General features: G+C 39.2%; 2 protein-coding genes across 2 annotated transcripts; one reads left to right on the plus strand and one right to left on the minus strand.

Moving 5' to 3' along the window:
• The first annotated feature begins 11,889 nt into the window (after positions 1-11,889).
• On the plus strand, positions 11,890-119,814 carry LOC106091056 (nuclear cap-binding protein subunit 1). Its single transcript, XM_059366746.1, has 8 exons — positions 11,890-12,188; positions 12,278-13,616; positions 13,682-13,785; positions 100,319-100,566; positions 100,639-100,882; positions 105,847-105,971; positions 119,263-119,451; positions 119,523-119,814. Exons 1-8 carry the CDS (start codon positions 12,146-12,148, stop codon positions 119,634-119,636), a joined length of 2,406 nt encoding a protein of 801 aa, XP_059222729.1. The 5' UTR covers positions 11,890-12,145; the 3' UTR covers positions 119,637-119,814.
• Positions 41,701-66,651, minus strand: LOC106091057 (uncharacterized). Its single transcript, XM_013257462.2, has 4 exons — positions 66,357-66,651; positions 52,136-52,380; positions 47,233-48,943; positions 41,701-42,741 (listed from the first exon to the last, which is right to left on the minus strand). Exons 1-4 carry the CDS (start codon positions 66,405-66,407, stop codon positions 41,770-41,772), a joined length of 2,979 nt encoding a protein of 992 aa, XP_013112916.1. The 5' UTR covers positions 66,408-66,651; the 3' UTR covers positions 41,701-41,769.
• Positions 119,815-124,203: the final 4,389 nt, after the last annotated feature.

A 124,203-nucleotide genomic window follows, 5' to 3' on the forward strand; every position in this document is an offset into this window, starting at 1 on the left:
AATTTGGAACCATTGCAGAAAACATTTTCTATTTTCATATTTCAACATTAAGACACCATGTAATGGCATAGGGTGTAATACGGGGTGTCTAAAATAGAATATCTTTTGCATAGTTGTTATTATAGGTCTTAAAACCGGTCATCTATTTTCCCATCATAAAATCAGCTGACCAAAGCCGTAAATGCGGATTTAAAGAGCAGTGCAAACCGGATTTTACAACATTTGACATACAAGGCTAAATTGCATGATTTTTTCTTTCCCGATTTGGACTGAAATTGCACATCTGTTAACCAATCTTCATGAAATTTGGCACAGACTATTTTCTTAAGACTCTCAATATGGCCTATGAATATTATAGAAATCGGTTCAGATTTAGCTCAGCTCAGATTTATCTATAGGAGGCCACCGTAGCGCAGAGGTTAGCTTGTCCGCCTATGACGTCGAACGGCTGGGTTCGAATCCTGGCAGGAACATCAAAAAAATTTGCCATGTAAAAACTTCTCCCCAAAGAGGTGTCGCTCTGCGGCACACCGTTCGGGCTCGGCTATAAAAAGGAGGTCCCCTATCATTGAGCTTAAAATTGAATCGGAATGCACACATTGATTTGAGAGAAGTTTGCCCCAGTTCCTAAATGGAATGTTCATAGGCAAATTTGCGAAATTTTGGTATTTAGCTATCGCTCCCATATATATTTAATACCCAAATTGCATTAATAGATCCATAACACGCAAATTTATAAAGCGATTTTCATGAAATATGCCAGATAGAAGCTTCTTACAACGCATATTCAATTTTATTCAAATCGTTTTCAGATTTGGATGTACATGTCTCATATTCATACTGCCCTAAATCAGAGTTACATTAATGCGTACTTGAGCAATCTGATACACTCACATACGTTCTTTCCATTGAGTTACACACCACGAGCTTTTTGCTGCGCACGAATTTCCAAAAATCAGCTTATTGATGTCATTTCCAAAATTAATTTCAATTGAAATTGGCAACCACATCGTTTAATATGATTTCCATAAAAGAATTTCTCTAATTTACGGACTGCAAAACAATTTTTGATCAGTAAACATATGAAAATCATATATTTTGCGCCTTGAAACGCCTTCTAAGTTGAAAATTGGTTAACTTATTCCATCAGATGCGTACGTGCATTTGTTGCGTAACTCACGCAATACATACCACCATATTTTAATTTTTTTTGGCATACACGCGTAAGCATGCATAAGTGCTGCTTTTTTCTTGCACTATCAGTCAACGAGTTTTAGTTGTGTGTGTGTATTACAGTTATGAAGTATACACACACAAACAACAAAAAATGGCGCGAACTAGTAACATACTCAAAACCAAAGTTGTTGTCAGTCGAATAAAAGCAATCCCAAATTATTTTTTTTTCACAAATTTATGATTTAACCAGTTTTAATTTTACGCATAAAAAAGCAGCTTTTTTTAGGTTATGTCATACGAAAATAACACAGGTGTGATAGCAAAAATGATGAATCATATGTAAAAGTGACATGTCATAAGACATCTACATGCCTTGTAATACCACCTTAAGCGAGTAATCGGCTTGTTGTGCGCTCTAAAAACTTAAAAGTAACCTCGAAAAAGATAATTTTAAGTTAGGAATTCCATGCTACATACAAAATATTTAATTGTTTTCCATACTAATAAGCATCTGGGTATTTTAACCGCGAAAGACTGGTAATGACATTTAGAAATGGTCCAACGTCTCATCATCTTCCCCACATGCAATCACTTGCCGTACCGATTTTGCATAAGTGAGCTCGTAGTCCTATGTGTCTCGTTATGATACCAAAAGCTATACTGACCTTCTACTTCCTTTCAGTAATAACCTCGTCCTATCACGATCCGTATCACCCCATAGGATTTTCGCCACCCTACCGACTGTTTCGCTGTTCCACAGAGAAACGCGTTCGTCGCCTACGCTTTTAACTCGGACTGCGTCGACCCGAAAGGCATCGGGTTAACTAAATTTATTGCCGGCAGTCCTGTGGCCTTCACCGCAAAATCGTCTGTCCATTCATTCCCCCTTATTCCGTTATGGCCCGGCACCGATGGTTTTTTGTGGAAAGGACGTAAGTCTTATAGGTCTGTCAGGATTCACTAATAGAAGGTTAGGTCACTTGCTCAAACATAGTGGATAGGCACCGTAAATATCATTAAGGATGTCAAATCTACCGATTGAAAATGTCATCAAATATGAGAAAACGTAAACATAGAATGAATGTAAAAAGATAATAAGTTGGCATACCCAATGCCAAGTACTGACAAAAATTAAAAAAATGTATATTGGCTGATTGCTTGGCTTAACCTTATTCAGGTTTATAGGCCTTTGGTGTCGCATTACTTGCCTTGCCGAGCTTGGGTTTTTGAGAGAAACATTTTTTTTTTATATTGGCAACGTTATTAACACTATCGACCTGTTCGCAGAAAAGCTTCCAGGAGGCACGTTTGTATTTTATTGTATTCATTAAGCCGTGTGTAGTACACATCCCACACATGCTGTGAATGTAAACACAAAACTGACATCTTAACACGCACTCCCCGACCCCACCCGGCTGTTTGAGCTTTATTAATCCACCATGGTCAAAATATAATATTTTTAACAAAATCATAAACACATAAATATTGGGTTGCCCAAAAAGTAATTGCGGATTTTTTAAAAGAAAGTAAATGCATTTTTAATAAAACTTACACTTTTTACACTTTTTTTCTAAAGCAAGCTAAAAGTAACAGCCGATAACTGACAGAAGAAAGAATGCAATTACAGAGTCACAAGCTGTGAAAAAATTGGTCAACGCTGACTATATGAAAAATCCGCAATTACTTTTTGGGCACGCAAACTGAATTAGACCTGCTTATCTTAAAACAAATAGCAACATGGAACTCTGCTTCATAAATGCATGACAAAATTACCAGGTAGTGTACTGTAAACAGCTGAGTACAATTTTTTCTGTCAACGAGTTTTGGTTGTGTGTGTATTATAGTTAAGAACCTTAACACACACAAACAACGAAATATGGCTCGAACTAGTAAATTGCAAATTTGCACAATTTGGCCATCAACATTCCAAACACAGAACATGTATTCATTAATGAATGTGAAAAGCACGATATCACAGGCGAGATGTGTAAATAAGTAATAATTACTGTCTACGGCTTAATATTAAAGAATAATAATTAATAGATTAAAGGAAAAATCTAAGAGTCGTCCTCTAATCTCAGGTATATAAGTGAAATTAAACTACAAAAACTAGATGAATGTGGTTCGTAAAATACATATTAAAATATGAATAAAGAAAAGAGGTATTGTATATTTTTTTTTTTTTTTTTTTTTTTTTTTTTGTTTATTAATTCATTAAATATATTTATTACAAAATTATATTAGTGCCTCAGCGCCAGAAGGCATTACATTAAGTATATAATATTGCATTTTCCCCCTTAGCCCCTATGAGAGCCCAATTTTACGTAAAGACGTCGGTCTTTACGTAAAATTGTGGCAAGGCGTTTTGATCTGTATTATGGCTAATATTTTCGTTGAGAATGGCAATCGGCGACAAGTAAGTAGATTCAGACCAGTGTATGTCCTTCTCTGCATCAAAAACATCGGACAAAAGTGAGTTTTCGTGGTTTAAAAGTTTCTCACTGAAACTTTTTAGGTGATGCATCGCATATTCGCAGAGTGGTTGAATATTTGAAGCATCATATATGGAAGCGTTGGAATATCTTTTCGTTGGACTCTGGTAGTTTTTGTTGACGCACTTGCTCAGGACTTTGCGTTCAAAGATTTCCATCTCCATAGCAACTACTGGTGAGATGGAGAACCAAATTGGGAATCCATAAAGCAGCACAGACCTGGTGGCCACTTTATTAAAAAGCAGTTTGGTATTTTGTGGTAAGTACTTGTTGTTAAATAGGGATGAAAAGTACCCTGCTTTTTTTTTGCTTTTGTAGAGTGGCCCTTGCGTGTTTATTAAACTTCATTAGGTTGCCGAAGTTAATGCCTAGGCACTTAATTGACGTTTTAAATGGAATATTGGTGCCCTCCAGTGAGAGATGAAGCCGTTTGCTTTCTGGTACTACATTCCTCGGACATTTTCCCGAGGCATTCCCGATACAGATGGCTTCCGATTTCGCTGCATTTATTTTGATTCCCCATTTTCTGTAGAAGCCGTTTATCATGTTAAGATGTGTTGATGCTTTATTTAACGCTTCTTGAGGTGAGGAATGATGAGCATAAATCATGCAGTCATCAGCATAAAGGATGGCTTGTGAGTCCTGGCAGATATGGGGGAAGTCGTATAAGAGGAGGTTAAATAAAAAGGGCGCCAGTACGCTTCCTTGAGGAACTCCACTCAGAGATTGGCCCTGCGATGAAATTGTGTCCTGAATTTGAACCGCAAACTGACGATTTGTGAAGAAACTGTTGAGAGTCTTCACTAAGTAAGGATCCATATCAAGTTCCACCATTTTGTACAATATTGCTTTATGACATGCAGAGTCAAAAGCCTTCTCGATGTCCAGCTCAATGGCGATTGTACACGATTGAGCCCTTAGGTTTTGAATAATATCCGTATAAAATTTTAACAGTGCATGTTGTGTAGAGTGGAATTTTCTGAACCCAAACTGATAATTTGAAATGGGATTAATAATGAAATCGTTTTCAATTTTTTCTTTCAGGATATGCTCAAATACTTTGCCGACATTTGAAAGCAAGGAGATAGGCCGATATTTCGCCACTGTTTTGCTGCTTGGCTTCTTCTTTATGGGGATTATATTGGCCATTTTCCACCATAATGGAATATAACCCAAGTTTATGCAGTTATTAAAAATGCATTCGAGGAACTGCAGAGACAACAAAGGTAATTGTCGAAGGATGAAATTAGAAATTCCGTCAACCCCGCTTGACTTCTTATTGTTTATATTGCAGATTACTCCTTTAATCTTATCGACACTAGCAAAATGGAGGGTATCAGGATTTTGGACTGCCGGGAAGCTGTCGCTGAATGTATATATTTGGCGAGGTGTTGGAGAAAGGAAGTCAGCCACCCTTGAGTCAAAATCTATGACTGGAGTTGTCTGGCTAAAAGCTGCCTCATAAAACACTAGGAATTTTTCAGCAATCTCCGGTCGGTTGTAAAAGACAGTGTTGTCGTGCGAAATACTATGACAAAGGGAAGACTTTGACCTTCCAACTAGGTTGTAGATTTCTTTAAAAGCCGTTGGTCCTGGCTTGATGTTTTTTACTTTTTTATTGAAATGGTGTGTATGCTCAATGTTTACCAGTTCTTCTATTATTGTTTTCAGAAGCTGTATTTATTTCGAAAGAATAATATACTCCTGACTTTGTCTATGGCCGGTTCTGTGAAAGATCTTTTTGAGATCTTTCTGCCAATTGTGTTTTATTTTAAAGAACTTTTTAACTTTCTCTGAAAGTGGAAAATGATCTTGTCTTAGAGGAATTCTTCGCGAATGGGCATCATGAACAGAAATGACAACGTTGTTGAATTTTGCAATGAAGTCATCAATTTCATTAGTCTCCAGATTTCTGTTTACAGGTGGCATAATATTTAATGTTGAGACGTCTATATCATTGCGAAAATTGTGCCAGTTGGTGTTTTTATAAGAAGTGTACGTTCGCGGCGATTTCGTAAGAATTTCCGATGAGATTAGACTCAATTCCATCTTGAGTGGGAAATGATCCGAAAAAGTGGAGAGAGTTGAGACCTTGTATTTCAAGTCTAATGGATTGATGAGATTCGGGCTGACAAGGAAATGGTCCAGAAATGATGGACCATTCGGATATGAGGGTGAGGAGTCACAGAGGCGAACCACATCCAAAGCATGGTCTAACAGCCAGGCCTGAAGGACTTTGCCATTAGAGTTTTCAGTACTGTCACCCCAAGATAAAATTTTCGAATTTAGGTCCCCTCCTAAAATGAATCCATCATATCTAGAAAGCAAATCCAACAGTCTATCAAGATCTGCCTGTAGTCTCTGCGCAGCATAGTTACAAGGAATGTAAATAGAGCCAATTATGATTTTCTTCTGTGTGTTGTTAGAAAGCGAGTCGATTTGTATAAAGGCAGAGTGCATTCCAACATCTGAAACCACAATCCTATTATACTCTATATTGCTCTTAACTCGAATGGCGAGCCATCATAAATAAAGTTGTATTCATTAATTTTCACATTCCTGATTCTGCGCAAATGGCATTCTTGGACTAGACCAATATCAATTTTATTGTTCATAAGAATGTTACGAAGTTCAATTTGACGGCTTCGGTCTACAAGTGACCTTACATTGAAAGTGAGCAGATTTAATGATCTATGGATCATTGGATTTAACTTTTCTGAGAAGACGCAAAAACTCAGTTTTTGCCTCAGCCCAGGATTCACTGAATAAGGTTAAGCCAAGCGATCAGCCGATATACTTTTTTTTTAATATTTGACAGTACTTGGCATTGAGGATGTCAACTTGTTCTCTTTTTACATTCATTCTTTGTTTACGTTTTCTCCTACATGATGACATTTTCAATCGTCAGATTTGACATCCTTAATGATGTTTATGGGGCCTATCCACTTTATGTTTTTGCATGTGACCTAACCTTCTATTAGTGAATCCTGGCCTCAGCCTTTGGCATAGTTTGATAATCCATTAGGAATATACTTACTTCCTGTTCGATTGATAGTTCCTCAGATTCCAAGAAGAAATTGGCAAGACTAAGGAATTGATCAAGGATAAACGATTTCTTCGGTTGGGTAGTTGTTTGGAAAAGACCTGCAAAGGGTTTTTCAAGGCAAATAGATGGAATATTTATTGCTTTACTCAAGTTGTTTTTAGCAGCCATATAGTTCTTATAGATGGGGCATCCTTTCCAGCTTGCTGGACGACCCGGTTGTTTGCAATTCGCGCAGAAAGGTTCTGCGGTATCTGCCCTTACTCGGGCACATTCCCCAGGTTCATGTTGCTTGTCACACTTGACGCAAGTATACATCGCATTTCAATTACGCGATATATGGCCCCATTTTTGGCAACGATGTCATTGTAGCTCTCCCTTTTTTTCGGTTTTTCCCATGTAACAATTTGGTTAAGAATTCCACGTATGTTAGATACTTCGCCAATTTTCTTACCAGGTTTTAAGGAAATTAAAAACAAGCCAGTGTCTACATTGTTTTTTATTGAAGCAGGAGTTTTGAATTTTGAAACAGTAGCAACAGTTTCAGGAACTACAGCCTCCAGTTCGGCAAGGATTTGGTCAGTCTCAGTTTCAGAATGTAGACCACGTATGACTATTGACTCTTGTCTCAGTTCCTTCGGAGTAAAGGAGTGAGACAGGATGTTTTTAGCACGAAGAATAGCCATCACGGACGTATGTGTAGCTACGTCAGTGAAGTACAGTTTGCTTTTATTTTTGTTAACGTTTTTTACCTTAAAAGAGCTATCAGGAATCTTGGAGCGCAGATCATCCACTAACTCTTTTCTAGCATCGCGTTTGCAGTTATGCAATAGGATGCCTGGGGAGATGGTTTTGATAAATTAGCAGTAAAAATTGTAAAAATATCACGCAGTAGAAAAAATAATGTCTGATCAGCACAAAGTCCAGGGTTGTTTTCTCCACTAAGGAACAGTGGAAAACTTCTCACATATCAATGAGTGCAGTCCTATTCACGCGAACTAGTACCATACACGCCATATCAATCACTGATTTTGACAGATAGTGCACGCCATATTTTGTTGTTGGGCAACTGCCACTACCTGCAAATTAATATATCTTGCATAAGCGTCCAAATTTGCTTTTCTTTCTTCGAAAATCTTACTAGCATCTGGACTACTCAAAAATTATTCACCACACCAAACGTCATAGTTTTGCGAACTATAAAACTTTGCTATCAATTGGCACGCAGCCTTTATTGTTATATATAATTGAACGATAAATCTGCAAAAAATTATTTCTGTATGCAGACTGAATTGAATGAATTGAATTTTTCAACCTGCTTAGCCAGGATTCACTGAATAAGGTTAGGCCAAGCAATCAGCCGACATACAATTTTTTGAATTTTTGACAGTAGTCGGCATTGAGGATGTCAACTTGCTCTTTGCTTACATTCTCACATTCGTTGATGGTTTGCATATGTCATTTATTTAAATTTGAATTTTGAAACGTTTGAAATTTTCGAAATAAAAGATTAGAAAAACTACAAAAAATTTCGTGTGTGGATATAGCTGCCATATACACAGATGGGAGCTACCAGGCGCGTCCACAGGTTGTGGATAGGGGGATGCACCATATACAGGACAGTTGCAACTGCAGTCGCGAACAATCATCGTGTCTCAGTGAGGGGTTGGGTGGCCGACTCTTGTTTAAATACTAAGTGCCTGTGATACTCGATATGACAAAGCGAGTCCTATGAACCGGAACGAGCTTACTTATCTTTAGGAATTTGACGAGGTTAGCTACCTCCACTTGGAAATGTGGCTCCAACAACAACAAGGTCCCGATTTAAATCTTGGGCCAATAAAAGGCTCATTTGTTATTCTTTTCGACATTTGTGCTCTATATACTGATCGGTCTATATTTGGATATAACTGCCATATATATCGAAATGTATGATTATAATGCATTGTTTCTAATATGGAGATATGTGTTCATACCTGGACCACTCACTGTGAGGTGTTCAGTGGTTATTTTATGAGCAATTGAGACATCACTTGACCCCGTGTACTTTAATTTTATGCCAAATTTCAGCAAATTCGTATAATAACTGTGGCTTTAATGGACTCAAGGCCTTAAATCGGCAGATCGGTCTATATGGTCGATTTGGCCTCTCCAAGAACTTTTTTCCTGCGTATGGAAAAGTTAAATCTGTGCAAAATTTCCGTACGATAATTTGATAACACTGACATCGTTAAATTGCCTTCGAGTTTCATGAGAAATACAAAGTATTTCGATGTATTAGAAACAGAATGACAAAATGTACCCCCTAACCTTTGGTGGTGGGTATAAAAATGTCCAATTGCGATGAACACTCTCCCAGGGAATTTATCATAAACGTTATCTGAAACAAATTGCCTAGTACATGAGCACTTCATAAAAATAAATATAAAAAATTTTTGTTGTTTGTGTCTCTTTCGAGACCATCTCAATGATGAGATTTTTGCAATGGAAAAGGAATTACCGAGATCGAAACACAAACCAACCATCAATATAACTTCCAAAAAGATTCACATGTGGCAATTTCAACAGCATTGAAGGCAGTAACAAAACCAATTCTACTATTCCATATCTACGATTGTGTGGTGCTCATCGTCATTACGAGAAGCTCAACTGGGCGCTTCCACAGGTTGCAGTCTCGCGCAATCAGCGATATCGAATGGAGAGTCTCAGTGAGATGCCGGGCGGCCTATTCTTGTTTAAATACTGAGTGCCTGTGATACTCGATATGACAAAGCGAGTTATTGGCGCCTTTAAATAACCAATTGCTTACATGGAGCTTGTTTTAACTTGTTTAACAAACAGCAAATAACAAAACAGATAGTTTTTTTTCAGAGAAAGAAGGAGAGAATGAAAGAAAACAAAAATCTACTGACATTTGATGACATTTCCAATCGGCACATTTGACATCCTCAATGATGTTATGGGGCCTATTCACTTTATGTTTTCGAATGTGACCTAACCTTCTATTGGTGAATCCTGCTGCTTAGCAGAAGAGCAGGATTCACTGAATAAGGTTAAGCCAAGCGATCAGCCGATATACTTTTTTTTAATATTTGGCAGTACTTGGCATTGAGGATGTCAACTTGTTCTCTTTTTACATTCATTCTTTGTTTACGTTTTCTCCTATATGATGACATTTTCAATCGTCAGATTTGACATCCTTAATGATGTTTATGGGGCCTATCCACTTTGTGTTTTGCATGTGACCTAACCTTCTATTAGTGAATCCTGGCAGAAGAGCTGCCACCGCCGATCCATGACAGAATTACCAGGTAGGGTACCGTAAGCAGCTGAGTACAATTTTTTCTTGCGAAGTGCACTATCCGTCGACGAGTTTTGGTTGTGTGTGTGCATTCTAGTTAAGAACAATAACATATACAAAAAACGAAAAATGGCGCGAACTAAAGGGTGATTTTGTTGAGGTTAGGATTTTCATGCATTAGTATTTGACAGATCACGTGGGATTTCAGACATGGTGTCAAAGAGAAAGATGCTCAGTATGCTTTGACATTTCATCATGAATAGACTTACTAACGAGCAACGCTTGCAAATCATTGAATTTTATTACCAAAATCAGTGTTCGGTTTGAAATGTGTTCAAATTTTGACAAATTTTGTTCAGCGATGAGGCTCATTTCTGGTTGAATGGCTACGTAAAAAAGCAAAATTGCCGCATTTGGAGTGAAGAGCAACCAGAAGCCGTTCAAGAACTGCCCATGCATCCCGAAAAATGCACTGTTCGGTGTGGTTTGTACGCTGGTGGAATCATTGGACCGTATTTTTGCAAAGATGCTGTTGGACGCAACGTTACGGTGAATGAACACATTTCGAACCGAACACTGATTTTGGTAATAAAATTCAATGATTTGCAAGCGTTGCTCGTTAGTAAGTCTATTCATGATGAAATGTCAAAGCATACTGAGCATCTTTCTCTTTGACACCATGTCTGAAATCCCACGTGATCTGTCAAATACTAATGCATGAAAATCCTAAGCTCAAAAAAATCACCCTTTAGTAACATGCTCAACATCAGAGTTGCACTAATCACTGATTTTGACAGATAGTGTACTCATTATTTTGTTGTTGGGCAACTGCTTAGCCCAGCTGTAGTGGAATTCAGCGATAACAGAAAAGTTAAATAATTTGGTATTCAGTAGCCACTTTTAACGATAATCAACATCGTTACAATCAGCTGTTTTCGCTAACGAATAGAAATTCATTAACTAAACGAAGGACAATTATTTCGTGTTTACTTTAACGAATTAAATGAATATAAATATTTACGATGGCTTAAGAACATTTTTCTGTTGTTTTTTCTTAAAACATTTCGGATATGTGTGTGTACAATCAATTAATACGCGTGGTGTTTTTTCTAAACGCTGGTACTATATTCGTTTTTCGCGATATTTTTCGCTAATTACTTTCTTTAGATAATAGATTTTGAAACAAAATTGCTGATTTCATTCAGTAGGACATTCCCCCATAACTTATGGTAAAATTTTAATAACATTTTTATTTTATCATTGTTATTTGTGCAGTGTTTCAAAAAGGTAATGGCGAAAAACTGGGTTTTCAACGATGAAAAACGAACATAGTTCCAGCTATAAAATGAAAAATATTGATAGCACTTTTCCTAAATAATTGTGTACATTTTAGTTAGATTTGTGACGTTTTTAAATTAATAAAATATAATTCCAGAATTATTTATTATTTTTGTCGATTCCTCTTTGTGTTTTTCGTTTTTAAGGTTGTAGAGCTGTGGAGTATCGGATTAGAGATTTTAGATAAAAATCACAGCGTGTTATTAAGCCTTGCAAAATCAAAACACTGCAAAATCAAAACAAAAATAAGAAAATTGTACTCAGCTGTTCGCATGACCTCACCTTATACGTGCATCGTGGTCAAATGCTTTGTTTGGATTTTAATATTTTTTTCACATAATGTGTCTTTTTCACATTTCAATTGGATTAATTTCTAATTTAACCGTTTATAATTATAAGTCTTTTGATCTTGTGGTAGCTACTCACGATAATGCAATAAAAACTAGAATTTCAATTAGGAAGTTTGCAGAAATTAGACAGACTAGTGGGTATTTGCGCCACCATCCTCACAGGGTTGTATAGTTGATTTCGTTGTTTTTTGGCTAATGACTTTACCTTGTATAAATTTGCCTACGGACTTTATCTTGCATAAATTTGAATAGCCGCCGATCAAGATTGTGGCTAAGCCGCTGCCGCGGATGAAAAGTATTGGCTTCGTTCTCTGGAACGTTGATGGACACGAGCATTTAATTTTATTTTATGCACATCTTAATTGTTTATTCACATCTAAATCGTTAAGAAAACGCAAAAGAGCTTGTTAAACAATACAAAAGCTATTTAATTTTATCCGTGAAAATGAATCGTAGAAGACATCACGACGGTGACGATGACGGCTATGGTAAGTATGCAGGACATTTGCAATATGCAAAATCCACCGGCCCTTAATGCAAGCAAATAAAAATTATTTTTCATTTTCTGCATTTTTAGAGCATCGTAATCGTAAGCGCCGTCGGGTTTCCGAAAATCAAGAGATTGAAGACCGTCTGGAGTCCTTGATTTTACGAGTGGGAGAACGCAGTACCTCTTCCGTGGAATCCAATTTAGAGGGACTGGTGTCAGTGCTAGAAGCAGATTTGGGCACATTTCGTTTGAAAATCCTTCGAATCTTATCGGACTGTGCTGTCAAGATGCCGGAGAAGTGCACCATATACACCACGTTGGTGGGATTGTTAAATGCAAAGAATTATAAATTTGGCGGTGAATTCGTGGACCACATGGTAAAGACATTCAAGGAATCTTTGAAACAATGCAAGTGGAACAATGCACGTTACTCACTTAGATTTTTGGCTGATCTAGTGAATTGCCATGTAATATCGGCATCATCGTTGCTCCAACTTTTGGACACGATGATCGATGTGTCCAATGAGGATCCAGTGCCACAAGTTAGGCGCGATTGGTACGTTTTTGCTGTCCTATCCACATTGCCTTGGGTTGGACGAGATTTGTATGAGAAGAAAGAGTCGTCTCTGGAATCGCTGCTACTTCGCATTGAGGTTTATCTAAATAAGCGTTCAAAGAAACACCACAATGCTTTACGCGTCTGGTCGGTTGATGCTCCCCATCCCCAGGAGGAATACTTGGATTGCTTATGGGCTCAAATTCGGAAGTTGCGCCAAGACAATTGGGCCGAAAAGCATATTCAACGTCCCTATTTAGCTTTTGATTCCATACTCTGTGAAGCCTTGCAGCATAATTTGCCACAGATTGTGCCGCCACCACATCATGAGGCATATGAATATCCCATGCCTTGGGTTGTCTATCGCATGTTTGATTACACAGACTGTCCGGATGGTCCTAATTTACCTGGTGCTCATTCCATTGAAAGATTTTTAATTGAGGAACATCTTCATCACATCATTGAGATTCACCATAGAGAGCGCAAGGACTGTGCAGCTCAGTTACTCGCCTTTCCTTACAAAAATAAAGTTCCACTCGAATATTGTATCGTGGAAGTTATCTTTGCAGAACTATTTCATATGCCAACGCCACGTTATCTTGACATTGTCTATGGCTCGATCCTTATTGAACTGTGCAAATTGCATCCGGCCACCTTGCCTCAGGTGCTTGCTCAGGCCACCGAAATCCTTTTTATGCGCATTGACTCCATGAATACATCCTGCTTTGATAGATTTGTAAACTGGTTCTCTTATCATTTGAGTAATTTCAAATTTACTTGGTCTTGGGAGGAATGGGATAGCTGCCTTTTGTTGGACATGGAACATCCACGTCCGAAGTTTATACAAGAAGTTTTGCAGAAGTGTTTAAGGTAGGCTAGTGTCTAAATGTGAGAAGTAAAGTACATTAATAGCATTTCGTTTTGGTCCTTTTTAGATTGTCTTATCATCAACGAATTGTTGAAATGATGCCTGAGACATATGGCAAACTGTTGCCGGTACAACCGCAACCTAATTACAAGTATGCCTCTGAAGAAGCTGGTAAGTAAATAACAAAAAGATGAAACGCTTTAAATTAGATTGCTTTAAGTTTTGAAACCAGAATCACAACTTTATGCTAAATAGACATGAGTTAAAAAGAGATTATGAATACAATAAATGTCTGGAAACTAAAAACACTATTGCTGATAATACGCACAGTCTATATATTAAGTGTTTCGCCACATCAAATGCAAAACAACATAACACGCATAACAAACATAACACACAAAACAAACTTTACAAGTAAAGAAGAAAATTAATTATTTTCAAATGTGTAAATAGTATTTAATGGGATTTTAAGTATGTTTTGCAGTAGAGAGGTATTATCCCATCGCAGCCGGTTGTACGCACCGGATTGACCCGATGGAATCTTCATCGGCAAGGGCTGCCGCCTCAGTGTACGTGTTCGTCTTTTTTGTCATGGGAGAGGCACATCCCGGAGTGCCTTCTCCGTATGCTTCTGGTCCGTGCCGGGATTGAAAAGAACCCCGGACCCTGGTTCTGTTCCGTTTGCCAGAACCGCCTTCATCATCGGTCAGTGTCGGTGAGGTGTAACCGGTGCTTGGAGTGGGTACATTTCCGTTCTTGCTCTGGCCTAACTTCGCTACGGGAGTATAGTCATACTGGCTATGTCGCTAGGTGCTGTGCGAACATAGCCAGCAGTGGGTCACAAGCGTCGCCGTCGTCGCCTTCGGCGTCCTCGTCGTCGGACTATGTGACCCCCCCGACCTCTACCGTACGGCAATTTATGCAACGACAGCACCCTAGCCCTACTATTGCCAGGCCAGTGCCGGGAAGTGTATCGTTCTTGCAGTTAAACTGCAATGGACTGCGAGGCAAGATTGATGAGATTGTAGATCTTATGAGTCGGAAAAGCATATCGGTCGCAGCGATCCAGGAGACAAAGCTGACTAACACCTGCAGCTTGCACAGTTGTCACGGCTACAATGTGCTACGTAAGGATCGCTCAAGGAATGGAGGTGGGGGATTGGCCTTCGTTATATACCATTCCGTGCAGTATAGACCTATCTCGCCTGCGCATGACGCTAGTGACCCATACATTGAATGTATGGGGGTAGCAGTCAGGTCTGGTACTGCCGAGATAGAGATATACAACGTGTATATACCGCCGGTTGGTAGCTGTGTCCCGATTAATGGCCAGGCCTACAGCCCCGACATAAGTGGGTTGCTATCTGGCCATAGTCGTCTGGTTCTGGGGGATTTTAATGCACATCACTCGTCATGGCATTCTCCCCTAGGTAACGACCAGCGTGTCATAGCTTTGGCAGAGCAGATAGATAGCTCCACGTTTTGCACGGTGAATGAGGATGCCCCCACTAGAATTACGAGGAGGTGCAGCAGCTCGCCAGACATCTCAATCGCATCCCCTGATCTCCTGAGTGACGTATCCTGGCAAGCCGTCATCTCTTTGGGGTCAGACCACCTCCCTATAATCCTCACCATCGACCGACCACCCGACTTCATAACCTCTGAGCGCCGGACGTTCATCAATTACAAGAAGGCCAATTGGACTGGCTTCAGAGAGTATACCAATCGCCGCTTCAATGAACTGCCACCCCCCTCTGATGTGCTTGTGGCCGAGAGGAAATTCCGAGACATCATCAACGCAGCAGCCGCTCGCTTTATACCAGCCGGTCGAATACCGCAAGTGCGCAGACGAGCGTGATGGGATTCGTGCTATGGACCCCGCTAACCCCAGAATCAGCGAGCTGAATCTGGAAATAAACAGGGTAGTCAACGAACATAAGCGGAATTTGTGGCTGGAACACTTGGAGCAATGTAACTTAGGCACCGGTGCAGGCAAACTGTGGGCCACTGTTAAGACTCTCTCGAACCCCGGTAGACGGGACGCCAGGACCTCAGTCATTTTTGGCGAGGTAACTGTGACTGATCCGAAGAGATGCGCCAGGTTGTTCAACCGTCAATTTATTGTGCATCCCGAGAGAGACAGGGCAAGGAGGAGAGCCATTCGCCGTATTCGTGGTCTCCGAGCCGATGAACAGCCATCACAATTTACCGTGGGCGAAGTTACGAATGTCATCCGTGGCGCCAAATCTTCCAAGGCGTTGGGCCCCAACGGAATCTCTACATTGATGCTGAAGAATCTGGATTTACCTGGAGTTGAGTACCTTACCACAGTCCTTAACCTGTCATTGAACACTCTTATAGTTCCCGATGTCTGGAAAATGGGCAGAGTGATCCCGCTACTGAAGCCTGGTAAAGACCCGAGTTTGGGGGAGTCGTACAGACCGATCTCCCTTCTCTCACCAGTGGCTAAGACGCTTGAGGCATTACTCCTCCCGAGCCTCGTAGGAGAATTTCCATTCGCCGAGCATCAACACGGATTTCGGAGACTGCACAGCACAATAACAGCTTTGCATGCCATCACCACACACATTTGCCGTGGCTTCAATCAACCCAGGCCATGTGATAGGACGGTCCTCGTGGCATTGGACCTATCGAAGGCATTCGACACGGTCAGCCATGCCAAATTATTTGAGGACATCGCCAACACGTCCCTCCAGCCAGGCCTGAAACGTTGGGTCGCGAATTATCTGTGTGGCCGCCAGTCATTTGTGGAATTTAGGGATAAGAAGTCAAAACACCGTAGAGTGAAACGGAGTTCCCAAGGTGGGGTGATATCTCCGGCTCTGTTTAACCTCTACCTATCCTCCATCCCACCTCCTCCAGACGGCATAGAGATCGTATCATATGCGGACGATTGTACGATCATGGCATCAGGCCCCCCACCCATTGATGACATCTGCGATAGGTTGAACGTCTACCTCAACGAGCTTGCCTCATATTTCGCTGCAAGAAATCTGAAGATATCCGCCACCAATGGAGATGGAGATGGTCGATGGAGAAATGATTCCGACCATCAAGTGTCCCAAAATACTTGGCGTCACATTTGACAGCTCCTACACTTTCTCCCCACATGCCACAGCAATCTGCAATAAAGTCAAAAGTAGAAACAAGGTCCTCAAGTCACTCGCTGGCAGCACTTGGGGTGCAGACAAAGAAACCTTGTTGACCACGTACAAAGCAATTGGCCGGTCTGTGGTAAGTTATGCAGCGCCAGTGTGGTCACGTCAATTTTGTGACACGCAGTGGAATAATATTCAGATCTGTCAGAATGCCGCCCTCCGAACTGCGACGGGCTGTCTCCTTAGTTCTCATGTGGACCACCTCCATCGGGAGACAATGATCCTACCAGTGCGAAGACATAACTACATGCTGTCTAAGCAATACCTTTTGGGCTGTTATCGCAGAAATCATCCAAATCATCATCTTGTGGATAGATACCCACCGCCCAGAAGCCTTAAGGTAGATCTACACGATCTAGAGCGTGAGGTCCAGCGCTACAAGAGAGAACCTCTAGATCAAGCGGCATATCAAGCGGGTCTGAACAACATTCATGCAGACACGGTAGCAGACGCGTTAATTGGCTACCGGGTGAATGTAGTCCTTGGAGAACGACCGCCACCCATTGCACCCGAAGAAATCGACCTCCCCCGGCAAACCAGAGTGGTTCTGGCTCAATTACGTTCCGGCAGATGCAGCCGCCTCAATTCCCACAGAGCTAGGATTGATGCCGACGTGCAAGATGTATGTCCCGATTGTAACCAGGGACCGCACGATACACGTCACCTGTTTAACTGCCCGGCCAGACCCACTCGACTCAGACCCAGATCCCCTCTTGACACTCAACAGAATCAAGCAGACGAAAGATAGTACACAATAAACTGCTACAACAACTACAACAACAACAACATTAGGGGTAGTATTAAATTCAGTGCGTCGGATGGTGTCATCCTCGGTGCAGCTGTTGTGAACAGCAGGCTGAGTATGTGACATAAGATGCACCACAACAAACACCTCCACCAGGAGAAAAAGATCCGACCCACAGACCCACATCCCTCTGGGTGCTCCCTAGCTTATTCGGGATTGAGGTATATAAGTACTAAGCAAATGCTTTAATTGTTGGTAAGAAGTTCAAAAAAAGTGAATGGTTTCATTTAAAGTTAAATATTTTTAATTTAATATCAGCAGACAATGCTTCAGCAAATTAAGTTCTCTGGATGTGGGTAGATGAATATCGGCACCCACTATTCAACAGAACCAAGCAGAGGAAAAAAATCATATTTAAAAGAAATTACAATTAGTATTAAATTATTCACCGCATCACATCATTTTTAACACATCCAGTGGTGGAAAAATAGTAACTAATAATAATATTGAATTTAAAGAGTAAGAAAACATGTTTACTTCTGTAAAAGGCTAAACGTAATTATTCGTTCACAAATGTTGCCAGCATTAGGAAGGGAAAACCACCGCTGAAATTTTTTTCTGATGGTCTCTCCAAAATTTTAATTCATGCGTTCAGCGTCATAGGCGGACTAACCTCTGCGCTAGGGTGGATGCTGTAGAATTAGATACCATAAACCCAAAATTTATCAAAATGTTATTAAAGCATATATTGCCATTCGTAATACATATTTTAATACAATGGACATGCTAACTTCTGCGCTAGGGTGGATGCTGTAGAATTATCAAAATGTTATTAAAGCATATATTGCCATTCGTAATACATATTTTAATACAATTTTGACATCGAGACAAAATCCAAGAAGGTGGAAATATGCCAAAGTCATTCCAATCTCCAATTCTTCAAGCGAATATTGACCCAATTCAATCCTACCTTTCCTGTCTAAAGCTTTTGAAAGCGTTGTCCAACAGCAGATATATGAGTATTTAATTGAACAAAAATTCTTTCAACTAGACAGTCTGGTTTTTAGAAAAGAGCACAGGTATATAAGTGCACTTATTGATGTCACCGATGAAGTAAGATCAAGTTTGGGTGAAGGAATGCTTTCCTGTTTCGTGTTGCTAGATCACTCCAAAGCATTTGATTGTGTTGACCATAGAATATTATTCCGAAAATTTAAACATTTTTTAACATTTCAAGCACAGGAACCAAGCTAATATCTGATAACGGGATCATGTTCAGTCTGTCGTGGAAGTTAATCACGTTTCCGCACCATTACATACAAAGCAGGGAGTTCTTAATGGGTCCATCTTGGGACCGCTTCCGTTTTGTATTTACATAAATGAACTGCCAAGCAGACTGACAAATCAATTATCCAAGCCTATCTAGACGATGTAAAAGTTTATTTGAGTTGCTCAAAGACTGGCATGGAATAGAGAAGGTAAAGACTGACTTAAGGCTATGGAAAACAACTTACTTTACTTTTATTGACTATGACAGAACATTTGTCCCATTAGCCGAATAATGTTCCATTCGCCTTGATCTTCTGCGCTCCTTCTATAATCTCTGACATCAAGTTTCGAGGTGTTTCTCACCACTTGATCTTTCCATCGGGCATTTGGCCGTCCCGGTTTGCATGTTCCATTCGTGATTGCCTTCAAAAGACTTCTTCGCTGGAGCTTGTTTTTGCAGCAGTGTGTTATACACTGAGGCGGCAGCCCTTGCCGATGAAGAACTCCATCGGGTCAATCCGGTACGTACAATCGGCTACCATGGGGTTGTCGCTGGAGCTTCTCCATTCATTCTGACAACATGACCAACGCATCGTTGTATTTTGATTCGTTAAACTATGCTAACGTCGTCATAGAGCCCATAGTAACTCTATGGCCATACGACACCGCTACTCTTCATCAATGCAAACTGGTCCATAAATTTTACGAATAATCTTTCTTTCCTCGTCTGCTTTCACAAGTACCCATGCTTCGAATTTATATAACAACTCGAGTAGTATCTGTGTCCTGTATATTGTGATCTTCGTCTGTCGAGAGGTGACCTTGTTTCTAAATCGCTTACTCAATTTAAAGTAGGATCTGTCTGTCAGTTTGTGAACAATAATTGTATTCCATTGTAACATTTGTTTTTTTCTCTATTTACTGCCAGACCCATTTTCACTGATTCTCGATTTTTTCAAATGGTCCAGTTACTACTTCCGGTGACCGACCCATGATATCGATGTCGTCGGCATAGGCGAGTAACATGTGTTGCTTGTGAGGAGTGTGCCATATCTATTCACATATGCATCTCGTTTAATCTTCTCCATCAGTATATTAAAGAGATCACACGATAAGTCTCTTTGTCCTAAGTCTCGTTTGGTATTGAATGGCTCGGAGAGATTCTTTCTTGTTCTTACTGAGTGTATCAGCAAGTGTCATCCTGCAGATTCTTATTAATTTTGCAGGGATACCAAACTCAGGCATGGCTTCAAATACCTTTGAACTTATAGGACTATAGAAAACGGGTTTGTACCCAAGAGATTGTTGGTGTTGTTTGTTTTTCTCGGGTCTTTTCCAGGATTTGGGGCAGTGTAAATATGGCGGATTTACCAGGCCGCATTGGCAGGGCGCAATTATCTCTTTGACTTTAGGTTTTAATCTTTCACACAGTATGCTCGAGAGTATCTTGTACGCGATGGGGAAGAGACTTATTCCTCCGTAGTTGGGACATCCCGCTTGTCTCCCCTCTTGTGTACGGGGCATAGTATGCTGAGATTCCAATCATAGGGTATGTGTTCTTTTATCCAGATCTCGAAAACAAGCTGATGCATGCGACTTATCAGCGTGTCGCCTCCGCTCTTAAATACTTTAGCGCCCGGATTTTCTTCAGTCGGGTCACAGATACTTAGACTTCATTCTGACTACGAGGTAAATATTCTATACCATCATCAGGGATTGGGTTCCGTGGTATCCTCCTCGCCGCCATCGTCGGACACTAGAAGTTGGGTAAAATGTTCTTTTCATATCCTCAGCACACTATCTGCATCAGTTACCAGAATTCTTTCTTTGTCTCTGCAGGAGGATGTGTCTATACCAAAGCCATCGGTTTGTTGTTTGATTCTTTGGTAGAATTTCCGGACTTCATTCTGACTCCCGTACATCTCACACTCAAGTCTTTCTATTTACTTTTTCTTTCTGCGGAATAGACGTTTCTGTTCTCCTTTCTCCCGATACCCCTCCTTGACCTAGAGCGTTGCTACTGATTGCAGGGTTGCTCTGCATTCCACATTCTTGGCTTCAGTGCATCTCGCCACTCTTGGTCGTTGTTGTTGTTGTTGTTGTTGTAGCAGTTTATTGTGTACTTTCTTTCGTCTGCTTGATTCTGTTGAGTGTCAAGACCGAGGAACTCCGCGACTAAGATGGGGTGCGTCCACAGGGATCTGTGTCTGAGTCGAGTGGGTCTGGCCGGGCAGTTAAACAGGTGACGTGTATCGTGCGGTCCCTGGTTACAATCGGGACATACATCTTGCACGTCGGCATCAATCCTAGCTCTGTGGGAATTGAGGCGGCTGCATCTGCCGGAACGTAATTGAGCCAGAACCACTCTGGTTTGCCGGGGGAGGTCGATCTCTTCGGGTGCAATGGGTGGCGGTCGTTCTCCAAGGACTACATTCACCCGGTAGCCAATTAACGCGTCTGCTACCGTGTCTGCATGAATGTTGTTCAGACCCGCTTGATCTAGAGGTTCTCTCTTGTAGCGCTGGACCTCACGCTCTAGATCGTGTAGATCTACCTTAAGGCCTCTGGGCGGTGGGTATCTATCCACAAGATGATGATTTGGATGATTTCTGCGATAACAGCCCAAAAGGTATTGCTTAGACAGCATGTAGTTATATCTTCGCACTGGTAGGATCATTGTCTCCTGATGGAGGTGGTTCACATGAGAGCTGAGGAGACAGCCCGTCGCAGTTCGGAGGGCGGCATTCTGACAGATCTGAATATTATTCCACTGCGTGTCACAAAGTTGACGTGACCACACTGGCGCTGCATAACTTACCACAGACCGGCCAATTGCTTTGTACGTGGTCAACAAGGTTTCTTTGTCTGCACCCCAAGTGCTGCCAGCGAGTGACTTGAGGACCTTGTTTCTACTTTTGACTTTATTGCAGATTGCTGTGGGATGTGGGGAGCAAGTGTAGGAGCTGTCAAATGTGACGCCAAGTATTTTGGGACACTTGATGGTCGGAATCATTTCTCCATCGACCATCACAGTCAGCTCAGTATTCACCTCACGCGTATTTGTAGTGAACAGTGTGGCTGAAGATTTGGTGGCGGATATCTTCAGATTTCTTGCAGCGAAATATGAGGCAAGCTCGTTGAGGTAGACGTTCAACCTATCGCAGATGTCATCAATGGGTGAGGGGCCTGATGCCATGATCGTACAATCGTCCGCATATGATACGATCTCTATGCCGTCTGGAGGAGGTGAGATGGAGGATAGGTAGAGGTTAAACAGAGCCGGAGATATCACCCCACCTTGGGGAACTCCCTGTTTCACTCTACGGTGTTTTGACTTCTTATCCCTAAATTCCACAAATGGCTGGCGGCCACACAGATAATTCGCGACCCAACGTTTCAGGCCTGGCTGGAGGGACGTGTTGGCGATGTCCTCAAATAATTTGACATGGCGAATGCCTTCGACAGGTCCAGTGCGACGAGGACCGTCCTATCACATGGCCTGGGTTGATTGAAGCCACGGCAAATGTGTGTGGTGATGGCGTGCAAAGCTGTTGTTGTGCTGTGCAGTCTCCGAAATCCTCTCCTACGAGGCTCGGGAGGAGTAATGCCTCAAGCGTCTTAGCCACTGGTGAGAGAAGGGAGATCGGTCTGTACGACTCCCCCAAACTCGGGTCTTTACCAGGCTTCAGAAGCGGGATCACTCTGCCCATTTTCCAGACATCGGATAAGAGTGTTCAATGACAGGTTAAGGACAGTGGTAAGATACTCAACTCCAGGTAAATCCAGAGAGATTCCGTCGGGGCCCAACGCCTTGGATCATTTGGCGCCACGGATGACATTCGTAACTTCGCCCACGGTAAATTGTGATGGCTGTTCATCGGCTCGGAGACCACGAATACGGCGAATGGCTCTCCTCCTTGCCCTGTCTCTCCCGGGATGCACAATAAATTGACGGTTGAACAACCTGGCGCATCTCTTGGGATCAGTCACGGTTATCTCGCCAAAAGTGACTGAGGTCCTGTCGTCCCGTCTACCGGGGTTCGAGAGAGACTTAACAGTGGCCCACAGTTTGCCTGCACCGGTGCCTAAGTTACATTGCTCCAAGTGTTCCAGCCACAAATTCCGCTTATGTTCGTTGACTACCCTGTTTATTTCCAGATTCAGCTCTCTGATTCTGGGGTTAGCGGGGTCCATAGCACAAATCCCATCACGCTCGTCTGCGAGTACCACTGCTTGCGCCGGGAAATTGGGTCGCACTTGCGGTATTCGACCGGCTGGTATAAAGCGAGCGGCTGCTGCGTTGATGATGTCTCGGAATTTTCTCTCGGCCACAAGCACATCAGAGGGGGGTGGCAGTTCATTGAAGCGGCGATTGGTATACTCTCTGAAGCCAGTCCAATTGGCCTTCTTGTAATTGATGAACGTCCGGCGCTCAGAGGTTATGAAGTCGGGTGGTCGGTCGATGGTGAGGATTATGGGGAGGTGGTCTGACCCCAAAGAGATGACGGCTTGCCAGGATACGTCACTCAGGAGATCAGGGGATGCAATTGAGATGTCTGGCGAGCTGCTGCACCTCCTCGTAATCCTAGTGGGGGCATCCTCATTCACCGTGCAAAACGTGGAGCTATCTATCTGCTCTGCCAAAGCTATGCCACGCTGGTCGTTACCTAGGGGAGAATGCCATGACGAGTGATGTGGATTAAAATCCCCCAGAACCAGACGACTATGGCCAGATAGCAACCCACTTATGTCGGGGTTGTAGGCCTGGCCATTAATCGGGACACAGCTACCAACCGGCGGTATATACACGTTGTATATCTCTATCTCGGCAGTACCAGACCTGACTGCTACCCCCATACATTCCATGTATGGGTCACTAGCGTCAAGCGCAGGCGAGATAGGTCTATACTGCACGGAATGGTGTATAACGAAGGCCAATCCCCCACCTCCATTCCTTGAGCGATCCTTACGTAGCACATTGTAGCCGTGACAACTGTGCAAGCTGCAGGTGTTAGTCAGCTTTGTATCCTGGATCGCTGCGACCGATATGCTCTTCCGACTCATAAAATCTACAATCTCATCAATCTTGCCACGCAGTCCGTTGCAGTTTAACTGCAAGAACGATACGCTTCCCGGCACCGGCCTGGCAATAGTAGGGCTAGGGTGCTGTCGTTGCATAAATTGCCGTACGGGAGAGGTCGGGGGGGTCACATAGTCCGACGACGAGGACGCCGAAGGCGACGACGGCGACGCTTGTGACCCACTGCTGGCTATGTTCGGACAGCACCTAGCGACATAGCCAGTATGACTATACTCCCGTAGCGAAGTTAGGCCAGAGCAAGAACGGAAATGTACCCACTCCAAGCACCGGTTACACCTCACCGACACTGACCGATGATGAAGGCGGTTCTGGCAAACCGAACAGAACCAGGGTCCGGGGTTCTTTTCAATCCCGGCACGGACCAGAAGCGTACGGAGAAGGCACTCCGGGATGTGCCTTTCCCATGACGAAAAAAGACGAACACGTACACTGAGGCGGCAGCCCTTGCCGATGAAGATTCCATCGGGTCAATCCGGTGCGTACAACCTGCCATGGGATTGGTCGTTGTAGCAGTGTGTTGTTCACTTAGGCGGCAGTCCCTGCCAATGAGGACTTCATGGGGTCAATCCGGTAAATACAACCGGCTGCCATGGGATTGACACTCTTGGTTGTACCATGGCTTCTTGGGGGAGATTTCCGGTACCCATTCAGTCATTTTTCAGGTAGTGGGTAATGGATTGCTACTGCGCTGTTATATCAAAGGAACAAGGAGTGTTTGCATCAAGCAGTGGGCCAGTCGAGTGGAGTATGCCGTTGCCATTGTTTGTGTTTGCTACTGCGCTGTTATATCATAGGAACAAGGAGTGTTTTCATCAAGCAGTGGGCCAGTCGAGTGGAGTATGCCGTTGCCATTTGTTGTGTTTGCAGCTACCGCGCAGTGTCAGATAGTACTTTTCTCGCCATACTCAAACGGGTGCGAAACTTTGCTGCAACAAGGTAATGATCCGAATCTATATTTGATCCACAAATCGATCGTTGTTCTAACACACTGGATGAATGGTCCATCTATCACAACGTGATCAATTTGATTTATCGTATTTTAATCGGGTGACAGCCATGTGGCTTTGTGAATTTTTTTTATGTTGAAATGTGATACTGTTAACTACCAGAGTTTTTGTCGCTGCGAAATCTATTAGCCTCAACCCGTTATCTTACGTTATCTCGTGGAGGTTAAATTTTCCGACTGTTGGGCCAAATATATTTTCCTTTTCTATTCTCGCATTCAAATCTCTCAGAACGATTTTAATATCATAGGCGGGACAGCGGTCATATTCTCCTTCTTAGCTCTCGTAGAAAATATCATTGGTTTGCTCGTCCTTGTTTTCCGTCGGGGCATAGACACAAATAGACGAATTTCGCTACATATTTTTTACTCAAACATTGACGTAACTTGCATATCCGAAACTTGGTTTCTACCAGATTTTCAGAATTCATTATTCACATTAAATGGGTACATCTTTTATCGAGCCGATAGAGTTAGTCATGCGGAAGGTGTTGTTATGTATATAAGAAGGGAAATATCTTGTAGGATTGTGAAGAAATCAGCTTTTCAGGATAAAGTCGAATCTTTATTTATAGAGTTAGTTAGCAATGATAACAGAATACAACTTGGGGTTGTTTATATACCGAACCGCAGGACCGACTACCAAATATTTTCGGAGAAATAAGAGGAAATCAACTTACTGTATGAAGACGTTTGCGATGATTTTAATTAGAATGTTTTCAAGTAAGTTACTTACTTTTGTTTCTCTTTCGAGACGAGCTCAGTGATCGGAGATGCAAATAGAAAAGGAAAGCCAAAGATAGCAATGTACACCAACCACTATGGGACGCGTTTCGTCTTTGGTTAGAAAACTTTTCAACCATATTAGGTGTGATGGCTTCAAGGGCCGTGCGTTGGTATGTTGTATTTGAATCGTGTTAATAGTGAAAACGCATCTATGATACAATTACCACTTTCCTTGCAAACTACAATCACTGAGTAAATAACACCACACAACATACTACTCTCGCTCAATCCCATGGCAGCCGGTTGTAGGTGCCGGATGGAATCCTTCATCGACAAAGGCTGCTGCCTCGGTGTACAACAACAACTCTCGCTTTAGGAACTAGCTTATAGATCTGGTTTTTGTTAGCAATGAGAAAGTTGTGTTGTATGAGTTATCGGTGCCGATGTTTTCCAATCATGATCTATGTTTTTTAACATATGATTTTCAGACAATACTAAAATCGAAATCGTTTACCTGCGTGACTTTAAGACTGTTAATTATTCATCACTGATACATGAAGTTATGCAACTCCAAAGGCATACCATTTTCTACATCTGGGATATTGATGAACATATGAATTCAAAACTTAATGGGCGATATCAGCTATTTATATGAGAAGTTTGTACCATTGAAGACAAGACAAATACCCCGCAGTCAGAGTCCATGGTTTGATAAGGATGTAAAATTTTTGGTGAACAATTGCATTTACTGTATGATGAATACAAAAAAACTGGAAATGAGGTCAATTGTATGGTAAGGAATAAGAAGACTCGATATTTCAGTGAGAAGTTCAATGGGGCATTGGGCAGTAAGGATATGTGGAAGACCATTCGAGAAATTGGTATTGATAAGACAGCGTGCGATATGAACAGTGATTTGGATTTACTGAATGAGGAATTTGTTAATTTTGAAACTGTTACACCAGACAAGGAATATTACAACAATTCGGAGGAAGTCCATTGGGAAGGACCCTTATTTGATTTCGAGTGTATTCGTGATAGCGACGTAGTGGAGTGCATTCGATTAGTTACGTCAAATGCTAATTGCCCTGAAGGATTGGGTCCAAAATTTTTTATGCTAATTGTTCCGTATCTTACATTGCACATTACCATATCCAATATCTTGAAAAGAGCAAGATTGTTCCCCTTCCAAAGGGTTGTAATGAATACCGACCAATAGCTATACTGCCATATTTGACAAAAGTTTTTGAGTGCACAGTAAATCGACACTCAAAGATCACAGACAGTGGTAATTGGTAACCGTTGTTCAAATCCCATAGATGTCGCGAAAGGGTCCATTTCGGGCCCTTTACTTTACACAATGTACAGTAACGATCTCAACGCTTGTATACGTCACAGTAGAATACATATATATGCTGATAATGTACTAGTATGTTTGAGTTCAATCAGATCTGGTATTTCATATGACCAACATGAACAGTGACTTACTGACTATTGAGCAGTGGGCGAAGGGAATTGTATGCGTATTAACCCTATAAATTCTAAGTGTCTCGTAATTGCAGAAATTTACCAGTTGTTGACTGGGTTATTCGTATTGCTGGGTCTCGTATTGACATCGTTCCAAATATGCGTAATTTTGGTGTAATTACAATAATCAGCTCACTTGGAAGGATCACATTGCTTCCACCATTGGTAGGACCTACTCCTTGTTCTGTAGTCTATACGTAAACCAGAAATATACTCCAAGGCGCATCAGACTATCACTTGCTAAAACTCGTCTAGTACCTAGGCTCTTATATGCGTGCAACCTTTTTCCAAGCTGTAGTGGGGACATGCTAAGGAAAATTAAATAAAATTACAATATAAATTTATGGGCTCTCAAATCGTGCACACTCTCCTATCATTCTATCATTCTAAATCCATCTACATAGAATAATTTATTCAGAAAATCCCCATATCTGTACGATTGTTTAAGATTCGCTAGATATGCAAGGGTATGTCGATTAATACAACTGAGACATAATATATATTTCTCACATAATTTTTTCTTTTTATATTCAATTCGTCATTGGAACACTCTACCTACAAACATTCAACTAACTTCTAACGGCAGGCAATTCAGATCTAAAATTTACAAGTATTTTGAGATGAACAAAAGAAGTGTAATTTGATACAGATAGAATGTCGTCATTACACAAAAATATATGCATTGGAAAAAGTACAGCTAATAAGCGGGATTGTCGAGCTTGGTTAATGTGGTAATTGTATCATAGATGCGTTTTCGCTATTAATACGATTCAAATACAACATACCAACGCACTGCCCTTGAAGTCATCACACCTAACATGGTCGAAAAGTCTTCTAACGAAACGCGTCCATAGTAGATGGTATGTGTTGCTATCTTTGGATTTCCTTTTCCATTTGCATCTCCGCTCATCCAGCTCGTCTCGAAAGAGAAACAAACAAAATTGTAAAATTTAATGATCTCGGCCTAACAGGAAAAAAACTTGAAAATTTTTTGTTTTATTTATAAAGTGTAACCTAACACCTATGCCTTGCATAAGAATTTATTCTTTTGCATAGTTCGAACCAAATAAAAAACAAAACCGAGTAAGGTTTTTAAGTATGTTTCAAAATATGGCTTTTATGCCGATTGTGGCTAGCCATTCATACACCGAAGTAAAGCTGGAGACAAGGAGTTTCAGTCCATATCATAAATCCACAGCCAAATTCATGCCTCGTGTCATGGCTGCTATAGTACAGTTCGTCACCGTTTGATAATGTTGTGACGCCATACCCGGTCCGTCGCACTTCCTGTAAGGCAGTAATAACTGTTTTGCACTTCTCCAATACATCCGTCAACGTTAGGGGAGTCAATTCTTACTTTTATTTTGTTTCGCAGAGTATATTTATAATTTTCCGGGGCGGGTGACTGGCCCAGCGCCCCAAACGCATGGGTTTTGTGGGATCTCTCGATGTCGCGAGCCGCTTGCTCCAAGAACCGACGCTCGCCTCCAGCCGCCCTTAATCTGGAAGCAGACGCTAATGTTGGCCATAAGTTATTTGAAAGCGCCAATAACGCGCCTTGTCATCTCGAGTATCATTGGCACTCAGTATTTAAACAAGAAACAGTGCCACTTTACCCCTCACTGAGACACTCCTCTCGAAATCGCTGACTGCCTGCGGCCGTATTTGCAGCTACTACGTATAAAAACGAAGCTTTCCACTATCCGCTAACTATAGACGCGCCCGGTAGCTTTCGCTAAGCTTCCCTTGATAACGATGAACACCACACAAGTCGGAACTCAAAATGCCAGTCTGTGTGGTGCTCATAGTTATCCCGTGTCGGCCTATGGAAAACAAACTGCACATAAATACAAACAAATCAAAGTTCATATTTTTTCAAACCGATGCCAGGAAGTTGTGCGCGAAAACCCTGTGTAAAACGGAAATGACGCTATCACACAATTATATAAAGCAACAACCGTCCTATCACATGGCCTGGGTTGATTGAAGCCACGGCAAATGTGTGTGGTGATGGCGTGCAAAGCTGTTGTTGTGCTGTGCAGTCTCCGAAATCCTCTCCTACGAGGCTCGGGAGGAGTAATGCCTCAAGCGTCTTAGCCACTGGTGAGAGAAGGGAGATCGGTCTGTACGACTCCCCCAAACTCGGGTCTTTACCAGGCTTCAGAAGCGGGATCACTCTGCCCATTTTCCAGACATCGGATAAGAGTGTTCAATGACAGGTTAAGGACAGTGGTAAGATACTCAACTCCAGGTAAATCCAGAGAGATTCCGTCGGGGCCCAACGCCTTGGATCATTTGGCGCCACGGATGACATTCGTAACTTCGCCCACGGTAAATTGTGATGGCTGTTCATCGGCTCGGAGACCACGAATACGGCGAATGGCTCTCCTCCTTGCCCTGTCTCTCCCGGGATGCACAATAAATTGACGGTTGAACAACCTGGCGCATCTCTTCGGATCAGTCACGGTTATCTCGCCAAAAGTGACTGAGGTCCTGTCGTCCCGTCTACCGGGGTTCGAGAGAGACTTAACAGTGGCCCACAGTTTGCCTGCACCGGTGCCTAAGTTACATTGCTCCAAGTGTTCCAGCCACAAATTCCGCTTATGTTCGTTGACTACCCTGTTTATTTCCAGATTCAGCTCTCTGATTCTGGGGTTAGCGGGGTCCATAGCACAAATCCCATCACGCTCGTCTGCGAGTACCACTGCTTGCGCCGGGAAATTGGGTCGCACTTGCGGTATTCGACCGGCTGGTATAAAGCGAGCGGCTGCTGCGTTGATGATGTCTCGGAATTTTCTCTCGGCCACAAGCACATCAGAGGGGGGTGGCAGTTCATTGAAGCGGCGATTGGTATACTCTCTGAAGCCAGTCCAATTGGCCTTCTTGTAATTGATGAACGTCCGGCGCTCAGAGGTTATGAAGTCGGGTGGTCGGTCGATGGTGAGGATTATGGGGAGGTGGTCTGACCCCAAAGAGATGACGGCTTGCCAGGATACGTCACTCAGGAGATCAGGGGATGCAATTGAGATGTCTGGCGAGCTGCTGCACCTCCTCGTAATCCTAGTGGGGGCATCCTCATTCACCGTGCAAAACGTGGAGCTATCTATCTGCTCTGCCAAAGCTATGCCACGCTGGTCGTTACCTAGGGGAGAATGCCATGACGAGTGATGTGGATTAAAATCCCCCAGAACCAGACGACTATGGCCAGATAGCAACCCACTTATGTCGGGGTTGTAGGCCTGGCCATTAATCGGGACACAGCTACCAACCGGCGGTATATACACGTTGTATATCTCTATCTCGGCAGTACCAGACCTGACTGCTACCCCCATACATTCCATGTATGGGTCACTAGCGTCAAGCGCAGGCGAGATAGGTCTATACTGCACGGAATGGTGTATAACGAAGGCCAATCCCCCACCTCCATTCCTTGAGCGATCCTTACGTAGCACATTGTAGCCGTGACAACTGTGCAAGCTGCAGGTGTTAGTCAGCTTTGTATCCTGGATCGCTGCGACCGATATGCTCTTCCGACTCATAAAATCTACAATCTCATCAATCTTGCCACGCAGTCCGTTGCAGTTTAACTGCAAGAACGATACGCTTCCCGGCACCGGCCTGGCAATAGTAGGGCTAGGGTGCTGTCGTTGCATAAATTGCCGTACGGGAGAGGTCGGGGGGGTCACATAGTCCGACGACGAGGACGCCGAAGGCGACGACGGCGACGCTTGTGACCCACTGCTGGCTATGTTCGGACAGCACCTAGCGACATAGCCAGTATGACTATACTCCCGTAGCGAAGTTAGGCCAGAGCAAGAACGGAAATGTACCCACTCCAAGCACCGGTTACACCTCACCGACACTGACCGATGATGAAGGCGGTTCTGGCAAACCGAACAGAACCAGGGTCCGGGGTTCTTTTCAATCCCGGCACGGACCAGAAGCGTACGGAGAAGGCACTCCGGGATGTGCCTTTCCCATGACGAAAAAAGACGAACACGTACACTGAGGCGGCAGCCCTTGCCGATGAAGATTCCATCGGGTCAATCCGGTGCGTACAACCTGCCATGGGATTGGTCGTTGTAGCAGTGTGTTGTTCACTTAGGCGGCAGTCCCTGCCAATGAGGACTTCATGGGGTCAATCCGGTAAATACAACCGGCTGCCATGGGATTGACACTCTTGGTTGTACCATGGCTTCTTGGGGGAGATTTCCGGTACCCATTCAGTCATTTTTCAGGTAGTGGGTAATGGATTGCTACTGCGCTGTTATATCAAAGGAACAAGGAGTGTTTGCATCAAGCAGTGGGCCAGTCGAGTGGAGTATGCCGTTGCCATTGTTTGTGTTTGCTACTGCGCTGTTATATCATAGGAACAAGGAGTGTTTTCATCAAGCAGTGGGCCAGTCGAGTGGAGTATGCCGTTGCCATTTGTTGTGTTTGCAGCTACCGCGCAGTGTCAGATAGTACTTTTCTCGCCATACTCAAACGGGTGCGAAACTTTGCTGCAACAAGGTAATGATCCGAATCTATATTTGATCCACAAATCGATCGTTGTTCTAACACACTGGATGAATGGTCCATCTATCACAACGTGATCAATTTGATTTATCGTATTTTAATCGGGTGACAGCCATGTGGCTTTGTGAATTTTTTTTATGTTGAAATGTGATACTGTTAACTACCAGAGTTTTTGTCGCTGCGAAATCTATTAGCCTCAACCCGTTATCTTACGTTATCTCGTGGAGGTTAAATTTTCCGACTGTTGGGCCAAATATATTTTCCTTTTCTATTCTCGCATTCAAATCTCTCAGAACGATTTTAATATCATAGGCGGGACAGCGGTCATATTCTCCTTCTTAGCTCTCGTAGAAAATATCATTGGTTTGCTCGTCCTTGTTTTCCGTCGGGGCATAGACACAAATAGACGAATTTCGCTACATATTTTTTACTCAAACATTGACGTAACTTGCATATCCGAAACTTGGTTTCTACCAGATTTTCAGAATTCATTATTCACATTAAATGGGTACATCTTTTATCGAGCCGATAGAGTTAGTCATGCGGAAGGTGTTGTTATGTATATAAGAAGGGAAATATCTTGTAGGATTGTGAAGAAATCAGCTTTTCAGGATAAAGTCGAATCTTTATTTATAGAGTTAGTTAGCAATGATAACAGAATACAACTTGGGGTTGTTTATATACCGAACCGCAGGACCGACTACCAAATATTTTCGGAGAAATAAGAGGAAATCAACTTACTGTATGAAGACGTTTGCGATGATTTTAATTAGAATGTTTTCAAGTAAGTTACTTACTTTTGTTTCTCTTTCGAGACGAGCTCAGTGATCGGAGATGCAAATAGAAAAGGAAAGCCAAAGATAGCAATGTACACCAACCACTATGGGACGCGTTTCGTCTTTGGTTAGAAAACTTTTCAACCATATTAGGTGTGATGGCTTCAAGGGCCGTGCGTTGGTATGTTGTATTTGAATCGTGTTAATAGTGAAAACGCATCTATGATACAATTACCACTTTCCTTGCAAACTACAATCACTGAGTAAATAACACCACACAACATACTACTCTCGCTCAATCCCATGGCAGCCGGTTGTAGGTGCCGGATGGAATCCTTCATCGACAAAGGCTGCTGCCTCGGTGTACAACAACAACTCTCGCTTTAGGAACTAGCTTATAGATCTGGTTTTTGTTAGCAATGAGAAAGTTGTGTTGTATGAGTTATCGGTGCCGATGTTTTCCAATCATGATCTATGTTTTTTAACATATGATTTTCAGACAATACTAAAATCGAAATCGTTTACCTGCGTGACTTTAAGACTGTTAATTATTCATCACTGATACATGAAGTTATGCAACTCCAAAGGCATACCATTTTCTACATCTGGGATATTGATGAACATATGAATTCAAAACTTAATGGGCGATATCAGCTATTTATATGAGAAGTTTGTACCATTGAAGACAAGACAAATACCCCGCAGTCAGAGTCCATGGTTTGATAAGGATGTAAAATTTTTGGTGAACAATTGCATTTACTGTATGATGAATACAAAAAAACTGGAAATGAGGTCAATTGTATGGTAAGGAATAAGAAGACTCGATATTTCAGTGAGAAGTTCAATGGGGCATTGGGCAGTAAGGATATGTGGAAGACCATTCGAGAAATTGGTATTGATAAGACAGCGTGCGATATGAACAGTGATTTGGATTTACTGAATGAGGAATTTGTTAATTTTGAAACTGTTACACCAGACAAGGAATATTACAACAATTCGGAGGAAGTCCATTGGGAAGGACCCTTATTTGATTTCGAGTGTATTCGTGATAGCGACGTAGTGGAGTGCATTCGATTAGTTACGTCAAATGCTAATTGCCCTGAAGGATTGGGTCCAAAATTTTTTATGCTAATTGTTCCGTATCTTACATTGCACATTACCATATCCAATATCTTGAAAAGAGCAAGATTGTTCCCCTTCCAAAGGGTTGTAATGAATACCGACCAATAGCTATACTGCCATATTTGACAAAAGTTTTTGAGTGCACAGTAAATCGACACTCAAAGATCACAGACAGTGGTAATTGGTAACCGTTGTTCAAATCCCATAGATGTCGCGAAAGGGTCCATTTCGGGCCCTTTACTTTACACAATGTACAGTAACGATCTCAACGCTTGTATACGTCACAGTAGAATACATATATATGCTGATAATGTACTAGTATGTTTGAGTTCAATCAGATCTGGTATTTCATATGACCAACATGAACAGTGACTTACTGACTATTGAGCAGTGGGCGAAGGGAATTGTATGCGTATTAACCCTATAAATTCTAAGTGTCTCGTAATTGCAGAAATTTACCAGTTGTTGACTGGGTTATTCGTATTGCTGGGTCTCGTATTGACATCGTTCCAAATATGCGTAATTTTGGTGTAATTACAATAATCAGCTCACTTGGAAGGATCACATTGCTTCCACCATTGGTAGGACCTACTCCTTGTTCTGTAGTCTATACGTAAACCAGAAATATACTCCAAGGCGCATCAGACTATCACTTGCTAAAACTCGTCTAGTACCTAGGCTCTTATATGCGTGCAACCTTTTTCCAAGCTGTAGTGGGGACATGCTAAGGAAAATTAAATAAAATTACAATATAAATTTATGGGCTCTCAAATCGTGCACACTCTCCTATCATTCTATCATTCTAAATCCATCTACATAGAATAATTTATTCAGAAAATCCCCATATCTGTACGATTGTTTAAGATTCGCTAGATATGCAAGGGTATGTCGATTAATACAACTGAGACATAATATATATTTCTCACATAATTTTTTCTTTTTATATTCAATTCGTCATTGGAACACTCTACCTACAAACATTCAACTAACTTCTAACGGCAGGCAATTCAGATCTAAAATTTACAAGTATTTTGAGATGAACAAAAGAAGTGTAATTTGATACAGATAGAATGTCGTCATTACACAAAAATATATGCATTGGAAAAAGTACAGCTAATAAGCGGGATTGTCGAGCTTGGTTAATGTGGTAATTGTATCATAGATGCGTTTTCGCTATTAATACGATTCAAATACAACATACCAACGCACTGCCCTTGAAGTCATCACACCTAACATGGTCGAAAAGTCTTCTAACGAAACGCGTCCATAGTAGATGGTATGTGTTGCTATCTTTGGATTTCCTTTTCCATTTGCATCTCCGCTCATCCAGCTCGTCTCGAAAGAGAAACAAACAAAATTGTAAAATTTAATGATCTCGGCCTAACAGGAAAAAAACTTGAAAATTTTTTGTTTTATTTATAAAGTGTAACCTAACACCTATGCCTTGCATAAGAATTTATTCTTTTGCATAGTTCGAACTAAATAAAAAACAAAACCGAGTAAGGTTTTTAAGTATGTTTCAAAATATGGCTTTTATGCCGATTGTGGCTAGCCATTCATACACCGAAGTAAAGCTGGAGACAAGGAGTTTCAGTCCATATCATAAATCCACAGCCAAATTCATGCCTCGTGTCATGGCTGCTATAGTACAGTTCGTCACCGTTTGATAATGTTGTGACGCCATACCCGGTCCGTCGCACTTCCTGTAAGGCAGTAATAACTGTTTTGCACTTCTCCAATACATCCGTCAACGTTAGGGGAGTCAATTCTTACTTTTATTTTGTTTCGCAGAGTATATTTATAATTTTCCGGGGCGGGTGACTGGCCCAGCGCCCCAAACGCATGGGTTTTGTGGGATCTCTCGATGTCGCGAGCCGCTTGCTCCAAGAACCGACGCTCGCCTCCAGCCGCCCTTAATCTGGAAGCAGACGCTAATGTTGGCCATAAGTTATTTGAAAGCGCCAATAACGCGCCTTGTCATCTCGAGTATCATTGGCACTCAGTATTTAAACAAGAAACAGTGCCACTTTACCCCTCACTGAGACACTCCTCTCGAAATCGCTGACTGCCTGCGGCCGTATTTGCAGCTACTACGTATAAAAACGAAGCTTTCCACTATCCGCTAACTATAGACGCGCCCGGTAGCTTTCGCTAAGCTTCCCTTGATAACGATGAACACCACACAAGTCGGAACTCAAAATGCCAGTCTGTGTGGTGCTCATAGTTATCCCGTGTCGGCCTATGGAAAACAAACTGCACATAAATACAAACAAATCAAAGTTCATATTTTTTCAAACCGATGCCAGGAAGTTGTGCGCGAAAACCCTGTGTAAAACGGAAATGACGCTATCACACAATTATATAAAGCAACAAATCTCTCTTGAAATCATATCTTATACCTGTACCCCTATATGGCTGTGAATTGGTTAATAAATGTGACTCGAGAAGAAGAAATCGGTTGGAAATGGCACATAAAGCGATAACATAATATTGGCAATTCCATTGTAACGTGTGTTACATTTTTGCTTAAATATATGGATATATCTTCTAAACAAATATATTTATCCGAACCATCGATTAATATTAATATTTTGCCAGTATAGAAAATGCAACAGCCTTCAAAACTTGCATAAGGGGCGTTCCCGTTACAATTTGCGAAATTTGCAGACCTTTCATTAATCTTCTGATAGTCTTAAAATTTCGTCATTCAAGAATTTCTGACATGAAACTTCACATAATTATCTTTTATGTGATATATATTTGTCTACCCCCAATTTCATAACCTTTGAAAAAATTTAATCTTTATTTCTAATTGGCGTTACACTTAAATGTAACGTGCGGATATTAATCCTAAGCCAGTAATCGGCTCTAAAAACTGAAAAGTAACCTCGAAAAAAAATTTTAAAGCTAGGAATTCCGTGCTACTTACAAAATTCTTAATTGTTTTCCATACCACTCCCCGAAGTTGGTTCATGTCTGGTATTGTGTCAACACCTAAGTACCGGTGACTTTTAGCCGCGAAAGCCGGGCAATGACTTAGGAAATGCTCCAATGTCTCATCATCTTCCCCATATGCCCTACACATACTATCATTTCCCACACCGATGTCCTATGTGTCCCGTTATGATACCAATAAATATATTTACCTCCTTCTTCCTTTCAGTAATAGCTTCGTCCTCTCACGATCCGAGTCACCCCATAGGATTTTTGCCGTCCTTCCGACTGTTTTGCTGTTCCATAGTGTTACATGCGACCCGACCCGAAAGACTTCGGGTTAACCAAGTTTATTGGCGGCAGTTCTCTGGCCATCATCTGCCCCTTCATTCCCCCTTAGTCCGTTATGGCCCGGCACCCAAACGATGCGGATTTTGCCATCCTCAGAGAAGCCTTTAATCTCCTTCTTACACTCCAAAACTCCTTACCTTCCTTGTTGTTATTGCCCTTATGGCCATTTTACTGTTCGTAACGATGTCCACACTAGACGTCCTGGCGTTAGTACCACACCACCTCACGCATTCCGTGATCGCCCGGATCTCCGCTTGCAGGACCGTATTGTGGTCAGGCAGTAAACTAGTCTCCAGTGCCCTAGTGGTCGTGGCCCTCATCCCTCCACCTATGCCAATACAATATGTTATCTAAACCAGTTGTATGGTCCTTTTTGCAACGCTTTTTCTTCATAGCAGTTCACCAAACTACTAAAGCGTAAGTAAGTATTGGTCTAATCACGCTCCTGTAGTGCCAGTAGAATATGCTCGGATTCTGGCCAGTGGTAATTGGTAACCGTTGCTCAAAACCCTTAGATGTCGCGAGAGGGGTACCACACGGGTCCATTCTGGGTCCTTTACTTTACACAATGAACAGTAACGATCTCAACGCTTGTATACGTTACAGTAGGATACATATGCATGCTGATAATGTAGCAGTATGTTTGAGTTCAATCAGATCTGGTATTTCATATAATGTAGCCAACATGAACAGTGACTTATTGGCTATTGAGCAGTGGGCGAAGGGAGATTGTTTGCGTATCAACCCTATAAATCTAAGTGTCTCGTAGTTGGCAGAAATTAACAGTTGTTGACTGGGTTTTTCGTATTGCTGGGTCTCGTATTGACATCGTTCCAAATTCGCGTGATTTAGGTGTAATTTACAATAATCAGCTCACTTGGAAGGATCACATTGCTTCCACTATTGGTAGGACCTACTCCTTGCTGCGTAGTCTATACGTAAACCAGAAATATACTCCAGGACGCATCAGACTATCACTTGCTAAAGCTCGTCTAGTACCTAGGCTCTTATATGCGTGCGAACTTTTTTCAAGCTGTAGTGGGGACATGCTAAGGAAAATTAAGGTATGCTTCAATTATATTACAAAATAAATTTATGGGCTCTCAAATTTTGCACACATCTCCTATCATTCTAAATCCAAATACATAGAATAATTTATTCAAGAAAACCCCCTTATCTGTACGATTATTTAAGATTCTCTAGATATGCAAGGGGATGTCGATTAATACAATGAGACATAAAGAAATTTCTCACATAATTTTTTTTTTATATTCAATTCGTCATTGGAACACTCTACCTTCAAACATTCAACTAACTCTACTGCAGGCAATTCGGATCAAAAATTTTACAAGTATTTTGAATAACTTTTCATAAAATTTAATTTATTAAGTTATGTTAATTATCTTAATTGTATATCAAATATTTTAAAACATTATTGTTTTACAATATTTACAATTATTGTAATCATGTATTTTCTTTTTTTATTTAAAAAATGGTTTTTATTTATTTAATTATTTTTGATCTATTTATAAAGTGTAAGGTAACACCTATGTCTTCTATAAGAATTTATTCTTTTGCATAGTTCGAACCAAATAAAAAAACAAAACCGAATAAGGCTAATGTTTAAAAATATGGCTTTTATGCCGATAGTGGCTAGCCATTCGTCCACCGGAGTAAAGATGGAAACAAGGAGTTTCAGTCCATACCATAAATCCACAGCCAAATTCATGCTTCGTGTCATGGTAGCTATAGTATAGTTCGTCACCGTTGTGACGCCATACCCGGTCCATCGCACTTCCTGTAAGGCGGTAATAACTGTCTTGTACTTTTCCAATACATATGCCAACGTTAGGAGAGTCAATTCTTACTTTTATTTTGTTTTGCAGAGTAATTCTTATAATTTTCCACGCCCCAACCGCATGGGTTTTGTGGGATCTCTCGATGTCGCGAGCCGCTTGCTCCAAGAACCGACGCTCGCCTCCTGCCGTCCCTAACTTGGGAACAGACGCTGATGTTGGCCATTTGTTATTTGAAGGCGGAATAAAAGAAATAACTTGCCTTGTCATCTCGAGTATCATTGGCACTCAGTATTTAAACACGAGCCAGTGCCACTTGACCCCTCACTGAGGCTCTCCTCTCGAAATCACTGACTGCCTGCCGCCTCATTTGCAGCTACTACGCATAAAAACGAAGCTTTTCACTATCCGCTAACTATGGACGCGCCCGGTAGTTTTCGCCAAGCTTTCCTTGATAACGATGAACACAACACAGGTCGGAGCTCAAAATTCCAGTCTGTGTGGTGCTCATTGTTATCCCGTGTCGGCCTATGGAAAACAAACTGCACATAAATACAAACAAATCAAAGTTCATATTTTTTCAAACCGATGCCAGGAAGTTGTGTGCAAAAACCCTGTGTAAAATGGAAATGACGCTATCAAACGGGTATATTAAGCAACAAATCTCGAGAGTTCGAGAGCGACTGAACAGTAGACCACAGCTTGCCTAAACCGCTGCCTAAGTTACATTGTTCCAAGTGCTCCAGCCGCAAATTCCGCTTATGTTCGTTGACTACCCTATTTATTTCCATATTTAGCTCGCCGATTCTGGGGTAAGTGGGGTCCGTACCACGAATCATATCACGCTCATCTGAGAGTAACACTGCCTGCGCCAGGAAATTGGGCCGCAATTGGAGTATTCGACCGGCTGGTATAAAGCGAGAGTCATCTGTAAACATTTGTCCCATTAGGCGAACTGAATTGTGTTCCAAGCGCGTCGATCATCTGCGCATCTTCCAAAATCTCTGGCACCAAGCTTTGAGATGTTGTCCAGATGTTCCAGCGGGATTTCAGGTTGTCCCGTTTTGCGTTTACCACCGTGATCGCCTTCAAAGGACTTCTTCGCTGGAGCTTCTTCATCCATTCTGACAACATGACCTAGCCCACGCAACCGTTGGTTTTTGATACGATTAACTATCCTAACGTTCATACGACGCCGATACTCTCCATCAATGTAAACTCAATCCCATGGCAGCCGATTTCACGTACCGGATTGACCGGCAAGGGCTGTCGCCTCAGTGTACAACACACTGCTACAACAACAACATCAATGAAAACTGGTCCATAAATTTTACGAAGCATCTGTCTCTCAAACACTCCAAGCACTGCCTCGTCTGCTTTTACAAGTACCCATGCCTCGGAACCATATAACATCACGGGTTGCTTTCTTAATCCATCCAATAATACTTGCTATAATCAATTGCAATGTTTACTCATCGAATCAAACATTTTCCTTGTATATAGTCTTGTCAGTTTAAAAGAAACCCTTATATTGAATACCCTTACAATAGTCCAAAGTAGAATCTTCACTTAATTTCTAAACTGGTGTCATTCGTTTCGGTTACGGCGGTGCCTAGGTAGATAAAGTGGTTTCCAACTTTCTTCATTTTCTTTACCTGCTTTGAAGGTATAGGACTGTCGAAAGCGTCTTTGTAGTCAACAAAGAGATGGTACGAGTTGAGCTGTCCTTCTCGAGACTTTTCCTGGATTCGACACAGTGTGAATATCCGTGTATGGTGGATTTACCAGTTCTAAAACCGCATTGATAGGGCCCAATTATCTCATTGATTTAGATTTTAATCATTCACTCAGTACGCTCGAAAGTATTTTGTATGCGATGGGGAGAAGACTTATTTCTCTGTAGTTGGCACATTCCGTCTTGTCCCTGCGGGGGACAAGGTTCCAATCATCGAGTATGCGTTCTTCTACCCAGATTGCGCAGACGAGCTGATGCGTACGCCTTATCAGCCTGTCGCCTCCGGTCTTCAATAGTTCAGCGGGCAACCCATCGGCTCCTGCTGGCTTGTTGTTCTTATGTCCGGTCACTGCTACTTGAACCTCATTCTGAAAAACATTTTATAACATCGTCAAAAATTGGTTCTGCGATATCCTCTTCACCGCCATCGTCGGACACTAGCAGCTTGGTAAAATGTTGTTTCCATATCCTCAACTCCCTATCTGTATCTGTATCAGTTATCAAATTTCCTTCCTTATCTTTGCAGGATGAAGTGCCTGCACCAAAGTCATCGGTTTGATTCTTTGTTAGAATTTCCGGACTTCATTCTGACTCCTGTACATCTCAATTCGCTCACACTCACGTGGTTCCATTTCCTTTTTCTTTCTCTCCTTCATCTGGCGCGTTGCTCTGTATGTTGCATTCTTGGCTTCAGCACATTTCGACACTCTTGGTCGTACCATGGGTTTCTTGAGGGAGGCTTCTGATACCCAAGTACAGATTTCGCGGCATTTTCCATAGACTGGGCAATGGGTTGCCACTTATCATCGGGACCAATGAGTGCTTTCAGTAAGCGGTTGGGTCAGTCGGGTCGAGTATGCAGCTTCCGTGCAGTGTCAGAACTTTTCTCGCCAATACTGAAACGGGTGCGAATCTTTGCAAGAAAAGTTGTTAAAAGAACAATATCAACCAAAATAGTCGCTGAGGTCAAAGAGGATTTTGGGAAAGTGGTACACGACATGGCAATAAGAAGGGTGGTTCATGGGACTGGATACAATACATGTGTGGCTAGGCGTAAGCCACTAATTTCAATTTCCCACCCAACTAAACGTATGTATATACTTTATTGCACAGTGCCATCTTGAGTGTAACATTTTGTAAAGTCCAAATTTTCGAAAACTTCAAAAGAAATATGACGAAGAATAGAACTATCTAGTAAATTTATGTGGATTTTAATCGTTTATATTAAACAATAAATAGTTAAGGAAGAAGTATTAATAGCATTATCAAAATACATTTCATAGATGAAATTGGTTACATAATATTTACAGAGACAAGTATATTCAATACTTAATTGTTTCTTGCTGTTTGGTTTTGGTTTCTAGCTTGATCCCTTATTGAGCTTTTACTTCATTTTCGGCTTCGTCAAAAATGACGGGAATTTCAGGTCCATCTTCACCAACTTTGTAGCTGATCGATTTTTGTGTTAAGACCTCATAGACTTCTGAGACACTGGTGGTTGAAGGTGGTTGCGATGATGCATCGAATATGGAGGGCATGGTGGTGGAAGTAGTAGTATCAGCATTTAATATCTCGAGTGCGGGTTCTGTTTGACTTTCAGTGGTTGACCAATATGACTGGGAGGGTAAACCTTTAATCCTTTTAACTTCCCTAATACTGGCCTTAGCTTTAGTTTCATCCCCATTATTTTGATTGTTGGAGGGGTCCACAGATTCGTGAGCGATATTTTTTAGATTAATTGCCTTGGCGTTTGCTTCTTTACGTCGGGGCTTCCACTTTAGCACAGGTTTTTCAGTGGTCGTTGTTGATATGCTTAATCGTTTGTTTGAACTTCTATATCGACTGACGGCTTTTAATGGTGTTTCGGTAGTGGATGTTGAGACAAAGTGTTTGTTTGATTTTGAATTGCTCGAAAAGTTTGGACCGGAGGTGGAAGTGTTTGTAGTGCTTGGGTCTTTCTCTGTTGTTACTCTCGTCGAGAACACCTTGGGTTTTGACGTTGTTGTGCTTGCGACCAGTCTTGTTACCTTTACGCGTACTCTTTTAGCTCTGGATGAAAATCCTTTGGGCTTAGTTGTTGCTAAGGTGGCTTTGTTTGTAGGTTCAGTCTCAATGCTGTTTTCAGTGGATATCTTGATTGATGTGGAATGACTGGTATTTTGTTCCGATAATTGAATGTCCCTTTGAGTACTGACTTCCTCTTGATGATCAGACTCGATATCTTCATCAAAGGCCTCTAAGTTTGCCGTTTTCCTAGGAGCTGGAACTTGGGCCTCTATCGATTCCGAATTGTCTTTATTACTATCTTCCTTCGGTGTGGATTCCTGATCCAATGGCAGTTGATACTAAAAAACGACAAGATTTTTGAAAAGGTTTAGAAATCATAAAAATCGGGTAATGATGGAGGGGGAACAGTTTATTTGAGTAGTAAATCTATTCGTAAATCTATCAGAGCGAAATTTGATGTTGATGTTGGAGGACAAAAGTGTACCAATTTTCCTTTTCATTTATTTATTTATTATTTCTGTGTTTTGGTTTTTATAATCACAACCATATGGTGGAAGTTAAGATAAGTTATATCTTATTAAGTCATTCCGTTTGTAACACCTCGAACTATCGACCTTGACATTCTTAGTTGATCTAGCTAGCCGTGTCTGCGCCTCTGTCAAAATCAGGATTGCAGTCGAACGAATAAAGATATCCACTTGAAATTTTAACCGCATTGATAAGGTTTTTTTAAAGCGGAAACTACAACGAGTATTCTTCAAAAACCTGTATACAAGGTTTCAGACCAAACTTGGCATTGCATTACAAAATTGTACTTTATTTACGGATTGAGCTAAATATCTCAAAATTGCGATATTGTTACACCTTGACAGTATTTATCGGCCAACTAGTTTTTTTTTAATTCGTAAAACTTTCAAAATGTTCTTTCTTTACGGATAAGGCTAAAGCTATTAAAATTGCGATACAATTACACCTTTATATTGAGTGTACCATCGGGTGCGGCGAAGCGACCGGACATATGCTAGTATATTCATAATTTAGAGAATTCATATTGACGTGGCAATTTTTCAAATATTTAGAATTTTAAAAATTTTTGAAAAAAAAAATCTTTTTATTTCCTATGCCCCTACAACAAAAAAAAATTATTTTCTTAATATTTTATGGCCATTTAGCGATGAAAGCTGGATTTAATGATTTTGGCATAAAATAGAACCTGCTGTCAAAAGAAGAAGGATTATTGCCATAAATTTATTTATTCTTTATAGAAACCGTGAAATGCAACAGGACATTAAAAAGGATTCCAGAAATCTCACTCCTAAGAATTTTGAGAAATGTTTTCATTTGATTTTTGGTATATAAAAAATTGCCAAATTTCCCCCAAGACATGACGGGAAAAATTGTTGTAACTGGTTTCAGTCATCTACTTTACGCCAATCCAAATCTCATTACGATACCTCTTTCCTAACTAGATCTAAAATTTTTTTAAGGCAGCTCTATTTTTGGTATTTTTCATCGTTTATGCGAGCCTGGGTACACGGAACAGCATCAAATGATATTTGCGCTGTTTGGCAAGCAGTGTAAAATTCAGCTCTGATTTGATGACCAAATGTCACCGCCGATGCGCAGTTCCTACCACAATCTTCAAAAAAAAGAGGTATTATTGGGTTGCCCAAAAAGTAATTGCGGATTTTCAGGTCAGCCAAATGAAGTTGATGATGACCAAATCAAAGCATTAATCGAATTGGATCGTCATGTAACTGAGCGTGAGATAGGAAAGAAGTTAAATATACCAAAATCAACCTTCATTATCATATAAAAAGTCTTGGACTGGTGAAAAAGCTTGATATTTGGGTACCACATGTATTGAAAGAAATTCATTTAACAAACCGAATCAACGCTTGTGATATGTACCTTAAACGCAATGAATTCGATCCGTTTTTAAAACGAATCATAACTGGAGATGAAAAATGGATTGTTTACAACAACGTTAGTCGAAAACGATCATGGTCCAAGCATGGTGAACCAGCTCAAACCACTTCAAAGGCTGATATCCACCAAAAGAAGGTTATGCTGTCTGTTTGGTGGGATTGGAAGGGTGTGGTATATTTTGATCTGCTTCCAAGGAACCAAACGAATAATTCGGATGTTTACTGTCAACAATTGGACAAATTGAATACAGCCATCAAGGAGAAGCGACCAGAATTGGTCAATCCTAAATGTGTCATATTCCACCAGGACAACGCTAGACCGCACACATCTTTGGTCACTCGCCAAAAACTGAGTGAGCTTGGCTGGGAACTTTTGATGCATTCACCATATAGCCCTGACCTTGCACCATCAGACTACCATTTATTTCGATCTTTGCAGAACTCCTTAAATTGTAAAACTTTCGGCAATGATGAGGCTATAAAATCGCACTTGGTTCAGTTTTTTTGCAGATAAAGGCCAGAAGTTCTATGAGCGTGGAATACTAAATTTGCCAGGAAGATGGCAAAAGGTTATCGAACAAAATGGCAATTATATATTTGATTAAAGTTCATTCCAAGTTTTATTAAAAATGCATTTACTTTCTTTTAAAAAATCCGCAATTACTTTTTGGGCAACCCAATATTACTAGAGAGCGGATATTTTTTATTGCATATTTTATTCAAACTGAATATGTTTGCATATTTTTTGCATATTTTGCCCATCTTTTGCATATTTTGTGCATATTTGTTGACTAAAAAATTCAGCTTTGATTTTATGACCAAATGTCACCGCCGATGCGCAGTTCCTACCACAATCTTCAAAAAAAGAGGTATTACTAGAGAGCGGATATTTTTTGTTGCATATTTTATGCAAACTTAATTTTGCACATCTTTTGCATATTTGTTGACTAAAAAACGCCAGTTATCAAAGATGGCTTAACCGATTTAAACTTATTTTTGTATGTACCCTTTAATAACTCAAAAATACGAATAGGTAGTCGAGTTGGAGGCGTGCTTGGATTACCAGTGCAGATGTCGTGGGTTCGATTCCCGCCAGAAGCCTTGGTCTGTCGCTACTGTGGTATCACAATGGACTTTACTCAATTACGATCCGGCAGATGCAGCCGCCACAACTCCTACAGAGCAAGGATTGATGATGACGTGCAGGATGCATGTCTCGATTGTGAACAGGGACCACACGTCCCCTGTTAAACTGCTTAGCCAGACCCACCCGACTCAGACCCAGATTCCTTTGGACGCACCCCATCTAAGTTGCAGAGTTCCTGGATACTACTACAACAACAACAGCTATACTCGAGGATATATATACTCGAGGCTAATGCATTTTCAATGCATTGTCTGAGAACTCTGTACCTTAAGAAAGTGAATCGTAAATCAATTACTGTGTTTTATTTTAGAATTATATATAGTGCAAATCGCGAATAGTCGTTTCTGTTATTGCATGTTATCAATAACTAACAGTCCAACTGTGCACTGATATTCTATCTAGAACGTCTGATTTGCACGGAATAGGACTAAAATACAACAACAAATGATTTCAGCTTTTAGAGGTTCAAGAAGTGAAACGGCTTTGGGGATTCATGTACAAAGTTTCAGCGTGATTGGCTAGTAATTGAGTTTTCTTGGAGGTTAAGAAGTCGACTTGGGAATTAAGAGGCCATACCACATCAGCTAGATGCGCAAGAGGTCAAACATACAAAATTGCTTAATATTACAGCACATGGCCAACCGAGTGCTTTTTCTATTCTGCTAAAGTTGGAAATATCAATTAAATTTTTGGTTAATCCAATATATTTTACCAAAAAAAACTACATTTCAACAAAAAATTTAATTTTATCAATAGTATCCATTAAGGAACATGAACATTCCATTAAGGAACAGGGGCAAAGTATCGATCAAAGATAAATAATGAATAGTATATGACCCATGCGACTTTTTAAGAGGCGCCAAGTGGAAAGATTATAACTAATCGAAACAATTAAGAAAAGAGAAAATTTCAAGACAGCTGTGTATGAACAATGAATATGATTTGGTTTATTTTCAATCGACTGTAGACATATTTGTTTGCTTTTAAACTTTTTTAAACTATTTTAACATTCGAGTTAGCTTCCTTTTGTTAGCTTACTTGTGTTGTTCTACAGTTTTTATTTTCCACCAATTCCTTTTTCTCCTCTCTTAGGTGACTCTTACGAATGAAACAAAAGAAACGTTAGATTTTTAATTGTTTTTCGTAGTTGCCATTTTTTCCGAGAGGGTAAATTCGTCTATAAGAATCTATTGTCAGTGGTGTCGATAATATTAACAATTATCGATATTGACGCAAAAATTTAACTATCGATTGTGCCATCAATAGTTTGCCAATTCTAATTACACTCACAAGGACTATACTGCAGTCTTTAATATGTGGGATGCATCCCCGCAGTTAGGAATTGATCGTAAAAAATTTGCAGTTGCATCCAATAGTAGTGTGAAAGCTGAACCTATTAGGCAATAATACGGGGTTCATAACAATATGCGGCGCTATATTTGGTGGAGTTTTTGGGCTACTTACTTCCTGCCGAACAAGCTACATATCCGTAAAATAAAATAATTCCTAAAATTTCTATAAATTCGAAAAGTAAGATCTCCTCAAATAGTGTATATTGTCGTTAGATCTCCATTCTATAAGTACGTTGAATTCAAGAATACAAGAGAATTTGCTAGGTCGAACCAAAAACAAAAACCCATCTCTATAGGTATTTTATCTCTTAGATACATATTTCGACTGATTAGAAATGGAATGCTGATATAAATACAAAGCTAACATAGGAAGACTAAACTAGTCTCCATTTTCAAACTTACTTGCTGTGGCAATTCCAATTGAGGTTCGTTTTGGTTTTCTTCATCTCCATAGGTAACTTCTTCCTTTACCTTGTCATTGTTTTTAGCGTATAAGGGATCTGGTTCAGAATATCTTATATTCTCCTCAGACATTGGTTGACTCTGAATGAATGGATTGCTATGACTGCGTGGCGTTGGAAGATCTTCTCCTTCTCTTTCTTCTTCGACATTAGCTGGATAAATGGCAAGTGGTCCTTGGATGGTTGTAGTGAAGTGATGTTGTGACAAAGGATGATAGTACTGTGGATTGTATTGGGGTTTTCTCAGAGGTGGTACCGGGGTTACGTGAACCACCCGATGCTGTTCTATTTCAGCAATGGGAAATATAAACTTTTGGGGCGCGAGAGGCACTTTGTGAATTTGTTGTGCCTGCTGGCGATGTGAATTGTGTTCTATCTGCTGATAGTACTGAGGATTGTGATGTATCTGTTGTTGGTACTGCTCCTGTAACTGTACATGGTGAGGTTGGTCATCATACACTTGAGTAAATTGTAGAGGCTGTGGTGTTACCACATGAACATCTTCGTTTTTTTTCTGTGGTGTTACCACATGGATATCAGTAATTTGTGGCTTTTCTTGTTCGACAGTTGCAACATAATCTGTAATTGGTGTTAAGTTTTTCTGGTCTTCACTACTTTCTTGGACCCCATCACGTTCGCTACTGTCGGTTGCATTGGCCGTAAAGAAATGATGATGGTAGTGATGGGTGATTACAGGATTGTTAGAATCTTTTGCTGTAAGCTGCTGTTGTGTTGGAAAATACTCTGCTAATTTGTTGTATTCGTGATGATGTACAAAGGCCGCGTGATTTATAGATGGGGTATACTGCTTATGATGATGTACAAAGGGAGGTACATTGTTATTCTGCGGTGTATACACATCAGGTCGAGGAAATTGCATTTGTTGGTATGCGCTGGGTGGTCTAAATGTTGATGGAGGTTTTTGATAAATTTGTGGCTTTCCAAACATCATGGTCAACAAATTGGGAAACAATTCGATTTTTGGAGATGCTTTGGGCCCATATGCTCCGTTGTAATATTCACCGATATTCAAAGACTCTGGGAACGGCCGTGGACTATTCGCAACCAAGTAAGGGGAGTGGGAGTCTTGCGCTGGAGGTGGTGGACGATATATGCCTCTGAGGAATGCAGGCTGTGGCATGGGAGTAACTTGTGAATGATGTTGTTGTTGTTCATGAGTGTATTGGCGAATGCTTCTTAAACCATCTTGACGGCGATATGCAAAATCGTCATCCTGATTACCCGAGAGTATTTTACTAAAGCTGTGTGGATAATCATCCTCCTTTTGTATAAATGTTTGTATGTTATTTGGTTTCGAACTCTCCGCTATGGTCCTTTTGTTGGGACCTCCCCTGACCACTGTCTCGCTGGGTCTGGCTCCAGTCATGGGACTAACGCTGAATTTCATTTCGTAATGAAATTTTCGGTCCACATCACGATGGCGAATTTTTTGCACATGCCATGTGGCCACCATATTATTTTCCCGTGCACACTGGTAATCACAATTGCCTTCGACGAATCGGTACAGCCCAGAAGGCAAAGATTCAAGGCGACCTTGGGCCAAAGTAACAATGTCGCCAAATCGGGAGTCAATGGGTTTAGGCGATCGGATGTAGGGCGATTGCAGGAAGTCATTGTACTCTTTGACTTTGCTAATCAAAATGAAAGAAAAGTTAATGGTTTAAAACAAAAGACCTAAGAACTAACCTGAAACATTAAAATACCTACGAAAATAAAAGTTGTAGTTTAAAAATAAGAGAACTTCTTGTTGTAGCCGAGTCTGACCCAGGGTTGCCGAGTCTATCACTCCACTCCGACCCTGGGTGGCTGGATTCAGAGCCGGGGCAAGCGTGCTTAACTCCGAACCAAACTCCGACTCCGGCTCAATGGTCCGACTCCGACTTAAACATCGTTGGGATTCGAAGGCATTAACGCGAAAAGAATTTTGTTAGGTCGTTTACTAATACCACCCGGGTGCCCCGTCCACCTAAGCATATGATCTTGAGAAAAATGGAGAATGCTTGTTCTTTAAGAGAAAGAGAGTTTTGCCTTTCAATCAATAGTTCGGCCGGGACAAATAGATCGCATTTATAGAGTATTCATTTAGAAAGATTTACAATCACAAATCATTATTGATTTATTGAGCTCTTTGGCAAAAAATTAAACAAACGATGAAAGGATATATTGAAAAAGTATCGGGTAAAATATCCATTCATATCAAACTCGGGACAGATGTTGGAAGCCATAATAGAAATCCACATGAAAAATTTAAGCGAAATTGGTTAAAAATTAAAGCCAAGTCGGTCAATACGATCAAGAATATATTTACTCTGTGGGGATCCATCACTATTTCGGTTTAAAAATTCTGACAAGCCATCGCATGCAAAATGCAACACATCATAAATCTACGATGGGAATACTTCTCTCATATCAATATGTGCAGTCCGATTAAAATGTAAATGTAATGTAAGATAGAGTTGTTACTTCTTGTCGCCGAGTTCGAACGGCTGAATAGCTCGCAATGTTGCCATAAGATATGCTTTTAATGTGGTGTCGGGATTTAGTATGGTATTTAGCAAAATATGTGGCTGTTTTGATTCACAGGAAATTGAACTACAAAGACAACACTTGTCCTACACAACTGCAAACCAGCCATTGGCAAAAGTTGGGAGTTTTAAACCACGTGTCATGCATTGGCTTTATACTTCAGTTGTCAGACCTTTAATGCTATATGGTATTGTGGTCTGGTGGACGGTGCTTCAAAAGTCCACCTACAGTTCAATACTTCGCCGGATGCAACGGATGGCTCTCTCTCTATTCATGGGGCGGCTACGGACACTGTGTTATCCTTGGTACAATGCCCTATGCTCCAGGTAGTATGGATTACACAATGTCTGAGTCGGTATTTGATAAAAAGGAAGTTTACCGCTACCGGCTGTATCGCACTGGTAGGCAGAAAGATTTCGACTTATAGTTCCCATTTCTTTGAGGACTTGTCTGAATTGGTGGATGTGAACATTCGAAAGTTGTTGGACGGTTTAAAGCTATCTGGATGGTTCAACGGTTGGAACTAGAAGGCCTCTTTCTTCTCCTGTTTCTATGGTATCAAAATGGACGAAAACGACTGAGTCCGATAGAAGACTGCCACTGAAACCTGACCTTAACCTAACCAATACTAAAAACAAAAACAACTAGAATACGCATAATCGACCGCATAATTAATTACTGTGAAAATATAATAATTTGGATCAGGTGGTTACACTCGTTGTAACCTTCCAAACAATCAAAATACGACATCAAACCCTTTGACACTAAATTCAGAGAAGACTCAAAGAGTAAGACACTATTTAAAAAAAATTTATTCAAACCAATTTTTATAAAGATATGGTATCTTTATAAAAAAGTACATATAAGATGGAATAAGGCTTCTTCAAATGCCTTTACTTTATTAAAATCTAAAGGGGTCACTCGGGCGGGTATTTGTAACCCACGTAGAGATTTTTAAAAAGTTCTAAAAAATAAATGTTGAACACAAAAATTAAAAATTTTTTCTAAAATTACAAAACTATCGAAATTTTTTGACTGAGTCAATGCGGCATCAAGATTAGAAAAAAATTGGGCAAGACGTGAAAAAATAAAATTGAAAGGATCGCCCGTATACGTAAAATAGATATATGGCATAAAAGCTCTTTGCACAGTAAATTTCAGTCAACTCAAATACAAAATTAAGCGCTCTAAGCTAGAAATTTAAATTAAGATGTGGACATTAGCCTTCCTAAACTGAAATCAACAGCTTAACGCGTTTCATTTTTATCTGTTTTGTGGACATTAGCCTTCCTAAACTGAAATCAACAGCTTAACGCGTTTCATTTTTATCTGTTTTGGTCTGGAATTAAGTATGCGGAGTGCTTTTATGCCATTGAAGCAAATACAATTTTTAAAAGATAGCTCTCTATTAACCGGCCTTATAATTAATTTGACTGCTAGAGGTCTCAAGAGCAGTTTTTGATGTTTTTTTTTTAAGAAAGGCAATTGAATTTTCTTCTTATTAAATAAATGTATCTGCAAAGATATCGCAATATTGAATGCGACACAAATTCTAGTTCGTGTTGTGATTCATTCTTTTGCTTTATTCTCCTTTTGAAAAAATATTGTTAAAAATATCACAGAATATCGCTTAAACGTTTGTAGTTCGCAATTAAAAAAATTTTAATTAATGTTTGCCTTTTTATAGCTACGTTTAAAATGTGTCTTTATAGATATATTACCGATTTTATCCCTTAAAACGCAATATGCTATGCAAATGATAGGAGGAGGATCATAACAATTAAGTGAGCAAAAGGTGAACAGACACAAAAATTGTGTCCAAAATGCTTCTTACGCCTCTTAAGTGTAACATGTACACTTACTTACTTGCCATATTTGTGGAATTTAGTGAAAATCGGTTTATATAGCGGCTATATATATATCAGATAGTTTGTACGGATGTTGGAAGACATAACAGACCGTCATATCGAAAGATGGGTTTATATAGAAGCTTGACTTGAACCGATTCCGTCTACCTAACTATATAAAATTAACATACTTTATGAGGTCTTCTTGAATTGATTATTTTAAGCTGTTACAAACGGAGTGATGAAGTTTGTATCCTATGGTCGACATCTAATATCTGTCGTAACAATGAATGATTCCAAAGCTGTCTCTTTCAATTTATTAACACATTTCTGCTCTATACCTCTCCCATGCCATTTATATAACATTATGCATATTCCCACCACAAAAGCCGTTTTTTAAATCTAGGTGCATGCAAATTTTTTCGTCTTTGAGACAACTATAGATCTTACCTGAAATTCCCAGTAATTATGCCATTAGCGGCATTTGTAAATAGAGTTAAATATGTAACATGTTTCAGGGTACGTTCCCACGGACCTGTTGCACTGTTCATGCTGTTGCTGCTATTACTGCTGCTGGGCAATGTTGCATCTGCGTAAGCGTTTTCATCATAGAAAATGCGTTTGCCACTCAATTGCAGGCCTTGTTTTGGTGTTAAGACTAAATCACGATTCACAATTGCTAACGCACTGTGGAGCTGAAATTTGGATATGAAATGTTGTTTTAAAGATTTATATTTTTTATTTTTAGTTTGAAATATTTCATTCCACACAAATGAGAAACATTTATTTATACCAAATTGTAAATGAACAACATTTTGGGCTTGTTATTTAGTGACAAACATGTACACAGTTTAAAAATTTTATAATATAAAATGCCGACAAACAAAACACAAGAAATAACTCTTCCATTCTTATTGGCTTCGTCTATGAAAAACCAACCATTTCGACCAAAACCGCAATTCTGCTTATTTACGTACCCATTGAGCCAAAAATGAGCTTCGCCGTAAAATGGAAGAAGCGCGCGATGAACATTCTTTAGAAAGCACGCATTTTGATAATAAAATTTAATATTTTTCAAGCGTTCGTTTGTAAATTAAATTATAGACCAAACAGAAGATGTTGGGTAGTGAAACAAAAGACAAAAGGTGCGTGTGCTCTTTAAACCAGTGTTGCCAAAAAGATAATAGCTAAAAAAATCACTCTTTATTATTTATTTTATTACTATATATTGTACGAGTATTATATATATCTTTTATGTCACTAATAACTCATTTTATGTAAATTATATTGCTTTTATTAATTTTATAAAATTTAACAGCACTTTTGTAGCTTTAGCTATAAAATTTCACAATCATATCAAAGGTCGTAAGGCAATCCTATGAGTTAAATTTCATGAAGATCGGTTGAGAAATCTTAAATTTATCGAAATATTAGTTCGAATCGGACGAACATATACATATATGAGAGCTTTTTCTAAATCTAAACCGTTTTCTTCCAATTTCAATCGACTTAGCCTCCATGCCAAAAAAGTCACCTGTGTCAAATTTGAAAGTTAATTCCATAAGAAAGGCACACTACGCGTTAAGATTGTTGAAGCCTATTACGAAAATGGTCTTTGAAATCAATCAGCACAATCGATTAAGATCATTACCTAGAGCAAAATACTTTTCCCAGCAAACAACATATGAGTGTACTGGAGACCAAAACTGTTTCCAGAATTCTCACTTCAAGAAATGAATAGAAAAATTTTGCTTTTAATTTTTGATTTTTGTAAATTAGAAAACTTTTGGCGAAACAATTTTTCAAGACTAGAAAGATCAACCGGTCATTTTGACCAATTTTTGAATTTCATTCGAAATTCTCTTTGAATTAAAATTTTTTGACCGCACATTTATGTAGCTTTTTATTAAATTGGTGTAATCTTTATGTTTAACACAATCTTTTATTTAAAAAAATATTTTTGTGGAGATACGTATGTGGTATACCTATATAGACCAACCGGTCGTTTAACCCTTCGCATAAAATATTACCACTGTTCGCCAAATTGTATCAAACAAAATACTACTAAAATCCAATTTGCAAAGCAATATGGGAACCCTGTGAAGCATAACGTGTTAAAGTAAGTGCATAAGGCTCCCTAGCACAGTTTATTAAAATTTTTTTTTTATAATTGAATGGTGACCAATAAGCGATTTAAAAAAAAAACAGAAAATTATTTTTTGGAGGGCGTCCTTTATAAAGGACGATGTGCCAGGAGTGCGCCTAATATAGGACTCAAGAAGTCAAATTGGCAGATCGGTTTATATGGAAGCAATACCAGGTTATAGACTGACTAGGACTTTATTCAGTACAGTTGTTGAAAGTCATATCAGAACAACACATGCAAAACTTCAGCCAAATCGAACAAAAATTGCGGCTTGTAAGGGCTTAAGAAGTCAAATCGAGAGACCGGCTTATATGGGAGCTATATCAGGTTATAGACCGATTTGGACCGTACATAGCACAGTTGTTGGAAGTCATAAAAGAACACTATGTGTAAAATTTTAGCAAAATCGGTAAATTGATATGGCCCATTTGCAATCCCCAACGACCTACATCAATAGTAAGTATTTGTGCAGAATTTCAAGCGGCAAGCTTTACGCGTTCGACCGCTATCGTGATTTCGACAGACAGATGGACGGATATGGCTAGATCGACTCAGAATGTCGAGACGACCAAGAATATATATACTTTATGAGGTCTTAGGTCAATATTTCGAGGTGTTACAAACGAAATGATATATACCCTTTGGTGGTGGGTATAAAAATATTAGTCTCGTTAACGTACCATTAATTTTAAATAACTTTTCCTTCCTTTGACTTTGTCACTCTTGTTTTTTTTAGTTGTTGTTGTTTTAAAGTTGAAACTTGATCAAAATTATGGAACAACTGTGAATTGTGATATGTTCCAATTTCTTTTCTATATGATTTTTGAAAATATTCATATAAATGAACTCGTAGAATAAGAAATATAGTCGTCCGATAAAAATGACACTATGTACTAGTGGGTTTAACTTGAATCGGCCAGCAATCAATGATATGTGTGAGAAGTTTGCCCCTGTTCCTTAATGGAATGTTCATGGGCAAATTTGCATTTGCACAACCAAATAACTTTTATATGAACTTCATATAGCCATGAGCGGCTAATAGTCCCATTTGGGGGGTTGGGTTAATATATAGTTAATATATTTTTATTAAAATAAATTGGGATATTTTAATGTAAAGCTTCAATTTCCGCAATTGTATCTTCTTAAGTGCTTGTAAAAAAATAACAACGTTTTTGCTTGAATTAGACCCATAACATTTCTAGATATGGACTTGGTGGCGACCAATATAGTGCATTTGGCATAATCTAATAGGAAAAAATTGGCTGATCTCTTTGTTCTGGTAATATATCTATGGGACCACCTCACCCCAAAACAGTCGATCAATCATAATGACCTTACAGGATACTGCGTGATTTAATTAATTTAGGTACAGTAGTCAGTGACCCGACTGAAGAACAACAAAGCAACAGGAGCCGAAGGTTTACCCGTTGAACTATTTAAGACCGGAGGCGACACGCTGATAAGGTGTATGCATCAGCTCGTCTGCGCAATCAGGCTAGAAGAATGCATACCCGATGATTGGAATCTCAGCATACTATGTCCCGTACGCAAGAAAGGAGACAAGACTAAAGAGGAAAATATGCGAACTAGATATTCTCAAGCGTATTGTGTGAAAGATTAAAACCTGAAGTCGGGTCGGTCTCAGCTGGTTAAAATACTTACTAAAATACCTGCTAACATTTTGATACTTGGCTTAATAATTTATTCTAAAGTAAAGTTTGAATAAAAATAAATGTGAAATTTTAAATAAGACCATTTATGATGTCTACTTTTAGTCATATTGGGAAATTGAAATTTTATTTTAAACATTTCTGTAAGCTAAACTCTTCGAAATTTTGTTGTTTAAACTATTTATACCGATGTATATGTCCTTTATTTACAATTGGAGTATATTAAATATATTACAAAAAAATATGACCAATAGTAAAAAGATCTGTGTGAACAAAGATCATCAACAAGGTCTCTCCATGTAACTCTTTTGTTGGTCAAAGCCTTGGCTTGATTCCACGATATATGGATTGATTCCAACTCTCCTTTCGTGCAACGGATCCATGTGTTTTTCGGGCGTCCCCTGCTTCGCTGTCCTTTCGGATTCTTGTTGTATCATCGCGTGGTAAGCGCAGGGATATGACCCAACCGAGTCCATTTTCTCTTCCGAATTTCTACATCGACAGGGGTTGTGTTTGTTCTCATTTGCAATTCTTCATTTGAAATACGGTTTTGCCTGAAATTTTAAGTATTTATCGTAGGCAGCGATTTATAAAAACTTGGATTTTGCGGGAAGTCGCTTGTTTCAAGCTCCAAGTTGTACAGCCGTATAATAAAATAGATTTCGCACTACTGTTGATGATTCTGACTTTTGTATTATATGAGATGTCACTGCATCTCCTAACTTTATTGAGTTTAAGAAAAGCCCTTCTAGCCTTGTTGATACGCTTGCGGATGTCTGCTTCTGATTCTCCTTCCTTAGTTAATTCCTTTATCCGAAATATATACAGTTTTGTTAAAGGAATATAATTTATAAAAAAAATTGTTCTTTCTTTTGTCGGTAAATTATAGGATGATTTCAAAGTTTGAACCACTAAATAGGGAATGAAGAATAGAAGCAGAAAGCACAGAGCCTTGTGGCGGTCAATATATCATCAATCAATCAATCTTCCGAAATAAAAAGGCTTGATATCAATCGAGCAAAGTTATTATCTAATTTTTCAACTATTCGAAAAATTTTCTTTTTAAACACACATTTCATATTTATATATTTATTTAAAAATCTAAAAGCCAGATCTTGGCCTAATCGATATCGCAATTTAACAGATTTGGTACAAGACCACCACCGACTGTCGCAAAACAGTTCAAAATTCACCTGTTCTCTGTGTCGGGTATTGTAAAGCGGACGAGCTTGCGAGACAAGGAACTACCCTACACATTTCAGGGATACTGGAATCTATGGGTATGCCTCTAGCGAAATGTAAGCTAAGTTTTCAGGACCAGGCCCGAAGGACAACGAATGATAGATGGTCACAAAGAGGGGGCTGTGAGCATTTCAAAACTATGTGGCCTAATCTAGACCTGAAGTGGTGAACCGCTTTGCTGTCACTTGCTAGAACAGACATCTCAGTCATTGTGTCCGTCATGACAGGTCAATGTCTAATCGGAAAACATGCTGAGACTGAAGATTACCAGTAACAACTTTTGCAGAACTTTTGAGGACATCGAAGAAGAAGAGCCTATAGAACACCTTCTGTGTGAGTTTCCCGCACTGGCAGTCAGAAGGAGTTCCACTTTAGGTTCTCATTTCTTTGAGTACCTGTCTGATGTGAACATTTGCAAGTTGTTGGGCTTTTTAAAGCGATCTGAATGGTTCAAAGGTTGGAACTACAAGGCATCTTCCTTCTTCCGTTTCTGTGGTATCACAATGGATGGACTGCCACTTAAACCTTACCTAACCTAACCTGGTACAAGATTTACCTTAACCCTGAGACAACATTAGCTTATCAGCTGAAAATAGGTAATGATTTTAAAAAATTCTTAAAAAAGGTTTTTGAAGTTTTCTCTAAAAATGCAAATTTCACTGAAATTTCCAAAAACAAACATTTCCACAAAATGATCTCGATAACATTTAATTTCAGTAAATCTCTTTCTAAAGACAACATTTAAGTGTAAATCTCTTTAAAGACATAATTTAAGTAAATTTAAAGTCAAAATTGTAGACAATTTTCTTGATTCTAACATCAACATTGATGATTCTATTGTAAATATGATTTCCAATAGAATTTGGTTTGTTTTGGTTGGAGAAGATTATATGTCCTTGGATCACATACACACAGTCACGTAAGAACTCGTTTGGCGAACTTTCTATTGATGTCTCTTGTTGATTGTGGTGCTGAAGTTGAAGCTTAAATTTAGACAGAAGGGAAAGCTGCAAAAAAGCTTATTAAGTGTGTTTTTAAGAAAGTAGTGCGGGATTTACACATAACTGAATTTTAAGGTTTTTCATTACATGGAGGTCACCGACGCAGGGGTAAGCATGCATTTATTCTTATTTCGCTGAGGCAAGTTTGACCGATTTGAAACCGGAAGGAACATTTTTGCGATTTTCGAATTCCGAAACATATATTAAAGTTAATTTCGCAAAATTCTTGCGATTGTGTTTATTGAAATAGGTCTGATAGCGATCCTTTAATATTACCTTTTTTATTACGACTCTCAAACACTCACGAAACACCACGACTAACGGCACAATGTTTGGAAGAAGTAGAAAAAATGGGGAAATTGTTTTCACGAGTCGTTACATAGCGTCGGAAAACAGTTGCAGTTACAAGAGAGCTCATACACTTTCACGTTCAACTTGTAGCATCTTGCATTATAGAAGGCCTAAAACACAGCATTTTCTCAGCCAATGAAAATGCCTCTAGTCATTCCATGACAACTTCTCAGAATATGGTTAAATTAATGAGATGTAACACATTTCTCTCTTTAGTTTGCTTCTTATACCGTACACCGCACTGTGGTACAGGGTATTATAACTTTGTGAAATTGTTAGCGACGCTAAGGAGAAGAACTAAAACCAATGATAGTCATACCGCCCGGTTTATAATCACTCACAGATTCGATTTAGCTATTCCCGTCTGTTGAAGATTGCAAATGGCCATGTCGGTTGGATATAACCCTCATATAAACTATTCCCAAGTTTTGAATTCTTAAGTCCCTAAGGGCCACAAGTTTCATCCGATTTGGCATAAAGACTTCTGTTATGACTTCCAGCATCTGTGCCAAGTATTATCTGAATCGGCCTATATACTGACATAGGCCTTCTTAAATATGACTTTTTGAGACCATAGAAGTCGCAATCAACTTCCGATTTGAATGTTGCAAACAAATTCAAAACACTGAATTAACGAAGGCACATTTTTAGCGCAATACATGGTGGTGGTTACCCAAGACTCGGTCGGGCCGAACTTTTTTTGGTAAGAGGATATGACATATGACAACTTAATCGGGTGCTATATGTTCTTCAAACTAGGCAATTTTTTTTTATCAAAAAATTGGAATACCCCCTCGTGTTCTCAAAACGCAAAGCCCAGATCCCTCATGTGGGTTATGTTTTTACTTTATATGTCCCCTAAACTCATGCAAACAATATTTGTAGCCTCAACAACCAATTTAATAAAAAATGTCGATTTGAAGCCCATCTTTGCCCGAAATGGATATTTTGCGTTCTTTCAAAAGAAAAGTTTTCAAAAAATTCAAAAGAATCACAAGAAAATTATTAAAATATATCTTTTTGTTTTTTTTTTCTTATGAAGTTTTCAATTTGAATTTTGTTTTGAGAAACTTGCAATTTCATTTTATACATTCATTCCTCTGACATTCATTCCAATGATAGGGTGAAAAAATTGCAAATTTCCTGAAAATGAAAATTCAAATTGAATTTTACCTGTTCTCAAACGACATTTTTTACCCAATCCCACGACTTCATTTTTAATCAAAGTAGCAAACAGATTAGAATCGCCATCCAGAAGCAATGATTTTAAAGTTATATTTAAAAATACAAAAACTAGAATGCTTTCCATGAATTGAGCAGAAATAAAATGTTTTTTAGAAATTAATTCATCTAACTAATCGCTCATGTGCTTGTAGAGTGTAAAAAAATATGTAAAAACATATACATATGTCATGGATGTACGAGTATAGTCATCATCCTAATTTGTTATATCTCCACCGTTATATCTAAATATTGACAGATCCGGATAATTTTCGATTCAGGTGTAGAGAAGCCTAACACAAGTTACAGTTTATATTAAGACCTTAAATCCGCAGATCGGTCCAAATAGCAGCAATATCCAAATATGGTCCGATCTGTACCATATTCTGTTCTTACATCTGGAGAATTTATACAACTCACTGATCAAAATTTCAGCGAATTGGCTCATAAATGTGACTTCTGTGAAATTCAGACCTCGGCAGATCGGTCTTTAGCCGCTCAGCATTAATATATTACTGCTATTTCTAGTACGATCTGATCTGGACCATATTCGGGTCACTGTTTGAAACTTTAACGAAATCGGGTAATAAATGCAGCTTTTACGGCTTTAAGACTCTAAATCGGCAGATCAGTCTATTGACAGCTATATCGGAATATGGTCCGATCTGGACCATATATGAATCGGATCGTGGTAGGCTTAAAAAGCTCACTTCCAAATTTCAGTAAAATGGGATAAAACTTATGGGCTTAAGACCCTAAATATGATCCTGATGGATTTAACCTGTTTATTAACAAAATACGGATCTGTGCAAAATTTCAGCTTAATATCTCAATTTTTGAATGCTTTAGCGTGATTACAACGTATCGTGAGTGACGATGGAACTAGAAGACGACGTTGTTTGTTCTAAAATTATTTGTTTAGCTTTGCCGCTCACATTATAAACAAGTGGTTGGCTGAGTTGGCAGCACATCTGACAAGCAAGAGAGAGAACCCATGTTGAAACCACACTGGCGGCAAAAAGTAAAGGTAGCACTAATATGGAAAAATTGTAAATTTTTTTTTTTAATTTAAGTAATTTTAAAATAAAGAAAATTGGTCTATTTTCAGCGGTATTTTAGAAGACATTATTCTTTCAACAGAGTTTATATAAGTGCTAATTGTAGAAGTAAAAGGTTCCTGTTTGCCAATGAAACGTCGTGTAAATTTAAAAGCGTGCGCGTATGTCTCTGGAATGCCTTCTGAATTCTTTGCAGGCATTTTTAATCAGCAGGCATCTTTCGTCGCTGGGCAGTTTTTCGTATGTCTCGTGAGCCGTGAGTGTCGCGATTGACGTAGTGAGTCTCTAGGTGGTCCCGGTGCCTCTTCGGTGGTCCCGGCGCCCCTTCGCAGGCCCCTAAAGTTGGCCAACTCGGCATTTCGAACTGCCAACTTTTCGGGCTGCCAAATATTTATTTGTGGTCCGATTCTAAAAATTCTGGTTGGTGCTCGAAAATCTCTACAAAAAAGTCCGCGTAAGGTACACAATATCTGGGCTGGTTTCGGGTAAACTAAACTTTTAATTTTTTAACTTTTGGCCGAGATTGGCTTCGTATTTTGCGATTTACGAAGGCACTTGTGGTTCGATTCATTTTATTTTGATGCATAGTTTGGATTGGAAAATTTACAATGTTATACAGTTTGGAAATCAAAAAATGTTAACAAGTGGTTTTTATCATTATCATTGATATATTATATTATCATTGATATATTATATTATCATTGATATATTATATTATCATTGATATATTATATTATCATTGATATATTATATTATCATTGATATATTATATTATCATTGATATATTATATTATTAACATTTAACATTTTCTTTTTCTTATGTAAAGAAGACATATTTTAGATGTGTTTTGAGTGGTAGCAATATTCATCTGATCTATTTGACACAAGCATCTTTTTGGCCTAGAGACGAAGTCTATTGAAGCTGGAAAATTCGGGTCACATTAGGGCATAGCTCCCATCATAGGCGTAGCTAAAAGATTTAGATGTCGGTCTGTCTGTATATTTTCATAGTAATTTGTGTATGGCGCAATATACTTCCATTTTTTATGGAAAGTTGTGGTCGCTACTTTGTCTGGGATCTGACCCATCGGTGCTGACATTTGGTCGTTATGTAGGAGCTAAACTTTTTGCTTGCCTAAACACCATTAATACACCAATTGCAAATTTTGCTCATGAACATTCCACTAAGGAACAGGGGCAAACTTCTCACATATCAGCGAGTGCAGTCCGATTTAAGTTAAAGCTCATTGATAAGGGGCCTCCTTTTCATAGCCGAGTCCGAACGGCGTGCCGCAGTGCGACACGTCTTTGGAGAGAAGTTTTACATGGCATAGTACATCACAAATGTTGCCAGCATTAGGAGGGTAAAACCACCGCTAAACATTTTTTTTTGATGGTCTCGCCAGGATTCGAACCCTGGCGTTCAGCGTCAGAGTCGGACATGCTATCCTCTGCGCTAGGTATTAGAAGGAGGAGGTATTAGATTTGACGATATGTTCGGAATGTCTAATCGATGAGGTTCAGGATTGGAGGGTCTCCATGGAACGCTCTTTCTCAGACCATCGCTACATTGGGTTTAGAATAGCTCGATCAGCGCCGAATCAGATAAGCTTCCGGAATAAGTTGAAAACAAACTGGACAAAATTCGGAAGGATACTCAGAAGAAGACTTGGGCAAGATAATTTAGATTGTCCAAGCATAGAAGACATTGACGAAAATGTCATCAGGATTACAACTGCTCTGGTGGGGTTTTTCGAAGATAGTTGTCCTCTTCGGGAAAGGAAATCAGCCCAAGAAAAACCCTGGATGACCGGAGAGATTCGCAATATTGGGAAAGAGGTGCGCAGACTTTTTAACAGATCACGTCCTAAGAAAGCGAAAGTTTATTGGGATGGGTATTACACACGGCGCAAGGAATATAATAAGATTGTCAGGATGGGATGGGTATTACACACGGCGCAAGGAATATAATAAGATTGTCAGTGTGGCAAAACATGCCTCATGAACGCTTTTCTGCGAAGAGGTCGATAGCGTTAAGGATGCCGCCAAGATAAAAAGTTTCTATCAAGAACCGATGTCCAAACTGAAACTTTATTGGACGATGAGAGTGAGAGCAAAGCCAACGGAGGACATGTTGAGGCTTTTAATGAAACCCATTTTCAACGGGATACGAAGGGATTCAAGGAGACACCGGAATCTTAAAATAATGAGTTTGATCGAAGGTTTATAATTACCGAATTTATGGTGAAGGAATCTTTGAGTAGCTTCAAACCATTTGCACCCGGTCCTTAGAGACTGGATAAAACTTATGCTAAGGAATAGGCGGATAAATTGTGTGTCCCATGACAAATATAAGGGAGAAAGTTGCACAAAGTACGCCACAAGGGATGATGCAGACGATGTTAAAACACTTCTTAGGGATAAGGGTCCGAACCAGCTATGCAGAAAGGCCAAAAGGGTTATGCATATAGCATATGACTGGGATAGGCCTAGAGGTCTTATTGTTAACCTAGAGAAGACTGAAATATGCCTGTTCACGAGGAAAATGAAGGTGGGCCAAATCACAACCCCACGTTTGCTCAAAAAGGCGATTTCGATATCTAAAACGGTCAAATATTTATGTGTGATCTTAAACAGGAAACTGAATTGGAAGTGTCACACTCAAGTGTCACTGAGAAGGCTCACAGATGTTGGGCACTGTGTAGACGGACCGTAGGCTCGAAATGAGGACTAAATCCGAGGATAGTCCTCTGCTCTACAGGATCGTGATTAGATCAATACTTACGTACGCCTCAGTAGTTTGGTGGACTTCTATGGAGAAAAAGTGCAACGTTAGGACCATACAACTGTTCAGAGAACATGTTGTCTTGGCATAGGCGGAGCGATTAGGACCACGCCCACTACCGACCCATTGACATGCAGATGTGAGTCAGCCACTGCGGCTATGAGACTTAAGGCGATGAGAGAATGGATTGATAATGGGAGCAGCTCATACCATGGCGGTATAGTCGAGGCGACGATAGGAAACCTGGAAGGAAGAAAAGAGATTTCCGATCTTATACCTGAGATGAACCTTGAGGTCGGGAGCGAGGCACTGCTGCCATCCGCACAGTCTTGGATTGAGGGAACCGTAGTATTGCCATCTGGAAAATCACGTTACACGGATGGATCAAAGTTAGAGGACAGAGTGGACCTGGGGGAGTCTTCATTAAGAACCCAAGGAATGAGATCTGTTTTAGACTGCCTGACCATAATACGGTCCTGCAGGCGGAGATCCGGGCGATCACGGAATGCGTGAGGTGGTGTGGTGTTAACGCGAGAACATCGAGTGTGAACATCTTTACGGACAGTAATATTGCCAAGGCAATAACAACCAGGAAGGTAAGGTCACGAACAATCTTGGAGTGTAAGGACATTAACGCTTTCTCTGAGGATGGCAAAATCCGCATCGTTTGGGTGCCGGGCCATAACGGATTAAGGGGAAATGAAAGGGCAAACGATTTGACGGTGAAGACCAGAGGACTGCCGTCAATAAACATGGTTTACCCGAAGCCTTTCGAGGTCATTTCGACGAAGTCCGAGTTAAGGTCGTGGTCGACGAATGCGCTTGCAACATTGTGGAACAGCGAAACGGTGGGTAGGACGATGAAAATCCTATGGGGCGATCCAGATCGTGAGAAGATGAAGCTATTACTGAAAGGAAGTAAAAGGAGGTCAGTATAGCTATCGGTATCATAATGGGAAACATATGACTACGAGCTCACTTATGTGAAATCTGTGCGGCAATTGATAGCATGTGTAGGGCATGCGGGGAAGATGATGAGACAATGGAGCATTTCCTTCGTCATTGCCCGGTTTTGGCGTGTAACCGATAACGGCACTTAGTTGGGGACACTATACCAGACATGAACCAACTTAAGGGAGTGGCATGGAAAACAATGTGTGTTTTTTTTTTGAGTGTCTAGAGCGCACAAGAAGCTGATTACTGGCTTAGGAGTATGTCCATTGTGGCATGGTGCGGATTAACATCCGCACCCTCTTTTGAACCTAACCTAACCTAGTTTTCAAAGGGGGCCGGGCCAGTGTCAGATTTTATGTATAGAGAATTTCTTCAAAAGATAGGCTCTGCCCGACTATGTCGTCCTTACTGGTTGTCCTTAGATAATCTGTCACATTATTCTTAGACAAGCTTTCAGATGTTATGTGCTTATCGATACACTGTTCAGAATTGATTTTTTCAAGAGATGAGTGAATTTATGTGGTGAATGTCTTGAGCTCGATAAAATATTGCAAATACATTTACTTTTATAAGTTATTTGCACCCCTTCTGAAGAATGTCAAATATTAAGGAAATTGTTTTTGTTTTCAGCATAGTTTGGGACTGCTTCCAACCTTTTTTTAAGAGTATTATTTTCAATAAGTTTTTAATTTAAATTTGACAGTCTATATAGTAATTTTGATTTTTGATTGAAAATTTTAGGAGAATTTTCATAAAAACATTTGTTGAATGCATGGATTACTTTTATTTTGTTTGTACAGCGTAGCTTTGGCAATTGAATGTCTGCAATAAAGTTTTGCAAATTTTTTATTGCAAATTTGCCCTCGAACATTACATCAGGAACAAAGGAGTGTTGCCGGTCAAGTTTTAAGCTCAATGAGAAGGGATATATTTTTAATAGCTGAGTCATAAGTGCGTGCAGACGACACAGCTTTGGGGAGAAAGAAGAAGTCACCTCTTTGGGGAGAAGGAGGCCACCCCTTCTAATGTGGCGACATTTGTGGGGTACTTTTTTATTGGTTGTATAATAATAAACCAAAATAGATGAAATAATGTGAATTTTTGCTTAACTTTAATATTTCGTATTTGATTTAATGTTCGAGCTAATTGAAAAAAAAAAAAAAAATCAATAACATCCCTGTAGAAAAGTTGAAGAGTTGTAGCTTAATGGATTTCCTTTGTCACAAAAATAACTTTTTTTATACCCACCAGCGAAGGATGGGGGTATATACATTTTGTTCTTCCGTTTGCAAAACATCAAAATATCCATTTCTGACCCTATAAAGTATTCTTTGACCGTCGTAAAAATCTAAGACGATCTAGCCATGTCCATCCGTCTGTCTGTCACGCTACAGTTTTTAAAAATAGAGATATTGAGCTGAAACACAGAAACTTTTTCTTTTTGTACACAGGCAGATTAAGTTCGAAAATGGGCTATATCGGACTATATGTTGATATAGCCCCAAATATAGACCGATCTGCCAATTTAAGGTCTTAGACCCACTATAGCTACATTTAATATCCGATTTCGCTGAAATTTGGACAGTGAGTTGTGTTAGGCCTCTCGACATCCTTGTTTAACTTGGCCCAGATTGGTCCATATTGGAATATAGCTGCCATATATACCGATCTCTCAATTTAAGGTTTTATACCCATAAAAGGTTAATTTACTAAATTAGGCACAATTAGTTGCGTTAGGACCCTCGACATTCGTACCGAGCATGGTCAAGATCAGGCAATATTTGTAAATAGCCGTCATATGTACCGATCTCCTGATTTAAGTTATTGGGACAATAAAAGCACGTTTATTACTTGATTTCGCTGAAATTTGACACAGTGGGCTGTGTTAAGCTCCTCGACATTCATGCTCAATATGGTTCATATCGGTCTATATTTGAATATAACTGTCATATACATATACCGATCTCTCGATTTAAGTTCTTAGGCCCATAGAAGACCCTTTTTTAACCATGTTTTGTATATAATGTTTTTTGAATGTTTTATAATGGGTTGTGTTAGACCCTTAAAAGCCTTCTTCAAAATGTGGGAGATCGGACTTTATTTAGATATAGCTGCTATGGGATCATAAATGTTGCATTTTTCATTGTATTATGACGAAAGGTTTTTAATATATATATCCGAGGTAGTGGGTATCCTAAGTTCGGCGCGGCCGAACTTAATGCCTTTTTACTTGTTTCACTTACTGTGAAAATTATTAACACGGGTCGAAGTTTGAACACAATTTGGTAATCCATTGTCCAAAATTGTGCATCTACTGCATTTACTCGTGTCAGATAATTTTTCTTTTTTCTGTGTCTTTCTCCAGCTTGTGGATTTTGCAAAGCACTCGTTAATAATATTTCATAACTCCTTATTAGTTTTAATTTTTTTTTCTTTTTTGGTTTAATTGGGCAAAATATCACCGTATGGTTTTATTTACTTGGTATATTTTTTTTGGTTTTGATTAAAAAGCACTCATATTTTTTAGTTGAACGTTCACTTTTGACGACCTGTAGCAACGCGTAAGAAACAACAACTGAATAGTTAAACCATTCAACAGGGCATAATAAAATGTTCCGTTGCGGTTGGATCAGCGTTTTCCAAAAGCCCGCCAATAAATACAAAAAGCTGCCACATCGTGAGTGGCATTGGATTGCTTTTCGTCTGAATCAGTTATCTTTTAGGGGGAGTGAAGCGAGAGTAAAGCCAATAGCTCTACTCGTGAATAAATCTACAAACAAACCTCAACATTTAAATTTTGCCATATAAAGTTTTCTTTTCTAGCAACCAAATACTTAGTACCAACTAAGGCAGTAGTACCAAACGGCAGTTCAGCAATTCAGTTTTATAAAAAGCAAACACCAAACAACTTTTTTCATTTGAACTGCAATTGAGTTGCTGCTCTAATGTTGCGCAACATAAAAGTTGCTTACTTAAGTGTATCGAAATTTCTTTTGTAGGCCGTTGCTTTGAGAATGGTTTATAAATTACATATGGCTCATTTTGTTGCAGCAAAGCTGCCGCATTTCAAAATGGAGCATTTGAGTTAATGTGGACATTAAATAGACCAAAATGCAATACACATTGTGCCTCATTTTTGTATAAAGTCATACATTTACAAAACGTACTCAATGTGTCCTCTTTGGGTGATGTTGAATAATTAAAACTCATTTGGCGTCTTTAACTAACTATGAGATATTGACAAACACTGTAGACATTAGAAAAAATTAAGGAAATTGACACTACCCGATTTATTCCTTTAAGCATGGGAACTGATTGATAATTTATGAAACTTACGATACATAATCAACTGATTATCGTTGTTTTTTCTGCAAATAGGTTAGTAGTATAGTCTGAAGGCCACCGTAGCTCAGAGGTATGCATGACCGCCTATGAAGCTGAACGCCTGGGTTCGAATCCTGGAAGAACATCAGAAATAATTGTATACCACTGTTTGTAACACCTCGCAATATTGATATGCGACCCAATAAAATATATACATTTTTGATCGTCCTCCCACTATGTGTATCTATGGCCGCCCGTCTGTCGAAATCACAATAGCGCTCGAACGATTAAAAATATCTGTTCCACACCACTTTCTTTGAGCATTTTAGAAAAACTGGACAATGAACGTTTCAATAATGCTCTCCGAGTACTAAATATAAAGTTTTACGGTCTTTCTGGTTGTTAGGAATTTTTGATTCTACTGAAAGAGGTGATGTGTTACCAATCATCAGGGACGTAGCCAGGGGGGCCCTTTTTATCCAGTGCGAAGGGATGAGGTTACAATTATGATTTTGGGCTCAAATTAAAGAGCGTCTCGAAAAATAAGATTTGGTGACAAAAATTTTCCAATATAGTACCCGGAAGTGGGAAAATGGTACGTTTAGTACCGCAATTGGTACATTGTTTGTCAATTGAGCTAGAACTTTGAATTTAGGAATTCAGGTACACTATGATAACCTAAATAAGGATGCCAAAAGAGTTGTTGGACATTTAGAAATAAAAAAGGATCAATAAAGGTACGAAATACGTGATATTTGCATAGGGCAAACGGGTAGAACTAGAACTTCGAAATTTGGCTTAAATGATTGTTGTTAAAGGGGGTAGATAGAAAAAAATTTGAAAAATAGTATTGGAAACGGATGAAACGTATGTTTAGTATTGTATTTGGACCATTTCATACTTTCTTTACGGATTAAACTAGAGCTCTGATTTTTAACATGTAGATTCTACTAAGAAATATATTTGGCTGGCTAATTAATTTTTAACAAGTCATACATTTTGGTGCCAAAAATTACGAAATTGCTTATTTACTTTTTCGGTGAACGGAGAAGGGTAAAATCGATGGCTTGACAAATATACGATGAGTAGTACCAAATATGAAATGTTGAAATCATACCAGGAGTGGAATAAAAAGGAATTAAGTGCTAAATATTTAGTACTTTCTTTATAGATTGAGCTACAGACCTGAAATTTGGGATACAGGCACATCTTGGCAGTATGTACCGGACGACTAGACTTTGTTGATATTTTGGTGCTAAAACGTACAAACTGGTACTTTTTTACAGACTGAGCTACATCTGTGGAAATAGGGATACGGATACATCTTAGCAGTATGTAACGGATGACTAGAATATTGTTTTGAAATTTGTACATTTAGGTACTAAAACGCACAAAATGGTACCTTATTTACGGACTAAATATATCAAAATTGCGGTACAGTTACACCTTGACAGTATTTATCGGTCGACTAGAGGTTTTTTTTTTTTTTTTTAATTCGCACATTTAGGCACTAAAACTTTAAAATTTTTCTTTCTTAACGGATACGGCTAGAGCTATTAAAATTGCGATACAGTTACACCTTGATATTGGGTGTACCATCGGGGGCAGCGAAGCGACCGGGTATATGCTAGTATATTCATAGTTTAGAGAATTTATATTGACGTAGCAATTTTTTCAAATATTTGGAATTTTAAAAAATTAAAAAAAAATCTTTTTATTTCCTAAGCCCCTACAACAAAAAAAATCATTTTCTTAATATTTTATGACCATTAAGCGAAGAAATCTGGATTTATTGATTTTGGCATAAAATAGAACCTACTGTCAAGAGAAGTAGTGAGAATATTTTTCGCTTGATTTTTGGGATATAAAACATTGCCGACTTTTGACAAGCCAATTTTCCCCCAAAATATGCCGGGAAAATTGTTATAACTGGTTTTAGTCGTCTTCTTTACTCCAATCCAAATTTCATTACGATACCTCTTTCCTAACTCGTGCTAGAATTTTTCTAAGACAGGTCTATTGTTGGGTATTTTTCGTCGTAAATGCGAACCTGGGCATACGGAGCAGTAGCAAGAGCTGTTGCCGTTGTCTAGAGTTCGAAGCCACCTTCCAAAAGTTATTTGCACTGTGTTCGCAATCAGTGTAAAATTCAGCTCTGACTTTATGACCAAATGTCACCGCCAAAGTGTCAGTTTCTGCACCCAATAGCTACCACAATTTTCAAAAAAGAAAAAAAAGAGGTATCTTTACCAATTTCACAGTAACAAGAACTTTGTCAATTTTCGATTTTAAAAAAATGAGAGGTGGGCCCCCCAAAATAAAATCCTGGCTACACCCTGTCAATAATATGTGAAGTGACAGACATTCAATTAATGGTGAACAAGGCTATTGTTGTCATTAGAAATTTTGCGACGTTGGCGAGCACTATTTCTATGTTATTCGAAACATAGAAACCTTCGAATTAGAAACCTACGATTACTTTTTGTTGTGGTTACCTTATTACCCGGGCGCCCGTCTGTTTGCATAGCGTGTCAATTTTAAAAAGAAAACTTTCCACTTTTCTAAATAATTTTTCGATGAGACGTACAGTCAATCAAATAAATTTACGTACATATGTGTCTAGCAAATAAAGTAACTACAGCGGTCAAAAAAAGTATTCATCATTAGCAAAATTGATAATAAATTCACTTATTTTGGGTAATTGAAGAAAATTTAAAGTAAACAAATAATGCAGTTTTATGCAATAGTTTATTTTTCGTAATATGTTTTAAAATAAATTCAAAAAATAAATTTAATTAGCGCAAAAAATGCAATTTTATATAATAACACCAAAAACAGAACAAAAAAAGTATTCATCATTGATGTGCTATCATCAAAGTCAAATTCAAATATTATTTGGGAATCCCCCTTTTCTGTTTTATTTAGTAAAGGAGGCTTTGCCCTTGACAGCAAATATTTAATTTCATTGAAAATATAGTTTTTGTCAAAATGGGTCGTAAGCAAAACGAGGTTTCTGATGAGGTAAAAGTTTTGATAATAAAACACCACAGGAATGGTTTAACTCAAAAAACTATCAGTGAAATATTAAATAGACCACGATCTACTATACAATCCATCATCTGAAAGTGGACAGAAACGAAAACTGTTGACAATAAACCAAGATCTGGTCGACCAAAAGCACTTTCAGTTGGAGATGTGCGTTGGCTAGTGCGGCAAGTTCAGAAAACTCCGAAGACAAATGCGACCATTCTTCGTAAAAACACTATGGAATATTTAGGGAAGGAAGTTACTACACAAACAATTCGAAATACACTCAAAAGGCATAGTTACAGAGGAAGAACTGCACGTAAGAAGCCCTTTATAAATAAAATAAACCGAGTGAAAAGGCTAAACTTCGCAAAAATGTATGTAAAACAGCCCGAATCATTTTGGAAAACAGTCATTTTTGCAGACGAGAGCAAGTTTAATCTTTTTGGGTGCGATGGAAAGGTCATAGTGTACAGAAAACCAAATATAGAGCTTGAAGAACGAAACACAGTTGCTACTGTAAAACATGGTGGAGGTGGTTTAATGGTTTGGGGGTGTATGGCGGCTTCAGGAGCGGGAAATCTTGAAATTATTAATGGAGTAATGGATCATAAGTATTACATTGACATTTTAAAGAGGAATTTAAAAGATAGTGCTGTAAAACTTGGGCTTGGTAATAACTTTCAATATTATCAAGATAATGACCCCAAACATTCTGCTTTAAATACCAAGATGTGGATGCTGTATAACTGCCCCAAAGTCATTAAAACTCCTCCTCAAAGTCCCGACTTGAACCCAATTGAACATCTTTGGGAACATCTCGAACGCAAATTGAGAACGCGCAATTTTTCGAGCAAGAGTCAAATGCAACAGGTGATAATGGAGGAATGGACTAATATAGAGCAAAATATAACCGCTAAATTAGTCCAATCGATGTCAAACCGTTTAAAAGAAGTTATAAGACGCGGTGGTCGAATAACAAAGTATTAATTTTTTTAAATTATGTTATTTATTTTTTTGTTTTTTTGCAATGATGAATACTTTTTTTGTTTAATTTTTTGTGTTCAGCTGTAAAATGGCCCTTTTTGTTCCAATAAATACTATTTTTTTTCTTTAAAAACAATGAAATTGTGTACATATATATCACACATCATCATTAGTTTAATATGTTTTTATTCCAATTGTCTTTTGTAGACTTATTAAAAAAAAAACATTGAATGATGAATACTTTTTTTGACCGCTGTAGATATTTAATTTTTTTACGCTGATCTTCAATGGAATATAGATGATTTCATATATAATCGGATTCCACCACTTTTAATTCATGAGTAGGTAGAGAAATACCTAAAAATTTTCAGAAATTCATATCAAAAAAGTATACGTACATTAAGAAAGCTCATAATTATTTTTTTAAAACTAAAAAAGTTTAACATAACTATCCTACTTCGTGGACTCTCCCTTAGACGCGGCAATTGCTGCCATTCATCTATTCATGGTTTTAACCAGAATTTAAGTGTCTGTTTTCCTTGTATAGGCTCACTTTTCTCATAAAGTAGGTTTTAGGCCTTCTTAAGATGAAATCTTCTGTTTTTGGATACTTTTTTCGAATAATTCTCTGATTGTTTTATTGGATTCATGGCAGATTCTTTATTGAATTATGAAAAATATTCTATAACCCTAAGTGTTGAGTATCAAGCACAAAACAATTCTTTGTGTAGATTTTGAAGTACAGATTTTTGACTTGGTACACAACCAGCCTAATACGAAATATTTAATATATTATTGCTATATTCGTACACATGTAACGTCAACTTTACTGCCGAAATTTGTGGAATTTTGGGCACTATGGCCAAAATGGAGCGTCCTTCTCTGGACGATAACATAGAGTGTCTTCCTGATCTCGGCTTTACGACTAAAGTTATACTGTTTATATAATTATTTATGACTGTGTATATGGATGTGGTTTTTAGACAATGTTTTCAACATGACTTGAGGATATATTTTACAAACATATTATTTTATCTAATTTTCGAATTTACATAAAAAATTAACATATTTACATGTTTAGAGGTATAGCTTGGTACTATAATTTGAATTTGCCAAGAAAACGTTTGGAGTAGTGCTATAATCTACTATCCTATTTTCGGACAATGCGAAGTGCCATATAATTCCTTACATATCTCGAAAAATAGCGAAAATTTATAGCTTTTTTCTCTTTCATAGATATTTGGGTGCAAATTAGAGTGGTATCTGTACTAAAGTTATACGTATTGACTAGATGAATGTGTGATTCAGCAAAGCTGAAAGAGTCATATTATGAAATTTTACTTTATGAGCACTTTTAGCTGGTTTTTTTTTGAATAAAGGAAGTGCACGTAAATTCATTTGACTGATTGTAAGTACCGAATCCAGCGATGGAAAACGGCGATCCGTCCTCATATCCCTATAAGGCATCGCAGAAGGGCTCGGTGCCCCTTCCCGAGACAAGCTTATATTGGAAAATCGTTACCCGTTGTATGTATATTCCTTTCCAATGTGCTATTACCAGATATAAACAAACTATCAGATAGAGAATTAGTCCTTTCAAATAGATTTGAAGAACAATATTTAGAATCAAGAGTCTCACATGCATCTGAAAACGATGTATTTCTGGTTCTAAGAGTCTCTGGTGCCAATCCTATTGCCTCTTTCTCTATAAGTTCGCGGGTGTTCATGCGAATTTGCGCATTAACATTCCATTAAAGAACAGGGGCAAACGTCTTACATATCAACGAGTACTGTCCGATTTACGATTAAGGTCAATGATAAGGGCCTTCTTTTTATTGCCGAGTCCGAACAGCGTGCCGCAGGCGACAACTCTTTGAAGAGAAGTTTTTATATTGCATTGTTTGCAAATGTCGCCAGTATTAGGAGGGGATAACCACCGATGAAATTTTTTTTTCTGATGTTCTTGTCTGGATTCTATCCCAGGCGTTCAGCGTCATAGACGGACATCCTAACCTCTGCGCTACGGCGGACATCCTAAGTTTTAACAATACTTAACGTATTTTAAAGTTTTTCTGTGTTAAAGATTGGGTTTAAATCTTTAAATGTTAAAAAATCCAGTTGATATTTCGACAGTTAAAAATATCCTAAGAAAGTGATAGAGGCCTGCACATGTCTAGTTAATACATTTAAAGAATACTAACCGCTTTTGTTCAGGAGTAAACAAAAGTTCTATAGAAGAGGTTACTATACAAAAATAAGTCAAAGTCAATTGTTGCAAATATAAAAAAAAAATTGAAATGTCTGGGTCCTATTGCAATACCAAAAAATCAATTAGCTGAACATAATGTTGGCAGACTAATAAATTTTAGAAAAACTGTCTAAAGGATAGTTGTTTTGTTACTCGATTGTGTCACCCTAATTTGAAGTTTGGAATCATAATACCAATATAACAACAGCTAAGTAGTTTATTGTAGATTTTTTTTAAAGCCACATACACATGTGTATAAATATTTTCTATAATTTAATGTTGTATTTTGTCCAATTTAAACTTATGTAACCTAACATATAAGGTATATTTTTTATAAATAGTTTTCTCATACACAATTTAACTAATGCCATTATAAATTTACTAATCTTTTCTTAAGTTAGAGCTCTGAATTTGGAGAGTTTAGGTAATGAAAACAGCTGTGTTCAAAATAATTAAAGAAACATATAACATATTTTTAGAAGAAAAATTTGTCCAAATTAATTGATATTCTAAGAGTCATTGGAAGGGTATGTAAGAAGTAAAATTGCCAATATAAGCTTATTATAAATATTATGTATTTGTTGTACAAATAGGAATGCGAATGATTTGTTATAAAATAAAAGAAGTGACAACTGAATAGAGAAAAGTGACAATGAAGCTGTTGCTATAATTTTGAATAAATTGTAAATAATATTTCTGCAATAGTAGAGAGAGGCAAGAATTTGCCTATATATATATCATCCAAGGCGTATGGCCTTCGTTATACACCATTCCGTGCAGTATAGACCTATCTCGCCTGCGCTTGGCGCTAGTGACCCCTACATGGAATGTATGGGGATAGCAGTCAGGTCTGGTACAGCCGAGATAGAGATATACAACGTGTATATACCGCCGGTTGGTAGCTGTGTCCCGATTAATGGCCAGGCTTACAACCCCGACATAAGTGGGTTGCTATTTGACCATAATCATCTGGTTCTAGGGGACTTTAATGCGCATCACACGTCATGGCATTCTCTCCTAGGTAACGACCAGCGTGGCAGAGCAGATAGATAGCTCTACGTTTTGCAAGGTGAATGAGGATGCCCCACTAGGATTACGAGGAGGTGCAGCAGCTCGCCAGACATCTCAATTGCATCCCCTGATCTCCTGAGTGAAGTATCCTGGCAAGCCGTCATCTCTTTGGGGTCAGACCATCTCCCATAATTCTCACCAGCAGTGGTACTCGCAGACGTGCGTGATGGGATTCGTGCTATGGACCACGCTAACCCCAGAATCAACGAACATAAGCGGAATTTGTGGCTGGAACACTTGGAGCAGTGTAACTTAGTCACCGGTGTAGGCAAACTGTGGGCCACTGTTAAGTCACTCTCGAACCCCGGTAGACGGGATGACAGGACCTCAGTCACTTTTGGCGAGATAACCGTGACTGATCCGAAGAGATGCGCCAGGTTGTTCAACCGTCAAATTATTGTGCATCCCGAGAGAGACCGACCACCCGACTTCATAACCTCTGAGCGCCGGACGTTTATCAATTATAAGAAGGCCAATTGGGCTGGCTTCAGAGAGTATACCAATCGCCGCTTCAGTGAACTGCCACCCCCCCTCTGATGTGCTTGTGGCCGAGAGGAAATTCCGAGACATCATTAACGCAGCAGCCGCTCGCTTTATACCAGCCGGTCGAATACCCCAAGTGCGACCCAATTTTCCGGCGCAAGCAGTGGTACTCGCAGACGTGCGTGATGGGATTCGTGCTATGGACCACGCTAACCCCAGAATCAACGAACATAAGCGGAATTTGTGGCTGGAACACTTGGAGCAGTGTAACTTAGTCACCGGTGTAGGCAAACTGTGGGCCACTGTTAAGTCACCCTCGAACCCCGGTAGACGGGATGACAGGACCTCAGTCACTTTTGGCGAGATAACCGTGACTGATCCGAAGAGATGCGCCAGGTTGTTCAACCGTCAATTTATTGTGCATCCCGAGAGAGACAGGGCAAGGAGGAGAGCCATTTGCTGTATTCGTGGTCTCCGAGCCGATGAACAGTCATCACAATTTACCGTGGGTGAAGTTACGAATGTCATCCGTGGCGCCAAATCATCCAAGGCGTTGGGCCCCGACGGAATCTCTACATTGATGCTGAAGAATCTGGATTTACCTGGAGTTGAGTACCTTACCACTGTCCTTAACCTGTCATTGAACACTCTTATATTTCCCGATGTCTGGAAAATGGGCAGAGTGATCCTGCTACTGAAGCCTGGAAAAGATCCGAGTCTGGGGGAGTCGTACAGACCGATCTCCCTTCTCTCACCAGTGGCAAAGACGTTTGAGGCATTACTCCTCCCGAGCCTCGTAGGAGAATTTCCATTCGCCGAGCATCAACATGGATTTCGGAGACTGCACAGCACAACAACAGCTTTGCATGCCATCACCACACACATTTGTCGTGGCTTCAATCAGCCCAGGCCATGTGATAGGACGGTCCTCGTGGCACTGGACCTTTCGAAGGCATTCGACACGGTCAGCCATGCCAAATTATTTGAGGACATCGCCAACACGTCCCTCCAGCCAGGCCTGAAACGTTGGGTCGCGAATTATTTGTGTGGTCGCCAGTCATTTGTGGAATTTAGGGATAAGAAGTCGAAACTCCGTAAAGTGAAACAGGGAGTTCCCCAAGGTGGGGTGATATCTCCGGCACTGTTTAACCTCTACCTATCCTCCATTCCACCCCCTCCAGACGGCATAGAGATCGTATCATATGCGGACGATTGTAAGATCATGGTATCAGGCCCCCCACCCATTGATGACATCTGCGATAGGTTGAACGTCCACCTCAACGAGCTTGCCTCATATTTCGCTGCAAGAAATCTGAAGATATCCGCCACCAAATCTACAGCCACACTGTTCACTACAAATACGCGTGAGGTGAATACTGAGCTGACTGTGATGGTCGATGGAGAAATAATTCCGACCATCAAGTGTCCCAAAATACTTGGCGTCACATTTGACAGCTCCTACACATTCTCCCCACATCCCACAGCAATCTGCAATAAAGTCAAAAGTAGAAACAAGGTCCTCAAGTCACTCGCTGGCAGCACTTGGGGTGCAGACAAAGAAACCTTGTTGACCACGTACAAAGCAATTGGCCGGTCTGTGGTAAGTTATGCAGCGCCAGTGTGGTCACGTCAACTTTGTGACACGCAGTGGAATAATATTCAGATCTGTCAGAATGCCGCCCTCCGAACTGCGACGGGCTGTCTCCTCAGTTCTCATATGGACCACCTCCATCAGGAGACAAAGATCCTACCAGTGCGAAGACATAACTACATGCTGTCTAAGCAATACCTTTTGGGCTGTTATCGCAGAAATCATCCAAATCATCATCTTGTGGATAGATTCCCACCGCCCAGAAGCCTTAAGGTAGATCTACACGATCTAGAGCGGGAGGTCCAGCGCTACAAGAGAAAAACTCTAGATCAAGCGGGTCTGAACAACATTCATGCAGACACGGTAGCAGACGCGTTAATTGGCTACCGGGTGAATGTAGTCCTTGGAGAACGACCGCCACCCATTGCACCCGAAGAAATCGACCTCCCCCGGCAAACCAGAGTGGTTCTGGCTCAATTACGTTCCGGCAGATGCAGCCGCCTCAATTCCCACAGAGCTAGGATTGATGCCGACGTGCAAGATGTATGTCCCGATTGTAACCAGGGACCGCACGATACACGTCACCTGTTTAACTGCCCGGCCAGACCCACTCGACTCAGACCCAGATCCCTGTGGACGCACCCCATCTTAGTCACAGAGTTCCTGGATCTTGACACTCAACAGAATCAAGCAGACGAAAGATAGAACACAATAAACTGCTACAGCAACAACAACAACTTTGGAGCAAGTAATGTTACATTATGCAGACTGAATTATGCTTCTAAAATTGGTACTTTAACAAGATAATGGCCGGAATCATCTAGTAAGTTGGCAAGAGGAGGTTTCAGGCCAATGGGTTTCAGGTTAAGCTGTGACCTGCTCAGTCTCCTGTCGTCAATCCCATTGAACATTTATGGGGAGACATTGAAATTATCTTACACAGAACCGAATGCCAAATGCGGAAGAGCTATGGACACGGTGCGTAATGGCAGGCACAAGCTATCCCAAGATTACCCCGTAAAGAAATGCCAGGATCTTATTGAGACTCCAAGCATCATATATGTGCCGAAGGCATAAAAACTGGTTTTAAATCTAGGCACAGAAATAATTGAAGTTTTTATAAATTCATTTCCAACTTTTGTGCCATTTGCTTTAAAAGCATTGAGTTATGCAGCTGTACTCCTATTATTTTGAACAGCTTATTTTGGGGAAACAAATTATTCAATGAAATATTTGTAATTATTGTAGCTTAAATTAGATAATTTACTGTTATACCACTTAGAGAATTGATTATCATTCATGTTACCTAAAAAAATTCAAATAAAAAAATTTTGTTTTTTAGAGGAGCACTCTCCTATTATTTTGAACACAACTGTATATATATTCCGCTCTCTTTTGGCCGATGGAATGTGCCTCGGTATGTCGATTTTCCCAGTGCTTTAGCCTTATTATTATATCTTATTTAATTAAAAAAAAGCAATATTGTTAAAAAAATCTTAGTGCACCAGGATGTTGCTAGTTGTAGCAGAACTTGAATTGATACACTCTCTTATTTAGGTATGTATATAGATATGTTTTGCTACCAAGCCACATTTTGCGCTAGCCACCTTTAATCGTCATATTCTGTACCTTTATTCTTGCAGGGTGTACATTGTAAAATTTGATGATTATGAGTTTTAACATAGTTGATAAAAATTTCGAACTCGTTGAGAAATTAACAACATCTCTCCAGTTTTAGACCATCGATTACTTTCCAAATACATACAATTAAAAATTGTAGTGTGAAGTTTATATGCTATATTTTCCTTTACTTGGGAGATTAGGCAAAAACAAATAAAAAAAATTTTTTATAAGTGTAATATTCAATTTTATATTGCAGGAAATGCTGGCTGATAGAATTCCGTGGTTTAGTTTTGCCGTCACTGTATGTTCTAAAGCTGTTCCGAATTAGTTTTTGTTTATCCGTAATAGTAAAACATAATAAACTTTACTAGTTTGTGTGAACAATGTTGTGCTCGCATTTACGATTATCCTAACCTGAAAGACTTAGACGATGAACTTTATACGGTAAACAAACTGCAAGCAATCATTGATTATTTAATTATAAAAGCTTTCTGGGTTTTAACTATTAAAAGTAAAGAAGGGAGAATCGTAGAGATTGAAAATATGAAAAGCTGGACCCATGTGGGCGGTATTCATTTCGTTGTGAACTATATTTGCGCTACCAATTTTATTCACAGTTCCGAATTTCATCGAATTGGAAATACTAGCTATGTTTTATTTTAGTACTGTATATTGCAGTGCAGAGCAATTTGTATGAAAATTACATCTATCCAGGACAACGATGTTCTGGATAAATTACCAGTGCATGTTTATGTAGAACATCTGCAGTTAGAATTGCCATGATATGTTTTTACACCACTAATGAGGTACAGGTTATTATAACTTAGTGCATTTGTTTGTAACATCCAGAAGGATGAGATAGCTATGTCCGTCTGTCCATGTTAATTTGTGTATAAACTACAGGTCGCAACTTTCATCCGATCGTCTTCAAATTTGGTATGGGCATGCTCTCGGCCTAAAGATGAAGATATTGAAATTGGAAAAATCGATTCAGATTTGGATGTATTGGGTTGCCTAAAAAGTAATTGCGGATTTTTTAAAAGAAAGTAAATGCATTTTTAATAAAACTTAGAATGAACTTTAATCAAATATATAATTGCCATTTTGTTCGATAACCTTTTGCCATCTTCCTGGCAAATTTAGTATTCCACGCTCATAGAACTTCTGGCCTTTATCTGCAAAAAACTGAACCAAGTGCGACTTTATAGCCTCATCATTGCCGAAAGTTTTACCATTTAAGGAGTTCTGCAAAGATCGAAATAAATGGTAGTCTGATGGTGCAAGGTCAGGGCTATATGGTGGATGCATCAAAAGTTTCCAGCCAAGCTCACTCAGTTTTTGGCGAGTGACCAAAGATGTGTGCGGTCTAGCGTTGTCCTGGTGGAATATGACACCTTTACGATTGACCAATTCTGGTCGCTTCTCCTTGATGGCTGTATTCAATTTGTCCAATTGTTGACAGTAAACATCCGAATTAATCTTTTGGTTTCTTGGAAGCAGCTCAAAATATACCACACCCTTCCAATTCCACCAAACAGACAGCATAACCTTCTCTGGTTCACCATGCTTGGACCATGATCGTTTTCGACTAATGTTGTTTTAAACAATCCATTTTTCATCTCCAGTTATAATTCGTTTTAAAAACGGATCGAATTCATTGAGTTTAAGGTGCATATCACAAGCGTTGATTCGGTTTGTTAAATGAATTTCTTTCAATACATGTGGTACCCATATTAAAATTGACGCCAAACAAACAAAATGTAATGTAAACAAAATTTCGCGCACTTTTTTCTAAAGCAAGCTAAAAGTAACAGCTGATAACTGACAGAAGAAAGAATGCTATTACAGAGTCACAAGCCGTTGAAAAAATTTGTCAACGCCGACTATATTACTAATACTATATTACCGACAATTACTTTTTGGGCAACCCAATAGCTCCCATATATATATTCGTCCGATTTGCAGTAATAACTGATTTTCTCGAAATTCAGCAGAAAGGATTTTATCTTGACTCTGGTGAATTTCATGGAAATCGGTTCAGATTAAGATACAGCTCTCATATATATATATCGCCTAATTTTCACTCCTAGAGCCACTGCATGCGCATTTATAGAGCAATCTTGCCAAAATTTTGCACAACGCTATCCTCAACGATTACCACAATATTTGAGAAGTTTGGTCGAAATCGGTTCATATTTAGATATAACTCGAAATTTGGCAGGAGGATTGGGTAATTTGCAATAATTTTTTTCATTAGTCAACCGTAGTAATTACAGTTTGAACATATTTGTTCGAAATTTGATAGGGATTGTTTACTAACCTATCTGAAAACATCCGCCGAGGTCCATCAAAATTGGTTCAGAATTGGATATAACTCCCATATTGTACTTATAGGGTAGGTGTAGGGTATTATACAGTCGGCAACGCCCGACTTTTGCCCTTCCTTACTGGTTCACAAATAAGTGTGGGCCCTTGTAGAATTGCATTTGCAAAATAAAATTAAAACAAATTATTTCTACAATTGCGTGCACAAATCTTAATAAATTTTATTTGACTGCTAAGCCCACACATGTTTTGCATATTTTAGTTGTAAATTCGCAAGCCACCGTAGCGCAGAGGTTAGGATATCCGCCTATGACGCTGAACGCTTGGGCTCGAATCCTAGCAGGAACATCACAAAATTTTTTGCGGTGGTTATCTCCTCATAATGTGGCGACATTTGTGAGGTACTTTGCTATATAAAAACTTCTCCCCAAAGAGGTGTCGCATTGCGGCACGCCGTTCGGACTCGGCTATAAAAAGGAGGCCCCTTATCATTGAGCTTAAAACTTAAATTGGACCGCGCTCATTGATATGTGAGAAGTTTGCCCCTGTTCCTTAGTGGAATGTTCATGGGCAAAATTTGCATTTGCACTTTTTGATCTATGATGGTGGGTATAAAAACAAGATTTCTGCTTTCTGATGAAGTAAAATCGAACATAATCTGTTTATGGACCAAAGGCGTATTTGTATCAAGTTTCAGTTCGATAGTCTGAGGAAAATTTAGATAACCTTCATATATGTATGAGTATGTAAAAACAAGTAAACACGCGTTAAGTTCGGCCGGCCAAAACTTATATACACATATATTCACCATAGATCGCATTTGAAGTTTTTTGAATGCCACTTTAAAATATATAGGAGCTATACCAAGTTATGGACCGTACTTGTCATAGCTATTAGAAGTTATAAAAAATACTATGTTAAAAAATTTTAAATATGACAATAGGTTTATATGGGAGCTATATAAAGTTTTGAACCAATTTGGATTATACTAAACGAGGATCTTGGAAGTCGAAATAAACCTCTGCGTATAATGATTAATGGGCCGATTGGGACCATAAACAGTTGATGAATGTTAAAAAAACACCACTGTTGAGATTCCATTGCAGGATATTGTCCGCCTTTAAACCATTGTTTAATGCTTTTTATCCAAAAAATAGCATAGCTAAAAAAAATTAAAAAGTCAGCAAAAGTGTGGTGTTGCTAGAAAATTTGACTGGCTACCCGTATCGTGATTTCAAATTCGGTCAAGAATTATCATCAGCGGTCTATGTCAAATGGATCTAGTGCTTTACATACCATCCCAACTAAAGTAGGTTGTACACACCACCCGCAAAACTTCACCATCAGCATTGCGCCCTCTATACGAAAGTTCGGTTTATAAGACAGCTATATCAAAACATGGACCAAACAAGTCAAATGAGCCCCTAGAAGCCTATGATTTGTCCGATGGATATTTGGTACGTAAAGTTCATTTATCCTCCTCCAACAAGCATACCCAGCCCCAAATGACTTTTTGAGATCGTAGAAAAGTCATTCATTACCCGAATTGATTTCTTCAAATATGGTTGGCTGAAAAAAATAATACATATACATATTAATTAAGTTCATGTCTGGATCAATTTGAAGAAATCAATTTGACGAAATAACTTTCATCAACTGTTTATAGTCCCAAATCGACCCATTAATCATTATACGCAGTGGTTTATTTTGACTTCCAAGATCCTTGTTTAGTATGATCCAAATTGGTTCAAAACTTTATATAGCTCCCATATAAACAGATCGCCCGATTTAAAATTTTTTAACATAGTATTTTTTATGATTTTTACTTTTTATGACAGTCCATAACTTGATATAGCTCCTATATATTTTAAAATGACATTCAAAAAACTTCAAATGCGATCTATGGTGGATATATAAGATGGGTATATTAGTTATGGCCTGCCGAACTTAATGCGTGTTTACTTGTTTTTACATACTCGTACATTTATGAAGGTTATTTAAATTTTCCTCAGACACGCAAGTATTCGTTTAAAAACTTGTTGTATTAGGTGATATTGTAACTGTAGCAACAAGTACCCAGTAGTACAGGCCACTGTATCCAAACCTGTTTATTCGCTAGTTCCAAAGTTATCAGGACTAGTTACGCTTTTGTTTACTTTCAGTGTAAACAACTGGAGAATTTAACATGGGTTTGTCATTGGAGTTAACCCTAGAACTAGTACTTCTGCTAATTCCAATAATTGGAATAATTGATTTCTTGTGACATTTATAAATGTTTGAAAAAATATTTGTTATTTTTCTGCTTGCTCTCGGCTTTTTCTCTGTCACTCTCTCTACTTAAAAAATGTTATATGTTTTGTCAGTGGTCGACAAGGATATTTGAACTCGTCATCTTAAGTTTGGTAGTCTTTAGCCTACCGACATCACTTTGTTAATGATGGAATTACGCAATAAGCATTACTGCACAGCAATAATTTTCTTATCTCAATTAAATTAGAAACAATTTAGAAATTACTTTTAAATTTTTTTAATGAGAAATAAATAAAAATTCCGCCGAGTTTTCTAAAATTAATTTAAAGAAAAAAGAGAAATGCCGGGCAGGTGGCTCGGACCTGGGTTTACGAATCTATCAGTGGCATGCGAATTTTTGATGGTACAAGTTCTTTCTCACACGCAAGAAGCACGAACATTTTTTGTTAACCGACCCCTATTAGCAGTTGTTGTAGCCACATGTCCATATGTGTTAGCAGTTCTTGGTAGGAGTTCGGTAAGTAATACTTGAGGGCCGAAAGCATAAATAATTACATTTCTAAGAATTTTGGGTAAAATGGAACTGCAGAGACAAAATTGTGTTCAAAAGTTAGCTACCGAACTAGATAAAGGTGCCAACTGGTTACTGGCTGGATAAGTGGGTATTGTTACATTGTTTTCTCTTTGTCCAGTCAAGGTCTAGCGTCCAAGTTAATTTTGGATAAGTAATTAAAATTAGCTATGATTCGCAAATGATTGCTACATTTATTTAAACTATCAAAAACAAATTCGTTAAACAACAACACGCAAACACGTCGCATAAAGCACAGTGTTTTCTTTATTTGCTTTTCATGTGAGTTTCTTAAGCTCGTGCTGTTGGTGCCTATTGTCTTCCAAGCGCAATTAGTTTCTTATTTGGTTTATAATAACTACGATTCGAAGATAACCTTTTGTCTTCACGATGATGGGAGGGCTGGTTATGGTGTTTGAGGCCATGCTAATGACTGTCAATGATAAGATTTAATGTTTTCCCAGAACCTTAATCTTTGGTGTCTCATTGTGTGGTAGGATTTAGATTTCTTTTTTCTAACCTTCTTAGTTGGGTTTCCATGAACTTTTAAAAGATAAGAATATCAAATTTCAATGAAAACTTATTTTGTACAAGGAATTTTCAGAAAATGAAATTGTAACCAATAATCTGCACCTGGAGTGTCCGCACACTTTATAGAGAGGGTGCAGTATAGGCAATGGCGGATGTATTGGAGAAATACAGGACAGAGATTACTGCAACACAGAAAGTGAGATGGCTTGGGAACGGCTCTACAACAACACCGAGAGGTGAAGCCCTATATTATAGCTGCCATAACACGAGGCATGAATTTGGCTGTGGCTACTTCAGGCTTTATTTTCATCCATGCCCCGATGGAAGACAAAGACGAACAGACCAAGGATATTTTCTACGAGCGCCTAGAAAGAGAATATGACCGCTGTCCCTCCCATGATATTAAAATTGTTCTGGGAGATTGATTTGAATTGCGAAAATAGGGGAGGAAAATGGACCAACAGTCGGAAAATTAAGCCTACACGATGAAACTTCCGATAATGGATTGAGGCTAAAAGACTTCGCCACGGCAAAGAACATGGTGGTTAGCAGCACAAAATCCCAACATCGAAGGATTCACACGGCCACAAGGCTGTCACCCGATCAAGGCACGAGAAACCAAATAGATCATGTTCTGATAGATGGAAGGTATTCAACCAGGGTGTTAGATGTGCGACCAATCCGAGGGGCGAACAGCGATTCGGATCATTACCTTATTGCAGCAATGGTTCACACCCATCTTAGTATGGCGAGAAACGAGCACGGAAGCTGGACATCGGAAAGCTGCAAACATAACAGGTGGAAATCAGTGTTGCCACTCAAGAAAATTATTTCTTACTAAAATTTAAGCTGCCGCTTGTGCGTACCGGATTGACCCGATGAAGTCCTTCATCGGCAAGGGATGCCGCCTCAGTGTACAACATACTGCCACCACAACAACAATAAATGTCAGAACATACGGCCTTTTTCCCGAAATTTAAAGCATCCATGGTTTTATTATGCACTATCAACGAAAACACAGAAACGGCAAGAAGTGAAAAAACCTACCTGAAAGAACCTACCAAAAACAGCTACACTGGTAGCAACGGCATACTCCACTCGGCTGATCCAATTGCTTGAAGAAAGCACTCCCGATAGTAAAGCACCGCAATGGCAAACCATTGCACACTCCATGGAAAGAGCCGCAACATTCGTTTAGTGTGCTGAGGATATGGTAGAACACTTCCCAGCTGCTGGTATCCGATGATAGTGATCCCACCTACTCAGAACTAGGTGCACGTAGCAGTAACCCGGTTGAAAAACAATAAGGGAGCTGGAGCCGAAGGGTTGGCGGCCGAACTGTTTAAGACCAGAGGCGACATGCTGATAAGGCGTATGCATCAGCTCGTCTGCGCAATTAAGCTAGAAGAACGCAAAAAAAGGGGACAAGGCTGTATCGCATACAAGATACATTTGAGCGTACTGTTTGAAAGATTAAAGTCTAAAGTCAACGAAATAATTGGGCCCTATCAGTGTGGCTTTAGATCTGGTAAATCCACCATAGACCAAATGTTTACATTGCGCCAAATCCTGGAAAAGACCCGACAAGGATAAATCAACTTCTACCATCGTTCGTTGACTACAAAGTCGCCTTCGACAGCCCTATATGTTCCAAGGTATTTCAAGCCATGTCTGAGTTTGGTATCACCGCAAAACTCATACGACTTTGTAGGATTGCTGATGCACGATGCTCTGTTAAAATAGAAAAGAACCTCTCCGAACCGTTCAATACACAACGAGGTTTCAGGCAGGGAGACAGCCTAACATGTGATCTCTTTAATATCCTGCTGGAGAAGATAACACGAGATGCAGGTGTGAATAGGCATGACACACTACTCACAAGAGAACATATGCTACTCGCCTACGCCAACGACAGCAATTGCAGCCTTTGAAAGTATTGAAAGAAAATCAACGAAAGAAGGTTTGGCAGTAAATGAAGATAAGACAAATTCACTATACAAGCCACTGATACTAACTTGCTGTTTTGTTGGCTTCGAATCATGGATACTTGCGAAAGCTGATGAAGCAGTACTTGGAGTGTTTGAGATACAATTTTTTCGTAAAATATATATAGGCGTCGTATGAACCACGAGCTCTATGACGACGATAGTATAGTTAAACGCTTCAAAATACAACGGTTTCGTTGGCTGGGTCATGTGATCAGAATGGATTAAGAAACACCAAACCGGGACGACCAAGAGCCCAAAAATCGGCATCAGTGAGTTTAGGAGGATCGCAGAAAATCGAGACGCTTAACACGCTATACTGCATTGGCTAATGGGACAATTGTTCTATCATAGCTAATTTAAGTAAGTAACCTATAATGCTAATAATGGCTTTTATGTTAATGTAGTAATTTGCACAATATACATAGAAAGCGTTCGATATTCTTGTAGATTTAACGTCCACCATCTCAACACAGCCGAAAATAAACATTTTACCATTGATCTGAAATTTCAACCGTCTTTGTATGTCTATGAATATATTTTCCATATCAATTGATCACTCAATCGGTTTTTAATCTGCGTTATCTTGCATGCATAGTGGCCACAGTGTGGCAGAGGTTAGCATGTCCTCCTATAACGCCGTACGTCTGGGTACGAATCCTAGCGAGAACTTCTAAAAAAATACCCTTCGGTGGTTATTCTCTACTAATATCTTGGTCATTTGAAAAAACGGTATGACAATCATATAAAAATTTCTCTCTTCTCTTCTAGGACAACACTCATTGTAATCTGAGAAGTTTGTCCCCATATATGTGCATGTATTTTGAAGATTGGCTGAACTTCTAAACGTCTACATTTCAACAAAATTATGCTTCTGTAACCCATTTACAATACCAAACACATCAATAAGAAGAATCTATGAAAATTTTCAATTAAACTGAATTAATTCTTTCGAACGCTATGGAGTATTTTACGGCGTCCAACACGTGTACCAAATCCAAATGTGAAATGATTTGTATAAAATTTAGCAGAAGTTTTATTAGATGGAAAATAAAACAAAATTTCAATCCTTATACAATTTCAATTGGCTGAACATATTAGTGACTACATTCTTATAAGCGAAAATCGGATGTCGTTTATGTACTAAGACCGACCTAACAAACAGAACACAACAAATTTTGCAAAAGTTTTCTTTATTTCTCAACATAATCTCCCATTGAGCTCGATACACTTTTTCCAGGGATTTTTAATAGGTTCAATACCCTGTCGACTTTCGAATAATCGATTAATTGACTTTTTGTGTAAAAAAGTCGTAGTCGACTCTCAATGAAAGTCGAATAATCGAAAGTGTAACATTCATCCTCATAGTTGTATTCTTATGGAAGCTGAATTTTGCTAGAGGATGGGCTGTATAGGACTATATCTTTTCATTACCCCCGCATGGACTGTACACCAGATTTTAAATCTTCATCTCCTAATAGGCTTAGCTTATTAAATGTCCGATTTTGTTGAAGTTTGAAAAAATGTGTTATAAAATACTCATCCCAGTCCATATTTTGATGTAACTACCATATAAATCGATACACAAATAACACATCTTTAGCCTAAAAAATGCGAATATATCGAGTATGGTGCATATCGGTTCACTCCGTGTTTTTGCTCCGAAACCCACATTTTTGTTCTAATTTGTCTAAAATTTGACAAGCGACTTTTTCTCAGCCTGGCGAAAGTATATTCCAGTTCATGGATGAATCGACCAATAAAGTTTATCGACCAATATAGCTCCCATATAAGGGTATATTTCACAAATAGAGATTTTTTCACCGAATTTAGCGAAGTCTAGATGGAATTTAGAAGAGATAGGCGTAGGCGTTTTTGAAAAATGGTCTTTGATAATGCCGGATACATAAAATCGGATAGAATAGAGACATTTTCGTGTTTCTTTTTGCTTTTTATAGGGGAAGTGATAGAGAATAAAAGTGCGTTTCTTATATGTGCAATCAAATGTTATGTTCTACTTGGGTTTAAACATTCAGAATAACACTAGTTGAAAGCCGGCTAGGATATAAAAACCATTTCAAGCTTTAATTCAAACACAAAAAGGGGGAAAAATATGCCGTATTTGCGTTAAGATTGGGGTTGGTTTGATATAAAAATGCGAAAATTTAGCATTTTAATTTTTTTTATATACCTCCCCTTTATGAAAATACAAAGAAATGATTATATATCGAAAGTTGTAGGAATAAAAGTATCTTATTATGAAAATTTGGCAAATTTTTGACAAAAAGTCCATACATCTACACTTTGCAAAAAAGTCGAAAAGTCTAAAACTCGACCATCATAAATGGCCTATTACGGATGCTGACTGAGGAGGGATTTGAACCCGTATGCTATGCAGACGATGTTACAATACTTCAAAGGAGTAAGGATCCGAACCAGCTATGCAGAAGGTCCGAAAGGGTCTTGCAGATGGCATACGACTGGGCTAGACCTAGGGGTCTCAATGTTAACCCAGAGAAGACGGAAATCTGCTTCTTCTCGAGGAAGACGAAGGTGGGCTACTTTGGCGCTCCACGTTTCCTCAATAGAACGGTTTCGATATATGAAAAGGTCAACTACTTAGGAGTGATCTTGGACAGAACACTGAATTGGAAGTGTCACATTCAGGTGCGCACCGAGAAGGCTCACAGGTATTGGACACTATGTAGGCTCGAAATGGTGTCTCATTCTGAGGATAGTCCACTGGCTCTACAGGATCGTGATTAGACCAATGTTTACTTACGCGTCAGTAGTTTGGTGGACTGCGATGGAGAAAAAGTACAACTTATGGATAATACAACAGGTTCAGAGAACATGTTGTCTTGGCATAGGCGGAGTTATGAGGACTACGCCCACAAGGGCACTGGAGACTATTATAGATATCCGACCCATAGTCATACAGATTAAGTGTGAGGCAGCCACTGCGGCTATGAAACTTAAGGCGATGGGAGAATGGATAGAGGATAGGAGCAGGTCTAACCTTTGAGGATAATCGAGATGACGAAAGGAAACATGGAAGGAATGGAAGAAGTTTCCCATCGGATACCTGAGACGACACTTGTGGTCGAGTGTGAGGCACTGTTTTCAGCGGCACAGTCTTGGATTGACGAAACCATAGTATTACCATCTGGAAGATCATGTTACACCGATGGATCAAAGCTAGAGGACAGAGATGGCCTGGGGGTATATATTGAAAACCGAGTGACTGAGATCTGTTTTAGACTGCCTGACCATAATATGGTTCTGCAGGCGGAGATCCCGGCGATCACGGAATGGGTGAGGTGGTGTCATGTTAACCCGAAACGCCGGGTATAAACATCTTTACGGACAGTAAAAAGACCATAAGGGCAATAACAACCAGGACGGTAAGAGATTAGCGCCTTCTCTGAAGATGGCGCGATGAGAATGAGAAACCAGACGATTTGGCAGTGAAGTCCACAGAACTGCCATCAATAAACTTGGTAAGCCCGAAGCCTTTCGGGTCGACGCAGTCTGAGTTAAGGGCGTGAGTGCTTATAACCCTGTGGAACAGCGAAACAGTCGGTAGGACGGCGAAAATCCTATGGGGAAATTCGGATCGTGATAAGGCGAGGCTATTTCTGAAAGGAAGTAAGTAGGAGGTTATCATAGCTTTCGGTATCATAACGGGACACTTAGGACTACGAGCTCACTTATGCAAAATTGGTGCGGCAAGTGATAGCATATGTAGTGTATGCGGGGAAGATGATGAGACCTTGGAGGATTTCCTTTGTCATTGCCCGGCTTTCGCGTCTAACAGACACAGGCACTTAGGTGGGGTCACTATACCAGACATGAACCAATTTAGGGGCGTTGCATGGAAAACATTTAAAGATTTTTGTAAGCAGCACGGAATTCCTAACTTAAATTTTTTGTTCGAGGCTACTTTTTAGTTTTTAGGGCGCAAAACAAGCCGATTACTAGCTTAGGAGTATGTCCATAGTGCTATGGGACGGATTAATACTCGCACCCTCTTTTAAACCTAACCTAACAAAAAAAAGTTTTATTAAAATTTTGTCTTTAGAAAAATTTAAGGACAATATCAATTAAATTTTGTCTTTAAAATTTTCTTTGGAAAATTGTCTTACAAAATATTCTTAAAATTTTTATTAAATATTAGTCTTAATAAAAGATTTCATTGATAATTCTTTAGGCAAAATTGCATTAAAAATTTGTTTAAAGAAAACTTCGTTCAAATTTTGGGCTTGTCGGGCTTGTTGGGCTTGAATAAATGTCGTTAAAAAAAAAAAGAAAAAATGCCATTGAAATCTTTTCTTAAAAGAATATCTTTGAAATTTGCTTTTGGAAAATGTTTCTGTTTTTATACACCACAGAGTTATTCGTAATTTAAATTTTATTTAATTTGATACGCAGAATTTCGACCAAACTTGTGCAAAATGTTAATAAACTTGGTTGATAAATGGTTGTGCAAATGTGCCATTAAAGTGAAAGCCGGTAGATATTTATTTATATTTATGGGTGCTATATCTAACCGATATCTACAAAATTTATTAGCGATCAGAATAGTCATCAGCGTCTAATTTTGTGAGGATCAGTTGTGAAATCACCAAAATATAATGGGAGCTATATCTAAATCTGAACCGATTTCAACCAAAAGGACACACGAAGTATGCCCATAAAGCTCCCATATATCAAATTCATTACTGGTGAATTGTCAAGAGTTATAAGAGAAACATTCGCGCAAAATTTCGTGAGAATCGGTTGACAAATATATACAAATATATGGAAGGCATATCCAAATCTGAACCGATTTCCTCCGATTTCTTCCAATTTCATCTCTAGGCTTAATAAGATGCCTGTATTAAATTTTGAACACGATATGATAAAAATTAAGACAGACTGACGGACATAACTAAATCGAATATGGCTAGACTTATTTAAAATGTACAGACGATTGAGTATATGCTTTGTAAGGTCACAGACAAATATTTCGAGGTATTAAAAACGAAATGGCGGAGATTTGCATATCCCCATTCCATGGTGTGGTTATAAAAACATAGCGTTTCTATTTGGTCGAAGTCGACTCCGGAGTGGGAGTCAAGTCAAAATAGCTCGATTACGCAGCCCTGGCATAAACTTAATTACTGAATATTTTATGATTATAAATGAGGGCCCAGACGACCCCAAAGTAGAATCTAGCTTGGTTTTAATATTGGTTGGACTAAAATCTCTCAAATTAATGTATATATTATATTACATATCGGTGACCAATTGTTTCCATATTTACAAATTCACTGAAATCGTTTAATTTTGAGTGCTTCAATATCAAAAACTAAACACCACGGTGGCTTGAAACTTAAAACATATGTTTTAAAAGGTTGCCACTTTTCAGGAAAATATTTTTTCTTACTACTATATGTCAAGTCAGCTACTTTTGTGACCGCCTCCATAAACGAGTATATGTACGAGCTTTTTCAGGACCGAGTTTCTGAAGGGCTCGTTCTGGGTTATATGTGGACAATTTCATGACGATTGGATTATACGTAAAGATGGACAGATGAGCAGTGCTAAATGGAATAAGAGAATGCGATTGTAAGTCGATCACAAAGCTACAATACACTATACCACATTAGGTTTTTTTTTAGAATTTATATTTTCTTTTGAATAATCTTTCTAATTATTTTTCTCAGTTTTTCTAATATGATACCATTGACATTGTCTTTATATGGACTTATAATTAATGTATGAAAATAAAGTCTTCTTATGAGGAGAGAAGACCTTGTTTTGGGCATCTTAATTATTACAAGGCACATTTATGATATACCTATTTAAGTTGTCAGCCTCCTTGGCTAGCAGCTTTTCAGTGAGAAAAAGCCTTGGGTTGGAATTGAATTAATAATATTCAATTTATTTCTTGTCACTTCTGTGGTACCGCACATTGTTGCGATACGCTTGCGTAAGTATTCTGTTGCTTCCTTTGTTTGCTTACGCACCACTTACAATTTGGCTTATGGAGAAGGAAAATTGTCTGTAGCTTGATTCATTAATACAACCCAGCAACCAACCATCCATTCATCAATTGGGTATTTTACGCTCCGTTGCCGGCACTCTCACATTTATGCTTGTAAACATATGTAAGTGTCTGGCAGTTTATGTCTGAGTACAAACGATTTAATAAATACATATTTAGGTTTCATATAAAATTATTTACCACAATTTATATTAGGTCGTATCGTAAGCCAGTTATGTTTCCCGAATTTTTAGGAAAGAAAACTGTGTAATTACATTAAGGTTGAAAGAACAATTTTGAACTTTAAAAATTGGAACGCTATAGAACGCTAGAGTTATACCCATATATTCCAGTATCCCTGGAATGTGTAGGGTAGTTCCTAGTCTCGGAAGCTCGTCAGCTTTACAATTCCCTGGGATATCTGCAAGGATCTTCGCGTGACGGACGGGTAACCTTTTCGATATGAGCAGTTCTAGATCTTTAGAGTACACCCCACCTGGTCGTTTAGTTTGGAACCATCCGTACAGAAGTCATGTAACTTCTGTTACCAGGGATATCGTAGTTCCAATCGGTTCTATCAGGAATAGTGGTACAGTACTTTTTATCACTTGGTTAACATGAAGCCTTTCGGGTCGACGCAGGCCGATTTAAGGGCGTGGGCGACAAACGTTCATGTAAGACTGTGGAATAGCGAAACAGTCGGTAGGACGGCGAAAATCCTATGGGGTGATCCAGATCGTGAGAGATCGAGACTATTACAGAATGGAAGTAAGAAGGAGGTCAGTATAGCTTTTGGTATCATAACGGGACACAAAGGACTATGAGCTCACTTATGCAAAATCGGTGCAGCAAGTGATAGCATGTTTAGGGCATGTGGGGAAGATGATGACGCGTTGAAGCATTTCCTATGTCATTGCCCGGGTTTCGCGGCTAACAGACACCGATACTTAGGTGGGGACACGATACATGAACCAACTTAGGGGAGTGGTATGGAAAACAATTGAGGATTTTGTAATTAGCATAGAATTCCTAACTTAAAACTTTCTTTTTTTATTTTTTAAGGCGCAAAACAAGCCGATTATTGGCTTAGGTGTATGAACGAAGCACTCCAACCTCAGCCAAATCGGATTATAGTAGGGGCTCAAACCGAGACCCCGGTGTACATGTAAACCATATCTAAATATGGGGCGATTTGACCCATTTACAATACCAACCGAAGTCTTCGGTATGTAAGCTTTTCTGTGCCGCTGCATTTAGGGTTGCCTTAAAAGTAATTGCGGATTTTTTAAAAGAAAGTAAATGCATTTTTAATAAAACTTAGAATGAACTTTAATCAAATATATAATTGCCATTTTGTTCGATAACCTTTTGCCATCTTCCTGGCAAATTTAGTATTCCACGCTCATAGAACTTCTGGCCTTTATCTGCAAAAAACTGAACCAAGTGCGATTTTATAGCCTCATCATTGCCGAAAGTTTTACCATTTAAGGAGTTCTGCAAAGATCGAAATAAATGGTAGTCTGATGGTGCAAGGTCAGGGCTATATGGTGGATGCATCAAAAGTTCCCAGCCAAGCTCACTCAGTTTTTGGCGAGTGACCAAAGATGTGTGCGGTCTAGCGTTGTCCTGGTGGAATATGACACCTTTACGATTGACCAATTCTGGTCGCTTCTCCTTGATGGCTGTATTCAATTTGTCCAATTGTTGACAGTAAATATCCGAATTAATCGTTTGGTTCCTTGGAAGCAGCTCAAAATATACCACACCCTTCCAATCCCACCAAACAGACAACATAACCTTCTTTCGGTGGATATCAGACTTTGAAGTGATTTGAGCTGGTTCACCATGCTTGGACCATGATCGTTTTCGACTAACGTTGTTGTAAACAATCCATTTTTCATCTCCAGTTATGATTCGTTTTAAAAATGGATGGAATTCATTGCGTTTAAGGTGCATATCACAAGCGTTGATTCGGATTGTTAAATGAATTTCTTTCAATACATGTGGTACCCATATTAAAATTGACGCCAAACAAACAAATGTAAACAAAATTTCGCGCACTTTTTTCTAAAGCAAGCTAAAAGTAACAGCTGATAACTGACAGAAGAAAGAATGCAATTACAAACGCCGACTATATTACTACTATATTACCGAAATTACTTTTTGGGCAACCCAATAAAATGTTGTAAATTCGTGTTTAAAAAGGGTTTCGTTTTTCGGGGGTGGCAGTACTGATTGATAGAAATGGGCGATGGGTGATTTGGGTAAATACCCGGGTATTTATAATTTGCAGATATCTTGGCTATATAAAACATTTTGCAAAAATTTTTGGATGATTTCGTATTCTTTGTATATAAACCTGACCGGATCTCATAAAATCGGACTAAAGTTATATAAATGCGCTATATACACCGATCTCCGTCTTAAAGACTTGAGGCAATAAATTGCTCATTTTTCATCCGATTTCGATAAAATTTGGTAAGTTGAGTTCTCTTCTAAAATGTGGTCGAGATCGGACCATATTTGGATATAGCTGCCATATAGACAAATTGCCCGATATAGGGTATTAAGGCCATAAAAGATCCATTTATTTCCCGATTTAGATGAAATTTGGCAAAGTGAGTTCTGGAAGACCCCCTCCAATTTCTGTCAAATGTGGTTCAAATCGGACCATATTTGGATATAGCCACCATACAGGCCGATTTCCCGTTATAAAGTATTGAGATAAGGGGACCATTTTTCATCCGATTTCGATGAAATTTGGCACAGTGATTTTAAGTAGATCCCTGCCAATTTCTGTCAAATGAGGTGCAAATGGGACAATATTTGGATATAGCTGAGATCTCCCGATATAGAGTGTTGAACCAATAAAAGAAGCATTTTTCATTCGATTTTGATAAAATTTGGCACAGTGAGTTCTGGTAGACACCTACCAGAGGCATTTAAATAGATTTATTTGACAGTTTTATAAAGGAAATCTGTGAAATGAACCTATTTCAACTCTGCATTAATACCCTTTTTGTCTATCTTGAAACGAATTTTTCGCGTCACTAAAGAATTTGTTTAAACTGCAATTAGAGCAAAAAAGGAAGAGTTTAGACATATAAAGAGATTCATCAAAGCCAAAAGTGCTAATAACTCATCAAAAATAAATACTAAAAACCGTCTATATAGACGAAAATAGATCGGAAAAAGAAGCCCAGACGAACGAAAAGCAACCGTTCGACATCGACAAACAATCGATGTATTATGAATACCGATGTATCCCGTGTTCGCTAATGGAATGTTCATAAGGAATTAAGTTGTTATTAGGTGATAGCTTGTAAACGTGTACACATTCAAACAATGTTTTGCTTAAAAACAATACAAGAATGTGTCATCATAAATTGGCAATATTTATGATTTTTATTAGGACATTTGTTTAAGATGTCCGTATAACAAATGTGTTTAATCTGTTATGCGACCTATTATGTATGTTACCCAGTAAAGTCCTACTTGAATGAATGCATACAACACGTTCATTGTTATATCGTACGTCGTACAGTTCAAAAAAAAATGTGAAAAAAAAAACATTTAAATAAAACACTTTCTAGTTGATGCAAGATATGCGAATGTACTGTGTAAGTATGTTGAAGACAAATGTGTAATTTTAAATTTATTGTCTAAGCCTATGTCTGTTAGGGTGGATATCGCTTGCTGGAAAATATTCAAAACTGGGAAAATATAATAATGGAAACCAACCCATGCTTTATTTTATAATCAATTGAAATCATTTTGTCGTTTTCGAACGTAACAGCTTCATTTGATGTCGACTACGTTCAACGAAATCGGAGTTCATTTACTACCATAACCACTACAAAGTTCGTATCGCCATCGATTCATTAATTTCAGTTGAGTTTAGTTGGTCTTTATGATATTAAATCCGTGTTCAAAAGATTGATTAGTGTATATGGTATGAGTATTAGTGAAACCACCCAGAAACTGGTGGTTTTCAAGCAATGTTCATTTACACACCCAAAGAAATTTGTTAGGAAAAACAGGAAAAATATTTGATGTATGAGAGAAAATTTGCTGAAAATGGGACAGCAGTTATTTACTTTGTTTAAAAAAAAGGAAAGTTTTCATGCAAAAGTAAGAAAAGTTATAATTAGGGATCAACATACAGTGTTAGCTGATATCAGGAAATTTATTTTTCTTGATGTACAATATAAAATTGAAAAGCAATGTTATTAGAAATTAAAAAAACATTTATTATCGTTTTACAAGAAAAGTTTCTAGTAGAGTAGGTGACATGAACTGCTGGTGTTCGTACATTGTACATTCTTCCCTGGCTTTCGTGGTAAGACTAACCGTGGGCTATTATATTAATATTTGTGAAAAAAATTATTTCATACAATGTTCTTGTTTTAAGAAGCTATTTAAAGCTATATCCAAATTGTTTCAAGTTTAAAGTTTAAGGTAATAAGGCGATTTGAAAAGTGTCTTGTTTTTTGTGGGTCCAGATTTCTTTAAAGATTCTGGAAATAGCGGTTTCCAGCTCTGCTGTTCGCCTCATTAATGAGTGAGTGAGAACTTCGTACTTAGCTATATCAGGAGACTTATAATCCTTGAGAAAGACGTGAATGCTTCATCATTCATTGGTATCTAAAGTTTCACTGCTCATCCACAATAAAATGGGGGTATATACACAATTAACGAATTGGATATTTGTTTGGAGTATGGATAACACATATTTTGGTCACAGGTGCTATAAAATTTATTTTTTACTCTTATTATACTTATCTAGACATTCCGTTTGTAATATATGGAGATATTGATTTGCGACACACAGTATTAATGTATATATTTTTGATCGTTTTGACATTCATTCTGAAAGCACCCATATATACCAAAGTCCTTATTTAAAAATCTTTAAAATAAGTTATTCAATGCTATCTATGGTAAAAGGTACGGGGGGTTTCAAAATTTGCCGGCCTTGCACATAAAACACAACAAATTTTCTTTAATCCTCAATATAGTTTTAGCTCGATATACTTTTTCCCAGTGAATTTCAATAGCTTCGATACCCTATTTGTAGTAAAAACACTAGCTTCTCAAGATCGCCAGCCTTTGCCGGGCCATTTTTTAAAATTGGAAACAAAAAATAAGTGTGATAAACCTGGCGAGTAAGGTGCGTGCTGAAGCAATTCGAACATTAATTCATGAAGTTTTGCCATCGCAATGTTGGATTTATGAACGGCGCTGTTTCAGATGTATGGATGTAGAGCAAACGCGGCACCCATCTTGCACACAGCTCATCATCAACAACGAACTTTCAATCGCTCATCATCAACAACGAACTTTCGACGACGAACCTTCAAAGATCATATACCGCAATCGACTTTGTTGTCGTTGTCTACAGCAGAAGTCTCCCTCATCGTGTACGTCGCGATAATTCACTGATTGGAAAGCATGTTGATAGACTAAAGGTTGTGAAGACATCAAAGTAACGATGCGAGGACATAAAAGAAGACGCATAGAACATCCGCTGTGTGAGTGTTCCACCAGCAATCAAAAGATATTCTGATGTTTGATTGTTTTGAAGGCCTGTTGCCTTCGGGGATCAACGCTCATTTGAAATGTAAGAAAGTTTGGCGAGATTTGGCAAGGCGCAGCACTGAAATTCGTCAAGAAGAAAGATATACCTTCACGACCAATGGCACACGATTGGATACCAGGGATTCGCTCAGATCCTGAATCCATACTTGGGAGACTAAGGGACTGTAATCCCAATCTTTTAACCACTGATTAGAAGATTGATAGATTGTATGAGTCTGATGGCGACCCGAGACATGCAGTATTCGCACCAAACTACGGCTGTCGTAGACCTCGAATAGTCTGAAGAAGTTGTATTATACGGATTCAGTTGAAGGCTTTTAGAAGGAGTTATTGCTGAACACTTGCCTAATGAACTATCGACCACATCTCTTAAAATCTGGTGGATTGTTGGAGACTGAAAGTCATCCCATATATCATGAAATCAAGCAAGGCTTTGGCCAACAATAGAGCTCGATAGGGACAGCTTGTTGATGCCCTATGTTCACACAGAACATATATTATTGTAATATATTAATATACTCCGATTGTAAATAAAGGACATATACATAAGTTTTGGATGACCACAGCTTCTCTGATCATCGTTATAATAGTTTCAGCTCTGGGAAGATGTTTTTGCAGATGTGGTCCCTTGATTAAACAGGAGAAATGCGGATTGGGATAAAATTTCGATACACATTCTGCACGTTTATACCTTGTAGACCAGAAAAGGAAGTGGAAACTGCGGAGGATCACGAAGGCCCTGAATGACCCGCTTGTGTCAGCATATCCTGGTGCCAAGCCAAAGGGCAAACAGCGACCGTCATGGTGGACCCCAAAACTAAGGAAGGGCTCCAGAAAACTCTTCAACAGGGCGAGAGTCACAAGAACACCACACGATTGCGACGTCTATATGGCTGAGATAAGAAAATATAAGGCGAGCTGAGAAAGAACAAATTTTGGGTGGAATTCTGCAGCTCCGTGGAGAATACACCTGAGGCCTCTAGACTACGAAAGATCCTATCCTCAAGATCTATTACGGTGGTATATATTTAAAAAAAATCAGAGAATGCATGGACAATGTCTAGCGAAGAACCACTAGAACTACTCGTTGACACACATTTCCCAGGAAACTGGGAAATGTGTGTCACTGATATGCATTCGTCGGAAGTTATTCAGACCTATATATGTATGGTGTTGTTGTTGTTGCCACATTTTTACGTGGATGTGGCGATCCTCGTCAAGCTCCTGTATGGGAGCAAGCTTGATCTGGTCCATAGGACAAGATTTAAGGATGGCTTGTTTGTACTTCACCGCAGTATTGAGGACGACACCGTCTGATGCACTGAATTTCATGCGACACCTAATGCCTCTGCTTCTCTGTGGTCATGCGGCGGCTATCTACACTGTGTTATCCTTGATACAATGCCCGATGTTTCAGAGTGTGGATTACACACGGCCTGAGCCGTTTTTGATAAAAAGTACTGTATCACTCTTCCTGATAGAACCCATTGGAACTACAATATTCCTGGTAATAGAAGTTACATTGACTTCTACAGTGTACTCTGCAGACCTTGTCCTGGTCATATCGAGAAGATTGATCGACCACTGTAGTATGTATCCTTGCAATTACAGAAGTGGTGGAATGGCTACGATATAATGTCATAAAAATATCTTCTCAGGCAGGCAGTCATTTAATCTCTGGGGAACATTTCAAAATGATGTGACCTAATCTAGACTTGAAGAGGTCTACCGCTTAGCCCTAAGTCATTGTGTCCGTCATGACAGGTTACTGTCTGATCGGACAACATTTTGACTGACTGAAGGTTACCAATAACGACTTGCAAAAGCTGTGAGGACGTCGAGGAAGAAGAGACTATAGGATATATGCTGTGTGTGTCCCGATTTAGCGGATGTGAACATTTGTATGTTGTTAAAGCGATCTGGACGGTTCAACGATAGGAACTTGAAGGCATCTGCCTTCGCCTGATCCTGTGGTATCACAATGGACAAAAATGTCTAAATGGGTCTGATGGCAGACTGACACTTTAACTTAACCTAACCTCAAGGCCTATGGTATCGCAATGTATAAAATTGTCTAAGAATGAGTGAGTGTAGAGGGCTATAACAAAATCGAGAATGTATCCGGGAATATAGCGTTTCTACAATTTTGTAACTAAAACTAAATTATATTACAAATAATACGAATTGCTTTATTCAGACCACAGTGTCAAGAAAGACAAATCACAGTCGCACGCACACACTGTCTGCACATTGTTACATTTGTTCAAACATACCTAACAATGAGGTAATGGCAGTAACGAACATCACTTAACGAAATAACATTTTTATTAAAGAGAAAGAAGAAAAAATGAAAGTAAAACGCATACCTTTAGTGGTTGACGACACTTCTTCTGTTGCCAATTAATTTAAAAAGGTTGTTGTTGGTGACATCTTTTTTTTATTCAACATTTCCTGATTTGTTTTTTTACACGAAATAAATTTAGTATTTATGCAATGAAGCAATAAATAACAAAACGAATGTTTGTAACATTTTTTAATGTTTTCTTTTTTTGTTTCATTGCAGCTTCATTGGCCGGCACCCAAGTGGCCCATCAATTGGTTGTGGCCATACGCCAAAAATGTACGCCAGAAGAGGTGGTCAACATCCTAAAAGAATTGCCAAATTCGGGAGAAAATGCCGATCAGGAAATGTCTGAGACCTCATTTAATCCGTTGAAAATTGATGTCTTTGTGCAGACCCTTCTGAATTTGGGCTCGAAATCATTTTCACACAGTTTCGCTGCAATATCTAAATTTCATTTAGTTTTTAAGGTAGCTGTGTTAGTTTTCAATCCAGTAGCTGTTATTGTACATTAATATTCTATTTTCCGTGCGTCATTACAGGCTTTGGCAGAATCAGAGGAAGCACAAATCTGCATACTCCACAATGTATTTGAATTGTGGCAAAATCATCAACAAATGATGGTCGTTATCATTGACAAATTGTTGAAAACGCAAATCGTAGACTGCTCGGCAGTAGCCACTTGGATTTTCTCCAAAGAAATGACAGGAGAGTTCACAAAAATGTATCTTTGGGAGATATTACATTTGACCATAAAGAAAATGAACAAACATGTTATCAAATTAAGTAAGTAGAATAAGAAGTAAAAATGAGTACGTAAAGTCGGCATAGATTGAACTAATTATTGTAAAGGTTGTTCACTTTATTCAGAAAATTCACTTTAGCCATGTTAAAAAAATAAGGGTTTTTGCATTGATTTTATTAAAAAATCTTCATTGTTTTCATTTCATTTCGAGCAATATTATAATTGTATCTTAATCTATATTATATGGAGTTATAGGAGAGTTACAGTACAGAATTTCGTTAAAAAAGTGGTATAATTTTGTTTTTTAATGTAATGCAAAAATTTCTCTCTATATAGAGCTGAATCTTACATATCCTTCAGTTTGCATTCACTATTAAGACCATACTTGACATGTCTAAAGCGACATTTAGGACCATGGATGTATAAAACTAAACAGCCTAACATGATATGCAAAATGTCAGCCAAATTGAATACGAACTTGGTCTCCAAATCAAAAATAGTAATGTAGAAAGGAAAACAACAATTCAGTTGTTTATATAAAACATTTTATAAGTGTAGGGTTCATCAGTGCCGAATGTTTAGCGTGGATGGGGCACGCCAGGTTTTACGCAAGATGTAGTTGTATAAGCATAATCTATTGTTGATAACTTAGGCGGAAATAGCAGAGGAATGTACAATTCAAAGTTTTATCCAAAAGAAGCCAAATCGGAAGATAGATTTATAGGAGAGCTATAATTGTATTTGTCCGACCTTACCCGAATTTCAAAAAAAGACGGACTTGCGGCACTTAAGCAACTCAGAATGCTAATACCATTGTAAAAATTTACACAGGATCGATATTTCACCTCAATCTTATGGTGGTGGATATGAAATGCATGTATTCCTATGGACATTCTCCAAACAAACTCTTACCCTTTTATAGCCGAGTTCCAGCGGTGAGCCGTTAATCTAGACCTTTTCGTAGACAAGATTTGCCTTCAGCAAGTTTTCGCCGCACTGGATAATATATCTCATGTTCTCGCCGGAATTTAAATCCACTTTGTAAAAATCATATGTTGTTGTTGTTGTTGTTGTTGTTGTTGTAGCAGTTTATTGTGTCATATCTTTCGTCTGCTTGATTCTGTTGAGTGTTAAGACCCAGGAACTCTGACTAAGATGGGGTGCGTCCACAGGGATCTGGGTCTGACCCGAGTGGGCCTGGCCGGGCAGTTGAACAGGTGACGTGTATTGTGCGGTCCCTGGTTACAATCGGGACATACATCTTGCACGTCGGCATCAATCCTAGCTCTGTGGGAATTGAGGCGGCTGCATCTGCCGGAACGTAATTGAGCCAGAACCACTCTGGTTTGCCGGGGGAGGTCCATTTCTTCGGGTGCAATGGGAGGCGGTCGTTCTCCAAGGACTACATTAACCCGGTAGCCAATTACCGCATCTGCTACCGTGTCTGCATGAATGTTGTTTAGACCCGCTTGATATGCCGCTTGATCTAGAGGTTCTCTCTTGTAGCGCTGAACCTCACGCTCTAGATCGTGTAGATCGACCTTAAGGCTTCTGGGCGGTGGGTATCTATCCACAAGATGATGATTTGGATGGTTTCTGCGATAACAGCCCAAAAGGTATTGCTTAGACAGCATGTAGTTATGTCTTCGCACTGGTAGGATCTTTGTCTCCTGATGGAGTTGGTCCACATGAGAACTGAGGAGACAGCCCGTCGCAGTTCGGAGGGCGGCATTCTGACAGATCTGAATATTATTCCACTGCGTGTCACAAAGTTGACGTGACCACACTGGCGCTGCATAACTTACCACAGACCGGCCAATTGCTTTGTACGTGGTCAACAAGGTTTCTTTGTCTGCACCCCAAGTGCTGCCAGCAAGTGGCACGAGGACCTTGTTTCTACTTTTGACCTTATTGCAGATTGCTGTGGCATGTGAGGAGAATGTGTAAGAGCTATCAAATGTGACGCCAAGTATTTTGGGACACTTGATGGTCGGAATCATTTCTCCATCGACCATCTCAGTCAGCTCAGTATTCACCTCATGCGTATTTGTAGTGAACAGTTTGGCTGAAGATTTGGTGGCGGATATCTTCAGATTTCTTGCAGCGAAATATGAGGCAAGCTCGTTGAGGTAGACGTTAAACCTATCGCAGATGTTATCAATGGGTGGGGGTCCTGATGCCATGATCGTACAATCGTCCGCATATGATACGATCTCTATGCCGTCTGGAGGGGGTGGAATGGAGGATAGGTAGAGATTAAACAGTGCCGGAGATATCACCTCACCTTGGGGAAATCCCTGTTTCACTCTACGGTGTTTCGACTTCTGGCATTGATGTTCGGCGAATGGAAATTCTCCTGCGAGCTTTAGAAGGAGTAATGCCTCAAGCTTCTTTGCTACTGGTGAGAGAAGGGAGATCGGTCTGTACGACTCCCCCAAACTCGGGTCCTTTCCAGGCTTCAGTAGCGGGATCACTGCCCATCTTCCAGACATCGGGAACTATAAGAGTGTTCAAAGACAGGTTGAAGATAGTTGTAAGGTACACAACTCCATGTAAAACCAGATTCTTAAGCATCAGGTTCCGTCGGAGCCCAACTCCTTGAATGATTTAGCGCAACTGATGACATTCGTAACTTTGCCCACGGTAAATTGTGATGGCTGTCCATTGTCAACAACACGTCCATCCGACCAGGCCTGAAACGCAGGGTCGCGAAAAATCTGTGTGGTAGTCAGTCATTTGTGGAATTTAGGGATAAGAAGTCGAAGCACCGTAGAGTGAAACAGGGAGTTCCCTAAGGAAGGGTGATATCTCCGGCACTGTTTAACCTCTACCTATCCTCCATTTCACCCCTCCAGAGGGCATAGAGATCGTATCATATGCGGATTGTACGATCATGGCATCAGGCTCCCACCCATTGTTGACATTTGCAATAGGTTGAACGTCTACCTCAACAAACTTGCCTCATATATCGCTGCAAGAAATCTGAAGATATCTGCCACCATCAAGCGTCCCAAAATACTTGGCGTCATATTTGACAGCTCTTACACATTTTTTCCACATGCCACAACAAATTGCGATAAAGTCTAAAATAGAAAAAAATGTCCTTAAGTCACTAGCCGGCAGCACTTGGGGTGCAGACAAAGAACCATGTTGACCACGTACAAAGCAATTGGCCGGTCTGTGGTAAGTTATGCAGCGTCATTGTGGTCTCGTCAGGTTCAGGTCTGTGACACGCAGTGGAATTATATTCAGATCTGTCAGAATACCGCCTTTCGAACTGCGACGGGCTGTCTCCTCAGTTCTCATGTGGACCACCTCCTTCTGGAGACATAGATCCTACCAGTGCGAAGGTAGGTCTACATCATTAAGGTAGACACGGAAGCAGATGCGGTAAATAGCTACCGGGTGAATGTGGTCCTTGAAGAACGACCGCCTCCCATTGAGGAAATTAATATCCCCCCGCAAACCAAAGTAGTTCTGGCTCAACTACGTTCCAGCAGATGCAGCCGCGACAGCTACAGAGTAAGGATTGATGCCGACGTGCAAGATGTATGCCCCGATTGTCAACTGTGGACGCACTCCATCTTATTTGCAGAGTTCCTGGATCCTTACACTCAATAGAATCAAGCAGACGAAAGATAGAACACAAAAAACTGCTACAACAACAAAAACTGCTTTGTTCGCACAGCATCTTGCAACATATTCAGTGTGACTATGCTCCCACAGTGATGTAAGACTAGATCAAGATTGGAAATGTACCCACCTCACCGACAACGACCGATGATGGAAGCGGTTCTGGCATACCGAACAGAACCAGGGTCCGCGGTTCTTTTCAATCCCGGCACGGACCAGAAGCTTGCGGAGAAGGCACTCCAGGATGTGCCCCTCCCATGACGAAAAAAGGACGAACTCGTACACTGAGGCGGCAGCCCTTGCCGATGAAGAATTCCATCGGGTCAACCCGGTGCGTACAACCGGCTGCCATGGGGTTGCAGTACAGTACCTCACAAATGTTGCTAGCATTAGGAGGGGATAACCACCGCTGAATTTTTTTTTGCTGAAGTTCTCGACAGGATTCGAACGCATATGCGGATATGCTTACATCTGAGCTACAGTGGCCGTTAACTCATTTCGGGAGTGCGGAATTGTCGCTAAACCGGACTTCAACGGAAATTGTCGAAAGAGTGAGGGAGCCAGTTGTGCGTACTCGTAGGCTCGCAAATACGCAGCTATGTGAATTTCTGACACTGTTCTCCATCAAGACCTTCAATTTCAACCCTATAAATTGGCTGTTGTGCACGATATTGTTGCCCGTCATAAAGCATGTGAAATGACGATTGACAACCTGCCGGAGGACGCGGTAGTTTTTTCCAGTGAAAAGGCTCAATTTTACATTCCGGCTGCGTCAACAAGCAAAACATGCGTTATTGGAGGTTTAAATCTGCGTAAATCCACGGCACACCTCGAAAACATCATTCGCGACGCCATTGCCAACATACCGATTTATATGCTGCAACGTTAATGCAAATTTACCCATGAACATTGCATTAAGGAACAGGGGCAAAAGTGCAAAGAGTGGAACGAATTTCAAAAATCGACCTAATCAGTGTATGCGCAAGGGAGTCGCCATTTAACCGATGTCACTTTCAAGACTGCATGAAAATAAACTTGGGATATTGTGTTCTCAAATAAAAAAGAATTAAAACAACAACTTAGGTCCTTTTGTTTTTATTGATCTTTCAAATAAGTAAGTTTCTATGGTGCACCCTATATGTTCACGTTTCGCTGCAGTGAACAGTATTTGATTTGCAATTATTACGAAACACGTAATTTTTTACATTTGAAATAGTGTGCTTTCGAAAACGATTAGTTAAAAAACGCGCGAGTTGTATATAATTTCAAAACTAGAATTTCTTAGTCAACATTTTTTATGGTTACGAAAGTTTCTTTCCCTCTTGTTTCTTGGTTAAGTTTTATAAATTTTTCAATCTTTTTTTTTTTGCAGATTTTGAATTGAATGACGCCAAGGAGAAGCTATCAAAAGCCGATTCATCATCAAGCGACTCAGAAGATGAGGCAGCACCCAAACGTAAAAAGCCAGTAACGACAGTCGATAAACCAACAGAGGAGGTAAGTTAGTGTCTGAGTTTGGCGAGGCTTAAATAATCCAAGGGCTTCACCGTTTTACAATAATATTACTATGATCCACATAAGACATTTAGTAGAGAATAAATGAGAGCTTGTTCAAGTGTGCATGCATGTGTATGTGTGGGCTCATATGCGCATTTAATTATGCAATTAAAGAATTAAACAATATTCGCTTGTAATTCAACAATAGATAATGGACGTCTTTAGCTTTTGTTGTTATGCTTTTTTTAAAACTTATCACGCTTCGTTTAGCAGTACAAAAATCCAAAAATCTCATACTTTGCTTTTCTTCTTCCTTCCTTCAAGCTTAGTTGATTTTAACATCTTTGATGTTCTGCACAATGGAAAATCTAGATTAAAGCCACCTACAGTGACTCACATAAGTATTTGCTTTTCTGTTTTCTTCAAATATTAGATTTTTTTAACCTTTGAACATTTTGTGAAAATATGTTTATCGTATATAAAAAAAAAAATGATAAAACAAAAATCATCATTGTATTATTTCTAAGGACTCATATAAAAAAAACTAAAACATCTTGCTCACAAAAGTATTCGTCGGTAGAATTATCACAAAGTTAGGATAATATATTGATCACGTTTAGTGCTTTGTATGGTCATCTTTATTGGTATAGATGGCCTCCAATCGTCTTGGCATCGATTCTATGAATGTACGACACATTTCTGGAGTGATTTGGTCCCATTCTTCCTACGTAACTTGTTTAAGGGTTGACGTAAATGAAATTTGGAGTCGTTCAGTCCGGGATTTTTCTATTTTCTATCGGGTTGGTGTCTGAACTTTGCGGTGGTGTTTTGAGATAGTTGTTATCGTAAAGAAGACACATTTTGACGTCCGGTGCTGTCTTGGTGAGGTCGTTATCTTTCTGGACCCTAAAATCTTTATCTTGGAAACCCATTTTCCCGTCGCTCGAGGAAAGATTTAGCATTAAAATGGTTAAATTCATTTTGGCGTTCATTGTTCCGTTAATAAATACTATATTTCTAACTCCTTATGCCGACAAACAAATAGAAGTTGGAGTTGGTAGTATTTGTTGATGGAATAATAGATTTTAACATTTTAATGCTTAATATTGCCTCAAGCTCTGGTAAAATGGATTTCCAAGATAAAGAATTCATATTGCAGAAAGATAACGAACCCACCTACACAGCATCGGACGTCAAAATGTGGCTTCTTTACGAAACAAATTATATCAAAACACCAGCACAAATTCCAGACCCAGCACGGGATAGCTGTGAGCATCACATAAGCTGGAACAGTGAGGTCCGCTCTGCGTGGTGTTCATTGCTGTCGCGAAAAGCTCCGCTGCGAGCTGCCGGGCGCGTCTAAGGTTGCATATAGTGGAATGCTCTCAAGGGAGTAGCTGCAACTGCAACAGCAGCTGCAACTTCAGGAATAGGAGACGGAAGATGCCTTCTAGTCCTTCCGTTGACCCATGCAAATTGCTTTAAAAAGCCCAACAACTTGTGAATGTTCACATTCAATAAATCATACAAGTTCTCAAAGAAATGAGAACCTAAGGTGAAACTCCTTCTGACTTCCAGTGCTTTGCACACACAGCAGATGTTCTATAGTCTCTGTTTTCTCTTAGTTACTGGCAACCTTCAGTCTGCCTGCATATTTTCCGTTCAAATAGTGACCTGTCATGATGGACACAATGACTGAAATGTTTGTTCTGGCCAGCGACAGCAAAGCGGTATTCCTCTTCAAGTCGAGATTAGGCCACATATTTTGAAATGCATATACAGCGGTCAAAAAAAGTATTCATCATTAGCAAAATTGATAATAAATTCACTTATTTTGGGTAATTGAAGAAAATTTAAAGTAAACAAATAATGCAGTTTTATGCAATAGTTTATTTTTCGTAATATGTTTTAAAATAAATTCAAAAAATAAATTTAATTAGCGCAAAAAATGCAATTTTTATATAATAACACCAAAAACAGAACAAAAAAAGTATTCATCATTGATGTGCTATCATCAAAGTCAAATTCAAATATTATTTGGGAATCCCCCTTTTCTGTTTTATTTAGTAAAGGAGGCTTTGCCCTTGACAGCAAATATTTAATTTCATTGAAAATATAGTTTTTGTCAAAATGGGTCGTAAGCAAAACGAGGTTTCTGATGAGGTAAAAGTTTTGATAATAAAACACCACAGGAATGGTTTAACTCAAAAAACTATCAGTGAAATATTAAATAGACCACGATCTACTATACAATCCATCATCAGAAAGTGGACAGAAACGAAAACTGTTGACAATAAACCAAGATCTGGTCGACCAAAAGCACTTTCAGTTGGAGATGTGCGTTGGCTAGTGCGGCAAGTTCAGAAAACTCCGAAGACAAATGCGACCATTCTTCGTAAAAACACTATGGAATATTTAGGGAAGGAAGTTACTACACAAACAATTCGAAATACACTCAAAAGGCATAGTTACAGAGGAAGAACTGCACGTAAGAAGCCCTTTATAAATAAAATAAACCGAGTGAAAAGGCTAAACTTCGCAAAAATGTATGTAAAACAGCCCGAATCATTTTGGAAAACAGTCATTTTTGCAGACGAGAGCAAGTTTAATCTTTTTGGGTGCGATGGAAAGGTCATAGTGTACAGAAAACCAAATACAGAGCTTGAAGAACGAAACACAGTTGCTACTGTAAAACATGGTGGAGGTGGTTTAATGGTTTGGGGGTGTATGGCGGCTTCAGGAGCGGGAAATCTTGAAATTATTAATGGAGGAATGGATCATAAGTATTACATTGACATTTTAAAGAGGAATTTAAAAGATAGTGCTGTAAAACTTGGGCTTGGTAATAACTTTCAATATTATCAAGATAATGACCCCAAACATTCTGCTTTAAATACCAAGATGTGGATGCATTAAAACTCCTCCTCAAAGTCCCGACTTGAACCCAATTGAACATCGTTGGGAACATCTCGAACGCAAATTGAGAACGCGCAATTTTTCGAGCAAGAGTCAAATGCAACAGGTGATAATGGAGGAATGGACTAATATAGACCAAAATATAACCGCTAAATTAGTCCAATCGATGTCAAACCGTTTAAAAGAAGTTATAAGACGCGGTGGTCGAATAACAAAGTATTAATTTTTTTAAATTATGTTATTTATTTTTTTGTTTTTTTGCAATGATGAATACTTTTTTTGTTTAATTTTTTGTGTTCAGCTGTAAAATGGCCCTTTTTGTTCCAATAAATACTATTTTTTTCTTTAAAAACAATGAAATTGTGTACATATATATCACACAAGCACTACTGCATCATTAGTTTAATATGTTTTTATTCCAATTGTCTTTTGTAGACTTATTAAAAAAAAAACATTGAATGATGAATACTTTTTTTGACCGCTGTATACTGGTTGGTGGCGCTGGTGAATATAGATAAATTAAGAGCTAAAGATGTTTGTATTTGTTGCTATTAGAATCGTTGGATAAGTTGGATTTGAATAAGGGAAGTAAGATTTGATTTGTGCTTATGAATCAAGTCGTCTTAAAGAGTCCTGTTCAAATTCAGATGTGTGCTTTACAACTTACTCTAGTTGGAATGGTTGTAAAGCACCATGATCCATTTGACATCTCCTGCTGATGAATTTTCTGGGTTGCTATATCCTGCAATGGAATCTCAATAAATGAGAATTATCCAAGAACATGCCGCTAGCAGAATTCTGCTCTCATTGGCATGCAGTTTGCGTCATTTGCATTTTCTAAACATGCATTATTTCCTTTGCCGTGAAGAAAACTAGCGATTAATACACGTATATACGGTTTCGGCAGTCGTAGCTTCTATTGGTATCTTTCTTTCCTTGACATATTTTATTTTTGCTGTAAATTTGATTTTTTTTTAAATTTTTTCGGCAGAGCTGCTTGCTTTAAAGCAAAATAATATATAAGCTTGACATTTGCGGTAAAATTTTTAGAGCACAACAATTTATCCTTTATATCAATCCGTTTGTATGCGCATGAGTGTACGCATCGTTGTTTTCGTTTTAAAAACACAGTTTTTTTTCTGATTAAGCGCTAAGTAATGAAGGAAAGATTAATAATATTGTTGAATATTATATTTTCTTAAAAAAACCATTAATTTTTGTCGGATAAAGAAATTTTTATTCAAAGAGAGAAATGTTAAAAAACATGGAGAGAAATTATCACATTGTCTTTTTTCATATTGGCCACCGCTGCCCAAAAATGTGTAAGGTAGTTCCTAGTCTCGCAAGCTCTCAGCTTTACAATTCATTGGCATATCTCTGCGGCCCGGCACCCAGAACAGGTGAATATTGAACTGTTCAGCCATCTCGTTGAGAGATCTGCGATAGTCGAGGGCGGTTTTTGAATTCAGAAATAATTTCTCCAATGATTTTATGGCTGCCTGGCTTTCTGAGAAGAAATTTATGCCATTTGTCGTTACGACATTGTATCTTAGCCATTCCACCACTTCTTTGATTGCAAGAATCTCCGCTTGATGCACACTGTAGTGGTTGGGTAACCTTCTCGATATGACCAGTTCTAGTTTTTCAGAGTACACCCCAAAGCCCAAGTGGTCGTCTAGTTTGGAAACATCCCTGTAGAAGTCTATGCAAAGCTTCCTTAGATTCACAGCAGTGGTCGCAGCAATTTGTCTCGCCACAATGTCCAGAGGCATTAGGTGTAGCATTAAATTCAGTGCATCAGACGGTGTCGTCCTCAGTGCGGCAGTGACGCAGAAACAAGCCATCCTTTAGATCCGGTTGAGTATTAAACAGAAGATGGACTTTTAAAGCGCCGTCCACCAAACCACAACACCATATAGCAATATAGGTCGGACAATTGCAGTATATAGCCAGTGCATGACACGGTTTAAACCCCTCAACCAATGGCTCTCTTGCAGGTGTATAGTTGCAGAGTTGCTTTTCTTGTCCTTTCTTAAATGTTGGATTTGAAGCTCAGCAGAACACCCACATATTTTGCGCTTTCCGTAAATGGAACATTCTCTCCTCCCAAGGAGACAGGTGCCAGTGTAGGTAACTTGTATCTCGTGCTGAAAAGAACTACTTCTGTCATGCACGGATTTACGCCTAGACCACTTTTGTTAGCCCACTTTGGTATGGCACATAGAGCTTCCTGAAGTATTTCCCTTAGAGTGCTGCAAAATTTTCCCCTCCGCAATAGCCACGTCATCAGCATACGCGAACTCTGTTACACATTTTTCTTCCAGAAATAATAATGTATAGTTAATCGCTATGTTCCAAAGTAGAGGAGACAGTATACCTCCTTAAGGCGTTCCTCTGCTAACCCATCTGTTTAGATCCACAGATCCCAAGCCTGCCGTAATGCATCTTTTAGTAAGTAAGCTATTAATAAACTTTTTTAACGGTAGCGTTGATGGCCAGAAACTCCAACTCCTTCATGATTGACGTCGGATTTACGTTATTGAAAGCACCTTAATTGTCAAGAAATGCTGCCATTGTATATTCCTTGACAGCGGGAGAACCCTCAATGTAGCCGAGTAGGTCGTGAATGTCTGTTTCAGAGGATTTGCCTTTACTATATGCATGCTGCTGCCGCGACAGGCGATCTCCAGGTATCTTTTCCCTAAGATATGTTTCTATCAACCTCTCAAGAGCCTTCAACATAAAGGATGACAGACTTATAGGACGAAAATCTCTCGCCGTCGTGTGGTAGAGGTTTCCTTCTTTCGGAATGAAAATGACCTTCGTTTCCCTCCATCCCACAGGTGTATATGACATTCTGATATGAACAGAGTATATTTCCCTTAGCCAGGGAACCAGTCTATCAGACACAGCTTGCAATTCAACCGGTGATACATCATCAGGGCCTGAGACTAAGATGCGGGTGCGTCCAGAGGGATCTGGGTCTGGCTGGGCAGACGCGTATCGTGCGGGGCCTGGTCACAATCGGTACAAACATCCTGCACATCGGCATCAATCCTTGCTCTGTAGAAGTTGTGGTGGCTGCATCGGCCGGAACGTCATTGAGCCAGAACAACTCTGGTTTGCTAGGGGAGGTAAATTTCTTCAGGTTCAATGGGTGGCGGTCTACATTCACCCGGTAGCACCCGGAATGTTGTCCAGACCCTCTAGATCTAGAGGTTCTGTCTACCTTACCGTAAGGCTTCTGGGCGTTTGATACCTATCCACAAGATGATGATTTGGATGGTCTCTGCGATAAAAGACCAAAAGGTATTGCTTAGACAGCATATAGTTATGTCTCCGCACTGGTAGGATTTTTGTCACCTGATGCAGGTGGTCCACATGAGAACTGAGGAGACAATCCGTCGTAGTTCGGAGGATGGCATTATGACAGATCTTAATATTATTGCACTGCGTGTCACAGAGTTGACACCACACCGGCGCACCATAACTTACAACAGACCGGCCAATTGCTTTGTACGTGGTCAACAAAGTTTCTTTGTCAGCACCCCAAGTTCTGCCGGCAAGTGACTTGAGGACCTTGTTTCTACTTTTGACTTTATCGCAAATTGCTGTGGCATGTGGGGAGAATGTGTAGGAGCTGTCAAATGTGACGCCAAGTATTTTGGGACACTTGATGGTCGGAATCATTTCTCCATCGACCATCACAGTCAGTTCGGCATTCCCCTCACGCGTATTTGTAGTGAACAATGTGGCTGAAGATTTGGTGGCAGATATCTTCAGATCTCTTTGGTCTTCAGATCATCTTCAGATCTTTTGCAGCGAAATATCTCCATATCTGTTGATGTGCATTAGCATCACTTCCTATAATGAGGGTATTTTTCCCTGCAGAAGCGGCTTCAACCAGCAACTAAAAGCTTGAAAGCGGCATCTCTGAATCGTTTGCCACATATAGTGAAGCCAGCCATTAATGAGACTTATTTATTTCAAGGCTGGCTACTACTGAATCTTCAGTGATTAGCGACGGAACAAGGTGTGGACGATTCTCCCCCAGATGCATCACTAGCTGCTGCTGTCGATGTACTTTTTGAGTTCTGTCCTTCCCCGCTGGCGCACACCTTAAGCCCAATCCAAACGGATGACCCACAACGGACTTGCCTTCCCTTCCTGTTTCAATCGTGACAGGCGGATTTTCGGTCTCCTGCAATCCGCCAGATATTAGCGATGTGGTCGATAATTCTTCAGGCAAGTGTTCAATTGAATTGTTGAATTCGGAGTTTAGTACGAATACTGTGTGTCTCTGGTCGTCATCAGCCTCACCCAATCTACCAGTCGGTGGTTGAAAGATTGGGATTACTGTCCCTTTCTCCTCCTAGCTTTAGATATATGATAATATAAAAATTCAACATCAGGTTGGTTATTTCCTGGAATATTGGTGTTATTTTAATTTTGTTGTTGACAGATCCTTTCATCATTTCCTTTAACATTAGTGGATCGAAATTGGTCTATATATCTCTTGAATACGTATCCATTTTCAAGTTCGAGCATATAATGAAGACGACCCAGTTTTTGAATGACTTTCCCAAGTTTCCATAATTGTTTATTAGCTATGTAATAACGAGCCTAAACCATTTCCCCCATTTAATTGTTTAGTGTAGACATTCTCTAATGTTGATTTGTAGGACTTTGTAGGTTTTAGTGCGTCCAGCCGGATTCTCATTTGACGACCCAAAATTGTTCCGCAGGTGTATTGCTGTTCTGCAGCGGTGTTGAACAGTGTTTTCGTCCGACATTGCGTTTAATTTCTTTTTTACTGTTTGAACATTCCTTTCTGCAGGGCCGTTGGTTGGGCACCCAGCCCAGGAGCAATACATTTCTGAAAAATACCAGCATTTTGGCAAAATGTTTTAAATTCATTACTTGTGAAGATCGTTGCATTGTCGGACACGAGAACTTGAAAAATGTATTTGGAAAATATATTCATCAGAAGCTCCATTCTAGATGATGAGGATGGAGATGTTCTACAAACCTCTGCCCATTTTGACTTGCCATCGACGACAACAAGAAAGTGATGACCGTTATGAGGTCCTGCGTAGTCGATGTGTACTCGTTGCCAATTTTTCTCCGGTTCCTCCCAGGGATGGATGGGTGCTTTGGGTAGACTAGATGCTACAGATGCACATTGTGAGCAAGTCCTCACGAAATGTTCAATATCCTTATCTATACACATCCAGCAAACATATCTGAAATATTACGATTTTGTAAATCATGAATAATTTTTGAAAGTTTAATATATTTTCGGGTTTATTCGTGGATAGTTTTAAAATGGAAGTTTAATGAATTTATTTGATTATAGTTGAACTGCATATTTGATGTACCTCAATATCCATAGAATTCGTTTTTGAACTTGGTTGTGTTGATCTTGAGAGGTAATCGGCGTGTACAATTTCGGTGCTTTTCTTTGGAATTACCTCGTAATCATATCCTGTTAAGAAGACAGCATACCTTTGCAATCTTGCAGATGTCCTTTGTGGAAGCATAGAATGTTGGTGACATTTTCTAGACAATGGCATGTTGTCTGTAATTAATTTAAAAGATCGACTAAATAAGTACTAGTGGAAATATTGCACAGCAAAAACAAGCAAGTGCTTCTCTGTCTAGCTGCGCTGTCTTTAATTAAATGAGAAAGAACACCTGTTATACCTGATGGACTCGCTTCCCATGTTAACTGAAGCGGAAGACTTGCATCGAAAGGCATTAGTAGCCGGTCACTTGAAATCTCTTTTTTCATTTGTTCAAAAGATTGCTGACAATCTGCTGTCCATTCAAATTTGTAATTCTTTTGAAAGAGGCTTCTTATCGGCGCTGTAATTGCCGATGCATTAGGTATAAACCTTGAATAGAATGTAACCATTCCTAGAAATCGCCTTACATCTTCAACGGTATTTGGAGCTGGCATATTAATAATGGCATTCACTTTTGTTAGTGACTTATTCACTTTGCTAAGTTCTATGATATGACCTAGGAATTCTTTTTCCTTTTCAAAAAAATGAACATTTCCGTACTTTTAGATGTAGATCGTAACTTTGGAGTTGCAATAAACATGCTCTTTACATTCTTGAAAAGATTTGCCGTGTACGATTATATCAAAATAGGACTCTGCCTTTGGTACACTGCGTAATATTTGGTCGATTGTACGGTGCAGTTTTTATGTCTTGTACAGGTCTAGACGACAATAATGTGTAGAACCGTTGAGGCTATTGAATGTGGTCTATTCTTCGAATTGGGTAATGTGCACTAAATAAGCGCTGGTTAACACCAACTTTGTAATCAACACGTAACCTAACTCCGTCAAACTTTGGAATTACAACTAAGGGTGAACCGCAATCGCAGCTATCAACTCTAGTTATTATGCCATCTTTTTCCAATGTGTCCAATTTATCGTTAACTTTTTGTATTAAAACATAAGGAGTTTGCCTTTCCTTCGCGTAAATAGGGGTGGTGCCATTGCGCAATTTTAAAGACACCTTGTAGTTTGGTACACACCCTATCTTCTCGGTGAACACATTTAAGAAATCCAATTTAATTTGTTCAACTTCTTTGTCTTTATTTAAGAATTCTGTAAAATTTATATTCGTGAAATTGGCATCTAAATCATTTAAATTAATTTGGAGTATGTGTATCCCAATAATGTACGTCCCAATAAGTTTTGTTATTGTAACTTACAGTAACATTTAACTTACCATCTGGCTAAAATGTGTTCTTGGAGTACGAACGAAATATTATATTGGAAGGTTCTAATTGATTTTGCAGGCTCAATTCTTGGAAGGTGTTCCGTGGCAAAAATGTACAACCTGAGCCCGAATCAACCTCGAAACGCACATCTTTACCTTCAATTAATACATTAGCAAAATATCGATCAGAACTTACATTGTGATTGTTTTGGTATACGTCCATAACCTTAAAAATTCCATAATTTGACTCTTCTGATTCGATGTAGAGGTTAGGTGGTGTAATTTCTTCTATGACAGTGGTTTTGTCTGCTGTGAGGGTTGTTAAACATACATTTGATACGTGTCCGGTTTTGTTGCAAGAGTTGCATTTCAGGTCTATCAGCTTTTTGCGACACTCTATGGCTAAATGGTTATTTCTGCCACACCGAAGACATAAGCCTGCTATTCCAAATTAATTGTAATTGACCTTCCGTTTTTGTGACTTCGACCTTTTTGCAGTTTTGATGAAATGTTTTTCTGTATATTGCTTACAATTTTATTTATATCTTGTGACGTATTCATACTGCTATTTAGGCTAGACATTTCTCTCGCATCAACTTTTGCAGCTTCGACAGATAGAGCACATGAAACAATTTCATAAAACTTTTTTGCACTGGACTGCAAAAGCTTTTCCTTTATGGTGCTGTCCCATATAACCCGGATAAATTGAGCCCGTAAAAAATTTCTGCCACAGAATTTCCACAAGTCACACATGAATTTGCAAACACACATTCTCCAAGGTCAGTGCTAAGAGCAGCAACAAATTCAGCAATTGAATGTTTTTCCGCCTGATACTTCGAAAGGAATTGATGCTGGGCAACTAAAACATTCTTCTTGGGATGAGTTTCCAACTGTTTAATCTTCGTTAGGCCTTTGTGTGCAGCTAATAACGTAATCATATTGAAACTTGAAGCTCCTATTGAATTCAACAAAATTTGGGACGTACATTGGATTTACCGATGAATCTCCTGCAACTGATGTCGACGTAGAAGCACTATTTAATTTCAAAAGTTGGGACATAATTTCTTATTGTTCATAAACTCTTGAAATTGCGTACTATCCATTTTTACTACTTTGCTGTTTTTCTCCCTCGTCGCCAAAAATGTTGTGGGATAACTGAGTAGGAATGGAGGGAAATACGCTTTGTACTTGAATGCTTACAAAGTAACAATTTATTGGTTATGAAAATGTAATGAGCAATGTCAGTTGATAAGATCAAAAGCGAAATGAGAATACAAGAAATGAGAGGGTCACATTTAATGATTGGTAATACTGTAATGAGAAAAGCAGAGTTACCACAAATATCTTCCTTCTTGACTAAATCCGATGCTGCGCCTGACCTAATCTCACCAATCTTCTTCAGGGCGCAACGATATATCTCAATTGAGCGTTGTTCTCTGAAGGCAATTAGTTTGTGTCGGCCCCGATACGTCGCGGACTGGAGGAGGCCCAGGTAATTACGCAAGGACATCGGAGTATACAGATGACAGTCCTATAGCTACCCCACTCCAATTGTTCCTAGGTAGACCTGTTCTTCTCCCTTACAAATTAAAATTACAACTACTATCATCAAACTGTCCTTAACGACATTAGCAAAGACTATGGACCCATATTACTATTGTTCGCCTTAATTCTTTTGGGCATAAGATCCCCCCAGTTGACCGCAGCTTTTGGTTGACTGCGGTGCCGTTTCGTCTTTGGTGTATGCCGTTCAGCGAGTCTCCGAGCTCAATTAAGGGCTCTCCTTATCGATGACAGTCTTGGGATCATGCGCACCAAGCCTCTCAATAAACCTGAGAGTGATGCTCCCCTTATTATTCCAACCTCTTAATGAGCGTATTGGTTTGCCAGAGAAGGACACCCGATTTAAGTCCTTAAGACTTGAAACGTAGCTATCCTTAAATGACTTAAAAATTCCTCCAAAAATAACTACCTATTACGAAATACAGAAAATTCTTGCGCAGCGAAATAAAAATACGTCCGCTCCATTCAAAGGTTAACTGACTGTAGTCATCCGATAGAAAATCTTAGCCACACTTAAAATCCCGAATTAGAAAACTCCAAATTTCTTCTTGGTCAACCCTCAAACAAGTGCCGCAGCAAGAATGGGATAAAATACTCCAGAATTGTGTCGAAAATTGGTAGGATCGATGCCAACACGACTGGAGGGCATCTGTACCAGCAAGGACTACCATACAAAGTATTAAATTTCACTTTGTGATAAATTTACCTACGATTACTTTTGTGAGCACGAGTTTTTAGTTTTTTTTTTCTATTAATCCTTAGAAATATTACAATGAAGTTATTTTTTCATTTCATTTGCATAGATCGGTTCTTCATATACATCTTTACGCATCTCGATAACAATATTTTTACAAAAATGTTTAAAGGTTGACGAAAAATCGAATATATTTGAAGAAAACAGAAAAACGAATACTTCTGTCAGTCACTGTACGTTTAATTTGTGTTCCAAATAATTTTGGGAAAGAACGAACCAAAATGCTCAAAATGTATCACAATCTCCAAGGCTACCATTGTTTAGTTTCTATTAAGAATATGTAAACATTACTTACATATCGTATTTTGTTCGTATAGTACGGAATTAAATAATATGTTATTGCAAAGGCAATTAACAAAATGTTATCTTTGTTTTTCATCGTGATAAAGTTTTAAGAAAACCTTGGGTTTGGAAGGCCTGGGCTCGATTCCCAGCGAGAACATAGAAAAAATTTCAACAGTGATTATTCCCTCACTAATTTGAGGGAATAACAAATTTTTGGGGTATTGAAAATGGTTATACCCATTTTGTGGGTATTTAGCCGTGTAAGACTTCTATATTAAGTGTTCCTTAATGGAATGTTCATGGGCAAATTTGGACAGTTTTGGTTTTTATTATAACTTAATAAAGATGGTTGAACCATTGGAAGAATTGTGTGAAGGGATTAATAGGCTAGCTAATTTTTCGAAATACAGTATAGACGGACCCTACCTTTACCACAATTGGTGAATCAAATTAAATGAGTGTTGGTTTTTTTCTTTTATAACCCAAAAACACAAAATTCACACCTTTTTAGGCGTATCATAGGCATTAAAATTTGGGACCAAAAACCAAGAGATCGCCTCAACACCCCAAATTTTGGTCCCAACAATTTGTCTCTTCTAATAAACTCGGCTCGATTTTGATTTTGACTCGTGAATTTTCGAACAAAACTTTTCAAATTAACTATTCTGATAAAAGCATGGGCAATCGCAATTAAATCGCCTAAGATTTGCGCTTCCTAGGCACACAAAAAGTTGAATATAGTCTTCGGACCATATATTCACACGAAATTTGGTCAAGTCATAGTCTAGGGGCCTAAATGAGTCAAAAATCTAACGCCATTATTAATATTATAGGGTCTTACGGCAATATTTCGAGGAATGGCAAATTCATAGTGGAGGATGTAAAAATCTCCGATCGTTCAGCTTAACTCGAAACTGAAACAAACCGAAGAAATTGTTTTTAATTTTTTGGGGGAGAGTTTTTTGAAACTCGCGTTCCCACGTTAGTATGGACATACAAATTTACTTCAAATGAATATTTTTGAATATTCTATTTTTAGATGGTTGAACGAATGGAGGAAAAACTCGAAGCTGCAAATGTGGACCAGAAGCGCCTGTTCTTAATTGTATTTCAAAGATTCATAATGATTCTCTCTGAACACTTAGTGCGATCGGATACGGATGGACGAGATCCTGATACGGACTGGTACCGTTGGACAATTGGACGATTGCAGCAAGTGTTTCTTATGGTAATTATAATTCAATCTCTACTTTTGTAAAATTTTCAAAATTGTTTATTTTGCTGCTTCTGTTTTTTCAGCACCACGAACAAGTGCAGAAATACAGCAGCACTTTGGAAACGCTTCTGTTCACCTCTGATTTGGATTCACATATATTGGATGTGTTCCATCAGTTTGTTGCACTCCGGGCTTAAACTAGAAGAGTAATAAACATTCATGGTCGTCTCATTATAGTCTATTATAGAATGACTTTTTGTCTATTACGTTTCATTTCAATAATAATAACGAGTTTATAATTATGTTTTCAAATTGAAAATATCAATTCTAAGAATAACAATATTTGCAAAATAAAAGAAACAAAGCTCAGCAGAATTATGACGTTTAATACAAGAAAGAGATTTGAAACTTTTTTTTTGCATTTCTTATTATTTTGCTTTTTGGCCAGCTTGAATGTTAATGATTACATATCCGTAGTTGGTCAGCATAAGAACTCGGTGGACATTATGCAGTTCGTGGAGTAGCATTCTGAACGGCCTGGGCCCTACTCACGGCGTTCGATAAAGTATTTATTTTTACATCGAACAAATTGTTGATACCAAAACGTATTTGAAATTACGGCATTCGATTGAAATTTGTACAACGTCGACAGCACCAAAAAGCTAATCGGAATCAAAACAAAAGGAGACATTTATTCGTGGCACCGAATTTTTATATTGTTGTTTAGGTAGCAATCCTCGTCTAACTCCTGTAGGTGAGCAAGCTCGTTCCGGTCCATCGGTCCTGATGCTGCGAGAACATGACGGCGCCTGTTGCCGCCGTTCATCTTCACTACATTCTTATTAATACTCAAATTCTGTCCTATTTGATTTTTATTTAAAAAGCAACTTATATGAATTGCAATTCTTCCCAAAGAATTCTAATTTGCGAATATTTCCAATGGAAATATCAACACACACACACACAAATGTACTTATGGTTTGAATGTATGTACATGGGTATTTGTAGTTACAGCGTTCCAGTTGTGCGGGACTAACGAAAAGCGTGTATTTTCGCTAGCTCTTCACGCACCACCGCTTGCCCCGGCATAATCCACTACCCATGCATTTAGGGGTAGAATTCAACATGGACTTGTCCTATTAAAGGGGCGATTGACCCCTCATTCCTTTACCTTTGACCACTTAATGGGTCATCCAACCGGGTCTAAATTTATTAGTGCCATCAAAGGACGGACGGTGGTGCTAATCCTCCTGAGCTGATTTATAGGTAATCCCACTTCGTCACTCTCTTTATTTGGCTGTTCAATTTTTTTGCCACTTCAGAATAAAATTTTAATAATAAACTATTCAAAAAGTTGCTTTTGTTATTTTTATTATAATTTTTCGTTAAAAAATGGAAGAAAACAAAAAACATTTTGAAAATGTTTTGTTTTTTTATTTTGAAGGAAAAGGGAGAAATAACAGCTATTTTAGTGCATCCCGGTAAAAGATAGGACAATATTTTTTTATTTTATTTTTGGTACTATGTATAGTGCTTAACTTAACTTTATTTCCAACCTCGATTTCTCTGGAACTGCCTATACAACATAAAAGCACCGAGTTCAGTTTTTGTTTTATCAAGAATCCCAAATAAAAATTTGTATATAAAATTTTAAAGCAATTGCACAACAAGGAGATGAAGTGGTCTTAAGTGGGTTAAAAACTTCCCATTCTGTTTTCATTAATCTCCTTAAACTTCGCTTACTCATATTTACCTTTTACCGACGTTCACTGTTTGAAATATTAAATGCGAATGAAGTGATTTTTCTGCGTGGATAAGTCATTGATCATTGAGTTTGTTTTTACATGCGTAACGGGGTCATCCCCACATGACTCATAGGAATAAATTTGATTGTTCACTTACATTGCGTTAGAGAAATTGGACACATTAATGGGGGATAGAAAAACAGTACCGATTGACTAAAACTACCGATTGTGTATAAAAAACTTTATCATAGAAAAAAAGTTGACTTTTCCAGAACACTGCGGGGCGGAAATATTAACGAATAAGGGATACCAATTTCTGTCATGCCATTAGTTGTATCTATAGTAGGTTAAGCAAAGAGATAGGAATTGCGTAGTATAACACATCCTACACCACAAGTATGAATGGTGTAAAATAATCTACATCTATTAAATTATTACGACATCCGACGTACTCTATTCTTTGCCAGAACACATACAAAAGTCAAACAACAACACACAACAGAGACAACACTCTTACTTTAATGGGCTATGACAGAACATTTGTTCCACTAGCCGAACGTAGAATAGCGTTCCAAGCGCCTCGATTTTCTGCGTTCATTCTAAAATCTCTGCCACCAAGTTAGGAGGTGTCTCCCGCCACTTGATCTTTCCATCGGGCATTTGGTCATCCCGGTTTGCGTATAGCATCGTGTTAGCCTTCAAAATACTTCTTTGCTGGAGCTTCTTCATCCATTTTGACAACATGACCTAGCCAACGCAGCCGTTGTATTTTGATGCGTGTAACTATGCTATCGTCGTCATACAGCTCATAAAGCTCGTGGTTCATACGTCTTCTATATTTTCCATTAACGCAAACTGGTCCATATATTTTAAGAAGAATCTTTTTCTCAAATACTCCAAGCACTGCCTTATCTGCTTTCACTAGTACCCATGCTTCAGAACCATATAACAACACGGGTAGTATCAGTGTCTTGTATAGTGTAATCTTCGTCTGTCGAGAGGTGGCCTTGTTTCTAAACTGCTTACTTTGCCCAAAGTAGCATCTGTTTTGCCAGTATTATTCTTTGCTTAATCTCAAAACTGGTGTCATTCGTTTCGGTTACGGCGGTGCCGTGGTAGATAAAGTGACTGACTATCTCAAAGTTGTGGTTCCCAATTTTCTCCATTTTCTTTATCTGCACGGTTGTACAAGGCTTTTTGGGAGTGGAGACCATCCACTTCGTCTTATCTCCATTTACTACCAGACCCATTTCCACTGACTCTCTTTCGATTATTTCAAAGGCAGCAGTAACTACTTTCGGTGACCGACCTGTGATGTCGGTGTCGTCGGCACAGACGAGTAGCATGTGTTCTCTTGTGATTAGTGCGCCATATCTATTCACATCTGCATCTCGTATAATTTTTTCCAGCAGGATATTAAAGAGATCACACCATAGGCGGTCTCCTTGTTTTGTATTAAATGGTTCGGAGAGATTCTTTCCTATTCCTACTGAGGAACGCGTATCAGCAAGTGTCATCCTGCGGAGTCTTATTAATTTTGCAGGGATACCAAACTCAGACATGGCTTGAAATACCTTTGGACCTAAAGGAGCATCGAAGGCTGCTTTGTAGTCAACAAAGATATGGTAGGTGTTGATTTGTCCTTCTCGGGTCTTTTCCAGGATTTGGCGCTGTGTGAATATATGGTCGAGGGTGGATTTACCAGGTCTAAAGCCTCATTGATAGGGCCCAATTAACTCATTGACTTTAGGTTTTAATCTTTCACACAGTACGCTCGAGAGTTTCTTGTATGCTATGTGGAGGAAACTTATTCCCCTGTATTTGGCACATTTCGTCTTGTCTCCTTTCTTGTGTACGGGACATAGTATGCTGACGTTCCAAACATGCAATGCATACGCCTTATCAGCGTGTCGCCTCCGGTCTTAAATAATTCAGCGGGTAACCCGTCGGCTCCTGTTGCCTTGTTGTTCTTTAGTCGGGTCACTGCTACATCGACCTCATTCTGACTAGGAAGTAAACTCTTTAGTAGAATTTCCGCACTTTATTCTGACTCCTGTACATCTCAATTCGCTCACACTCACCTCTTTCCATTTCCTTTATCTTTCTGCGGAATAGACGTTTCTCCTCTCTTCTTTTCTCCCGATACCTGTTCTTCATCTGGCGCGTTGCTGCGGATTGCACGGTTGCTCTATATGCCGCATTCTTGGCTTCAGTAGCATCTCGACACTCTTGTTCGTACCAAGGGTTTCTTGGAGGAGGCTTCCGGTATCTAAGTACGGATATCGCGGTATTTTCCATGGAGTGGGCAATAGTTGGCCACTGCGCCACTATATCATCGGAACAAGGAGTGCTTTCATCAAGCAGTTGGGTCAGACGAGTATAGTATACCGCTTCCATTTGTTGTGTTTGCAGCTTTTCAGTGTCCAGCTTCCGTGCAGTGTCAGATCGTACTTTCATCGCCATGTTCAAACGGGTGCGAACCTTTGATGCAACAAGGTTGTGATCCGAATCTACGGCAACACATAGTCAGCCATGTAAAACTATTTGAGGATATAGCCAACTCGTCCTTCGAGCCAGGCCTGAAACGAATTATGTGTGTGGTCGCCAGTCATTTGTGGAATTTAGGGATAAGAAGTCGAAGTACCGTAGAGTGAAACAGGTTTTCCCAAGGCGGGGTGATATCTCCGGCACTGTTTAACCTCTACCTATCCTCCATCAGCTTGTTGTGCGCTTAAAGTACCAAAAAAAAAGTAACCTCGAAAAAGAAAATCTAAGTTAGGAATTTTGTGCTACTTACAAAATCCTTTATAGTTTCCCATGCCACTCCCCTAAGTAGGTTCATGTTTGGTATAGTGTCCCCACCTTTACATAAGCGAGTTCGTAGTCCTATGCGTTGCATTATGACATCAATAGCTATACTGACCTCCTTCTTACCTCCTTTCAGTAATAGCCTCGTCTTCTCACGATCTGGATCCCCCCATAGGATTTTCGCCGTCCTTCCGACCGTTTCGCTGTCCTA

The sequence above is a fragment of the Stomoxys calcitrans genome, chromosome 4 (genome assembly GCF_963082655.1).
Source record: "Stomoxys calcitrans chromosome 4, idStoCalc2.1, whole genome shotgun sequence".
Classification (NCBI taxonomy): Eukaryota; Metazoa; Arthropoda; class Insecta; order Diptera; family Muscidae; genus Stomoxys; species Stomoxys calcitrans.

Coding starts and splice junctions, on each gene's coding strand:
- LOC106091056 (XM_059366746.1), top strand. CDS start 12,146: ATGAATCGTAGAAGACATCACGACGGTGACGATGACGGCTATG. Junction 12,189..12,277: donor CGGTGACGATGACGGCTATG/GTAAGTATGCAG, acceptor CTGCATTTTTAG/AGCATCGTAATCGTAAGCGC. Junction 13,617..13,681: donor GTTTTGCAGAAGTGTTTAAG/GTAGGCTAGTGT, acceptor GGTCCTTTTTAG/ATTGTCTTATCATCAACGAA.
- LOC106091057 (XM_013257462.2), bottom strand. CDS start 66,407: ATGGATTACCAAATTGTGTTCAAACTTCGACCCGTGTTAATAATTTTC. Junction 48,944..52,135: donor ATAATTACTGGGAATTTCAG/GTAAGATCTATA, acceptor CATTTTGATTAG/CAAAGTCAAAGAGTACAATG. Junction 42,742..47,232: donor AATTGGAATTGCCACAGCAA/GTAAGTTTGAAA, acceptor GTCGTTTTTTAG/TATCAACTGCCATTGGATCA.